Source organism: Electrona antarctica, assembly GCF_951216825.1.
Source record: "Electrona antarctica genome assembly, chromosome: 12".
Classification (NCBI taxonomy): domain Eukaryota; kingdom Metazoa; phylum Chordata; class Actinopteri; order Myctophiformes; family Myctophidae; genus Electrona; species Electrona antarctica.
The window spans coordinates 20,456,372-20,600,550 of record NC_136793.1 but is presented as its reverse complement, the minus strand read 5'-3'; the positions used below and the strand labels follow the sequence as shown (position 1 = coordinate 20,600,550).

The window sequence follows — 144,179 nt, the reverse complement described above, 5'->3', positions numbered from 1 at the left end:
TAGAAAAATGGCACCAATCAGTCCACCTGTTTATGAGATTAAATCTGGCAGACAGACTGACCGCACGCACCTACGCACACTTAACTAAGTACACCAGCCCTCTTATAGCTTTATAGCCCACGCTGCAGAGTCACAAAAGTTAGTATTGCATTGTTTCTCCTTTGTCTGGTCTTGCTACGACTTAAAGACAAACTGTATGGAATATCAAAACCCTGTTTGACGCTCATCATATGACTCACAGCACAATATAATTTGTACCTATAGACCAGGGGTGCCCAAAAGGTAGATTGTGATCTACCAGTAGATCGTAAAGGCTTTGCAGGTAGATCACATGACATGGCCCTAAAAATATATATAATTTAAAAAGAAAAAAGGCATCTGCCACTTGGATTAAGGTGACTTCATTGATTGACATCAAATAGGGCCTGTCAGCTCAAACCCACAATGCAATACTTTGTTTTCAAGAGTGTTGTGCACACATGTCAGTAGCATTACAAAGTTATACAAAACAAAACGGCACCAATTCCATTTTCATCCTCTATTTCCCATTTCAGCTGGTTTGTCTTATGCCAGCTGAAATGCCTTTCACCAGTGCTGCTATTCCAAAGCCCATTCAGGTACATTTTACTATTTTCAGCAATGGGATTGATTGATTTATTTATTAACAGTTTGCAGAATTACAGTACATTTCAAGTACAACTCAATACATAAACTGTTAACAGTGAGTGACCGACACCATAAAGCATTACACTTTTACAATAGGGATAATAATTTAGGGATAATAATTTTTGGGTGGGTAGACCTTGTTGCGCTGGTCATTTTGAAAGTAGCTCTCAAGTAAAAAAAGTGCGGAGACTAGAAGAAATGCTGCAGCATCAGAGTATTAAATCTTAAATCATTTTATTTATAAGGTGCTGTATCACGAGTCACGACTAACATTTTGATGCCAGGAGCATCTTTATTCATCATTATTCTTATGAACTCTAGTTGGGCAGAATGGGTGTGTCCTATATATGGAGAGTTACTTATACATAATCCATCCATAATATATATTTGAGTTTGAGGTTATTATACCCAATAATCAAAGTGGTAATTATGACAACATTTCTAACAAATGTTGTCATAAAATAAAATAAAATTATAAAGTTGAGATTTTGGAGGTCACAGCTTTAAGTACCTTTTCCATACTAAAAGGCTTCCTTACCTTTATTTGTAGTTGTTACGTCCCCACCAAAGAGTTCCAGGTGTTATTTTGTGCAAAAGTGCATTATTGGCTATTTCCCCTAATATAAGCCCTCAATGGGGGTTGGGTTTTTGTGCTTATTTCCATCGAAATAAGTAGTAAAGTGTGCCGCTGGGGATACTATTTACATTATGAAGAGAGGATATATTAAAAACACCCCAATGCCCCATTCAATTCAATGCAATTCAATTCATTGAGGGCGTATGGTAAGGGAAATAGCCAATAATGCGCTTTTGCACAAAATAACACCTGGACCTCTTTGGTGGGGACGTAACGACTACAAATAAAGATGAGAAAGCCTTCCAGAATGGAATTCTCCTTTAAGGTCACTGTGGCCTCATATCCATATAATTCTCATGAACGTGATATCTCAACTCAAGGATGAGCTGATTTGAATTTGTTAGTGAAAGTTCAAGCCTCAAGGTCACTGCATGTGACCTCACAAAACACGTTTTCATACATGTCAATATACTGATAGCTTAACATTTAGCCAAAATATAGTAATATACACTTAACACCTTTTTATTAAATTCCTTCAAAGTCTTGACTAATACACTATACACAGACATGCATAATAAACTGCAACTGCTTGGCGTACCTATACAACCAATGCAGTATTTCTATATATTTGTTCCCCTTTCCCAAAATAGATCAGTGAAGCCGAACACCTTTTGATGTGAAGCGGAGAGATGCTTTGCAGCCAGCTAATGCAACCCTGCCTCCAGTGTTCGCTCTGGGTGTAATACGTTGTAGCAATTGTGAAATGAATCAGAGCGCTTTTAGCACCTTTTATGAAAACCTAAACAGAGGAATAAAATAGTTGGATCCCCTCTGGGACGCCTGTATCTTTTCAAGTGTATAATTCAACAGTAAATATATTGATTTGTGACCTGTGTCTAATTCCCACTCCGACTGCCCGGACATGGAAAAAGAGCGAGGCATGATGACCTGTCATTCCACAGGCGATGAGATTTAGTAATGCACAGGCCGGTCTCGCATGAAAACAGCAGTGGTTTAAAGTAACAAAGTACATTTACTCAAGTACTGTACTTGGCGAAGCCACAAAAAAAAAAACATTAATAAAAAGATGATATGACACTGAAATGGGCATTCTGCATAATGCCAACTTTTACTTTCTCTTCTTTACCTAGATTGGTATTCTAATACTTTTCTATTTGACTTAAGTATAGCTTTTGAATGCATGCAGACGAAGTATTTTTACACTGTGGTATTGCTACATTTACTTAGTAGTAGTAGTCTGAGTACTTCTTCCAACACTGGAAAACAGGAATAGAACAGAGGCCGTTACTGAACTAATCCATACCATATCTGACAGAGCGCACAGAGGCCTGGAACTCGGCACTCTCACAAACCCCAGGTGGTATTTTGGTCTCGCTGAAGTTTCTGGATTTTTCTATTCCCTCCATAGAGCCCCCCCGTCCTCCACCAGCCCCCCTGTCCCTCCTTGCATTTTATCAAATTTGGGCTGATGTTGATTAAGATGGCTGTGAGAGATTGGCTATTAAAGTTTTTCCTGTGACATTGTTGCATCAAGATGTTACAAGGGAGAGAACAAAGGGGGAGATGATGAGGGGGTGCTCCGGCGAAGGATGACGCAATGTCGTCAGTCGCGGGGATGCTGAGTTATTACTTCAACTCAAGAGGAGAAGTTGTCGATGATACCCGTCTTGATGTTTGGCCTGGGTAGAATAAATTATATTATATAATAAATTGAGCAGGTAGAAGCCAGGTCAAAAATGAAACCTGAGGCCTAAATGAAAAATAAAACCCCCACATTTGACTCCACCTTTAAATTTTTTTTACAGGACTTTTCTTTTTTATTGAGCTACATGAAAGTGTTTTATGGGGAACCTGTATGACACAGGGGGATACCACCTCTGAAGTGGATTTGGACACTGGACTCATCCAATACATCACCTGTAAGTCTATCTGTGAAGGGACAGCGGACCTGCCTTTGATCAGAACGGACACAGAGTTCGACGGTATACCTTCAGTTTCAGGGGGAAGCATATTCCATGGTACAGTTGGACACAAATCACGTGTGTCACATGTTAGCTGTGAGTTAGCTAACCCTAACCCTGTCGTACACCAGTTGCTGTTATGGGGAGTAAAGGAATATAGGCTACAGAAGTACTGTAACATCTTCCATGTGTAATGTTCACAAGCTTTATGTCTCTACCTGCAATACTTGGATCTGCCACAGCTTCAGGCATTAAATTACAGATACTATAGGTATTGAGATTCTGGAATAGAAGGGTTAAGCTATTCAAGCTTTCACCCCATGGTACCATGTTTTGAAGCTGTTTTTAAAGTATCATATTGTAATGTGTAAAGTGTAGACTACCAAAGAAAAGCTGCGTGTTATTTTTTTGGGGGGTAAAATATGTATTAAATGGCTCTAGATTCTGAGATACAAGGGGAAATGGAAGTGAAACCAAAACAATAAAAAGCAGTTCTTCCAATTAAATTTCTGTTTATTAATTAGCTGGAGAGATGAGGAACCCCCTGTTACTGAACAGACACTAGCAACGATTACTATCAAAATATAGAACAAACATATCACACAAACTTGAATTACTTAGATGTACGATTTTAAAAAGTGGACACATTTATTAGTGTGCTTTTTCCTCTGTGCAATTCTGGCCTAACCTCACATCTCCACAAATACGACATCTTGCAGTTTGACAAAAAATAATCACCACTGAATTGGTATGGAATATGAACAATGAAACTGGAGCTCTTGCTTCCTGGCAAGCAGGACATTTAACAGGGGGTTTGATGTGGTCTCCAATAGGATTTATGCAGCACTCATTATAGAGAATCAATGAGGCCTAAAATATCCTCACCTGTAGCAAAAGGTCCCGGTGGCTTGCGGTCAGTCATTTTCCTGGAGTACAAGAAACCAGGCTTTACCTTTTTTCTTTTTTCACCCCTGTGAAAATGAACAACGGATGTAGTACAGAGATGAAAGAAGCAGGTCCCTCTTGGAACTCACAGGAAAAGGAGAATGACATGTAGGTGTAATGTTCTATCAGGTGAGTTGGGGGATAAACATCAACTTTACGCACCCATGCTCTAAAATACAGTATTGTACATTTTGTGTATCTGGGCGAGCTGTAAAGTACCCCACCTGTAGGAAATTTATCAAGCGGGTCTTTGGAAGATGGCAGGAGGTCCTTTCACATGTGCTACTCAGCTGCTTGCCTTCGCATGGCTCGGGGGACGCAGCTTTTCAGAGGAAAAGCTGCACACGTTACAATAATGGATGGCAAGATTTACACCCCTGCTGCAAAATCCCTCTGCAGGCCACATATACTAGGAGGTGATTATTGCTCCGACACAAGGGCACATTTTATATTCAATTCTTGAATGGTGTATAGCTGTGATAATAATCATTCTTGAAACTTAAACTAGAACCCCCAAATACCTGGTAGTTATTCTCAGAAGCAGGCCTCTCTATCCAGCATCACAAATAGTGTGTTGAGTGTAAGGGGGGAAAAGAAATCACACATCTTGTGAAATATACCTAAAAGGGAAAGCTATTTGCTTTCTCAGTGCACCGTGTTGACAGGACAAGTCTCCACTCCTACCTCTAGACCTGGTGTTAACAGACCTCACCACAACCAGGCTATTATTGGGCCCTAGATTTTCCTTGTGTGTTCAAACAAATATTAAATGGAATAATTTGATCACACGTATCAAATATACCCATCCACATATATTGTATGTATAATATATACTCGTACTCACACACATTGGTAACACTTGAAGCCCCTGTCTAATGCATTATTATGAGCATATGCTTTAGAATCTGCTTACAATAGTTACTATAGTTATAAGGACTCAGGTACTCGTAATCCGTAATGCTTTATAACAAACATAACACATTATAAAGACTTATACGTTCAAGTATCATAATTTGTAAAATGTCCAGGAATGTATGAGTGGTCATCACCGTCATTGGGTGCTTTAAGTAAAATAATGACAGCAGGAATCACAGCTTTGGAAAGTGATACCTTTTGGCACTTGCCCAAGTGGCTGTATTTGACACATTTGAGTTGAGAATGAGGATACTGTATGTTAAGAGTATATTTCTTGCACACACTGCTAATTCTTTCATGTGTTTCAAGTTGATGCAGTTCGGATTGCGCTTCAGCCCAGGTTTCAACCTTGCCCAAATGTCATACTTTGCAGTAAAAGTCATAAGATTGATTTAGACATTGACATAACAGGTTGGCCCTGAGCAGTGCTTTGTCAGTGTCCGGGAACAACGTCATGTCTCTGCTCTATATGTAAAGTGTCTTGAGCCAAAGAAAGATGCAATCCTGGGGAATTGCGAGTGAGGTTGCCTATAGTTCATAGTTCACATATTGTGATGTCACCGTATATTGTCCAATCATATGAGGGCAAAAAGGTATTGGGTAGGGTGCGTAGACCTCAGGTCTGAGGAAGAGCTTCGGCTCGAAACGTTACCATCCATCCTTCTTCAACCGCTTATCCGTAGTTGGGTCGCGGGGGCAACAGCTCCACCAGAGAGCTCCAGAGCAACATTAGTAGCTTCTTCCTGGGGGATCCCGAGGCGTTCCAAGGCCAGTGAGTCGATGTAATCCCTATTCCATCCTTGGTCTGCCCCGGGGTCTCTTCACAGTGGGACGTGCATCGATGACCTCCCTAGGGAGACGCCTGAGAGGCATCCTAACCAGATGCCCGAACCACCTATGCTGGCTCCTTTCCAGGCGAAGAAGCAGCGACTGTACTCCGAGTCTCTCTCGTGTGACTGAATGTCTCACCCTATCTCTAAGGGAGATGCCAGCCACCCGTCGGAGAAAACTAATTTCAGCCGCTTGTATTCGTGACCTTATTCTTTCGGTCATGACCCACACTTCATGACCATAGGTGAGAGTAGGAACAAAGATTGCTCTCTAAACAGAGAGCTTTGCCTTCTGGCTCAGACGGATGCCAGACGGATGGCAGTGACAGCAGAGTCTTCAGTTACAACTTGAAATAAAAGATATATCTGGGAGCAGAAATTGGTATGCAGACTCTTTTTAATCTTGAACTATCACTGTACCCAGCCTATGAGGTTGTAGATGTGCATGTCTTCAGCCTCCTCTGCCACTCGCCATGATACTGACATCATACTGACATAACATGATATTGATACTGACATGATATTGGCCATGATACTGACATGATACTGACCAGGATATATGATATGATAATAATGTTTAAAAGAGAAAAGTCCACACACAGCTCTGCTCCACAGTGCTTAATTTATTTTAAAACACTGGCATTGGTATCAAACACAACCATCATCAGGTGACAAAATCAATGACAATGACAGCCTCCCTTATACAGTATGGGATCACGTCACGTGACCGACAAGAATAGTTACAAACTCTGTGAAAATGTAGAAAAGAACCACCACATAACAAACAAGTTGTTAAAACACTTGCTGGCCTGAGCATTTGTTACATTTTTATATATTATGAATATTTGTAAAGATTTAAAAAAAAAATCCCAAAACAAATGTGCACCTACACACAATTCAGAAGCCACACCTTCATTTTTTTGCAAAAAAATATATGTTTAGAAGATTTGGAACACTCTGAGTCTGTGAGTCTGTGGTTTTAGATATATTAGATTTTAGCAGTGAGCCCAGTGTCTCTGATGTCATGGACACTGGGCTCACTTCCTTCCTGGAGTGTCCCTTTTTAATGGAAAAAAGTCTCGGATTAAATTAAGAAAATGTGAACTTGACTATATTGAACTGAATGTGTAATCTTTTCGGATACTGTATCGCTTTTGGACAAAGTACTTTATCACTGTTGGACAAAACACTGTCTCCCTTTCAAAAGGGTTGACATAGAGCTTGTATCCAACTGAGCTTTATTTCTGCAGTCAATTTTCTTTCAGTGCATTCTCCTTGGCACACACTTTTTCATAAATGGCTCTTTTCATATACTGTAGTTCCGAGGGTTCATCTTGCTGTTAAACGTTAAAACTTCTAAATCACTCAGACATTGACGGAATCACCATGAAACTCAAAGCTACACCAGCATGCAGCAGGACATAATACCACATAGCACATACTCCATAATGTTAGATAGTCACGGAAAACCAGACGATACTTTTTTGTATTTTCTGGCAGGGAAAGAATTGCAGTATACAATGTCACGGTGACATTTTCATTTTTCTTATCACAACTGCGACAAACCCAGACGTTGTGATCAGCAATCAGCCACTTGTCAACTCTGGAGAGGACAGGACCAGCTTCCAGCCACCTGAGGAGTCCCTGGCCTGTCCACAAGGATTGATGGGAAAGCCAGACATCATGTGTACTCTTTTTACTATGGGCTGCTCCTCTGTTTTCTCGCTGGAAAAACCTCACATCCATGAAACACGTTTGCCTTTCAGCTGCCCGGGCGAACAGGAAGGGGGCTATATAGGCTATAGCATGACATGTGTAAGTAGATCTAGCAGCATTTGAAGTTTTAAAAGCTTCTGCCTGAAAGATTTAGTATTAAGAGGGGGAACTGTATACGACACCCTTGCAGGACCCCTTATAAATTGGAATCAATTTTTCAAAGGGAAATCATAAAAACCCTTTCCCTTTCCCCCTCTTGCAGTGCCATGCTGATGGCTCCATTTAAAGTGGGCCCATCCACATTCTTTTACCATTACTGCTAAGTATCTGCAACAGGCCTTACCTTCAGCAACAGAGAGCTGGAGTTGAGGTCATTCACTTTAATGGTCCAATTTGAAACATTTTGAATATATATATATTTTTTACATTAGGAAATGTTGTGGTATTGTTTGGGGGGGAAAAAAGGTTAAAGAATAATACTGGGCCGCAGAGAACGACAAAGCCATCCACTTCCTCCAAATTGAGTGAGCTGATGAGAAAAGCAAAGTGCGTGTAACAGCTTGGACGGATCCTAAAAGGCCCCATATGTTTTAAGAGGACGGTTAAGCGGTTCTGGTCCCGTCACACTTGACTGGGTGAGCTTGTAACAACGGGGACTCTCCAGAGGTATTGGTGACGCAAGTGACCGCCTGTCATATGGAGACTCCGGCTCTCTCTCGGCCATCACCTTTCATCGAGAACTACAAAAGCTCTTTGAATAGTAGCATAATAACATTTATCACTTCAGTTTATTGTTTCTCTGTAGCTTGTTGAGAAAATCTCACTCTCTGAACAAAACCTCAAATGACGGAGTTCCTGGAAGACATTATGCCTCCCCTGATTGGCCACCGCAAATAGGAATTTTAAGATGCTGGCTGAAACGATTTGTTACAATGTGGAGACTTCCTGTCCCTCTCTGACGTGCCATCCTACAACAAGAAGGTCACAGGTTTGATTCTCATCTTCGGAGGTTCACAGAATAGCTGCGTAATGGGGCTGTGTTTTCAGCCAAATCCTTCCCGTTGGGAAATCCCAGCGAGGCTGCCATTTCGTTCACTGCAACAGTTCCTCGTTGATGGCATTGATAATCTATTTATTTCTTTACGTCTCCTGTACAAGCTTGTAGATCTTCTATTCCCGTTGAATGTTAAATATTGGGACTATTTTTTTCCCGGAATCTTCACCTATTAGGTGATATCATATGGATGCTAGAGTTCAGGTACAAAATGTTGTGAATAAATAAGACCTATGGGTTTGTGAACAAGTTACGGTATCCAGTCGTGGGCCTCGTTTTGGATAGCCTCAGTCAATGATTTGTGATGTATTTTAGTGGAATAAGCAAAGGACCAAATTCCTAATTACACTGGCGGCAGAGAGGAGAGCTGTGGAGTAATGTGTCCATTTCACACACCATACTCCACTCAGACACACTCTTTCTGTCCCTTGCCGCTCCCCTCTCGTTCCTTCCCACAGGATTGTAACAAATAAACGAGGCGAGAGGTGGGCCTTGCCCTCTGTAAAGAAAGTTAGTGGCATTACTTGATAGCGTGATGGCAGGGTGGTCTCCTGTGAGCCAAGTCCTCATAAACATAATAGACCATCCCCCCCCTACCACACCCTCCCATTGCCTGAACACTCCAATCTGTTGGCGCGGACGTGGCGTGGGTCTCGCAGCTTGGCGATGACCCGCCCAGCTGTCACTCATGGGCTCACGCACACCGAGCTCCGATACGGCGGGCCCAGGGAGCACCAGGCAATGTGTACGCCAGAGCTGTGAAAGGTATGATAGATGGACGACTGACTTTAAAGTCAGTCGTCAAGTTGAATTTACATTTACTTGGCATGCTTGCCAACTGGCCAAATACTTGTACACATGTTCAGACCATTTTGAATGGTCTTTAGTGACAAAAGGAGGTGGTTCTTCCTCATCAAAATGAACATATCCCTCCATGTGCAATGTGTATGAAAATCATCACCATCTTCCGGCGTGGTTGTGATGAGCCCCTGACGCCTTCACCCTCGCTCCTCCCAGGCCAGCCTCCGCTGCAGCAGAGCCGTGTGTGTGTGTGTGTGTGTGTGTGTGTGTGTGTGTGTGTGTGTGTGTGTGTGTGTGTGTGTGTGTGTGTGTGTGTGTGTGTGTGTGTGTGTGTGTGTGTGTGTGTGTGTGTGTGTGTGTGTGTGTGTGTGTGTGTGTGTGTGTGTGTGTGTGTGTGTGTGTCGGGGGATGAATAGGGGTTATCCAGGATTCTTCGCTTCCCTCTAACACAAATACTTTCTAGGTGGACACCCTGATGGGACCAGCAGGGGCCCTTGACAGTCAAATCATCCGCTGAAGCCAGCAGTCCAGGCCCCTCACAAGCTGGGCAAAGAGATGAACTAATCGCAACCAGACATTCCCTGCCCCTCTCTCTATCCCCCTCTACCTTTGTCTCCCTCCCTCCATACTTTCTTTCATTCTCTTGCTCCCACTTGCTCTCCATGTCTTATCCTGTGCTCTCTCTATCAGCTCTGTCATTTCCTCAGATCTTCCTCTGTCCTTCTCTGATCCTTTCCCTCGCTCGTTACATTTACAAACTCCCCAGCCAGGTGAATGTCCAAGTTAATTTCCAAGTCCTTCGTTGCGCCTGAATTAGGCACTTCCTCTTGTCAAGAGGATTGAGTTTGTGGGATGTATAGAGTAGACAAGCCATGTTTTGCCACTGCAACGCGTTGTGAGCTTGAAGATCGGTTCTTTTCGGCGTAGAGGGGAAAAAGTAGGGGACCTATAGTATAGACTCCTGGGGGACACCTGTTAACAAAGTATAGGGTGTAAGTGGATATGGGTTTACTTTTTCATAGTCAAATGTTCTCTCAGTGATTTACAGTATGTTTCTTTGTTACTGTACTGGCATCATATCATTTTTGTGTGTATCAGATGTTACACGAAACTAATTTGCAGAAGGTCGCAGATGTTTTCGGACATCTTAGTACTACATTGCTCAATTTGTCTTAATGCCGTTTTGTAACAAGAAAATGGCCTATATTGTTCTGTGACCCCGTGGAGAGCATTGTCCCACGGGATATCTTACATTGTTTGAAACCCGAGGTCATCTAAAGCCCGCTGACGTCTCTAAACCTCCCCGAACACGCTGTCGTCTAGGCTTACAAATTCTCAAGCAGCCTAAGTCCACATAGGCCCACCAAGGTAATCCACAAGGAGACAAATGGGAGTGTGCCTGAAATGGAGAGGGTTAGTCTCAAACCTCATCAGCCGGACTGCATCTCAGCATACACACAAATATATACACGTATCACAGTATACATACAGGCTGGTGTGTGTAGTATACACAACACGCAACACAACCCGAGTTGCAAGCATTATGTGCTCCTGACCTGCACTCCTACACGTCAGATTGGTCACTGGAGGATACCTGCACTATGATTAGTTAAGCTTTGGGTTTGTATATTAAGGAGATCAGTGCATTGACTGTGTACTGTATGTAAAAATTGTGAATTTGATGCATTTGCTGTGTGTGTGCGTGTGCGTGCGTCTTAAGTAATAATGTTAAACATAAAGCCGTTTTCTTTTACCCACTGCTCTCCCTCGGAGCTTATCCTTTAAGTGTGTGTGTGTGTGTGTCCACACACAGGCTCTGTTGGGGAGGGGAAGATGCCCTCCTCTCTCACTCGGTCAGCAACCTTCCTGGAGATGTGCTACATTGTAGCTCCTCCAGGCAGCTCTACCTCCACCCAGAATCCCAGCTGGGACAGGTTCAGGGGTTTGGTGACCCCAGCCAGGCCAGGCTAGACCAGGCGATGACTAGTCCAGCCGCGTCCACAAAGCCCCTGCGTAAACAATGGTGACTGGCTACATGCAGTCCAGACAGGCCACTGAATCACTCAAGGGCTGGGTGTTGGGCGGAAGCAGGCCACAAATCACTGCCAATTGCCATGATTCCTTTTGTGGAGGTTAAGTAGGGTCGTAAAAAGAATTTGCTTGCTAACATCCAACTGGACAGTGAAAACATTAGTGGCACTTTCTTTATGTTCCTTATCAATATAGCACATTTTTGCCCACAAGCATTTAATTTGGCTTATACCTCAAGCGTGGAACTAGAGTTATACTTCTGTAAAATCAGCAAGCATAATTTCCATGATAAAGAGTTGTAGCTTTTCTCCAAAGCTTTGGTCATGGTTTATTTGTTTTTTGAATGAAGCTTTTACATTTACATCTTGCCTCATGCTTAACTTTGTTGACAAGATATACAAATTTAACTGCAAAAAACATGCTAAAAAAAGCAATGTATTGAGGTATGTAGTATGTAAGCACCAAATATGCTGCACTGTAAATAAATATAATGCATTTAATTTAAAGCATAATACCCTCTCAAAGCTTGAGGCCAAAAAGCAAAACTTAATCACTTAAGCCCTAGTTATGAAAATAAAATGAAAATAGCAGACACATTGTGAGCCTGCATACATGCTATTTTCACTATTTTAGAAAAAATATTTTTTTGGCAATTGACAAAACGTAAAAACCTAAAACAAAACAAAAACTGTATATTTGCTCACAGATCCATGTTTGAGTAACACTGGTTTAAAGGACCAAGCCATTGGTCTGGCATGTTTATCCAAACATGTTATCTGGAGAAAAGCTTGATTAATGAGCAAAATTCAAAGTCTGTAACTTAATAAATAACTGCAATGACGTTTAACACGTGTTAACACTGGGCTCAGTTATTCAAACCTAAACAGGCCTATATGGTCGAAGCTGTGACATTGAATAGACCATTAGACATAGATCACGAAAATAAAATGTACAAGCACAGTGATTGCTGAATGCATATGAAATGAAATATGTTTAAAACATTCAGCCTATAGCTAGCTACAGGGGCTGCTGGACCTTAGATAGAAGATACATTTTGTCTGACACATATGTCCCGCAACCCCACATAAAAGAAAGGTGCAAGTCAATGTGCATGACCTTGCATAAACACTTGCTGTAAAAGTTAACACAGAGGATTTGAAGTGCTTTAGCTCCTTGATGTGGGCTCACTGATGACCTGCCCAGATCTGATCCTTTCTGAGAGACCAGCTGCCTCATATAGCCCAATGTATACTTTGTCGTACAACAGTCCTGTGCGCCCGGAAAAAGTCGATCTACAAGCTCACAACGCTTCGCATCCGAAACACGTTGTGAGCTTGTAGTGCGGCTAATTTCTGCTCTCGCCCCTGCTGTGCGACAGAGCATAGCTCAAGCATATGGCTAAATGGGGCGGCTACTTCAAATCTTCAGCCTGGCAAGTATGATGCAGCTATTTCCGTGCAAAGGGGGCTACAATAGCGAGAGGAATGCCTGCGAAACCATAAAAGCAAGGGGGATCTGGAATCTAGATTGGAACATATATAAAGGAGTGCATTAATCGCTGCTGGAGGTTTTCGTTCGGCATTCTGGAAGTCTCTTTTCCGCAGGGCAATGGCCATTGCCGACCTCTCTGTCTGCCTGAGTTGAGGTTTAACAAGTGCTCTCCCCCCTCCCCCCTCCCCCCAATTGGCTATATGAAGACACTATAGGGTGGGGAGAGATGGGATGGGAGGAAAATCTGTAAAGGATGTAGGGTGATGTGATCTACTGAACTAATCTTGTTCTCGGATACACAAGCCCCAAAGCTTGGAATAAATCAGTAGAGAGAAGCCGCCCTACCATCTCCCTTTCGGACTCGTTTTTTTGTTCTTTCCGTCTTTTTTTCATTCTTCTTTTTTCTCTCCAAGATCCCACATGTGCTCAATATATCACTTTAGAGTGTATCACCTTCTCCCTTTGTTTATCATCTCCTAGGATAGCCATGTGGAATCCTCATCTTCTCCCCTTTTCCCTCGTCTCCAGGATTTCCAAACGTATTTTACAAGCGACCAGTTACTGAGCCTAATGGTTTGCAGCAGCGGAGCTGGTAGCGCACATGATATCTCGAATGTAACAATCAAAGAGGCATGCAAGATTTTGGTATTTCCGCTGGCTTACAGATGTGCAACGGATTCCAGGTCCAGAGGCAGTAATCTCAGTTAAGGACATGGAAAAACACCCCTCCACTTCAAACGGGCCAACATCTTATAGCCATGTGTCACTAGGTCATACACAAACACTGGAAGGCAACAGCAGTCGGCATCAATGACAAAGTGTTTATAGTGCATCCCTTAACTTCACTGGCTTCAGTTGTCTACTGTGGAATGTCAAATAAAGAACATGACGAAATGAAAACCAAGTGTTCATGTGTCCATTAATAATAATCAAATACATACGCATGCGTCATATTGTTGACATATCTCTTTAAGTAGTGTGGCGGGCCAGCAGCAGCACCTGCCATGATTTCAGCCCCCCCCCCCCACACACACACACACAGTCACACACATGATTGGGGAATCCCAGCGGGACTAACATTTTGTTCACTGGGGCAGTTCTTTGTTGACAGTAGGCTACTGTTAATCTAGTGTTAAAGTATTGATCAAATGCTGTTTTCTCATCTGTCTTTGTTAATAAATAGGGCTACAGTTATGTGGTAAAAACATTGATCAACTGCACATTTATCATTGCTCTCATTCAGATGCCACAGGCATAGCTGCATCAACTCTTGTCTATGGCTCGGACCTTGATATAGCAGCCCCTGGCCCTTGTACAATGACAAAAGCTCTCTCTCTCTCTCTCTCTCTCTCCCCTGGCCCTGCATATGGATAAAAACATTTAAATGTATATGCTAGTCCTATCCCTTGATCCTACACTATTAAATGCTTTACATTGAATTACAACTTTGCCAAAGTGACAGGAGAGAGCTGGCGCTGACAGAAGGTTTTCATTAAGCCATTAAATAAGGTGTGTACGTTTCCCCAAGAAAGACTAGAAGGACTCATCTCACCTGTGCCACGGGGGACCAATGGAGATCTGAGAAATGGAGAAGAGGAATCACTGTTGTGTTGAGGGAAAGAATCACTACATCATTTCTGTCAGCCAATCAAGCGGCTCCAGGGGAGCTGAGGCAGGGGGTTGGCATGGTTTCAGATGCACGCTCCAGTATGGAACACTCGGGAGGCCCTGCGTATTTTCCAGGGTCAGTTTGACTCACTGCCAGGCCTGATAGATAGATGTGCTTCATGGTTCCAATCTCCTGTCTACATAAAGTAATCTCTCAGACATCTCCGCAGCACTGCTTCAAAACCTAAATAAGTTATACGTCACTGCTGGGAGAAACACAGGTTTTATTCTGGCATAACTACTTTTTTCGTCCAATGATAGCAAAAACAGGCACTCTAATAACCAGTAGAGGCAGCAACTGAGAGTTCAATGCATCAGAAATGGGGTTTCTGTTTTTCTTTTGTCTTGAAGGGGCATGTTTTGCACACATTTTCATTATGTCTGCCCACGATCTCTGTGATTCATACAGTACGTTTACCTTTTATTTTTTCTATGAACCTGTGACTTAACACCCATACTGTTATAAAACGAAAAGAAAAAGATTTTGAAAAGTATCAAATGTGTGAAAATAATCACACATTTGATTTATTTTAAATTTAAAAGAGAAAAATGTAGAACTCCAAAGATGAAAATGTAATGCCACAGTCTGGAAAGGAAGTAAGATTCCAGGGCAATTCCTCTTTGTCTCTGGAATAATTTGAACGTCATCCCTGCCGTATAATTAACTCTAGTCAGATGATGACAGTCATTTGTGAAACCACAGTGACCTACTGATCTGTAATATTCAGAGTCTTTTTTAATGTAAAGCAAGGCATCCATGTCCTGCCAATGTTATTATTAGTATTTCAATGTTGATTTGCCCACTCATTTCTTATAATAAAATATATTACTTTTACGGTAGACATATTGACATGAAATAGTAGGGGTGTGGTAACACCTGTGTTACCAATGATGCTAATTAAGGTTCCATTCCATTTACCATAGCAGAGCCATGTCAGTGAGCCAACATGCGTGCACAATATGGGCACCCTGACTCTGTTTGACCTGAATCATCTGGTCATCCTTGATTGGAAAGTACTTCGGTTCAACTGCTGTTGTTTTGCTCCGAGTGGAATAATAAGAGTGGCGACGCTCTTTGATCTCGCCACAAAGCGGGTGCCTAATGCCTATGGGATATAGTTCCAAACATTGGAACTATCCCATTGAGATAGAATGAGCACTTCCGCATTCCATTGTTACAATGGGAGTCAACACTAGTGTCGCCACTCTCTTACTATTCCACTGGACTCTTAATTAGTATAATTAGTAACATGCATTTACCCTGCTATATCATGTCAGAAATAGGTGGCCTCTGTGGAAAAGATCTATACAGGCTAAGAACTATGAGTGCAACAAGTTGGCACCTTTGGAAAGCATTAAAGCTGTTCTTTCGAGAGGAACGAGTATAAGAATAATACAAAGACAGTAGGCTAGGGAGTGAGCATAGAAGACAGTTGGGATCACATTACTCTTTGGCAAAATATACAATGCTAATGTAAGCAGGAAACGCATATTAATTTTAATGTTTCACATGCAAATACTTTTTTAGTCTCCCACCATCTTGTGTTACACAATGGCAATGCTCACAAGACAAGCCAAGCCCTTCTCATATTTCTGACCCCAGCAAACCCTCGCTTGCACGAGTCCAGCTTTTCTTCTGGGTGAATGGGAATTTGCAGGCAGTGAGGTTTGTCTGTGATTGGTTAATGCCACAGCATATTGCTCCCAAGGGGAGAGTTTAGCTCTGACTTTATTGAGATGGAGTGAGCCATTTGATGCTCTCGCGAGACTGGTGACAGTGCTTTGAACAGACACGGTACACTTTTTGTTTTGCAGCACACATTGTCTTGTTGAGGGCAAAACAGAAACTTGTGCTGTGAGGAGAGGTGCCTTGCAGGGACTTTCCATGAATTTGGCTACTTTCCAACTGATTTCCACAAGGCCAGCATTGCTTGTTACAATGGAAAAAAGGGGAAGCAATGTTGGTATATTAAACAGCATGTGTCATATTTGACGAGACCACTATGTCTAGCTGGTTGTGTAAGAACAGATGTTATGTTTTGCTTGACTGTGAAGTTTACCTCCAAAACAACTTTAAATTAAGCAAAGGAAGAAGAAAGCAATTTAAAATAGATAGATGTATTGCCATGTTTAAAGACAGCTGATGAAGAGAACTTTGCAAATCATTGTTGCAGAGATTGTTTATTATATTATTTATATATTTATATAGCATACACTTATAGTGTTAAAATATTGAACATAAAATCTGAATACAGTACATTTGTTTTAAATCAGTCAATCTGGTCTAGGTTTCAAGAGTGAGTGGGCCTTTTATTCAGTCTGTCATCACGACACTAATTTATTCGTGCATTCAATTTTCCCATTGGCATGAATGGGAAAATGCGAAGTAAGTATTTTTTCCTCTGAGACCGTAAGGGCTATAGTTACCAAGCTTGGAGGGGAGGTACATAACAATTATTACAATTAATTAACTTATAATTATATCGGTCGGCCTCATGGTACGCTATAAAAGTCCACTTTACGTTTTGGCTTATAACTCTTGAACCGTAGGTCGTAAAATCAAAATGTCCTTTTCCCTAGTTCAGTCTGTCATCACGGCACAGAACATTAAAGGTGTTTCTTTTCCATATTCTGTGCTCTCCGCAGTCTCCTGGGGGGGTCAAGAACTTTATTAGTAAGTAAAATGCTGTTCAGTACGGAAAATAACTTTATTATTGAATGTTTCCCTTTTGGAGTCAGCTCGTAGCATAACTAATGGGCATCCGTGTCCATCTGGGGATAGTGAGGCTATGGAGCAGCCTCCCAAACAAGATGAGAGAAAGTACAATGGAAAACAAAGGACAGAGATGTGTTTAGAAAGACACCTTTGGAAAAGGAGGAGGAGAAAGGGAGGAGGTGAGTAGTGACTCATCACCTCCTCTCAGATTGTTTTTCCACTTAACACATTGACTACATAACCTGTATTCCATTGTCTTTCCCTGTGTAATACGCTAAACCCGCCATTTGTTTTATGCGTTTAATTCGCCGTTTTTAAGAAATAGCATCTTTGTCGCGGACCTGGTGACGAGGCCGACGCTTTATGATAATGTAACCGGAAATCAACCAACCGCCGGCTTGCAAGGGCTTCTGGGAAACTGAGTCCAATGCAAAGAACGAGGTGGTATGGACGATCTTAGCCCGCTTTGCTCTGTCTGTGAGTTGGCTTATGTGTCTGCTCAATAACAAATCATGGGACTATTTTCAAGCGGATTTTCATCATAAGGAGGTATAAGACCCTTTGGTGTGGTTATGTGCAATGATATCTTATAGGGTTTTCTTCTTGGAGGCTGAAACCTTGACAGTCAAACGCGCCAATACAAAATATCGTGTATAGTGATATAGTGACATCACAATATCGTCCCCTCCCCTAACCCCTCCCCCTTTATCATACAACAACAGCTGTGGGTGTGGCTTCAGTTCAGGTGGATCACCACCCACCAGGCAAACCAGGCATACTGAACTGGTTGGCATGTCCAGATAAAAACAACATTTTAACAAATACTGTACACTTTTTTTGGAAAAAGTCTTCCTTATATAATAATACCTGATCATGTTTTAGGGTGGAAAAAATCACTGCACTCCATCTTTTACCCATTTAGGCCTGACGTCGAAATTAAAAAAATGTCTTCTGAAATACCCATGTTTCTATATCGGTGTTCAATATTTGATTGTCAACGACCCGAAAAAACTATCTGTAATTGGCCACCGACCCCCATCTGAAAATATGTTATTCCAGGAACCCAACCTCCCAGAAGCAAAGATTTGAGTTAAAACGTTCCCTCTGAAAGAATATAATATAATTATATTCAAAGATCTGTGCCGCATTTTCACGATTTAAAAAAAAATAGCAGACCTACAAGCTCGTAGCACGGCACATAATGCTTAAAACACCAAAACCTCGGTGCTTTGCTTGGACCAGTGGATGGGAAATTTATATTAAAAAAACTCATTGATTCACTCATATACCAATGTCTGGGATGTCTAGAGCACTCTGGTGGAGCTGTTGCCCCTACGACCCGACTACGGATAAGCGGTTGAAGATGGATGGATGGATATACCAAAATCTGTTTTAATTGCAAAAAAATGCTTCTCAGGTCAAATGCGAATTTAGATTAATTACAATGCCTCAAATTAATTAAAATATTTAAATCGAGTCCCAGCCCTACAAAAAAACACATTTATTTGGAATGGTTATTGTGACATATATATTATATAGTGAAATAATACATACAAATATCCTTTAGATATCATTTTTGAAAAGGTTACACGGATATGACCTTTAAATTGTAACTCAGTGTATGATGCATTATCACCATGGCAACTCCCCCTGAGCCAAAGCTCTAATGCAGAAAAGCTGATCCGCGTTTGAGCGCTACAAAGTAGCTCCAGTTTGCTTGCAGTGGCTAAATGATTAGGCACATGTTGAAATCATTCCTGTTGACTTCCACTGTGTGGTGGACTCGTATCAAAGAGATGCTGACAGTCCTCATATAACTTAATCCTTCGCAGGAGGAAATAAAACAACTGTGCAGTTTGAGAGTGCACAGTGGAGTGGAGAGACTTAACCTGGCCAAGTGTAACTGAGAAGGCCATGTCTGGTAACCCCAGGTGCATGCGAGGTGTTAAATGATGTGAGGAAATAAGCAATAACTGGGGAGTGGGCGCACACTTTTCAAAAGCAATGTCAAGGTCAATAAGTTTGTCTGGCGGTGGCAGTAGCCAGCTGTAAGTACCAGGGAGCTTGGATTCTGTGGTGAGAATTTCAGTCCTATAGTGAACATGTGGAAGGAAGCTATTTGCACTTTCTGCCACAGACAGTTCAGCAGACTGTCTACTCAAGACCGTAATGGTTTTCAAACTTTTTGTGCCCAAGGCACACCAAAGGGTAAGTCAACTCTCAAGTGTGTGTGTGGGTGCGTGTGTCTGTCTGAAGGCTAGTATGCCTGAGTAGTTGAAAAGAGCTTCATGCAACTCCAGATGAAATCTACAGCCCCCGACAGAGGAATGTATGTCTCAAAGAATGCATCGATCAATATCTGTACAGTTTGTAAAGATGTACACTATGATGTGTGATGCATAATATGATTAATCCACAACTCATTCAAAGCACATTCATTCAGTCATCTCATCTCATTCAGTGTGTCCGTCATAGGGTTGAATTTAATGTAGGCTATTACTTTAACACCATTAATTCCCATATTCGTTAAGACATTTATCATAATAGGAGCCAATAATATTAACAGAAGTCCTGACAGTTCTCCCCAAGTCAACTTGACGAGAACGTTCTTCCCAAGGATGCAAGTCTGTTCTTTGCATTGTGATACTGAGAAATGGCCCTCGTAATCTCTGTTTTGGAGTTTTGCCCTGCTAGATATTCCGTGATACAGAATACAGCCGCACAGATATTGGGAATCAGCTGTCCGTCAGCTATCTTTGCGGTGTGTTCTAGTGCAACTTTTACCAGACATATGAGATGACGCAAAGTGATTGTAGTAGTTGCTGTTAGTTCTTAAGTCGGCGGCTTGGTGTGTCAAGGCCCAGGGCTTTTAGGCTCTTGTTTTCAGTATGTTCACAACACTTGAGTTATTTTTGATTCACTAAATACAAATATTCAGCATGAATATGATTTACATAAATGTGCAGATGTTTTACCACTTAACCAACATTTAACACATAATTAAGGAAATATCTGAATAAATGAATGTCTGAAACACTGTCGCTGCTCCTCACTCACTGCACCAATCACTCTGACCGACAGGTAAGTGCCTCTGACACCAGACTGATTTCACCCCAAAACACATACATCAATAATATGATCTATTAAATCGCATTTCCCACACTGTACATCATTTTGTGTTCATATATTCGAACGGGTAGTATACTATGATAATGTTTCTGGGTGACAATATTCTTTCCATTTTATATTTGAGCACATAAAGCAGATTTCTTGTTATAGCATTGCCCTCCCCAGCCCTGAAAGAACACACTTAATGGGACTCTAAAGCCATTTTTTATCAAGTGAGGTGTTTTGAATCTCACTAAAGGTTTCTTTTGTTTTGCTATCCACCACAGATACTTCATGGATGCAAGGCCTAATACTGTACAGTATAACATGACATTAGTCATTTCCTGACAGTGCAAGAAACCGATGGTGGTTGTGAATTAGCTATCCCCTTGGAGCGATTTGAGGCCAATCGATCAGCAACTCCTAAATGTGATAGGTACATTTACTCACTTAAGTAACATTTTGAGGTACTTTTACTTTACTGGAGTATTTCCAATTTCTAATATTTTTACTTCTACTCTACATCTTGGATCCAAATATTGTACTTTTATTTCATTTGAAAACTTGAGTTACTAGTTACTTTGTACTGATTATTATTACGAAAACATAGTATGTCATTAACCACTCAATTTTGGCCATTTGAAAATAGCCAATCTACAATCTCACAATGCATCGTGGTGTGGCACATTGTGAGCTTGTAGATCTGCTATTTAAAAAAAGATTTGTAAATATTTGAAAACTGAAATGGGACATTAACATAATGAGTACTTTCTACTTTTGATTTAAGTACATTTTGATACCAATACCTTTTGTACTTTTACTCGAGTACATTTAGAATTTGTATCTTTTTATTGTAACGGAGTACTTGTATTGCAGTATTGATACCTTTTACGTAAGTAAAAATTGTGAGTACTGGTTGTACATGCTTTATATTGTGCTGTAGTTGCATAACGTACAGTATAGCTTTGTCGAAAAACTATAATGGGAGAGATGAGCGGTGGTAATTAGAGCATGGACCTTAAAGGACCACTTCACCACTTTTCAACATCTCTTCATATAATTGGTATTGGTATAAACTAATGTTCATGATAAAACACCACCATTTTTTTCCTACTCAGTCTGTGTCTCATAGGAGGGCTTTGGGCAGTTCGGACACCCGTCCACCAGTGACATCATCATTAGGCAGATTTTCTTTTAAAGAAGATTTGTTTTAAAATATGTTTAGATTTTTATTATCGTGAGAACGATGGCTTCAACTTTTGCATTGCAACTTTTCATGAAAAGAAAGCCTGCCGTTTCTATTAGCTTGGATTCACCATTGATGATGTCACTGGTGGACGGGTTTCTGAACTGCCCAAAGCCTTCCTATGAGACACAGACTGAGTAGGAAAAACTTGTGGTATTTTATCATGAACATTAGTTAGGACCAATTATAGGAAGAGAAGTTGAAAAGTGGTGAAGTGGTCCTTTAAAGGAACTGGTCCAGAAGCTGAGATGTTCCAGGAGAAGAAAATGCTGCAAGAACAATGGCCTGTGGTTTCTAATCCAAGAGCTGTTCATTGTAAACCAGTGACAAAATGGAGGATGACATATCTGCCCTTGTTTCAGCGCTTTATGGCAATGTAAGAAAAAAAAGTAGAGCTCATTCATTTCCAGCTTGTGGTTTTGTCAGGTTATGAGCACATTTTCCAAGGAGCTCTGGCACACAACCCCCAGCCTGGTGAACGACACAGCACACGCACGCACGCATGCATGCACGCACACACTACCAGCTTGTACATGGAGTGTGAGCCTGGCTTGGTTTTCACACACTGTTCTTGGAGTCTGTCAAGCTCTGACTAATGATTTTGGAGACTGAGGTCTCTAAGGTCTGCGATCAAACTCCGCTTCCTGGATCTACTCTAAAGCTGTAGTAATAAAATAAATGCACGGCCCTTGAACTTAAAAAAAAAGACTCTACACTACACCCTGCCCCCCCCATAAAGTATTCCATTTTCTGAATGATCCCTTGACAAAAGTTCAAAGGGGAAGTGCAACATGATTGAACACTGGTTAAACATGATTATTCTGATCATATTTTATTTTAATAAAACATAATGACCACCAAAGATCCCACAGTTACAGATCAACTCAATTGATTTCAAAGACAATCTTTATAGACAGTGATGTCATGTCAGTGAAGAAACTAGCAGCTGGGGCTTTTCACCTTAGCAAAAAATACGTTTGCACAGATTTGTTTTGTGTGAAATTAAAACCATATTTAAATGTTCATTGCATGTAGTGGCTGTTGAGTTTAGATGGTGATTATTTTCTACTGTCTTTTAAAGATGCTAAATAAACTCATTAATTGGATCAATTCTATCAGTTTTATCTATTCATGTTGAAATTATCAATTGACAAACGATAAAAGATCCATTACACCAATGCTTCATGAAGGACAAATCTGGCACACTCATTGGGAGAATCTGCCCCAATGATAATGTACCCGCTCCAACTGTATATATACTTTCCCCATTTTCAACTGATTTTTATTATATTTTGACACTTGCTTTGGCAATGTAAATGTTTTCTCATGCTCCTTAGAATTGATAATGTCCTTTGAAGAATAAAAAAACAAACATAAATGTGCTTTTCTTTCCTCTATGAACTGCAGAGCATTTCAGAGCTTAAGAATTGTTCTCAAAGTGGGTTCTAGGACCTCCAGGGAGACCACAACAAATTGAGGGTCCATGTTAAGCACTTTAACCATATTATATAGCCTACTTTGTCTATTAAAAAATTACAGATCTATAAACCCGATCTCCTTCGGCTATTTTACACAACACACAACAACACTTATGGGGGTCCCTGGCACAACATCAGATGAGGGTCCACTGCCAAATATATATCAGTTTTGGGCTCCTTGACATGAAAATGTTTGAGAACCACTGGCTTGATATAATCAGACAATCCTATAAAAAAACTCCAGAAAGTTTGCATTGATATAAAGAGACTCAACTTATTATAAGAGTGGTTCAGTGCCCTGTCTTAATCCATCAATGATGGACGTTAAAATGATATGAAACTTTTGTTCTCAGTAGCACTCTGTCCAGTCAAACTTCACCGAGAGGTACTTGAGGGATGGGGGGGTCACACCAAACATCTTTTGTTTCACCCCACCGTCCGCTGCCCCCCACAGATGGAAAAAACATGGGAAGCAATTAAAGGCCCACAGTAATCCTCGCAAAGAGCCTTCTCACCACTGATGGTCTTGACACTTAGGAGGCCAGGGCGCCTGCTAAAGAGATAAAGCTTCTTCTCCTGCTTCTGTTACACCCCCCCCCCCCCCAGCGCACACACACACACACACACACACACACACACACACACACACACACACACACACACACACACACAGTGCTTTCCCCTCTTTAACGGATGTCTATTTATTTGCTTACACAGCTTTCCAGTGGCCCATTCACTCTGGAGGTTGATAACCTTCCAACACCTGTCTTACTCAACACTAATTACAACAAAGTCTGTTTTGTTATCTTTCCTTTTTGTGGACAAGAGTGGAATCTTTTTTCCATGCACACTCACATGCACGCCACACACGCACACACACACACACACACACACACGCACACGCACACGCACACGCACACACACTACACACACAACCTGTCTGCTTTTATGCGGTATTTATGGTGAGGTGAAGTGGGTAGACACAAGGGAACCTGACACCACATTTACTGCCAATTGCCGTAGGATGATAAAGTGAAGCATTTTGTTCAGATACTGTACACTATTTGTCCAAGGCAGGCTTTGTTCTGTGGGCCTCCAGATCCATCATTATTGTAGTCAGGAGCAGGCCTTCCATTCAGTTTCCATCATACACTTGCACATGGAGCAACAGAGTTCACCTACAGTATAATATAATGTCAAAATTGGAGAAAATAAATAGATTCTATTATTTCCAATATCACTATATTAATCCAATTCATGAAAAGTGTTACAGCATAAAATAGTATGTTGCAAGTAAAAATGTAATCCTTTTTTCCTTTCATTCAAAGATGCAATAGTTAATTGTGTCAACTGTCAATGCATTATCGGTATATACGGTATATCAGTCAAGTCAGTGTAGAGAGACAAGAAACCAAGACCAGAGAGAAGAGAGACATGTAAGACAAGTAAAGGGTTTGCACACACACACACACACACACACACACACACACACACACACACACACACACACACACACACACACACACACACACACACACTGTACTGACACAGTACAGTAATTCCATATTTTTCTGTATTGAGATGTATCAACAGCTGCACATTTCACAAGTACCAACAATATGAACAGTTGCCTTGCGGGTAACCCCATTTTTATGCACTCCGGAAGGACAAACTATTGTGTAGCAAGGAGGAGAATGACATCTAAATCAATAGGATTCAGTGACCGCTGTTGTTTTAACTTTTGGCTGCTTCAGGTTTTACTGCCAGACAGAGTTTGGCTCTCTTCTTCCCTCTACTGAGGCCTACAATCCGCACCAAATGTTTCACATTACCCAGTGTGAAAATCCTCCTATTCTTGAGATTTTTTTACAAGTCCATACATCCGTGGAAACTTGATATTTCATATTTCATTCTGGTTTGTGGATGTCATTGCAAGTGGACGCCAGTTCACATGCAACTGCCCGACCGAGGCCTTTGATCAGCCTGACCATGACTAATTGTGGTTGGAGAACAAATGAAAGAAATATCAGAAGATTTCATGGGAATTGCCACCATGGCATGAGCCTCCTAGCTTCATTATTAGCATTAAAAATGTTAAATGACCACACTATGGATAAATAAGCCTGTTTCCTCCTGAGGCTATATACAAAAACAATTTGATGAGGATATGTTGAAACACATGTCCTTTGACAGCTTCTTTGCTTTGGCAAGTGCTTGTGGTCCCCCACAAAAGCCAAAAGTCCCACATTTCATGGAAATCATACACATAAACAGCACATAGAAACATAACAATGTGCTATTTTCAAAAGCTTTCACAGTGCCTTGGTCTAGTAACAAGTCATCCTTACATTTAAGTGACCTATTTCATGCATTCTGTTTTTTTATCTGTAATAAACTGCATTTAGAAATGTAATACTCTAACCACAAAATCCCCATATGTACTTAAAAGGAATTCACAATAGAGACACGAATTGTTCTGGCAAACAAAATTCATTCCATGGGCCGAATATCATGGATGTAAAAAGAAATTTAAAGCGGCGTAAATGTTCCAAGTGTTTAAGAGTGGCCGGGGTATCCCAAGGGGCTCATTGAGGAAGGGCCTTTGTTCCTTGTACAGGATGTAACTTTGCAAGATGGTTTCATTCAATTTCATGTGCTGACACACCTATATGCATTCAATATCTGCATCACATGCACTTCCTCACTACCAGGTTTCAGCTTAGAGTTGCATGTAATGCACTGATTTCTTTTCCCCCTCTTTCTTTCCTTTTGACAAAACAATTTCCACCCACTGTGTTGGTGCACAAACATGTCAAACAGCCAAGGTATGTATCCGTCCAAGTAGCATGTTGACCTGTGGAGCTTCAGGGAGCATTTGTAAAAAGGCGGCTGATTTTCCGGTTAGGAGGGCAGGTTAGCCACGGTCCCAGCAGCAGGTGACTGGAATGAGGTCATGATGTGGTCATGGGAGGGGGGGACAGTGGGGTCGTGTGTGTGTGTGTGTGTGTGTGTGTGTGTGTGTGTGTGTGTGTGTGTGTGTGTGTGTGTGTGTGTGTGTGTGTGTGTGTGTGTGTGTGTGTGTGTGTGTGTGTGTGTGTGTGTGTGTGTGCACGTGTGCACGCGTGCACGCGTGCACATTTTGAAACCTGGCAGCAACTGCTGTGAGGGAGGTGAAAGATATCAGAGACTATTCCTCCTTTTCCAGAGGTGTCGTTTCACACCGCCAAACCCTTGGTTTCTTCTGGTACAGAATCTTCAGAATGACAAGCGAAGGATTGATATGCTTATTCGTGGCAGAGATAAACTGCCACTTAGGGCCTCAAGAGATAGCTGGATAAAGGCAGGCCACACTACATACCAAGGAGATAGGCTTTGTACCACCTGTGTTGCATTTGAAGTGTTCTCCAATGTCCTGACTTTCTCTGATTATTTGTAGCATGTCATGGCTCCTTGTTTCAGGGGCATTAATCACTAGAGAGGATATGTTAAGTGTTATGTGTGCACTAGTTGCAATGTGCAGCACTAGATAATATTATCAAAGAAACAACTACAGTACATTCATTTCTTCGTGTTCTCCAACACTGTCATTTTTGTTTCAAATTAACCACTAAACCAATAAACCCTATAATTTATTGACTTGAGTTACTCCCCTCTGTTTTTTTTGCCTCTACGCTAAACCATAAAATGTCAATCTATATTGCAAGTTTGAAGTGCTGCTATTTCTGCGAAATGTTCGGCCCTTTTCTTTGAATATTCACCTATTATGATATGCCCAGAATATAGACACAATGGTCATGTGGTTAAGTATGCAGCTGGACCAAGGAATTGAAAATGTGGAACACGGTTACATCAAACCTCTTTATGATGATGTATAAATTTACTTTAAATTTTCCAATTGTCAGTCCAGCTCAGTATCTCTTTTCCCTGGAGCTGGGATGCATTTAGAGGACATGCTGACTTTGCTGGGCATCCAGAATACTTGGCATGTTTTGGCAAGTTCTCAGCAGTATATTGTGCCTAGTGAGGTATTACCTTACGCTTCTTTCCTTCTCATCAATTGGCTGTGCAATGATTGTGACAAAGAGGCATAAATCTCTTGAACTACCTGTTTGATAGTCAGCCAGAGGTATCCACCAACAGTTGCCAAGGCTAGGAGGGGATTCCTGGGCTCAGCAGAGACGGTGCGACCGGGCATTAGTTATAATAAGACTGAAATGTACATCCCATGTCTGGAAAGCACACACCATTATTGATAAGTCCCAAATCTCCTCCAATTTTCAATGGCTCGAGAATTTTACCCGCTATCTGATATGATTCATAGACTGTGATAAGAAAGATTAGCGGGTGTGAAATTCCCTCCCTTCTGTGCTTTGGGCTTTCATATCCAACAAGATGAATGAGCTTGATGAGTTCTTCAGTTTCCATCTAAAGCCTGATGTATATGTTGTTGTACGACGGTGTTGCTCACCGAGAATAGCCGCTGTACAAGCTGACAACGCGTCGTATCTTTGACACGTAGTGAGCTTGTAGATCGGCTATTTTCAGAGAGCGACACTGTCGAACGACAGAGCATAAATTAGGCATCAGCCTCGCTGCATTTGGCCTTCACGGTTTCCCCCCTCTCTCTTGCAATACAGCCACTTTACGGGAGCCATGAGAAATGCCGCCATCCAAAAAAAAAAGAAAAGAAAAGACTTTGTTAGGCTCCTTATGAGCTGATGTGAGGTATAGGAGCCAGGACGGGGAGAAGGGGAGAAAGAAAGAAAGAAAGCAAAAGAAAGAAAACATTGGTAATGGATCATAAATTATGCTTTTTACGGAACAATGTGATTCGATCTGGGTGTCAGCTCTTCAAAAGTGATTGGTGAGAGCAGAGCCAATACATTCTCTAAGGCTGTTGTGTTCCAGATGAGGTTACGTGTTTCCTCAGTGGGAGGAAGGACACTTAGGCAGAAACAATTAGTCTCCATGGACCAATAGGACAGACCATGCCAAAGCGCTGTAGAAATGGGAAAATCAGATGTGCTCTCAGACCAAACGTCAAATCAGATTGACTCATTTGTGGATCCTGTTCAAATCTGTGTGCATCTCTATCTGGACAGAACTCTATAGCTCCATAAAAGATTTCCCATTGTGGCCTCCCAAAATCAGTGGCGGATAATTATGGGGATTTGGTCCAAGTCAACAACTTGGAAGGAATCCTTCTTTATGCAGTACAGAAATGGAATGTTATAAAAAACCTGTATTGTGTATAGGTATTATGTATTCAATCTCTATTTCATTTGACCTCTAATATTACTAACCGGAATAACCTGAAGATCATAGATCATCCAAATTACTGAGGTATTTACCAGTGATTTGCTTAGAAAAGGTTTGCACTGTACACTGTCAAACTATTTTTTATTTTTGTGTCTATTGTGAATTGTTGTATTGTTGTTGTATTGAATTGTAAGTAAATTAAAAAGTAAAGAAAATCAAGTAGTTATTTTTGGACATTCAAACCTGATTATTTAATTTATTGTAAAGCATGCACACTTTGTAACCCTTTAAAGAAAGACACTGTACTGTGAATAAAGATGATTAACTTATATTAAAAGAAAATGAACACAAATAAAAAGATTCACAGGAGGCAGGCAGTGATCACCACATTTGCACAGTGCACACGCCACTAAGATTACTGAGATGTTTGACAGCAAAATGTATTGAAATATGAACAAAAAAAGCATAGCTAGTGTAACTATTACCCACCCTTTGGTTGTTTGGAATAACATGGCGCCTTCACACATTTAGCTACTGTATGATTGGTTGCATCATCTGATGTTGAAAGGATGAAAGCGTCCTTGTGTGTTAGTGTGTTACAGTGACATTACAGCCCTGCTGGCTTTTGAGCATGATATTTCTAACCGCTACTCCTTGCCAACTGGTTACAGCATACTCCTGTGAATGGAGTTTGTTTAGTTAATATTATCAATTTGTTATCTTAAAAGAATATAGTAGGCTACCGTATACCTGTAACAGTCATATCGCCCACCTCTGAGTGAAAGCATATTAGTGTTTCTAATATAAAAGAAATAAATCTACCGTATATTTTCTGCTAGTAAAATGTACTGAATGTGTATATATATACATTTTCATTGTTGTGAAAATGTTTGCACTAACTCGGGATGCTTGATTTGTGGAATTAAGCTAATTGTGTCGGAAGGGATGGGGGAGTGAGGGGATCTATACCTCTGTTTTGATATCCTCCCTCATGGACTGGTCATTCAATATTATTGCTGCATATATTTCGTCCTTGCTTCTGGTCAAACTGAATACATGCATTTCCTTTTTAGAAATGTCTGATATGTTTGACATTTTACCGGTTGTTTTATTTGCTAATATCCCAATTTTACATTTATGACTAGCTTCGCCATCACTGCACTAGCGCCACCCTTTACAACAGTTGCAGTGTTCATTTGAGCGTCCTTGACATTCCCTCTATAACACCCCCTTCCCCGAGCTCTCAACCCGCTGCTCTGTCCCAAAAGCAAGGAGCAAAACATCACACGGTGGAGAAGACTCTCAACAAGTGCAGCCGCCACATACCACACTTTAACAAGTATCTTACCACACTCACGCTGTAACCAAGTCAAACCATATGGTCTGGAGAGGGGGTTAAGGGGGGGCAAGGCCCAACTGAGGAGCCCCATCCCCATCCCAGGATCAAGCCATAAGTCACGTTGAAATACCTTGGAGGAACAACATGTGGACAACTATCATCCTGAAGGTGGAAAACACAAACCAGACAGTCGGCTAACAGAGAGATAACAGCTTCCACTTATTGTAGCTGGAGTTGTTGCAATTTCGGTTAACTTATTAATTACTATGTCCTAGAGCCACCGACACAAGGTGACACTGTGCCCTCAATTAAAGTGTGAATCATTTTGGACATTTTACTCCACACAGCAGAGCTAAACAAGGGGATGTTTCAGTAAAAAGTTTAACATTCTAAGATTTCTTGAGGAGCTTTTCCTTCGACTCTTGTTGCATAGCGATGCATTAAATTACCTTGAACATCTTTGAGCTGTTTAGTCTAAGTCTAAGACAATGTTTTGTACAAACAACGCTTTTGTAAAATGTGTACAGATAAAAGCGTTCAGTGTGCAGTTTTAAATTGCATTAATATTTAATTTGTACTGTATGTGTGGCTTAATTCAGCTAAATGTTTTCAAATGTGGTCCATGGCCTAATCCTAATACGTCAATTTGGGGTCCCTGACACGAAAATGTTTGAGAACAACTGCATCAAAACATACAGTGCTTAATAGGTTCTTCAGAAAGTAGCTATGTACCACAAAGCTACTGGGTAAGGGTTAAAATGTATTTAATTCCAGCAGTCGACATCCTAGATTTAGTTGTTGCCAGAAGTGGATTAAATAAATTGATGCATTCTTGCACTGTAGGCCATGGAAGAGAAATGGAGTGATATAATTTCCTCACATCCCATGTCGGGCTATACTTTCATGCATCTTTTGCCTCTCCATAGACAAAAGTGTTCTGCTATGCTAGCTTTCCAAATAACATTATAGGGAAGTTGACAATTTGAATGAGTTCATGCCATACATGCCTTTATCTTGCAAGCACTTGGTCTTGTGAGATGTATTTTGTGCAAATTTGAAAGCCAGGGATTATCCTGCTTTTCTGTGTTGAAATTCCCATTTTCCTGTTATTCTGTTTCATTTTAGGCACACCTTGTAAATCTTGTTTTGAAAGGCACTTTATGAATCCAATTTGCCTTACCTTTTACGTGTGAATACAATTGCAACTTGCAGATCAAACCAGATCAGATGGTCATGTTAGGTTATTTTGAGTTAAGTGCACATATTTATGGTTTGTCTCTGACTGTGATATGATAAGGCAAGTGAACTTGCAGCACTGTTGACAGGTCCAGCTAAAAGTATCGGTGGCAGTTATCGGTGGAGTAAAAAAGAAAAAAGGGGAAAAAAGTCTGTATTCAAATTGCCCAAACGTTCCTCTTGCAGACATGCAAACCTTTTTAGTTCTACACAGCATGGCCACATAATGGTTCACCACCTGGCCTGGGCAGGGTTTTTTTATGTGGGAATTTCAGACTAATTCAGCCTGGAATGTCAGATGTGTTCTCAAGATGATGCACCTGATACTAAAAAGCAGTTCACAAGAACTCTGGTACAAGACAGATAGCTCCCTGGAGAGTGAGCCTCTTCTTTTCATATTATATCCTCCCGCCCCACCCCACCCCCTTTCCCCATGGTGATCCCAGCTCGTATGTTCTTGACAACCTACCATCACAGTCCTTTAATTTCAACAATATTGCGAGTGTGTGTTGTGTCTGGGGGGAGGAGCCAAGATGTATTAGGGAGGAACCTTACATGAGTGGCAAACGCACACGCCTACACACACACACACACACACACACACACACACACACACACACACACACACACACACACACACACACACACACACACACACACACACCTTCTTAGGTGCAGGCAGATGATGGGCTAAGACATCCCGGGCCCCCCAACTCAGTGGGGGGGATGGGGTACATGTCGGGGTTGCTGGTGGGGTGGTAGAGGATTTTGGCAGCGACTTCAGAGAGGAGTGGACACCTCGGGATCAGGTCGATTAGGGCTTGCGTGCCCGTGTCCAGGTTTATGGTGGCTTTTCATAGGAACATAACCTCTTTGTTGGTCGGAGTAGTGGGGCAGGTGTTCTCTCCATCCTTAGAGGAGATGTAACCTGATGAGGCCCCGGGCGGGCTAGCCCCACAAACACTCCCAACCTGTGTCTGAGTCCACAGGGGCTCGCGCACGTTTATTAACCGGTGGAACATAATGGACCACTGGTCTCCCATGACTGAGGTTCTTCAAATCAATAGCAACTTCAAACCAGCGGTACCAGGTAGAAACATTTCTGTCTCCAGTCCATACGTCATCTTTTAATTTTTTTGTTTCCTTTATTGAATGCCGTATTTTATGCTCTGTTGTATGACAGTGTTGCTGCACAATTATTGAAAATCTTGAATAATTTTGGCCTCTAATTATTCTGTACATTCCAGCAGTCCCTTACGTGTATAATATGGGATAATGAACAGCAAGCTGGACATAAGTGAGAAATTCATTGATTCATCATGAAGGGATTTAGTTCTCAATAATGACCGGCTTATCCTGCTTATTACACAGCCTACTAAATTAATTGATTATATGCCAAAAAGTGTGTATAAAGTGTGTATGTATATATATATATATATATATATATATATATATATATATAATGCACACACACACACACACACACAAAATAATGTGTGTTTTTACTTGCGCAAGCAGAGCGCACAAGTAATGTTGTTTGTCCGGTGCTTCGATGCGTATGCCGTGGCTGATTTTGAGAGTGATGTAATGAAGATATGTACCAATGCCAGGCTTTCGATGGTGACGTAATAAAGATATGTTTCAGTGTCGGGTGGATTAAAGTTAATGCCTCTATGTATACATGTATGTAATCTGAAACCTACCATTATTACGTCACCATCGAAAGCCAGTTGTACCCTGGCATTGGTACATATCTTCATTACGTCACTCTCAAAATCAGCCACGGCATATGCATAAAACAACCCAAGTAACCACAGTGTACTACTTTCCAACTTACATATACATATATACATATATAAGGTAATGCCTCTATGTATACATGTATGTAATCTGAAACCTACCTTTATTACGTCACCACCAATTTCAATGTTTTACAGAGAGGCTGAGATTTGAAAGTTCGTAGCGGTCGACAGTACTTCGACAGTACTCGACAGTACTGCTTGCGCACTAGTAGGCCATTTATGACCTACTTGTGTGCAACGCGCAAGTAGGCACTCGACAGAGTGCAGTTCTAGTTGTTATTGTGTTTGATTAGTAGTGATAAATATATGTAGGGCTAATGCTATTATACCTATATATATTTATTAGTAGGCTTGCTTAGCTGTACTAGGTTATTATTTTGCCTGGTACTGTGTGCTGCTTCTGTCCCCTGCAGATGATGAGTGATGTGTCCCTAATGAGCTGCCACCTGTAAGGTGGCAGCCCATGCTTGGATCCTATTGGCTAATCAGTCCTGTGGCACCTTGGAGGCGTGGCTACCTGGACCCATAAAGCTCAGTCTCTGCCTGGACTCTGAAGAGGAAACACTGCTTAGCGTCGGCCTTTCCTCCAGCCGCCACTTCTGTTATTTTCATCATGTCTGTTTAGTTATGTTAGTTTATGTGTTGTTCTGCTTACCCCTATTATTTCACTCCCTTCGGGAAGGAGTGTTAGTTCTGTGTGTTTTAGTTGTGTTCCTGTCTGTTTGTTAGGGTGGGTGTGAGGTTCGTCTCGCCATCCTCACCTCCCTTTTTGTTTATTCACTGCATTCATCATTCATTAAATGTAAGTGTTCATTCATTCTGGGCTCACAGAGCCATTCTGTTCACCATTTTGTTATGCACTGAAGCCACTTTGTAACTTATTTTGAGAATTGAGTATTAAACCTGATACTCTTTTATGAGCCGTGTTGTTCTTTCATACATGTTACTGGCAGTAAAACCCCTAGACTTGAACAGTTCGTAACAGTGTGTGTTGTGTGTGTGTGTGTGTGTATTATTGATTTAAAATGGTTTAATAGCTTTAAAAAAGATTCTATAGAACTGCATGCATAACATAGTAATGTAAACTCTGTAACCTTCTTAGGATTAGCATACTTATAGCATACATTACCATTAAACTGAAGCAGGATAGACACATACTGTAGGAGCTATTCGGTATTAAAGTCTAACGTCATTTTGTAGTCCTACGCTATGTTATGTCCAGGTCCTAGTGGCACCAGTTCCCGTCCGCTTCTCATTGTAAATCGCAATATCCGAACGTGTGAATCTTTTTACAATAATTTGCTCAATAAAATATTTCGGGGGCATATTTAGAATGTGTTCAGGGTTGAGTACGTTGAATCTAGTTTGCATTACTACGATCTCTAATGGAGGATTTAGTTGGCACAATGAAATAAAATGGCGATAGTATTCAGTGTGGGGCAACCAGATTTGGGAGACCAGTAGCTTTGTTGTTGCAAGGAAAAATTAGACTTTAGTGGTTGTTTTAGTCTCAGATTGGTTCAAACACAGCTCCGACACAGTATAACTCTATGGGGACACAAAAGCTACACAAACAGTAGGACCCGGAAGTGGCTCACGGTTTAAATACTCAATAGCCTATCCCGGTTGTTGTGTCACAAATTTCTAGTCCCTCCTCTGCACGACATCATCGAGCAAGGGCCGGGTGTCTCCGTCAGCCTGTGGCCAGCACAGGTGTGGATGATCTGAATCAGCCCAGCTGCTCCACATCGCCATCGGAACATGCTGAGAACTGGCGCCCAACACATGAACGATGACTACAGTGGTAAACTAAGTTTAAGCTTAAGACTAGCCTACTTTGGAGTAGTTTTGAATAGTTACATTTTGTCTGGTTTAATCTTACCCCTGCTTCTCCTCTGTTTTGTGCCAGTCTCCCTCCTTCAAACACACGTTTCCCATGCTCCTCAGTCCATTCCACCACCACTGCATCTACCCACTCCTAGGATCCCCAAACCCTCTCACCTCCACTGGATCTCCCCTCACTTCTCCCTACGTAACATTTAAGTTTATTAAATTCTTTAAACCTTGCTCCTTTGTCTCTGCGGTACCTGGCACATTTGGCTACACGGCATCGATCAAACGTAACACTGGTTACTGTATGGCTGTACAGCTTAACTGGCTTAAAGTTTCCATTGCATCATAAAGCGAGGGTGTCTGTTAGGGAAGTTGTTTTGAGCACAGTGGTCTGCTATCGGGAAATGACAGAGTGCTTGGTGGTTGATCACTGCTGTGATCAACCAATCAGAATTCGTCAACCAATCAGAAATCCGCCAAGCCATGTAACAATGTAGGGAATGTGAATCTACTGTATACAATACATTGATAGTAGTTTCACTGATTGCGATTGAACAGCTCTTTTCTAGTCGTTCTCTGAGATGAACGGTGAAAAGCGTAACAAGGCCCTCTACAAAGTACAGGTTTGACAACAGTAACAAGAACATTTTAAAAAGAATCACACCCGTGTTAACTGAGCGGTGCACGCTACTCAACAACACGGCTGGCTTGTTGCCAGCGAAATTGCAGCTGTTCGTACTCCAGACCTTAGAGTATATATTAATAGAGACGGCACCGGATTTCTCCTCCCATCCACTTGCATTAAGTTGCTCTAAAGCACATGAGGCGATTTCACTCCTCCTTCCGGGTAAGAACAGAGTGCATTCTGGGATTGATTGGCCCAAACTCATGAACGTGCTGGCCGTTGACTATCATTGCACGCATTCACGTATGAAACAGCGTTCACATGTCGTCATGAACGTGTATTAATCGTTTTGTTTTTTTGTGTTTCCATGGCCTGGTTTTACCAACTGTTCAAAGCCGAATGAGTCAAACCATTAAAGACACCTTAACAGCATTTCTTCCATTTGGGTGGCCATATGGTAGGAAAGACCCTAGCAAATGTACACATGGCACAGTATCCCACTGACAAAGGAGCGCAAAACAGGCCCAACACATCAATAAAGAGAGTACATCTTTCACATGTAGAAATACCAAACTATCAGTCACACAGCAGGTAGTGGGGCCAAGTGGATGTGATCCTCCAAACTGGCTCTTATATCCTTTCTGAACATGTGGCTTCAAAGTGTGTGCCACCCTCCTCCTATTCAAGCTTCTGATTGGAAATTTTGTTCAAAGAAACTGTCTAGAAAGGAAATTCTGTGCACTTCTCCTGTGTTCAAACCCAGTGGTGGCCAAAGTAGGCTACTCAATCAGTACTTGAATCAAAGTGTAGATACTCCTGGTCGAATATTACTCAACTGAGTTAAAGTACTGGAGTAGGCCTACGTGCTTTTAAACATGAACAAGTATTCAAATTTACAAAGTATAGTTTATTTTTAACATCAATGCATTGCATATTAAACATTTGCTATTTTCCAAAACAAATTTTCCAGAAATGTTATAAAAAAATCTATATCTAAAATAAATAGCCTACAAGGACATATTATCTGCAAGCTTGATGTGACACACTGTGAGCTTGTAGATCTGCTATTCTCACATTTCCAATGGGGCTTAAGTGATTAATAATAATGTAATGTATGTTCATAATGTACCTTTTCTCTTCCAGAAATATAGTGTCATAAATACAATATGTTTGCCTTTGTTATGTTATGTTAAGTACAAATACTCAAGTAAAGTACAGACAGATACTTAAATGTGCTTAAGTATCAATTTGGCCTAATGACCCAACACTGGGATGTGGCAAGCTCATTATAATAGTAATTTCCATCTTGTAAATGCTCTCTTTTCTCTGCTCAAATAATCAGGCTGAACAAGGCTTACCTTTTGCAGAGTCAACACATGACCCATATGTTTTCTTTAATGGCTATTTCTTACACTTGGAATTGTTCAGAGATGATGACATCTTTATTTTGGATTTCATGCTTGACATTTTTTCATCCCACAGACATTCAGACAGCACTTGTCGCAAACCTGATGAACTAACATAAGAAGCGTAAGTCATCGCCATAGTGTGTTGTGTGCTGCGGGCATGCAGGTACGTGGCCCATGTATGGTAGCAGATAATCATGATAGAGGTGAGAAAGAAGAAAGTCCTACTATGACCACACTGATGGCCATGTTGATAGCAGAGATAACACAAGTGCAACTGTTCTAGCATGCCATGGTTTATTATTGTCAGAGGTGTAAAGTAACCAAGTTCATTTACTCAAGTACTGGACTTACGTATACACTTTTGAGGTAGCCTACTTTTAATTTACTTCAAATGTAATTTCTTTTGGCATACATTAAAGTACTCCACAACATCTCAGGGGAGAATATTGTACCACTACAATTATTTGACAGCTTTTGTTATTTTGCAGATTTAGATTATTTATACAAAACATGATGTATTGAAGTATATTTTGATGCCAAGTCTTTGGTACTGGCTTGTTTTTTCAATACAGGTAATTTACTTGTAACAAAGTATTTGTATACTGCTAGTCTGCTACTTTTAGCAATACTGCTAGTAAAGGATTGCAGTACATCTTCAGCCAGTACTGTTTCTATTTGTATGCTTTCCACAGTAGTGTAACTAAGTTCTGATGGATGGCTGGGTTGGTTATCTGATTGCCAGGCTATCTGCATGCCATCATCCTATTAATTTAGCTGTGAACGATAAAGCGGCTCATTGCCTTGCAGATGGAACGTCCCCCCCCCCCCCCCCCCCCTTCCCTGGTCAGGGTCTCTGTTTTGATGAAGACCTCACCGAGATCAATGCTCAGATCTCAGACGTACAACACCAACACCTGTGTCCATGTTGTTTGGCTATGCTCCATTGCTGACTCATAAAGAGGCGTTGAGAGACTGTCGAGGTCTGATCTTCAAAATAAATGACTTACAAACCCACTGGAGGAAGTAAAGGTCCTTAAACCAGGGGTTCTCAAAGTAGGGTCCCGGGGCCCTCAGGGGTCCTTGAGGGGGTTCCAGGGGGTCTCCAATAAAATTGTTTAAACCATACCGCAAATGGTTATTCATCTGGACATTCTATATGATTTCATAAAGAGGAGCTTCAAATTAACCGTCTTCATGCCTTAAGTCATCAAGGTTTTCAGTATTCACTAGTAGATTATTTAGCTTACTTTGGCATTATTAGTCCTCATGGTGGTGATAAAGAATATAGAAAAACATATATCGTTGAAGATGGTGAAGATATTATTTTAGAAAATGAAAGATGTTCCATTCAGTGCAGTTTAGCAACGATGAACTTGGGGGCGATAGTTTATTTGATAAACACAACAACAAGTACATTAATATTGATGTCTATATGGAAATCCCCTGAAACTGTATAATAGTTCTACTGGGATTTCCCAATGTGAAGAGGGAGCTGGCTGAAAACACAGAAAGTGCTGCTGCTGGCCCCCTTGTTGCTACACAGCTCTTCTGTTCACCGTTGAACATTGTTGTTTCCACTCCTTTGTGTCCTCTGTGTCCAACTCTCTCCTCGGATGACAATTCTACCTCACCATCCATGTTTGGCCGGAAAGTTCCGCCATCAGCAGCAAGGTCTCTCGTACGTGGTGACAGTTCAGCAAAAGTGCCATCGCAGGCTGCACTGTCACTTATGCTTGTGCTGCGGCCATTATGTGCCTTGCCCTTATCAGGCCTTTTTTATCTTCCCCTTTACAAATACTGGCTTGGTACGTGTGTACGTACTGTACGTACGTACGTACGTGCACATGGTGTAGTTCCTCAGAATTATCTGAACAGTGTTTTTCAAGAGAGCAGTGCAGCTGCTATAACACTCCCATACTTGGAAGTTTATGATTTCCCTGTTTCACCAAAGCGGTGCGCTCCCCAGGGGGTCATTACAGGGCTTTTGACTTCATATTGGTACTTAACACTGCCAATAAAGGCAGGTCCAGTGTCATTAAACAGTACTGCTGATTCTTAACTGACGTTGAGCGTAGCAGTCTGCACTCTGCCCGTCTTGAACTCAAAGGGTTCATCTGAGATGCAGAACACACCAAGTTTTCATCACAAAACCTGTACTTTTACTTACTTTTTTTTAACCAGTGGTGGAAGAAGTAGGTCTACTCAAATGTTGGTATTTATAGTAGCAATAGCACAATGGAGAAATACTAAGTAGTCCTGTATAAGTATTCAACATGTTTGAGTATGAGTAAAAGTACAAAAGTATTGGCATGAAAATGGTGCTGAAAAACTAACTAAAACTAAAGTATATATTATTTTCCTAAAAACTACCGTTTCGGCTAATTTATTAATTGCTAATGTGTTTTATAATAATATTCTAAAACTAAAATTTGCCTCTGATGTGTATTGGAGTATCAACATAAAATGGAAAAACTCAACTCAAACTTATATACCTAGTCAAAATTGTGACTACCACCATACTTGAGTACATAGTTTCAATCTACCGCATATTTTTACATTAATGTCCTGTGCAATATCTGCACTCCACATTTAGATTGTTGACCCTGAGAAATAAAACACACACATTAAGTTTGTATTCCTTTTCATGTCATACAGTGACATGAAAAAAAGGACACGCTTGCTCAAACACAGTCATCAAATTGATTGACTGCTTTCTTTCTTTCCTTTTTTTGAAGAAGCTGAAAAATCCTTCCAGATGTTCAGCACCACAACATGTATCACTTTGCCTTGATTTGCCTTGAGTTTAAAATAACACATAGCAATAACATTTGCCTTTAGGGGTCATGAGCGTGACTCGGTGCCTTTTTCACTGTTTGTCTAATGTCATATCAAACACTGCCACGGCGTAATCTCATGAAACCATCACCTCTACAAAGGATGTACACAGTTAAATCCTCAATGTTGATTTAAATCCACTTAAAACCTGACTGACAGGAGTCCCCCGGGGGTCTAATACCCCCCCCCCCCTATTTCCCTCTACACAAAATATCTTCACCGAAATTAGCCGATCTACAAGCACACAACGTATCACATTGTGAGCTTTTAGGTCTGTTATATCGCTGAATCCCCCCCCCCCCCACCCCACCCCCTACGATAGGGTTCAAGTGGTTACTGAGAGTGTACTATATATTTGAACACTTACAAATGGATAAATTAACACAGATTTGACTATATAGAAAAACAAGAGGAAGACTTTTATTTGGAAAGCAGAACATGATTTCATACTGTAACAAATTCAATCGGTGTTTACAATTTTCTTCGCTGTATTATGTTAGACCGATAAGCATTTTTCTGTCTAAAATGTGACTATTTTTCATTGCTTCAATGTTACCTGCACTTTAATCCCCCCCCCCCCCCCCCCCCCCCCATGTTGAAATTCTAATATAAGCTTGTGTATTGGCACCTGGGGAGCGCAGGTTGCACTTACTGTATATTTATACAACAACTTCTATAAAGGGTAGATCTTTAATCATAAATCCCTATTTGACATCAAACAAGTGCTACTGGTAGGTGTTGTGTCTTAGTTAACCATGTCTGTTTATGTGTAAATATCTATTCAAGCTTTTCAGGAATATGGCTTATGAGTTCACAGCCACAGCTACAAGGTTTCATTGTTACTTCTCATTGGCTAGTTCCGAAAATAGTGAGAATTGTGAGAATAATATTTCTACTCTTCTTTGAATAGTGAGTAATACTGTACTTCTTTCTGAAAACAGTCTCACTAATTGCAGGGTGCCTACACGCTATACGCAGATTACGCACGCATGCACAGCACACACACACACACACACACACACACACACACACACACATGCACTCGCACACACATGCACGCACACGCACTCGCACTCCCCTACCAAATGGTACAAAAATCTATCTCAACACAGAACCATGGATGCACAATCTAAATAATACAGTAGATACAGCAAATGGAAAATATGAGAACACAGCACAAAGACATTAATCAGTAGACTCTGGTCCTCCTTGCCAGTTAAATTACAGTAAGAGGATTTAGCGAAGGGAAAGTCCATAAAAATTGAAGCCCATTTAATATTACGTTGGTCTTACTGTAATCACAGTGCTTAATATGTTGCTTCAGCTGTTATTTCTTAAGGTGTGCTGTCACTTTTGAGTGGCGGTTTCAAGACAGGATGTATAAACTGAGTCTTAAAGCTGATGTTAGAGGTGATACCATTCATTCTGCTCTTTCTTTGTGCAGGTGCAATCAAATGTATAACTTCCATAACTCACTGGTATAGTTGAATTTCTCATGGGTACACTAAGTTCTAAATTGCTTGGCATTTGAGGGATTACCTCACCTTTCTAACTCTGCCAATTCATCAATGCAAAGATTGCCATTGTCAAATGCAAACATTTCACCTATAAAACAAGAGTGCACATAATGCATGGATTTGTGCAGAGAACACACAAGGCTTTATCTCTTGTGGTTTTAAGATCAATAGCCCTGTAGCAAAATTCATGTAGTACGCTGGCACCTGCCCAAGAATTAGAGACAATATAGCAGTTTACTGACGACAGGAGAGCGAAAAGAAGAAATACTCCTCAAAGGCACCTCACCCCGTAAAACAACAAGAAATAAACCAGCTCAAGTGTACCCATTCAATATTATTGTTGACATGACAGCTTATTCTGTTGGCAAGCGAGGGAAAAGGGCCTGTTACATGCTTCCTTGACACTTTTCATTATCACCTGCACAAAAGCAATAGTGAAAGACGAGGAGGGGTTGGGGGAGTGCGACGGTGGTTGGGGTTGAACTTGACAGTATCCCCACGCTCATTCATCATAGGCTAAGGTATCTGCATCATGCATTCAAGTCAATAAAGCTGGGTGAAACTGGAGCTGATTTCTTGCTAAATTCCGCCATTAGTCACAGGCCCATATTTCAGGATTAACCAATCCTAAAGGGAGTAATTGTTGCAGAGGGAACTCTTAAGGCTGTCTTGGGCATGTGCACTCTCAACTTTTAAGAGCGTTTGTTTAGGCATAATTTAAGAAAGTGGTGTCATGTCATGGGATTGGCCCACAGTAGAATTCCAGGGTTTGTAGTCCTTTGAGGTTCGAGTGGAGGTGCATGAGTGATCTTACTGGCAAGCACAAAGGAGGGGGTATTAGACAAGTGCCACATGGAAAGGTTGCTGTATGTTTTTAGATGTCTAATGGTTACCTTCTCAAAGTATTCAATTGTCGCATTGATGTTTCCCTTTTTTTCTCTTTTCTTTTTTTTTACAGCTGTGCATAGCGTGCCATGATCACATTTCTTTACAGAGGTGAGCCATGGAGAAGACGATATGACGCCACAGAGCCACTTAAGATCCATGGTGATATTTGATAGAACCCTTAATCGTTATTTTGGGGCAAAGCAGGACAACGGCGCCTGCAATAATATCGTTTGGCTCATTGGCCGAGAGTCCATTGTATGTTGCAAAGACTAAACTTGTATGTTAGATTGTTTTCAGCACATATAGACATTTTCAACACTGGACATTAACCACAAGAGAAGCCGCTAGGAAACAAGCCACCATTTGCAACTCTAAACCATTTGATTTCTCTCCACAGTGAAAGAGAATAGTTCCCATAGAGCACTGTGAAACAAGTAAACCATAACATTTGGTCAGTCTCTCTCCTGTGGCTTCAGGACAAACCAAAATATCCCATTCAGAACAGGCTTGCACAGGCTCATGGTGCATGTTGAACTTCTGCTGAACTGGTGCTTAATGATTATAACCCAGATATATGCGGGTATATATGGCAAATGAGGGCACACTTAGGGAACCCCAGGGGCCTTGTTATGCTTGTGCTTTTTTTCTTACAACTTAAGGAGGTCCACCTGTTCCCAGTTAAGTCACATCATATTACTTTTAACTCTCAGAAATCTTACAGTAAAAAAAAAAGTAAATGTCTACAGTCCACACATTTGTGCCACTTTTCTTGGTCAAAGGTTCTGTTCAAATCAAATGACCACATTATATAATTGCCTCCTTTTATATACAGTAGCTTTGTTTTATATACAGTAGAACGGAATACAGAGGCACTGGACACGTTTGTGTTGATTCTTATCTGTGGAACTGACTGAACATGGTAACTGTCAGTGGCGTGCACAGATAGGGGGTGCTAGAGCACCCCCTGCCCTTTTGGCAATGTGCCCCTTCAAAAAACAAAAACAAAAAAAAGTGTACACTGTACAGTATGTGGACCATGTTGACATTGATCAATTCTTGATACAAAAATATTATTTAGGCCCCAAAATCACTATTAATTGAGAGCCCACGCAAAACTGCCCAAAAATCACTTTCACCTAGAAAATCCATTCACATTTTTTATAATTCAGCTGACTGTGGAGACACATGCTGGAACTTTTTACTTTTAAATGTTTTATAGTTTTAGAGTTATTTAATTTAAACGCCAAATGCATTCTCAATGGCGAAAACACAAACTTTGGCACCACGTATAAAAAAAAAATCATTGTTTTGATTTTTTTTAATAATAAAATAAAAAAAATAAAACAATATATATATATTTTTTTTTTCAAAGACGTCCACAGACGTCTTGGGCTATGCACGTGCGGTAATACCCAAGACGTCCACAGACGTCTTGGGCACAAAATGTGTTAAGACAACCGGCCGGTTCCACGCGCTGCACAAGGTGCCCTTTTTTCCACTTGAGCACCTGCCCCTCTAAATGTCACTGCCACGACACTGGTAACTGTACAGTACAACCCCACTTTGATGCATTGATACAGTGTAGTGTTCACATTTGAGTCAGTGAAGACCTCATAACAATTGACAGCATGTGAACATTTGAAATTGGGAAAGGCTTAAAGAGGTAAAGACTAGTTCCCCCGCACCATGACAGCTTTCCAGGGATGGGAGTGAGCTGGCGGGGGTCAAGGGGTCAGGCACACCACATACAGTGTTACAGTAAGTGAATACCTTTCAACGCTGCTGAAAGGGAGAAAATATGAAAACGAAAAACATTGTGTCAGGGTTCACTGAAGGCCATGCTTGTTAAGGAAGAGTAACACTGGAGTGCAGTGCGGCCTGTAATGGCTTGTTAATGGGAGGAACCCATCTCCTGAGATTTATAACCAAACTGAAGCAGTATAAGGATGACAAGGCTAAGTAGCATCAGTTGTCACTTGTGATGATCAGTTTTAACCTCAGCAAACCCAAGGCCAAGGTCATTTTAGCCTCAGGTTTTGTTATGAATTTTACCAAATCTATACATCTAAACATGCTTGAAAGTGTGTGTGTGTGTGTGTGTGTGTGTGTGTGTGTGTGTGTGTGTGTGTGTGTGTGTGTGTGTGTGTGTGTGTGTGTGTGTGTGTGTGTGTGTGTGTGTGTGTGTGTGTGTGTGTGTGTGTGTGTGTGTGTGTGGGCTGTAAATAAACAAAGGTGTCACAGGAGATGCATAAATCTAATTCAAACATGTTGCAAATTTGCAATGTAACATTTGTATAGATTATTGTCTCCTGCAGTATTGCTGGCCGTATTCGTGGCCAATATGTCGTGCAATGCATTGCACAAAAGCTGGTTAGTGTATCATCACTCTAAGAGTATAAGTCAAACAGACATAAGAGCATATAACCGTGTCATAAAGGAATGGAACTGAATTCAAGTTGTTCAACCCAAGTACTTTTTAGACTTTCTGCTGATCTTCTCCAACAGCATTCACACTTATTTCGCCTCCTTTCATCGACAGGTTTCTACTGGTCACATCATTACTCCTTTGTCACTGCTGTAACTGCAAAGTGAATTCTTTTTGATGACTGCAATGGGCCTGCTATGTGTTGGCTCCATGCCAGCCCTGTCTACTTTTCATTGATGGCCCTGCACAGCAATTTGCCTGAACAAACCTATTCCAGCTGTATTGCTAAATCTCTGGAAAATGCATCACTGTGACAATTTCAGGCATGTCTTCCCTTTGAAATGGATTTTAAGAGATGTTCCTTCCTCTGAGATGTGTTATTTGAGTAAGAACAAAAATAGAATCCAATTGGCTTCTGTCAGCAGCCAATTCAAATATGACATTAAATTTGTCTATCAGCATTCGTTTCACCTGCAGTGACAGCCTGATATTAGAGAACAGAAAGTGGATATACTAATCTATGTCTAGTTGGAGATTGATTGGTAAATGGAACTAATCATATGCTATTTTTGATAGAATTATAGGATTTAGATTGACTTTTAGAACCAAAACAGGTGTAGGTACAGGTGAACATCTCTGTTAACTATCATTAACCCAAGTATAGACTGGGGGACCCCAACGAGAATATAGTGTTTTAGAAGTGGTTATTGTACATACAAATTTGCTATAGTTTGCTATTCACATACTATACTGAATGTAATTGCGTCGCAGATTACTATGAAAAACCCGTCCGTCCGTCGCTCGGTCACTCCGTCACGCCTCCATTTATGGTTGTCAGTCCATCATGCCTCATGACATCACGCCTCGTGACACTTCACACCACCATATATGGCCGTCAGTCCATCACGCCATACAAGACTGGATCATCACCTAGATCTGCACATGGAGCTGGCCAGCAACTCTACATCTGACCTCAAACCCTTAGATCTCCATATGGAGCTGACCTGTTCTGACATTCCATATGTTGATCCTCCCCACCCATCCTTAATTCCTCTTCGATGCCTCAATTTTGACTGATACCTGTCCATTCAAACTCTAGACGGGCCCGCCCCAAAGTTATTAGTGCAGCCGCGAAGCAAAGCAAAAGCAAAGTTACTATATTTACCCAGGGTAACTGGACTAAGCATCAGATACTTGTTTACAGCCAGGCCCTGCTCATAGAACATTTCATGGTAGTGGTTCAATGCCTTGCTCAAGGGCACTTCAGTGGTGGTCATTTTAACGTGCCGGTCCGGGGATACGAACTGGCGACCTTCCGGTATCAAGACCGCTCCGCAAACCGTTCGGCCACCGCGCCCAGCAGCCGGCGAAAACTAGAGTTCTCAACAGGCCTGGGCCCTCATCAAACCCAGTGTACACTAAAGACACTGCCCCAGCTGCCACCCGTACATCTCCATATATGGAGCTGACCTGTTCTGACTTTCCATATGTTGATCCTACCTCATAAAACCCTGTACACTCAAGAGTGTCCTGTATGGAGCATGTCTTGACATGCTCCATACAGGTATACGGCCAGTACAGAATTCATTCCATATGTTGATCGAACCCCCCATGCCAAAGTTACGGCGCTCAGCAGTCTGCCGTCACCCAGGCGGATGCGTGCACGCGACCTCGCCCTCAGGGTGTCTTACTGGTGTATTACCAGTTGCAGACTTTCACTGGCCGTCTCCAGAAAGTTGCAGAAAGTCTGCAACTTTCAATATATATCACAGTAATTGTCATAACGACAAACATAGACTAGATAAAATGGCAATAGCTAAAGAAAACATACTGTTTTCATATCAAAAGTCCATAATGTGAATTTTCTGTTTGATTTACCATTTCTCTTTATCTTCAAATATTGTTCAGTTGGGAGCCACATGCATATATCATTTGGGGAGTAAGGGTAGGTTCAGGGTTTCCATTTGGCAATAAAGGCAGGTAAAGTACATAAAAACTACATTAACTTCTCTATGGCTCTATAGAAGAAAATAAAATACACTACAGCTTTTCATTCTGTAGGGGCCGACATATGGGATCTATCACTTTTTACACAAATGGTACTGTTTCAGATACACTGTCTGTTGCTGATAATAGTTTATTTACTGAGCCGGAGATTGTATTTTATTTATTTATTTATTTATTTGACAGGGACAATGCTCATTAATCAACATTTCAGTTTTCACTTCCATGTAAATGTGCCAGAGTTATGTCTAAATATGAATTTATATTATCCGTTCTTCTGAATGGTAACACTGGGTCTGTACCTCAAACATTTCATGTCAAGGGCCCCCAAACTGATGTGTATTTGGCTGTGGATGCCAATTTGAAAATATTTTGTGTCATGGACCCCCACATTTGTCAAAATGTGTCTGTCTGTGTGTACTGTTGTAATCCACGTAACTCGAGAATCGTTCAACCCACCGACTTCAAATTCGACACATGCGTTCCACACCACCACAGGGAGTGCAGTGCCCGGTGTCGGACCCATGGTTGTCCAGAACCGCCCCAAGAAGGCCTCTGCCTGGGCTCTGGACAGGGCCTCCACCCACTGCCTAGGGTCCATATATGGAGCTGCGGCCTGTTCTGACATCATTCTGACATCTGCATAGACTCCATATTTGGGCATGCCTGACAAAGAACTCCATATATGGGCATAAAAGGGACACAGACATAATAACTGGTTCCAACTACTCCCTACCAGAGCATCAAATCTCGTACCACCCGTCTCAGTAACAGTTTCTTCCCCCAGGCAGTCAGGCTGCTGAACAGCTGACCTTGAACTGTATTGCACTCCACTTTGCACTTTTTTGTGTTTGTGTTCTTTCTTTGCTCTATATATGTTGTTTTTGTCCTGTGTATATAAGACTGAGAGTGCTCGGAGCAAAATCATTTTCATTCATCTATACAAATAAACCTGAACCTGGACCTGAACCTGAACCTGGGTGGGGCATTCATTTCCAACTTGCATCGTTCCAAGTAGGCCTTGCTCCACGGGCACCACTATAGTCTATCTATCTATACACTATGTCTCTGTCTTGTCTGTGTGTACGGCTGTAATGCACGTAACTCGAGAACCGTTTGCCCCACCGACTTCAAATTCAACCTCAAAAGGCCTCTGCCCGGGCTCTGGACAGGGCCCTGCCCAGGCTCCATATATGGAGCTGGCCTGTTTTGACATCACAACACTCCATATTTGGGCATACTTGACATAGAACTCCATAAAGGACACAGAGAGACAGATACAGACATTTCCATATATGGGCATAAAATGGACATAGACAGATGGGTGGAACGGGTACTCTGACACAGTTACAACGGGTATTGTATAGCCGGGTGGGGCATGGATCTCCAAATTCTTACTGACTCGGTGCGCAGCACTACGGTACGGTCTAGTCTGTTGAAAATAGCTGATCTACAAAGTAAAAATGGGCCCTTTTAAAATGACCCCAAACATGTTTGAAAGTGAATTATCCCTTTATGTTTTTTTACCAGCTGGTCTACAATCTATCAGGTTGGTAGTGGCAACTTATGGTAGTGGCAACTTATTATTTCATTGGCTGCCGTAGTCACCTATCTTTCTGATTGGCTGCCTCATCTCTAGGCAACCAGACACTTTTTGCCTCTAGTCGACCTCTCAGCCAATAGGATAGCATTGCAGCCAGCAACAACCCACTAGAGAGAGAGAGTGTGTGTGTGTGTGTGTGTGTGTGTGTGTGTGTGTGTGTGTGTGTGTGTGTGTGTGTGTGTGTGTGTGTGTGTGTGTGTGTGTGTGTGTGTGTGTGTGTGTGTGTGTGTGTGTGTGTGTGTGTGTGTGTGTGTGTGTGTGTGTGGGGCTAAAAAAAATGATCATTTTTGGCTTGTTTTTATTCTTCCTCAATGTATTGCAGAGGACAGCCTGAACCCTTTAGTTTGGGTCCCGAGCAAACATCTATTTCTCTTTTGGGTTTTGAGCTAAAAGGTTTGGGAACCACTGCTGTAGGCTACAGGTGTGATTGTAGACACATGTAAGCCCAAATGCCTTCATCTTCACTAAACTTTGAACAAACAAGCTTGTAGTAGAGTGAATATGTTACACTACACGTACAAAGTATGTATAGTGTAACATGCCGTGTCATATGAAGATGTGCATGTCACAGCTGAAAGTTGGAATGGTTACAAGAAAAAGAGATCGGATAGCAAGCAACAGAACATTGATAGTCGTCTGCTTGATTCTGTGAGCGCTCAAGCTGGCTAATCGTGCAATAATAAAACAAGGGCCTGATGACAGGCTGACTTGTTTGTGAGCAACAAGTCGTCACAAGATTCCAAGCTAGGGTTGAAAAAGTTACATACACATCTGTTCAGACAGAGGAAAATAGCTTTTGAATGTTAGCTAGATCTTTCTTTCTGTCTATTTTTCCCAAGGAGAATGATGGGGGATTTGTATTGTGAAAGGCCTGAGTGGAGAGGGGCAGGGCACTTTGACATGCTCTTTGTGTACAGAGGAATCACACATTAATTGTGGTACAGGGCGGCTGCCATTTCTGTCAATGGTGCTTTCGTCTGTGATGCTATAGGTAAAGAACCTTAGACCTGAATTGAAGAACTGAACACTTAGCTCATGCATTGTGCTCGCAAAGTAAGTGCTGAATATATGTGTCAAAGTTTGAGGGGTGATGTGTTTTAGGGCAGCGGCTCATCCCGTCAGTCAAAGACACATCTGTCATTACCTGAGTAAACGGTTAAGCTCTCAGAGCTGTCAAGTAACGCTGGTATGACCTGACAACATACTGCACTGTACATCTTCAAGTTCTGACGCATTGTAGCCTGCACAATGAATGATTGTTACTATTGATAATCTTCACTGTGGTACAACTTGCTATTACTACAGTATGTTGCAGTTGCATATCATATAAGAAAGATGACATGCAGATGTCAAAATTATAATAATAAGGAGATGCTAAATAGCCTTGAGTAAAGAGCTATTTCAATAGTGATAACTGTCTTTTGCTTGCATTGTATACAAATTTATTTTTAGTTTTGCCCTTTTCTCCCCAATTTAGTAATTACAAATCATTTCATTACATTATATGTGTTGTCAGTCACTGCTGTTGTATCCTACTGACTCACCTGCCAGTGAGGAGCCCCCACCGGGAGGACGTAGAGCCTTCATCCTACTCCTGCCGCCCAACACTTCCTGCTGACAGGTGCTGGCCCAGCTAATATGAATAGTTAAGTTGAATATATACAGTGATATCAACTTCCCCGCCCTGCTTCCCTCCCCCGAACACAGGCCAATTGTGTCTGCATAGACGCACGTAAGCCGGATGCACCAAGGTAGGTTTGAACCCACAGGCATTTTACCATGCGCCACCCGAGTGCCTAGTGTAGTAGTATTCTTGTAGCACATACTGTTGATACAGAGGAGATATTGCACAGGTCTACTACTATCTAATAGATTCATGTTTCCCAAACACAGGGTCATTCACAAACCATTGTGAAACAACTATGAAACATTTCAAAGATTTCTTTTCAGGCAAACATGTCCACCGTAAGATGAACCTAAATAGGTTTGAATGGGGTTTCTAGGTGTAAGTATGTAGGACTAGCAGCATGCCAAAGTTTGTGCTATTGCCATTGAGAATGCATTGGGCGTTTAAGTTAAAAACGGGGGGGACATATTTTGTCATAATTCCAAAGCCCCCCCAGGTACATTATATAACTATTTTCAGCAATGGTACACTTATTTTTTCAGTGGGTAGATCTTGTTGACCTGGTCATTTTGAAAGTAGATCTCACGTCATAAATGTGTGGGCACCCCTGCTGTACACTATTAGCCTGGGTTCCAGCCTGATTCGCTGCGTTCTGCGGATCTGAAAATGTCACTGATTAGCGCAGTGACATTTTCAGATCTGCGGAATCAGGCTGGAACCCAGGCTAGTAGTAGTAGCGGCCTAGTAGTAGCGGCCTTCAGTCTCGAAAGACAAGCGCACTTGGATTGGATCAGGTGGTGCTGAGGGAACAGTACGTTGTGTGTCTGAGCAGCCCAACACGTGAGTGACAGTCTCTTTGGCAGTGATGGCATTTGAATGCGCTGCAGTCGCCTGCTGACGCTGATTGAGGTGCCTTTCGCCTAGCACTCCTTTCTGCTGCTGCTTTGTTCAGCTCCGCTTCGCTCTTCTGGATTCCAGTCCAGACCTCATGCCTCCAGCAGGCACGATCACTTGCACTATCCTCCCAGTTGTCTACTCCTATGCCCATGGATTTCATGTCACGCTTGCAGACGTCTTTGAACCGCAGGTGGGGGCGGCCCACTGGCCTGGTGCCAGTGGCAAGCTGTCCATAGAGCAGGTCCTTGGGGATCCTCCTGTCTGCCATGCGGCATCTGAGGACTTCCTCGCTTGTGACACGATCTTGCCATTTGATGTTAAGAATGCGTCTGAGGTTTTGCATGTGAAATGCGTTGAGGCGTCGTTCTTGTCTTGAGTATGTGATCCAAGACTCACTCCCATACATGCATTGTAGACAGCCATTTTGGTGTGGGTCGATTTACTGTTGGTCCATACTCTCTCGTTTAGCCTAGCAAAAGTTGTTGCAGCTCACTATGGCTAAATGACATCATACAGTATGAGAAGTACTGCCACGGTAATTGTAGCACAGCACTGGGCTGTCCTGTACCAATTTAAACATGAAATCACAGAAAAAAATGAAACACAGGCCAGGCACTCTTTGTGCCTTTTGAATATGGCTGGACAAATTGACATTATACCTTTCCTCACACTCCCTCGCACATTAACACCCCAACCCACTCCCTGGGTAGTCTGTGGATGTGGTGTATAAGATGAAGTGGCCCTAACAGCTCACAGATGCTCACCATGCGCTGATGGTGGGCAGGTATTCAGGGCTGACATCATCCACCCGGGGCCAGAACGCTTCACTGTGACAAGCTCAAAACACATGGTGGCTTAACACTTCCAGCTTCTCCTGTGCTACAAGTTGAAAGACTTGGAAACAAAGTTGGGTACGTGGAGCCAAACTTTCCCCTACTCTTGTGTTTTATCCACCTCCACTGTTGGGCGTTGATGGGGACACATCTCAATTATGGAAACAATTGTTTCAGTAACAGTGGCTTTAACGTGTGTGTGTGTGTGTGTGTGTGTGTGTGTGTGTGTGTGTGTGTGTGTGTGTGTGTGTGTGTGTGTGTGTGTGTGTGTGTGTGTGTGTGTGTGTGTGTGTGTGTGTGTGTGTGTGTGTGTGTGTGTGTGTGTGTGTGTGTGTGTGTGTGTGTGTGTGTGTGAGAGCAAGAGAGAGAGAGAGAGAGAGAGAAAGTGAGTGATTGAGTGAGTATGCACACATGTTAGTTTTTGAGTGGTGTAAACCACTCCTACAACTGGCTTTGTTAGTTTACGTGTTCGTACCAAAAAATGAGCATGGTTGCTATGGTCACCCAGTTCACACGGGTGTGATTTCATTACATCAGACATTACGTCAAACCACAGTTGATCAGTCTATATAAGACCTTACACCACTCAGTTCACACGGGTGTGATTTTTTGTCTTTTGTTTTGTTTATAATACAGCAGCAGTGTGACAAGTGTTTTCTGTACTGTAAAAAAGTTGTAGGTCAATTGCTGGTTCAGAAGACTATAAACAATTCCTTTTATACAAAAGTGTGTTTATATTCTACATCTGTGCTTATGTGTCTTCTGTCAGGAGACATGGTGGGATTATCCGTGATCATCATTCTACTGCCTAGGCCTGGCTGAGGCCACCAGATGTCAGGCAGGTTGTAATATTGAACAGAGTGCTTTAACAAAGACTGGCAGAACACCTGCAACAAAGGCAACTACAAAGAGGTCGTCTCCGACAGCATTTCCTCTCCCCTCGGCCTCCTACATGACCCCGGCACCATCTTGGAAAAAGATTTGAGAGCCGCTGCTCTTGATCAGACGCTGGTCCCCAGAGAGTGGTCAAAAGCGGCTCTCGCAAATTGAGCGCTGGCGGGGCAGAAATGTAGGGTGGAGTGATAGAGGGCACATCGCACCTGCCAGTAAATCTTACACAAGTTTTCCTGTCATGAGAAGCACATGAATAGAGAAATGACAAAACACTATTGGTCGGAGGGCCCAGGGATGTTGAGGAAATACTTTAATGCCGTAATATGCCGTAAAAAATGGATGTTGATCTGTCCTGCCCTATTCAGGCTACTGCCAAAATAGAGGACGGACCTTTCCAGAAATAGAACAATACACCAACAGATGGACTTTCCTGTAAGAGAATGCTGTATTCCACTTGCACAGTCCCACACAATCTGGGTCTGTGCCAACTGCCAAGGCAGACGGAAGATATTCCAGCAGTGTGTGTCTCTTCTTAACACCATATTCCTGACCTGTAATGCTTAATTATTCTCTCTCGTATGATGCAATATAGCAAGCTGGTAACAATATGCTGGTATGGTGTTGCATTTATTGTGCTGGCCCGACACAATAAAGGCAACACCAGACCAGCATATTATACTAGCTCTTAACACCAACAGCCAGCAGTGCTAACGTACGTTAGACTGGGATGGCCAGACTAGTATCACTGCTGAGGGCTTTTTTTTGCACTGGCAGATTCGTCTGGTTTCCAGGCTAGTGTTATTAACTTATTGATTCATGAATTGGATTGAGATGGGGAAGGCTAACACTGTACCTGCAGATGGTGGCATTTTGTTAACCTGGAAAAGCTTCTGCTATCGAGATGAAAGTGATCACTCAGAAACGTTCTGGAGAGGCAGGCTGGACATAAAGCCTTCCAGGAAAATGAAAATCACACCTGTACAACCCCAACTGTTCTGCAATCTTCTGATTCTGGTCCAACTTTCTCTCTATCCATGGCTTCAACTGTTGCAACCTTGGTGGTGATACGGCTTTATGTGTTGGTTGCTGCTCCCACCTTACCTTATTGGAACAATCAAGTACCTTATGCCTCTGCAGGAGGACAGATGCTGTTCTGGCTGCTTTTACTTCAATCTCTCAACTCACCTCTTTAAATGTGAAGAATGCAGTTTAACCTGCCTACTTCTGTTGTTCTAGTAATAATGATAATCTAATAATGTCCCATTGTTCATAAAATATAATAATAATAATAATAATAATAATAATAATAATAATAATAATAATAATAATAATAATAATAATAATAATAATAATAATTCATAATAATAATGCACTTCATTTATATCACACTTTCATAGTGCTTTTCAAAGTTCCAAAAGAGGTTCCATACTTATTTTTTCCTTTATTGTTCTTGTTAAGGCAACAACAATAGATTGTTTTACTGTTTTAGTTACAATAAATGTCAGTAATATATCAATCTGACAGTAATTATACATACACAGTGAAATAAATAACATATGATGACAAAACATAATAAACAGATAAAACACAAACTATACTACAAAATACTTGATACGTACAAATAAATCTATTCATCTTTTTGCATGAACGTGTTGTATCACCTCTTTCTTTCTGCTATGCACACATAACCACTTGATAATCTGACTCACAAATATGTAATAAATGTTCCACATCCACAGTATAAGCATTGGTTATTCAAATAGGACTATCAGATAACACACACTGTTGAAATGTAAACAGCTCAGCACCAAATGTGGCTCATGTAAAACTAATTCTAATTCTAACGCACCTGGACATACTTTGTGGACAGAGTGTGTGTGTTGCACACACCTGGACAGTGTGTGTGTGCGTGCGTGCGTGCGTGCGCGCGCGCGTGCACGTTTGAGTGATGCAGACATACCGGTATACAAGTGTGTTTGAGTGTCATTACTACTGTTTGATCTATGGGGCATGTGTATCACATTTGATGTAATTCCTAATTCTGGACAAGGAAAATAGCCTAATGCTCTCATAGAGATTTAAGAGGTGAAATCAGTTATTATATACATGTATGTATCAAAATTGCTAAATGATTGGTTTCCAAAGTTTGCCGCAGGGGCCTATATCAAAAATAAATTCATACCCGTGTGAAGTGAGGGGCGCTCTCTTATCATCATACATCATCATCATCTCATTCCGGCCAATGACAATTTGCGTCCTCACCTTCGTCTTCAATGTTGTTGTTTACACAATGTTTGTGTTTAGACAACATTAAAAACTTTGTCAATCATTGTCAATATGGCATTCAATGTTCATTTTCAACACTCAAAACTGTCCATTCATTGTCAATGGCATTCAATGTTTGTGTTAGGACAATGTTTGTGTTTACACAAACCCTCAAAGCTGGACAAAAAACATGAATCATATATTGAGGGGCATCTACACAATGTATACAACTACACAAGGGGGTGTGGCATAGCTGAATGGTGAAAGAGCCTGCCTGGGGACTGCAGTCCCCGGTTGTGATCTGATCAGGTCTGGCCAGCAATGTGTCAAATACCACTGATCGAAGTGTCCTTGAGCAAGACACCTAGGGGTTAGGTGTCTTGTAGGTGCTCCGCGCCCCTGGTGGGCAGCAATCAGCTGGGTTGAGCTGTAGCCAAATATCCCCCACGGGAGCAAGTAGGTCAATATTATTATAATTATTATTACAAGAGGGCCATTTATGGAATTATTTACATCCTCAAATGGGTTTACCATTGTGGGGTGAGGCCCATTCTTTTAAAAAGCCATGGAGTTTGACTAAAACGTCATGCCAATATTTGTTCCACTCGGACCTTTGGCAAAGGGTTTCAAGGTGAATGGAAGCCACAGCCACAGCCTTTTTACTGTCAAATGACTGTGGGTGAGCCCTTTCCTGGCTTTGAGAATTTGAAGGGGATGGTGGTTTTAACCACTTCGCTAATTAGGATTGATTATTTGGGTATATTTACATTCAGGAACCTTGCAAACCTCCTATTCAAGATGTATTCGAAAGAACAGAATTGTTGAAGAGGGGAAGTCAAGATCAACGTTTATCTATGAGGTATTCAAATGACTCTGGGGACTGGGTGCGTGTGCTAAGGTCATCATAGTGTCAGTGTCGTTCCTCACAGCAAATGGTGTGTCAAACATCTGAATCAGAATTATTTTATTTGGCATATGTTTGCACATTTAGTAACATTTAGCAACAGTTTGTCTTTGATGTTGGTGCATTACAGTGACTAAAGTTTTTCTTTTTTTTTACATGAGAGTAAGAAAATGCACAGAAAAATATATATAGCTTGATATAGGCTATATACGAGTAGGCTATATGTAATTATACAGTGTTGCAGACAGACAGACAGACCAGACAGACACAAACGCACACGTTTGTTCACCATGATCTAGGACTAACATAAGCTATAACATTGATTACACTTAATGTAGCCTTCAATGCTGCTATATTCCCAATATTCCCATTATTTTGCCCAAGTTGATTATAATACAACATTATATCACATGCAGTTGAATTGCCTCAGTGTTTTACAATAAGGTTTATTTGTATGTTCGGATGTTCCACTAATGTAGTCCCAAATGTAGACAATCTATGAAGTGTAGACAATCTATGAAGTGTAGGCTAGCTATTGTCAGATATACTGTGGGCTATATGAATATTTGAGACCAGCTGGAGCAAATGACCGGTGAAAACAGCTTTGTCTTGCATGATGAAAACAAAACAAAGGTTTTGATATCAGAACAATGCAAATATGCCTTCACTAAACTTGTGTAGAATTTGCATGTATTGCCTCTCACACTCCACATTGCTATCATCGGCCTTAACTATGTTAGTGCTATGTAAACTGAGCTTTACACTCAATCACTTTGGACGTGACATGTTTGTTTTGAGCTCAGATGTCTAAACTAATTCTTTCATAGCAGGTGCGACAGTTCTATAAATCCCTCACACGTCAGAGTCCAAGATAATATTTAGCCATTGCTGCCACCTTGTGTTCAAAGTTAAATGTTGAGGACTGCATAGGCCTACATGTAAAATCAATGTAATGATAATGTGGTTTTATTAGGCATATATATAGTGGGTTCATAAATACCTAAAAGTCACAATCCAGTGAATCCACATGCCTATAGGCTAATGACCTCATAAATAGTGATAAGTTATTATGATTCTACAAATTATCTTAGTATTCTGTTTGTATCTATCTATCTATCTATCTATCTATCTATCTATCTATCTATCTATCTATCTATCTATCTGTCTGTCTGTCTGTCTATCTATCCTAATCTTATTATAATAATAATATTATCACATTTCTTTGTTTAGCTATGGTTTTAAATAGGCTAATAATTATTTCCTTTCATTGTCAATGGCGTTTTTAATGTTTGTTTAACTAAAAACAAACATTAAACCTGGAGGAGGGCCCTCATGATGTTTCACTTAAGCCACGCCCAATAAAGGGAGAAGGATGACTGACGCGTTGCTCAGCCAATCATTTGACAGCTGGGTGGAATTTCCTGTGATCTTGACAAATCAGTCATGACAACAACAGAGACGGAGAAAAAAAGTAACTTCAACATGTCAGCAAAACACGCAGGGGGAGGGAACTTGAGGACAGGACAGCAGGGATAAACTGAAGAAAACGCATTAATTATACCTAACGAGCTGCATGCGATTTCAGCCCTACCGAAAGGTAAATGGGGTTCCAGTGTTTCGCTTTTGATAAACGTCTGCTGTTAGACAACGCAACGTTGCTGTCCAAACTTTTGACGTGGACGGACGGTTCCCTGCTAGCTGCACCAAAAGCTAAATAAACCAGATTCCATACTTCGTCACACGACGGTGTCGCGCGTCGCAAATAGCAGACCTACAAGCTCGCAACTCGTAGCGGACGTGACGCGGAGTGAGTTTGTAGGTCTGCTGTTTTCGGAGCGCGATACCGTCTCGCGACGCAGCATAGATTATGCTAAACGGCAGCAGCTAGCTGTGTTAGCCGAGGTCGCTAGAGCATTTTATGGACCCGAAACGATAGTGTCTGTCTTCCACAGTGTCTCATTCATAGTGACACGCGTTTTGTTGCATGCCATTAAAATATTTCTCTGTGTCAAATTGACGTCTGAATTGCCACCTCAAGGCAGTGCCCTGACTTTGTGTGTAAACTTTCGTTTCCCCACAGTCAGTGAGGCTAGCTGTCAGACATGGCCACCACCAGTTTTGGGTGAAGCCATGAGATCCAATCAGAACTGCCCCCCAAAAATGATAACGCTCTCACTCAGTCAGCTGTGTTACATACAGAATAGCTATTGTTATGAGTTATTTGATACTTGGGTGAGATACAATGTGATAAAAATGTTCATGTTTTTAATAAATAGATTATAAATAACATCCCGCCGTTGTTTACTAACGGAAACGGATAGCTGTTGAGAGATTTAACCAACAACAAACATGATTTGCTATTGCTAGCCTAGCCCTAGAATGGCTGTGCTATTACATATGTATTACATACATATATATGGAATGCATGTAATATTCTCCAAGTTTATTTAGATTTAGCCTTTTATCAAAGGCTAATCAAAGGATTACTGTAATCCTGTCATTGCACGACAGGATTACAGTATAATGAGTATATCATGTAAAACTAAATATTCAATAATCTATTGCTTAAAACAACTTCACATTTGGTTGGTACTATATAACTGTATGAACCTGCTACAAGTCAACACGTCATAGCAGAAAAGATCAAGACAGCCAGGCTTTATTTGTTAAACAAGTGGCCATGGAATCCTGCAGACAAAAAGTTATTGTTATTTGATAGAGGATGAACTTTAAAATTACAATATTCAAGATTGTTACTCAAATGGTTGGAGTTGCATGCGCTTAATATTGTGTTGTTTTAGATAAGACCAATCCTAGATAAATCATATGTTTCTTGCCTGCTGTCAACCACTAACCACTAACACTATTGAAGCCAGAATATTATATACTAGTGTTTTCTCAAGGGGAGTATAAATTAAGCTTCAGTGTTAACCTCCAAACTTGAGACTTTAGTTATAACAGAGTAATAGAAGTTATAGAAGGGTAACCTACAAAGTCGGAATCCCCACCCCTTTTCCCCCTCACTGTATACTGTATGTTTTTTTCCCTTTTTACCTCCTCTATGATGATTTCCTGTGTTTGGCTATATTGAAATGTACTGTAATTCTCCAAACTGTTAATAATACATTCTTCAATCAATCAAATCAATCAATCAATACTAAAGACAGCCGTGGGATTTTCCACATATTTTTCCACATACAGATTTACATAGGTTAATTTTAATCAGATTGAGCCCTACATGTACAGTAACCATGTTAGGATTAGGATTGTGACAACCCATCCTTTTTTCCTCCCAATAATCCAGTAGATTGGATGTCCACCCCTACAGACTCAGGTGGTATGTCCCATCCGGGTCCTTCCCCTGGGCCAGGTCTGTCTCCGGGGCCCATCTTGGGTCCCAGTCCCGGTCCTGACCCCTCACCAGGCTCCGTGCACAGTATGATGGGCTCCAACTCAGGGCCCGGCACCCCCAGCGCACCTCATGGCATGCAGGGCCAAGGACAAAGCGAGTACTCTCAGGACGGCATGTACCCAATGCACAAGGTATGCAAATCCCACACACCCAGATATATCGGTCTGCCCAATATATCAACCATTATTTTACTTTATTGATGATGTTAATTATGCAGCCAATGTTTCAATTTTTTAAAACCCCTTTCAACCTGGGGTCCCTATTATTGTATGCAAATCAAATGTTTTCACACATTTTATATATATATATATATATATATATATATATATATATATATATATTTAACCTTTATTCCTTGGGTAAATCCCTGTGTCGTACATATTGGTAGCTATATTAGCCCAAACCCAATGTTGCTGTTAAATAGTCTATAAATCTAACACATTTCACTTGAATAATGTTGATAAAACCGCATCGGAATCAACGGTGCAGAGCAAAGCTTTTGGACCTTGTGCGCTCTCTGTGTGTGTGTGCGTGTGTGCGTGCCCATGCGGAGAGAGACAGTTATTTAATGAAAATCAAGATTGAACGTCCTGTCTCGCTATAGCGCACGTAGGCTATACGCTATCACAAACATTTCGCGGCTCGCCCTGTGTAGCCTGGCTATTCCTGTGTGTGTGGCGTGCACACACAGAGAGAGAGAGAGAGAGAGAGAGACGTCCTGTGTCGGTCTCGCGCTTGTATCACGGCATCCTGCACGTGCGTGAGATGTCAAAATTAATTGGAACAAAAAACAAATTATTTAGCCTATATATATCGGGTCTGGATCGCATCTTGGTGAACTCTTGCAAGTTGCAGTGTGTGATGCCTAGTCGGCTATCAATCGTTTAGTGTGAAAGCCACACAGATATAATGACTCGCCGACTTTAAAACTCCTATAGTCTGTAGGGGCCATTACCAAGATCAATGTGAAATTCGACACATCATCACCTGGAGCCCTGATAAGGCACATGCATTGCTTGTATTGATAGTATTGGTATTTGTCATTGTTTGACATTTTATTTTGTTCTGGTGGAAGGTGAAAAACATGTCTTTATCCTGAACAAACATGGATCATGGATCATCTTTTAATTTTTAATTTCTCGTTTGTTTTCAGCCGATGGAAGGGATGAATGACAAGACTATGGGTGAGGCCATGCACTTTGGTCACATGAAAGGTGTGGGGATGAGGGCTCTCCACAGTGGGATGGGCCCCCCACAGAGTCCCATGGACCAGCACAGCCAAGGTACAGTACACCATAGCAATCTCAATCAATTCAATTAAAAAAAAGTGTAATTAAAATAGTACATTAACACATTTCACAATTTATAGTCAGACCTATATTATTACAAATCTAAAGTCCAATGTACCAACACCATTTAAAATATATATATTTTTTATAATAATTTTAATAATTATTGACTATTTTGTGGTGTTGATGCTTAAAATCCAAAAATCCCACCCACTGCAGGTTATATGTCCCCACACCCGTCCCCAATGGCTGCCCATGAGCATGCCTCCAGCCCCATGTCTGGAGGTGGGGGTGGACCAACGCCACCCCAGATGACCGCCAGTCAGTCAGGCCCCATGATGCCCATGGATCCCCAAGGACCCAATATGGGGCAGCAGGGCCGTGGCCCGTCTGCCTTCAGCCCCGTCCAGCTACAACAGCTCAGAGCGCAGATCTTGGCCTATAAGATTCTTGGCCGTGGGCAGCCCCTGCCTGAAAATCTCCAGTTGGCTGTACAGGGCAAACGCAGCCTGCCCACCATGCAGCAGCAGCAACAGCAGCAGCAGCAGGCAGCTAATGCCAATGCTAGTCCTTTCAACAGACCACCAGGTATGTGTAATGTTCCATTTTGTTACTGTTATACTTTTATTACCCAGAATCAATTACATTTTATGGTCATGCAGTTGTTTGATACTGCTTTCTTAAAAAAACCAAAAAAAAAACCCTAATGTGATCACGGGTGGAGTCGAATGTGTGGTAAAGTATGGGCAGGCTTCTTTAGGCAGTGTTACCCTTTAACACCAGCTCAGTGGCCTTGTGGTTAGAGTGTCCGCCCTGTGACTGGGAGGTCGGGGTTCAATCCCCGGCCGGGTCATACCAAAGACTCTAAAAAATGGGACCCAGTGCCTCCCTGCTTGACACTCAGCATCAAGGGTTGGATTGGGGGTAAGTCCCTGCGACATACTAGCGTCATGTCCAGGGGGTGTACTTGTACATTAAGCTGCCTCACGCTACAGAAACAGGAGATAGGCTCCTGCCCTATGGGCCTCATGGCTCGGCAAGGCTACTTACTTACCCTTTAACACTAGCACGTCGAATCGGTCTTTCTGACCGATTTTGAGATTTTTAAGTGGTTTTTCTTTGCCCATGAAGTCCTGAGAAAGTTCCCCTTGCATGACTTTTTCTAAATGTTCGATTCAAATCATCTCTGTTTTTTTTCTCCATCTGAAACGTTTTGTAAATATGATTTTAGGCATACTTATACCTAGTAGGTCTGGTCTTTTTCGCCAAAATGACCGCCGTCCCCCTTTCTCCCCCGCAAGCAGTGAGGTTCACACCTCCCTCCCGGCTGGAGACGGCCATTGTTCAAGCTAATGGGTCATTTGCATTCCAAATAAAATACTATATGGTGTGTTGGTGTGACTGTAGGCTACAAATGTAGGCTACTCACAACATGTAGACTAAATGTTGTTTTAGGTTATATTCAATTATTCATATATGCGGTTTGCAGTAATAACGATGTCTGACTTTATTTCTCCCGAAACGGAAAAAATATATGGTGTGTTGACTGACTGGCGTATTGTTTCCACCAAGCGCATAGCTCAATAGATATAAATAAATGTTGACTATACACACCATCTGTATAGCATAAATATGTAAGGTGGCGACGATAAAGATAAATCAATTCGGAGGGCACGCTAAAACCGACATTATAGCCTGCTGTGGATGTTCCACAGCCTATTCTGTTTTTCCTGATTTTATTTCACACCTGCATGCTTTATATTGTGATGTAACAGTAAGAAACAATAAACATTGTTGAATTAACACAAATTATTTATACTGATTGATTCAATACAGTTGATTAGACAGACAAGCAATATTTATAGGCTTCAAAACATTTCATGATGTACATGATGGTAATATTCGTTCAAAAATATATTTAGGCCTATATTCTTATGCTACAAAAAGTTTGTTCATACTGTAGATTCTGTACATTTATAAGTAGCCTATACAACAGAATTCCAAAGCAATATTTTGTAGAGGGGGGGTTTCCCCGCAAGGTGACTTGCAGTATACATGCAGAGTAGCCTTTCAATTCACATTGAAATAGTAATCAGACTTTATTTCAGGCTGTTTCCAAGCCTTCTAAACTTACAGAAACTATGCATAGCCTGCGGTACAAAATAAACATTTGATTGATTCAATACAGTTGATTAGACAGACAAGCAATATTTATGAAATTATTACTATATTTACCCAGGGTATCTGGGCTAAGCTCAAGAACTTGTTTCCAGCCAGGCCCTGCTCATAGAACATTTCATCGTAGTGGTTCAATGCCTTGTTCAAGGGCACTTCAGCGGTGGTAATTTTAACGTGTCGGACCGCTGATTCGAACTGGCGACCTTCCGGTATCAAGACCGCTCCGCAATCCGTTCGGCCACCGCTGCCACACCTATATAGTGCTGGATCACAGAAACGAGACGGTAAGATGCGCTGATATGAAATGAATATGCGCGACATAGGAACGTATGGCATGGTGTGGTATGGTACAGAAACTATGCACAATGTAGGATGTAGCACTAGCATTTATTCATATTATACACAAGTCATTTAATTGAAAACAGCCTTTGACTAAGAAAGGAAAGAGCTCGTCACAATGCTATAAACGTGTATATATTATTCCAACGTTTCGGCAAACAGGTTGCCTTCTGCAGGGTATATTGAAAACGGCCTGGAGAAAAAAAAGAAAAAAAACATGATCCGGATTAGAATGAGCTGGCGATATTTATATGCCAGAATAGGCTGTGGAACATCCACAGCAGGCTATAATGTCGGTTTTAGCGTGCCCTCTGAATTGATTTATTTTTATCGTCGCCACCTTACATATTTATGCTATAAAGATGGCGTGTATAGTCAACATTTATTTATATCTATTGAGCTATGCGCTTGGTGGAAACAATACACCAGTCAGTCAACACACCATATTTCACCATATATTTTTTCCGTTTCAGGAGAAATAAAGTCAGACATTGTTATTTCTGCAAACCGCATATATGAATATAACCTAAAACAACATTTAGTCTACAAGCCGTCAACGGGTGCAGGGAGAGGTGTGAAGATCATTAGACGAGTGGGGGAGAGAGTGGCCAATCAAAACAAAAAACACGGTCATCTTGACTGGCAGCTATAGTCATAGTAGTAGGTGAGAAGAGTTCAGACTAGTTTTAATGCCAAATGGCCCTCCGATTCCATTTAGGACAGGAGACGTGCCTTGTGTTGAGCTGTGTACCACACAATACACAAAGTTTGCATAGGAGTAAGAAAGAAGACATAATGCAAGCCCTTGTATTGTGTCATCAGGTATGACAATGGCGCCTATGGGCAGTCCACAGTCAAGCCCCTGCCCTACCCCAGCCATGCAAGGACATTGTCAGAGCACAGGACCTAAATCTTGGCCTGAAGGTGAGCATAAAGAAGGGGGTGGTTGAACCTGGCTGGGGCCATGGGACAGAAAATATTCAAATCATGTTGTTCTCTGTATTCCCATGGCAATAGGCCGGCGTTAACCTATCTCCGCTAGGTGGGGGCGGTATTGAGTTCACAACAGTGAAGCAAATTTCTTTCATCTGGCGGAGTCAGGTTAGGCCGGCATAGCTCCAATGTAGATCTCGGACTTCATGACCAGCCTGTGACGTCATCTATATGACAGTTGTTTATGACAGCCGACGCAACAAGGCAGAGGGGGGGAGAAATGTCTCGCGTTCAGTCCATGCCTTATGTCGCTTCTTTCCGTTGGGAAATGATCCCAAGGCGACGGACCGCCAGCCGCGGTCGCCGACGCACTGGACGCAGTCGGAGAACAATACCCCTGGCGACCTTTGGCAGCAGAGAGCAAGACACTTTTCCTCCTCTGCTCCTAGCCCCCTCTTTCCGAAAGAGGATGCCACTTGAGTTGTAAACGTAAATACGGAATGGCATGGATAGCTCCAGTGGCGTTTCCAGGAATTCAATTTTGGACAGGCAAGATGTATTAATTGTCGGACAGTAGGATTTGCATTCCAATGGGTGACTGAGGGTCGCACTCTACTCTATACGCGCAACAGTCAGCCCGCTGCACAATAATAGTTCTCAGTTCTTGTTTTTGTCCTCAGTGTATGGATTTTGGCCAGGCAGAAATGGATTTGGACAGGCGGACGCCTGTCCTCGTCTTATTGTAGATACGCCACTGGATAGATCACAGAGAAACAGGACAACATGACATCATCGTTCGAAGCACAGCTTTGCAAACTTGTCGTGATTATCCATGGCTTTATGAATGCACAAGCCCGGACCACAAAATCCAGAACAGTTGGAGATTGCTCAGTACGAAAATGCTGTATGAAAGACATGCAATAATATTCTGCTACATTGTAGTCTTATCACTATAGCCATGGTTCACATGACGCTCGTACTTATGACAGTCATGTACAGGGCTTATCACTAGAAAAACGATCCAACGTTCATCTGAGTAAATTGAGTACGGCTGGTGATTGTATAGTGGGAAATTCGACTGCAGCAAGCGTCAGATAAATTGTGGTTGTTTATAAGTTGTATGTAAAGGCAACGTAATGTATGTGCGTGCATTGTGTATAGTCTACCACCCAACGTACGTGAACAAATACCTTGTCCCGGCGTGAGGGTTAAGGGTGACATTGATATTGTATGTCTTCAGTCATGAACTGGATATTCCCCAAAACACTAAGTACCTTATTTTGAAGTCAATTTTGGACACCTATCTTTTTTATGCAATTAGTTGCAGTCTCTGTCATTTGAAAATTGCAGTAGTTCATATTGCGATTTTAATTATTTCTCGATTAAGCCCTGATAATGACAATACTAGGTAAACTAGTATCTGTCATTCTGTCTAAACATTAACAACATGCTATCTAAATAATATAATACAGGTAGCTCTTGTTTTGTTCTTTAAAGTGAACTTTGGTACCTTGAAAACTTAAAAGCACTATATAAATGTCATGTGTTATTATTATTTGTGGGCACACTGGGCAAGCAAAAATAAATGACAAGATGTGATTCATGGAAGTGAGGAGTGCTATAGGGGGTAAGGCAGAGACTGAGTTTTAGGCAGGGAGGTGAGTTTTCACAATATGGTGGAAAATTGGAAGTGAATCTGGAGTCCTGACCTGACCTTATAAATTGGTGCGCCATACCATGTGAACATGGTTGTGAGTTAATTCAATTATGATAAATAAATAAGTGATGACTACCCCCCGTCGGACACAGCTGTTGGAGTTGGAGTCAGTCAATACAAACAGTCAGAACTTGACCTGTCGACCATCCCAGCACTACTTTCAAATGTTGTAATTATTTACAACTAACAAACATATGAAAACATTTCACCACACAGGGCAGGGCGGTGAAGCTCCAAGCACACCTCAGAAGCACCTGACTCCAGCCACAAGTGGACGCCCGTCACCGGCACCACCCCAGGCTCCTGCTGCGCCACCTGGGCCCATGCAAGGCAGCTCGGTGACCCAGCAGCCTCCCGGGCAGCAGGCGTCTCCCATGCTCCAGCTCCAACAGAAACAGAACCGTGTCACTCCGGTCCAGAAGCCCCAGGGTCTGGACCCGGTAGGGATCCTACAGGAGAGAGAGTACCGGTAACTATGTGCCACTCACTCACACAACCCTCACACGAGTATGGGATGTGAACACTTATCCCAATTTTGGGCATTGTGTTGATTGTAAAGAACACGCTTACAAATTCGATGTGAAGTTATTTTAAGTCTCAGAAGTTTGCTGAGTTTGGACACTACACTATTGCAGACTAGATTACTCGGGTTACATGTTCTGATAATTCTATTGAATGTTGTCATGAAATGACAATGACAATAATTCATGTAGCATACTGGACATACATCAGACTAATGTCTCAGTGTCAAAAAGTCAGCTTGTAGTGACAGTGTGCACAAGCATGGATGTATTAACGCGTTTGAGGCTGGTTTGCAAAAGAATAGAATACAAAAACCGAAGGAACTGACAGTGATGTCACCATCATGTGAAAGTGTTTAGTCTGTGCTCATCTACAAGCTCACAACGTGTTGCATCGTGTTTTAAAATAGCCAAAAGATAAAATAACGCTTAAATGTTGAAACTGTTCCTTATTTTGCTACCCCACCAAAGACCCCTGGGGGTCCCCAGAACCACTGCTGTAGTGTCCTGATCCCCCAACCTCCTCCTTCCCTCTTGCCTCCAGTCCGTACTGTTGAAAAAATGCAATTCAGGTCCGTTTCACTAAGACTAGATGGTTTCAGTGGTTAAGTTGTCTATTGGTTTTCTAAATATTTAACCAATGAATTGTACAGTATTCACGAGAGCTTGTGATTAAAATAACTACATTGGATCCATTGGAAAATAGGTTAGGTTAAAGAACACCTCATACCTAATAATTATACCTAATACCTTTCTAAAACCCCAAACACCCCATTTCTTGCTTGATTGTGAGCATTGGATTTTCAACTAATGGTTTGAGACTAGGTACTGGGTATTCTAGAGAAGAATATTAATAAAGCTCTGTATAAAGAAACTCATCCCAACTTTTCATTTCCACCCTGGCATTATTTATGCAAAAACAGAAAGTCTGCATCAAATCATTAAAAACAAACAATCTGTTGTTGATTCAATGCCTAAAGGCAGAATATTGTGAACTGTTGTTCAAGGCCTTTTCAAGCTTGACGGTTTGTTATTAATATATTCTGTGTATATTTAATTAGCCTTACAATGGAACAGTGAACCAATTATCAGGATAATTTTGAAGCAATTATCAAATGAAAAATGGGGCTTCGGTGAACACTGAAAATGTGTCTCTTCTGTAATTATTTGTGTATAGTGACAGCATCAGTGTCGTATAGTATAGATAGAATCCTTATGTGCTACCCACATTTCTAAGTGCCTCTTTGTTGGACTGGTCAAATATTTAGTCAATATTTTGGCCATCACTCAATCTACTGTCTCTCAAGCTACTATGCGGGTGACCGGAAACAGATGGTAATTATATGTTTAGCGGTCTGCCCAGCCCCTCCAAACTGGCATGCTACACTGTTTGCCAAGCCCCACTTCTTCATTGATGATTTGATGCATTCGACCCCAGTGGATAGGTTGTTCAGGAGGTTCAATTGCCAGCGTGGTAGGTCCTCAACTGTGACGGCACCCCCTGGGTCCAGAATATAGTGATGGATTCCTAGAATATAGAACGGAACATCTCTTGTGCTGCCTTATTGTAGGGATGGCTTGAGTCTGCTTGGAAGCGCTGCTGTCGTTGAGGTGTCATGAAGGATGTGCCAGTCATGTTTCTAGTTTTTCCTTGCCAGGGCGAGGGTAGCAGCTTCCCTTCGATGGCCCTTAGGGGACACCATTGCTCAGTCTTCTCTTCTGAGCCTGTGAGCCAGATGTGCTGGCCATCGCTGGTCTAGAGCAGGGGTTCTCAACGTTTTTGGCTGGGGACCCCCGACAATTCTTTGGCCATGTCTCGCGAACCCCCGTCCGCCCCCCTCCCTACCACCAATACCAATTGACCGCTACAATAACCTTAATAGAGAAAATACATCATTAAATACTGAAACCTGATATAATCATTAAGGAAAATGTATGCATGTACTATGTGTACTATGTAAACTCTAACTTTCAATTTTCCAGCCATTCAGTTGCAGGGGTTCTCAACCTGGGGCTCGCTACCCCTCAGGGTGTCGTCAAATTATTTGGGGGGGTACCCAGATTATTTGTTTTATTTTTGTTTTTTTTGCAACTGAATGGCTGGAAAATGGAAATTAAGAGTTTACATAATACACATAGTACAACTTTCCTATCTGGATATATTTAAGATGTATCTTCTCTATTATTAAGGTTATTGTAGTGGTCAATTTGTATTGGGGGTGGGGAGGGGGGGCGGGCGGGGGTCGCGAGACATGACCAAAGCATTTCCGGGGGTCCCCAGCCAAAAAACGTTGAGAACCCTTGGTATAGGGCATAGCAATGTTTCCAGTGGTTTTCTGGTTCCATTGACCAAAATTTGACCCCATACATTATTCCCATAGAGATTTCCAAAAATATCTATATTAATTATTTTAACTCTTTGAGAGTTTCAAGGATTTCTATATAGTTTGTGGACTTCTCTATGGCAGAATGGCGTTTTTGAATGATTTATTGAAAATTCTCTGTTGTGAATGTGTGACAACGAAAGACCTTCAGAGAAAGCTTGGCTTGTCTGCTTCCAGGAAAAAAATGAACTGAGTTGATAAAATGTTTAGTTTTTGTGTTGGAAGCCATTTAAAAGAGCCTGCATTTACACTGGGTAGTGTTTCTAGGACAACAAAAAAAGTTATGCCCGGTTGAAGTTTTATTTTCTAAATAACTTTTTTTCTGCTGGGCGTACATAGCCATGCAATATCTCATTTTAAAGGGTGAGTTGTCTAGTTCAATTAAAATAAAATAAAAAGTTTCTCACATGTACCACTGTAGATATTTTGCCATCTATAAATAGCATGGTCAGTCATGATCAATCTGACCTATCCAGCTAAAAGTCCCCCTAGCTCTGAAATGGAACATCATATAAACTCAATTCTTTTTTGGGGTAAAATTAGACATTCTAACGCACATTTTGATATATACCATGTTTACATAGTCTTACCAGTACCTTGTCTATTCATGCATGTATCTCAAAAACCTGTTGTGAAGAAACAGTTTTGATAAAAAACACATCCAAGGACATTGTTTTGATATGACTTTGTGCCCATGATATGTATCAAAATATAGACTTGAATGTATACTGTATTATAACAAAAAATTGGGTTCTTACCATCTACCGTTACAGAGTAAATCACAGTTGAAACTCGCTTAGTCAAACCATAAACCTCAGAATAGTGAACAAAATAGCCATGACAGGTCTAACTCATTGTAAAAGCGTCTTTTATTTTTTATGACTACTAACATAATACAATTATAATAAATATTACAGAAAATAAATAGGCCTACATACAAAACAGTTGTCCCCAAACTCCCCAGTGTCCCCAAACCACTGCATTCCAGTTGTTCTTGACGGTGTGTGTGTGTGTAGGCTAAATTTAAAAAAAAAAACAACTGAAATGAATGAATGCATCCGGTTCAGTGTCGGAGAACTCCATCGCAGTCTTGACTCTTCGTCTTCATCATCATCATCATCATCATCATCCTCCTCCTCATCTGATGCCAGTTCTAAATATATAAAAATAAACATTTAGCTGTAGTCAGCCCGGCCAATAGCCAGTTGGGGGGGGGGGGACGGACGTAGGCTATCTGACATCATCGTCATCATCATCATCACACGGAGACACACTAAACAATGTACAATCATGATTGTATACAATATACAATGAATGCGATTATCATGCAAGCTCAGACGTCAATGAAACGTCATACAGATCTTATATAATACGCTACTGTTAGCTTCACTCCCCGTCCCCCCTCCGATCCTTGTAGCAAGGTCATTATAACCACGCGTTGCTTCAGTAAACGATGCATGTTTGTTCTCCGTCTTTGTAGACAGTAAATAAAAGGAGCGAACATTACTCTAAAGATCAGATCGCCTATAAGGCACGCTACAATATAAAATACTTGTACTGCCATGCGTGCATGCCTGCTACGATACATTTGTACTGCACCGACCAACCGATCGACACCACCCTCCAGCCATTAGCCAGCACCAATGCACCGACCGACACCAACCCCCCCATTAGCCAGCACCTTTGGTGCTGGCTAATGGCTGGGGGCCATCGTGGTGAGTCATTCTGGCGTCATGATCTGACTAGTAGTAGTAATTATCCAAGCATCTATTTGTAGCGATCATCTTATGATTTCTGATCACTATAGAAGGGCATTTTCTACAATAAGATTACCTCAAAACATTCCGGGTTGATCGTCTTCTTCAATGGTTTCCCGGTATAGCTCATCGGACGACGATGGGGAGACAATGAAAAAAGGAGGGAGGGAGCAGCGAGTCTCGCTGTAAGCACTGGACCAGGGCTACTCCGCCTGGAGAAGGCGACTGGGACGCGTATGGATCAATACTACTACCACAAAACTCGCTCAAATAAATAGTACTGCTTTCAACTTTTTCTGCTAGAAAATCGCTCGGGCGAGACGGCAAAACAGGCAAAACAATGAAAACTATGAAGACTCCCTCTGCCCCCACTGTTTACAGGGGGTGGGACCAGCTTCCAATGGCAACACGTACACGTGTGTCACGTGACACGGGTTTTCTGGGTAATGTAGTTGGAATATAAGCTCAGGAATTTAAACAGCGCTTCGGAGCATATTAATATGTTTAGATTAATCAAAAAAGAGAAAGACGCCAATTGGCGTCATTGCTCATTTACGGAATTCTGATGAAGACGCCAATTGGCGTCTTTGCTCTTCTAAGGGTTAAGCCTAGCCTCAAGCCATTCAGTATCCTGGTGAATTATGACCAGACCATAACACATTATATGGGGAATCCTTTTTTTAAACGTTTGTACACTGAGGATTTGTCTGTGTACTATTATATGACTGCAATACTGTAGTCCTTTTTTCCTGATCACTTTATATTCACAATAAGCTACTTCTGTAGCTTTTACACTTACACTGTGTTGTCTCCTCAGACTGCAGGCTCGGATTGCCCATCGAATCCAGGAGCTGGAAATCCTGCCTGGCTCTTTGCCCCATGACCTGAGGTCCAAAGCTACGGTGGAGCTCAAGGCTCTGCGTCTGCTCAACTTCCAGAGACAGGTAGAGCACACAGCAGTCACACGCCTTTCATGTTTCACAGCAGTTTCACCAGCTTGTAGATCCACTATTTCCACAAATTTTGAAACAAAAACAAAAATCGCACTTCTCGATTATTCAATAATCAAAAAAGCAATCCATAGAAGAATCCCAAAGACAATAATCACTAGCCAAAGACAGCAGTCATGTATGTCTTTCAGGTTTCACACAATTTTCTCATCGGAAGCGGCAGTGATTCAGGAGGTACACAACTATTATATTATATATATATTATATACGACTATCTGGGAATCGGAAGGTCCCGCAGGTGGCGAGGTCTCCCTGAGAAAGACACTGAACACCTAATTGTTCCTTGTGTGCTCAGTTGGAACAGCACACTGCTCTTAATAGGATGGGTCAACTACAGAGAGGAAAGTTACCCTGGAGGATCACAAATACCCTTTATGAGGATACCCCCTACACTCCCTACAGTAAATCCTCAATGTAGCTGCTTGTCTTCCTGATATCCTCCCTGGAGTGGATTCTGCACCATATGTCTTAGATTGAACAAAATGAAGTACTAACTATATTAGGGCTGCAACTATCGATTATTTCTTAGCAATTATTCTATTTTTTTTCCCGATTTATTGAGAAGAGTGTTTAAAGGTATATTCAGTGATTTTACTTAATTCAAATATCACTTATTTTTTCTTTTTTTCTGGATAATCCTCCCTACTATAGAGTGTGCTGACCATATAAGGAGTTCCTCCCTGTCCCCAGTGAGCCCCTGGGGTCAAAAAACCCTAGTTTCAGTTTTGGTGGCGGGTGGCAAAGCCTTCATCCAATCAGGATGAGAGGGGCCTTCCTCCAATCATGATCGACTGGGGGCGGGCCTTAGTGCACATGCTGTTGGCCTGTTGCACTTCCCCCCACTGTAGAGCGTGCATGTGCACATTTTGTTACCGGGCGGACTGGGTGGTTTTCCAAATCACCCAAATCACTGAATGCTCCTTTAAAAAAAATGGACAAAGAATTGACATGAAAACAATGATACATTCATTAAATCTAATCATCTAATTCTAATTAACCACTTAAGCCCTATTTTAAACTTTGCTGATCTACATACAATCTTACAACGTGTTGTGAGAAATGTAGAAAATGTTTGTCACCTATAATGAGGCAATCTGAATACAGTTGCAACTCGGGTGCGTTTCACTGAGAGTAGAGGGTTTAACTTGAGCTCCATTCACTTCCAAGGACGAGACGAGTTGGGATTAAGGGGGGGGGGGGGGGGGTACGTTTCATATGTCAGTGAACATATTGGGGCAGCGGTGGCCGAACGGTTTGCGGAGCGGTCTTGTTATCGAAAGGTCGCCGGTTCGAATCCCCGGACCGGCATGTTAAAATTACCACCGCTGAAGTGCCCTTGAGCAAGGCATTGAACCCCTACCATGAAATGTTCTATGAGCAGGGTCTGGCTGTAAACAAGCATCTCGAGCTTAGTCCATTCACCCTGGGTAAACAAAGAACTTTGCTTTGCTTTGATATGAAATATGTAAAAACAGCGGAGTCGCAGACCCACAGGAAACGGAACGCGGTCGCAAAATCATATCCTATAATCTATGTCAAAAACAGCAAAAAAACTAAGTCTAATCAATTTTTTTAATATTGATTGATTAAATTGATAATGTTGTATTAACTATTGCAGCCCTAAACTGCATTGGGGGAGTTGTGTTGAGTCCCAGTTAAATTGTTTAGATGGCTAGAAGTTAAATAGAGAATGGTAGTTTATTTGACATTAACTCTTAGCCTGCCGCCATTAATTAATCCCTCGATTGCGTATTGCCATGGTTTAATCACGCGTGACACTTACTTTGAAGAGCCAAATATCCGTATCGCATTTTACTATGAAACCATTCCGTGTGTGTTGACGAAGCTGTGTGCTCGTTCTCTCGGTCGGTGGTGGAAAAAGTGGACCGCGAGTATCACAGCGCCTGCTACAGGCCGTTGAAAACGCTTGTCTGGGACAAAGCGTCCTCTGCAATGTCGCTTCTGTGAGATAAAGCCGTCTGAAACCAGAGCCGGCAATGTAAGTGGATGCGCGCGCATTTTCAAAATGGCCGCGCCCATTGTGTCAGAAGCATAACAAAGCTAACTGACGGTAGATTTCGATACGATCGTATTAAAACATGCATTAATGAATACATCGCTGTTAAAACGGCTTTTCCGTTTGTGGCAGGCTACAAGATTCTACGTTTTAAAATTCCTATGTTCCTGGCGGGTAAACGATTAAAGACGATGAAATTCTTGTTACTTTTGTTCTTAAGAAAATGACATACAAAGAAGCATCATGGGATTTATTAAACATATGGAGTCACTTGTGTGCCTCAGGTGTAACTGATGTTGAATAACAATTATTACTGAATTGCTGAATTCCTGTTCATGTTGATTTGAATAAGCAGACACCCTGTCAACACCAGAAAAGGAATGCAGATTTAAGGCTTGTATGCAAATAAGTCATGGCCTAAAGAAGCAACCGAAGCACAATTTTCGACAGGATTAGATAAAAAAAGCATGGCAAGGAATCACTAATGCTGTTAACGCAGACAGCAGAAAGACACTCCATTGATGTTGTAAAAAATAAATGGTTTGACTTAAAATGAGAATCCAAAAATATATAATGTGAAGCAGGCACAGTTTATTTAGCCACAGCCTGATGGCAGGACAATTATTGAAGACACTGCACTGTAGAAGTATTGTAGATGGAATGTATGTAATACATCTGAATCTCACAAAACATGAGTTGTGTCCAAGCACATCCAACATACTTTACACACTGCTCTATAACGAATGCTTGGTGTTAATAATAGGGTTATAAAACCAATCAATAGCCCATGCTGTAGGTTTACGAATGTTGTACTGAAACAGTTTGTTGTTAATATGAGGTTTGGCACTAATGTAATTGATTCTGCACAAAGAATAAGGCAATTCCAATTTCCAAGTACATGATAAGCTTGTCATTCAAAGTGTCATTAGTTGTCTTACTACAAGTAAGAAATAGGTATGTTTCCTGCTAGCTGCCATTTACACTGATACCGTGAAACCCAAACTGATGCACTGTATCGGTCGGGCTCTAGGAAATACACTGAGGTTAGTTTAAGTACAGATAATTCACCCTACCTACCTTCACCAAAATTACTGTATTCTACAAGCAATTGTCTGGGTTATAAACCATCTCTGTTCATTCCTAACTCCAGGTGCTCCTGGTTGGCTTAGGTGGAGGTGGTCGTGAGAAGTCGAAAATACACTGTTATGTCCTACCGTAATTCAGAGCAACATAAAATGGAATGGAAAATTGTTTTTTAGTTTGTACTTTTTTAAAAAATATAGTTTTAGTTAACCACTTTAAACCTGGCCCCTTGATTTTGGGCACGTCATTATTGGCCAAATTATAAGACATTGAAATGTTTCAACTCCAACACAATTTGATCTTGTAGATTGACTATTTTCTAATTCACTTTTTTACTTGTTTCTCTTCCCAGTTGAGGCAGGATGTGGTGGCGTGCATGAGGCGAGACACCACCCTGGAAACGGCCCTCAACTCCAAGGCCTACAAGCGAAGCAAGAGGCAAACGCTCAGGGAGGCACGCATGACAGAGAAGCTGGAGAAACAGCAGAAGATTGAGCAGGAGAGGAAGCGCAGGCAGAAACACCAGGTGAAATATTCAACAGCCACCTGCACACATACATACGTACACTAGATGGTAGCACTGGTATGCCTGGTACCCAAAACCCCAAAATATTCAAATGTCCCCCAATAAAGTTGATTCTGAGGTACGAGTCGAATCCATTACAATTATCATTATGTCTGAAATGAAATGGACAGACCCTGATCAGCTTTTTCTTTTCATATTAAAACAAATATCTGAAAGCTCTTAAGTTTTAAAATGAGACATATGTGTTTTTGTGTGTAATTGTTTTAAAATTCATAGTGTGTGTGTGTGTGTGTGTGTGTGTGTGTGTGTGTGTGTGTGTGTGTGTGTGTGTGTGTGTGTGTGTGTGTGTGTGTGTGTGTGTGTGTGTGTGTGTGTGTGTGTGTGTGTGTGTGTGTGTGTGTGTGTGTGTGTGTGTCTGTGTGTGTGTGTTTCAGGAGTATCTAAACAGTATTCTTCAGCATGCTAAGGACTTCAAGGAATACCACAGGTCTATTACGGGCAAAATGCAGAAACTCACCAAGGCCATTGCTACCTGGCACACCAACACCGAGCGAGAACAGAAGAAGGAAACCGAGAGGATTGAGAAGGAGAGAATGAGGAGACTCATGGTATGGGCCAAGACTTATCAGCCATTGATGAACAACTTTCTCAAGAAGTGTATTTACAATCATTGTTGTCATTAGCTTCACTATAATTTACCACATGAACCCTAGCATATCTATATTGGTCATGTCATAGGCGATTACCAGCTCAGTGGCCTTGTGGTTAGAGTGTCCGCCCTGAGACTGGGAGGTTGGGGTTCAATCCCCGGCCGGGTCATACCAAAGACTGTAAAAATGGGACCCAGTGAGTGCCTCCCTGCTTGACACTCAGCATCAAGGGTTGGATTGGGGGTAAGTCCCTGTGACATACTAGCGTCATGTCCAGGGGGTGTACTTGTACATCTCACGCTACAGAAACAGGAGATAGGCTCCTGCCCTATGGGCCTCATGGCTCGGCAAGGCTACTACTACTACTATGTCATAGGCAAGCATTTGGTGAATATTCTTGAAAATAGCTGCGACTTACGACGCATGTTTACGATGTGAATTGGCTATTTTTGGATAAGAGAATTGGTGTAGAGGGGAAGAAAAGGAGGGGGTCAAGTATAGGGGCACACCGGTCAACCAAGTATATATAAGTAAGTGTAAATATACATAATGGCAGTTGCTTTAAAGGCACATCCACAGCAAACTGTTTTATTACAGAGCAGTGTGGAAGTGTTGCTAACTTGTGCAAAAGTATCATTGTTGATGAAATATGCTGATGCCGACAAGCAATTTTCCCAACATTCTCTGATTAAAAGTGAAATTTCAAAGTGCTACACCAAGCAGTTTGCTTTTATCAGTGAAAGTATACGGCACAACAGACTTGAAAGTGACAGGCACATTGAAGCTTCTTAATGAGTCAGCTCTTCTGGGAGCTGAGAAAGTATTTGTCACTTTATAAACTATTACAACGTACCTCATATGGCTGTCCCCGAGCCCTGTTTTTAGGATTCGAGCTTCCCTTTAATCTAAATATTAAAGGGACACTTCACCCTTTTTTGCAAAAACATATATGTTAATGATGTTTAGAAGATTTAGAACACTTTCCTGGGGGTCTTTATGTGTGTAATATGTGATTTTAGATTTTAGCAGTGTCCATGGTGTCATGGACACTGGGCTCACTTACTTCCTGGACTACATGTTGTCTCAGTAAGACAGCCCTCCCTCTATCCACAAAGGGGAGCAGTGCACCAAAGTATTATGTGAATTGTAGCCCAGGAGGGAAGTGAGCCCAGTGTCCATGACATCATAAACACTGCTAATATCTTAAACCACATATTACACCCACAAATCTCCTAAACAAATCTCCTAAACGTCATTAACACATATTCTTTTGCAAAAAGGGTGAAGTGTCTCTTTAACCTTCGAGCATCGATCCTTCCAGTGCTTTGAGCCAAGCTGCAATTCATTATAGCTCCTATGGGGGGCGAGATTGCATATCTATTGGTGAAAAAAGGGTTCCACAATGCGTTGTCCATTAGAAGGATTTAAGCACCAATAATAACAAATAAAGCGTATTTGTGTAGGCTACTTAGGAAAAAAAGTGCTATATAAATACCAGATATTATTATTAATAAGACGAGTTATTTCCAAAAGTAGATCTTTTTGCACATGTCGTTTCTTACAAGAAATAAAGGCAAGCAAATAAGCAATGCAGATCAATAGCCTCCATGAAACAGACATGTGCCAATGTGTCTTTTATTTTGTTGCAAACTGTTAAATAATAAAGTATTCAATAAATCAAAAATAGGCACAACAATCGTCAGACTCTCTCTGGCCAATAATAGGGGGTTTATTTGAGGCCAACTGCTTAATATGTGGGCAGCCAGAAGCTTGCTGCACAAGGCGATACTTCTAATTAGCGCAGGCCCGTACTTACATTTGTTGAATGTGCACTCGATGACTCATGATTTGTTGTGCCACTGCAGAAAGCCATGTGCGTGTCCCATATTTGTCACACAGCCTTTCTTTTATCCTCTTGTTAATTTGAAGCGTTTTCACACTGGTGATTTTCCCACTTCATTCCTCCTCACCTTGACTCGTCATCATTGACTGTGCATGGATGGAGTCCAGTCGAGTGTGTCTGTGTCCTTTAAACTTTTTAAATTATTGTAAACACAACATGAACATAGTACTACTGTGATTATATGATATATAGGCATATATATTTTATGTTTGTGTAAAATAATAAATAATGATATAATCAGAAGCAATTGACATGTCATGTCATGAAAATTGTCGATCTACAAGCTCACAACGCATCGATTTGTGACACGTGTTGTAGATCTTTTTCAAATGAATTGTTTTATTCAAATCGATATATAATATGTTTTAATAATCGAATAAATTCATTAGTTTGTTTAACTGTTGCTCCCCTACTTGAAAACTACACACCCCATTCCAAACGCAGTGATATCGCTGCAATGCTTACGCACAGCCCCATAGTTATCTTTTTTTCCCCCCGAGTGTCATCCTTTTAACTCATTGTCCCTTGTCCGCACCTGCCGTGTAGGCCGAAGACGAGGAAGGCTACCGCAAGCTGATTGACCAGAAGAAAGACAAGCGGCTGGCCTACCTGCTGCAGCAGACGGACGAGTATGTGGCCAACCTCACCAACCTGGTCCACGAGCACAAGGCTGCGCAGGCCGCCAAGGACAAGAAGAAGAAGAAAAAGAAGAAGAAGGTACGGATGGAAGGTCGTTTTTATTGATCCGTGCGCCACGTCAATACTTGTCAATGCAGTTTTAAGCCAGGCGTGAGCTTAAGTAATGTTGAACTGCTGTTAATTCACAATGAAAGTGGCAAAAGGGCATCGCAGTTCTCATTTCATTTTCCGACAGACACAGTTATCATTTTGTTTAGATAAAAAATTATGGTTTGTCTTAAAATGAGAGGTTGTCTGGTGCTATCAGGGCACACTTCTATCTTACACACAGAGTTTGTGTTTGCGTAAGACTAGCTTCAAACTGGTCTCAGCCAGAGCCCAGAACAGTGCAGGCGCAGATATTTCCTTACTATTTTGAGTCTGCTCAGAAAATTCTGGAGTTGTTACCGTTTACAATATTTTACAGAAACTCTTCAGTCAAAGAGTTCCTTTCTCTCTGAAACTCACAGTAGTTCTGAATACAGTCTTATCTCAATAAAATGTGACAGGTGCAGTCGTGGCCAGTGTTAATTTTGACAACAAATGAGTTTAGTTTTAGTCATATTTTTGTCATCTGAACGTTTGACTTTAGTCTAGTTTAAAATCTACAGTTAACTACTAAAATGTATTTGGCTGGTGTCATAATGCCTGATTTTACACTTGGTTGCATGCTGAAAATAGCCGACCCACAAGCTCACAACGTGCCGTGCCGGGACACGTTGTGAGCTTGTAGGTCTGCTATTTTCAGAGTGCAACACCCGAGTGGATGTGTGCTTTAACATCCATGCCAAGACGCATGCAAGATAAGTATGAGAGCAATGAGGTTAGCTCAGGTTACGTTGTTTGAAATGTAGATATTTATTTGCTTACGGAAGCGAAGCGGAGCATTAAGGAGTCTGTAGACATCTGCCAAGGCCTTTTGAATGATCAGATGGTGTAAGTTTGAAGATTGTGAACAGATGGTAGCTCCAGATGAATGCATTATGACAGGCATTAATCCTGCCCTTTAGTTTAAGATCTGATTGATCCCAGAAAATTGTGTTAACCCATTTAGACCTGTTGCAACCTATACGTTGTTCAATCTGGGAGCTACTTCTGTGTCTCATTAATTGTTGCTATGCAACATCATTATTTATTTATTTAAATATTTGTATAAATTATTATTCAAAACATTTAATAAATAAACAATTGTATGTTGAACGTTTTCAGAAAACCTTTGTTTGGTTTTAGAAGGCGTTTTTAGAACATAACTAGTGTGTATAATTAATAGTAATAATAATAATTCCCCGGCTAATAGTCTGTTAGCCCTGGTCCAGAGCGAGTTCTCTCTAACGCCCTGTCAGGAACGCCTCTGCTTCACACCAACAAAAAAAATCCACTGGCATGGGAGGGGTCCGACTTTGTTAAAATTGAAGTAAACTACTTTGCTACTCACCGAAACAAAGACTGTTTTGTGTTGTTGAAAGTATATTCTCCAGCCTGGGAAGCCTCTCAGGACCCCACCTTCTCTGTATAATATACGTTTTGGGAATAAAACGGCAGTAGAATTTTGTGTTGGTGTGCAGCAGAGGCGTTCCTGGTAGGGCGTTAGAGAGAACTCACTAATGCACAGGACCAGGGCTAATAGTCTGTGACATTTCATATTTGTTACATATGTTTGACATGCAGAAGGTGGATGGAGATGGTGAAGGTACCAGTGCTATAGGACCTGATGGAGAGGTAAGGTTGAATCCACATAAACACTTATTGTCTAATATAATAAAGACAAATAATATATTTATTCAATCTAGGAAATGATGAGTATAGGTAGGCCTGGTTCAGTTAGTTTAGTTATTTATATTCATTTGTTGCACAGTGGTTACAAGTATGTTTTATGGTTTAATAAACAAACAGCAAATTAAGCAAACCTTTGTTCTCTTTTTGTTCACTGGTGAATTCACTGAATGTTACTGTAGGGGTTGAATGTATACAGTTATTCACATTTACATGACGACTCAATAAATTTGCACAATTCTAGCATTGCCTGAATTTGGTGTTAACCACTTAACCTGGCATCCCTATTTTGGGCATGACATTACACTATTTATTAAAATAGCCTATATGCAAGCTCACAACGCATTGTGACGCGTTGTGAGCTTGTAGATTGCCCATTTTCACCAGTTGACACCATCGTACGACAAAGGTGGTGATTAAGTGGTTAATTGATTTATATGAGCTACTACAGTACCTAGCTACAATCTTCTTGAAAGATTTGACCACCTACAGTATTAGCAGAGCCTACATAGTCAGTTTAGAACATGAGCATAATATGCAGGACTTGCAGGTGTGTACATGTTCTTTTAGAAACATTAGCATCATATGCAGTTGTGTAATGTACATAACAAGCCTCCATGAGGCATGCTTAAAAAAACTACCAACAGGTACATTCAGTGTTTAAAATGTGTTTAAAGCGTGCTTAAAATACTTGCTTGAGGTGTCCTCTTAATCTGAAGCAACTCATTTTCACTTTGACGTTCACACACTTGTCTATTTGTCCATTAGCCCCTGGATGAGTGCAGCCAAATGAGCGAGCTCCCAGTCAAGGTGATTCAGACGGAGACTGGCAAAGTCTTACAGGGGACGGACGCCCCCAAGTCCAGCCAGCTGGAGGCCTGGCTAGAGATGAACCCTGGGTAAGACCAACCGTTGTTGCTTCTAAATAGTACATACACTTAACCACGTGAACCCTAGCATCCCTATTCTGGGGGAACATTCGCTGGACAAGCTACAAGCTATAAAGCTTGTAGATTGGCTATTGTGTCGATGGAAAAAAGAGTGGGCCCACTACAGACCTGACCCTAACAAGTATACATTTACTAAGTATAGATGGTGTAACTGGGTAATCAACAGCTCACAAATAACTGATGAGATGATCAAGCTACTCATTTTGCCACAGTGATATGAAGTGCTACCCTAGCTGCCATCTAAATAAAAGACTGATTGGTGCAGTCACTGTTACCGTCTTTATCTCTTGCTTGTTCACCAGTTGATGGATTTTCCTAATTGCCTTTTCAATGCAGATATGAAGTGGCCCCACGGTCAGACAGCGAAGAGAGTGGCTCAGACTTTGAGGAAGAGGTTAGTGGCCATGTCATTATACACTGCTGCACAGCAGAGGGTAGATTGAGAAAAGCATTTTTTCCAAATAATGTCACCGTTGTCCAGTGGGATTGCTCGTGGTTCAGTGCATCACAGACCGAATTCATTACCACTGTAGCATGCACGCACACACGCACTCAACACACACACACACGTACGCGCGCGCGTACACACACACACCCCTTGGGGACAACTCGTTGTTTAATATTATCTCCAACCCCTAAGAGTCCATTAAGTCCTATGGTGTTTTCATTATGTGTTAAAGGAGGACGAGGACTCTGTGTCCAAGGCAGACTCTGAGGAGAAGAGGCCTGTCGATGCCAGTGGGGAGCAAGTGACAGTCGACACGCACATTACCGTGTATGTATAATTTCCAATTATATGGAAATATGGAGCAGGACAAAATGGCACTCCTCGGTCCAGGGGGCTGTTGTCACGCTCGCTATTCGCTCATGTTGACTGGAGCAGCTTGGAGCGGAGGACACTCTCACCCATTTTAAAAACAGAATCGTCCCGCTCCCACTCCACTCCGCTCATTATGCTCTATATACCAGTCCTTTTTGTTCACCAGTTGAAAACCGAATCAAAGTCAATTACAATTACAATTTGGGCAATTAGCAGATGCTTAACACATCATTAAATTAACAACAGGGAGACTGAAATACACATTGTCATGCATCACGCTCTAGGTCTGCCAAGCAAGACGTAGATGATGAGTACAGCGTGCCGGCGGGAGAGCAGGCCTTAGTGTCTTACTACGGTGTGGCGCATGCCGTCATCGAGAGAGTGGAGAAGCAGTCTTCGCTTCTTGTCAACGGCATGCTCAAACATTACCAGGTACACGCTTGAGTACAACGCTTTGAAAGTCGCTCAGGCTACCATCAAGTTGTCAGTCCTTCACGTTTAAAGGCAACACAAATAATTTGTTGTTTGATATTAGTGTATGCTGTTTTTATGTACAGTAATGCTAGAGAAGGTTACAAAACAAGCTGTAGAACTTTTCTTCCTTGGCAAGCATTTGAGGGCCTATTGTTGTCTCAGCACTCAGCAGAAAGGTCCCTTTATTTAGATGTGGACTGTGGACACATTTCCACAGAGCCCTCTCCAGTGTGATAAGAAATCAAACATGTGTAACAGCCAGATGTGTTTGATTTCTTGTTATCTAGCTAAAGAATCTTAAAGACATTTCTGTGAGTGCTGGCATGTTTCTGTTTTGATAAACCCTCTACGCACCTGGTAAACAGATTATTGGTCCAGATTGGGTTATGCTCAAATTCCTTTGTTTTAAGTTATATCACCTATATCTCTCTATGGTGTCTAGGTCCAGGGGTTGGAATGGATGGTGTCCCTCTATAACAACAACTTAAACGGGATCTTGGCTGATGAGATGGGACTGGGCAAAACCATCCAGACCATCGCCCTCATCACGTACCTGATGGAGATGAAGAGGCTCAACGGTCCCTATCTCATCATCGTTCCTCTCTCGTCAGTAGCTCTCTGGGGGCTGGGGGGGGGGGGGGGGGGGGGGAGGGGATAACCTCGCTTTCCTCCGAGGTGGAAAGCCTGGTCTGTGTTCCAAAATCGCTGTGTGAACCGGCCTGGAGCGGATGGTAATTTACGTCATGTTGTAGTCTTGTTTTGTAGTCATCAGGCAGGAGTAGTACTGATTCCGTCTTGTGGTTTCCTGCCAGATGACTACAAATCATTGACTACAATATGACGAAAGTTACCATCCGCTCCCGATCGGAGGGGGGGGGGGGGGGGGGGGGGGGGGGGGGGGCTGATTCCGAGCAAAGCAAAGCCTGTATTCCTCTCCCTAGCTAAAATCCAGTATTATATTACAGCCAAATTACATGTGAAAAATAAAATTTAAAGAGCGTGTGACATCAAAATAAATTACGATTGAAAATGTATTGTGGCTATGTTTACATGAACAGTTAAATCCCCTAAAAGTTCAATACTATTAAAAGTCATGTAAACACCTAGGCCTACAAAAACTTAAATCGGAATGAAAATGGCCAATCTGATTTAAAATCCAATCTGATGTAACAGACTTTTGAATCTGATTGAAATAATTTGGACTCATGTCTACACTCATTCGGATTCAAGTTCACTCTGGTCTTTCTGCGAAAGCTCGTTTCCTTGAACACTCTGGCGCGAGAAGAGCATAACAAACAAGATAGTGACGAAGAGCAAGAGGTGGCCCAGAGCAGAGACTCTGTACTTAATTCAAATTTTAGAAGATTTAGGAATAATCCAGAGACGGTATAAAGTATAAAAATGCGGAATTCTACAAAGCTGTTGCAGACAATATGAGAGAGGATGGATATCTTGTCCGAGACGCCACCCAAGTAAAATTAAGCACTCATTTGGAATGTCCATTTCCCATGTAAACATTTTCATTCCGAATGAAAAGCCTCAACATGTAACCGCAGCCACAACATTACGTGATTCCCTAGTATGACCCGGGAAAGAGTCAAACAAAGGTGCTTATCAGCTAGGACTCAAAGGAAGGCGGTGCCCACCGTCGAGTCGTTCGGATATGTGTGGTTGTCCAGAACCACCGATCGATGCTCACAGATATAGTGAGAGTTGTGTGTATTAAGAGAGCTCTTTGTCAAACTTCAATCTCCTTTTGATTGTCTGTCTTGTTCCTCATGTAGAACCATGTCCAACTGGGTTTATGAGCTTGATAAATGGTCCCCATCTGTGGTCAAAGTTGCCTACAAGGTGAGAGGTGTCACTGTTTTAGCCATTATTAACTTAACTCATTCACTGCCAGATTAATGACCTAAATGACCATGTTCTTAACTTGTTTTGTGAAAGGGCACTCCTGCTTTGCGGCGAGGGCTGGTGCCACAGCTCCGCAGTGGGAAGTTCAATGTTCTGCTCACCACTTATGAATATATCATCAAGGACAAGCAAATACTGGCCAAGGTGAATGACCCCTCTGTTTAATTATCAGCACTTTCATGTACAGCTAGACAGCTTAATTTAAGAACATATAACATATTGGGACAGCACCTTTTTTGACCAGATTTGACTGAGGGGCTGCCATCGTGCAGCCTCCAGCTTTTCACCGGAGGAGAAATTATTATTTGTGTTAATAGCACAGACAGACTCTTCACATACTAGAGCATGTCTGAAATAAATATCAGAGCTGAAATCGATATGAAATAAATGCTAGGTGTAATGTTAGAGACCACAGAAGTGAACCTTTCGAGCCTGTTTTCTCAACTTGCTGTTTTCTGTAAGACATTACTCTATAAGCCATATCTCCAAAACTGGTGGGTCAAACTGAACCAATATGTCAATTTGAAGCTGTGATTCCCTGCTTTCATATGACATGAAAAAACAAAAATTAAAAAAATCCAAAGGCAGTCCCTCAGTCAAATTTGGTCACATTTGTTATGGGGTGCATGACTTAATCAAAATCGACACAGACACACCTATGAATGCATCCACATGAGAAATTAATTTATCCATTATTGTTTATAATAATTAGACAGATTTACCGCTATATTTACTTTTAGCCGCTTTTTTAAATTATTTCGATTGTTATGTGTGTTATGTGATTGTTATTGTTTGTTTTGAAATTTGGAAAAAAAACATTTCATGGCCAAACATTGAATCGTGTGCAGATTCGCTGGAAGTACATGATTGTGGATGAGGGCCACCGCATGAAGAACCACCACTGTAAGCTGACGCAGGTGCTGAACACCCACTATGTGGCGCCGCGCCGCCTCCTCCTGACGGGCACGCCACTGCAGAACAAGCTGCCCGAGCTGTGGGCGCTGCTCAACTTCCTGCTGCCCACCATCTTCAAGAGCTGCACCACGTTTGAGCAGTGGTTCAACGCCCCGTTTGCCATGACAGGAGAGAGGGTAAGACCCCCCGTTGGTTTGTTTATGTTGGCATTTGTGTTCTTGGTTGAGCAGATTAGATTCACTGTATTTGCTGAAAATAGCCAATCGACAAGCTCACTCGCTTGTCAATCTGCTCTCTTCTTTCCCCAGAATTCGAATGCTGGGGTTTAAGTGGTTAAATGCCCAGCAGAAACGTCGTTTTATGCTTTATTCAAGGGCGGCTACTATTGATTTTCTTAGCGATTACTATATCCCTTCATCTTACATCATCATTTAACTATATCTCTACCGCTAGCTGTTAGCAAAAAAAAACAGTTCCCAGTGCCAGCATACGCGTTCACTTTAAAAGACAGAGTTTCCCCGCCCCCACACACTCGCTACACACACTCTAGTATCATTGGAACAAGCACACACTGTTTACCTTTCGTCAGAAGCTTTTACATGGCGGCAACGTCGCGGTACAAAGGCACAAATTAAATCCGAAATGTGGATGGCAGAAAATCCACCAAGGACAGCGATCCTAGAATCCGATTTAAAGAGGTTTGAAAATCCTCCTTTCAACTGGTTTGCACTGAGATTATATTTGCAATCCCATAGTTGGAACGGTGGGGCATTGCTGTAGGAACCGGACCAATGTTAAAAGCTTCCGTAGGCCTCAACCATTATATAGACGGAGTATACGTTGGGGTACGTATATATACGGACCTGGCATATGACGCCACCTAGCGTCGACGTCCGTATATATACAGACTTGGGGAAAAAAAGAGTTAAGGCCCTAAACAAAGTCCATAGACTTGGCTGGCAAACGATTTACGTCTAAACAGGGCACGGTGGCACAGTCGGTAGTGTTGTCACCTCACAGCTAGAAGGTCCTGGGTTCGATTCCAGCTGGGGACGCTGTGGGTGCTGGGGGTGTGTTCTCTCCTTCGCGTCATCAGTGCCCATACCTGAGGCGGGGTTGGCGAAAGGGCCTTTCTGTGTGGAGTTTGCATGTTCTCCCCATGTCCCCTAGGGTACGTACCCTCACAAAAAACATGCAGTAATCCTGGTGTCTAAACTACCTCCCCCTGGCCAGCTGGGGCGCCTGATGGGAGGGGAAAGGAACTGGTCGGAATAACGTGTTCCTTCCACGCGCTACGGCCACCCGGGGAAACTCTCCCCTGTCAGGTGAAAAGAAGCAGCTTGGACTCCTCATGCATAGAAGGGAGCATGAGGTCAGTCCGCTGCCCCCCCAGGTTGGCAGAGGATGTGTAGCGCCTAGGATTACTTTAGATAATTGACACTGGGTGAAAAAATGGGTTGCAAATAAATAAAAATAAGTGCTCTAAACAGACATTAAAGTCCACTGTTGAGCTTTAACAAGTCCATCAAAGTCAGGTTGAATGTCTGAGGTGGAGATGCGAAGCAAAGCTGACAGGTGTTCATCAGTGAGAGAGGATCTGTATCTGGATTTGGTAAATGTCATCACTGAGAATGTTTGTTCACATATGTAGGTAGATCCAAAGAGAACCAACATTTTCTGAGCATGTTTCCTCATGTTTGGAAAGTTCTCCTCATTGAGAGCAGAGTAGAACTCTAGCAGGGATGCTGACTTAAAGTGCTCTTTCAGTAATGAATCAGACTGCAGGTCAATGAGTTCAAGTTGAACATCAGTGGGTGCATTATCCACACTGCAGGTAAAGGGAGAGGAAACCAGCTGCATTTCATCCTCAACCTTTTTGAAATCTTGAAATCGCCTTGAAAACTCATCATGCAGTGCTCCTAACATGGATGAGTACCTGCGGTGGTGATGAGCTGATGGTTTGACTTCTTTCAAGGTTTTCATGTTTTCAAGATTGTTGCTGCCCAGTTGCCTTGAAAATAACTGCAACTTTGTCATGAAAGCTTTCACATGGCTATGCATTTCATGAGCAAAAAGGCCCTTGCCTTGCAGTTTTGTGTTCAGTTCATTCATCAGTGCAGTCACATCAACAGCAATGTTAAATCTGCCATCTAGTCCTCATCTGACAGCTCTGGGATGGCTTTGCCTTTCATCTCACAAAACTCTTTAATTTCTGATTTCAGGTCCCAAAATATTTTTAGCACTTTGCCCAGGCTGAGCCATCTGACAGCTGTGTGGTACCTGATGTCACTATGCTCACTCTCTTCCTCCTCCAAAAGTGAAACAAACTGCCTGTGATTCAATGCTCGTGCTCTGATGAAATTAACTGTTTTAGTAACAACATCAACAACATGGCTAAGTTTTAGCACTGACTTGCACAACGCTTGCTGATGTATAATACAATGTATAAACACCAATTTCTGCTCTGCGTTGAGTTCACTCACTTTATCTTGCATACGTTTCAAAAGCCCGACATTTTTCCCCGTCAGATTTGGACAACCATCCGCTGTGACACCTGCGAGCCTGTCCCATTCCAGTCCCAGCTTGTCCATGGATGCGGTTACCTTACCTCCGTGAACAGATCACTCCCCGTTGTTGTTCCTTTCATTGGCCGCATTGCTGCCAGCTCCTCCGTAATCTTGAAGTCGCGCGTTATCCCCCGGAGAAATATGAGCAGCAGGGCTGTGTCACGGATGTCACAGCTCTCATCCAAAGCCAAAGAAAAAAAGTCAAAGCTTGCCACTTCATTTTGCAGCTGAAACTCCAGATTATCTGCGATGTCCTCCACCCTTCTCGTCACGGTGCGCCTGGACAGCGGGACTTTTTCAAACGCCTCTTTTTTCTCCGGGCATATTAGCGCCGAGTCCACCAAGCACTCCTTCACAAACTCCCCCTCCGAGAAAGGCTTATCCCTGGCTTCGTGAAGCTTTGTAAAACAGCCTTGTTGTTTCTCTAGCTTCGCTTGCAAATCTTGTGATGTCCGCGCTCGTTCAGCATCAGTCAAGTTTTTGTATTTCTCTGAATGTTTCGTCTCGTAATGCCGATTTAAATTGTACTCCTTAAACACGGCGACATGCTCTCCACAAACTAAACACACCGGTTTACCTTTGACTTCAGTAAAGAAAAATGTAGTAGTCCATATTTGATTGAATCCTCTGCATTTGGCATCCACCTTTCTTTTTTTTGCATGGGCCGGCATTATCGCTCATGTTCAGGGGTGACAAGGAAGCGAGACGTTAAGGAAGCGAGGAGGTTGTCAATCACACGCAATCAGTTACAGATTGCGTGCACTGTGGGAATACATGTGGGCTTCAAAATAAAAGGAATGCCGTTTTAGTCCACCCATAAGGTAATTGGAAATTATGTTTTATTTTCTAATTATCAAGTAATCTTTCGCGGGCCGGTCAGAGTCAGCCGGCGGGCCGTATTTGGCCCGCGGGCCGTACAATGCCCAGGTCTGATATAGATACTGGATTTGCAGGATTTTTGGACAGAATCTGGAGGAGTAATATAAAAAAATGTGTTTTACAAAAGTCGGCCTCCTGGAGGCGCTATAACAGTTTGTTCTGGAGAATTTGGGGCAGAGGTTCATCGTTGGCATCCAGGGAGTGTGTGTGCAAAGTTTGGGATCGACCAGGTTAACGGTGCCGGAGAACAGACGGACAGATGGATGGACACACACACACACACACACACACACACGGACGGACGGACGGACGGACGGGGTGCAAAACATACTATAGTGCGTTTAAGTAATGTCAGAACTACTATGGACAGACCGGTGAAATCTGTACCAAAGTCCTGACGTCACTCGTTCATCCCCTAGGTCGCAGAGGTTTTTCTCATGGAGAATAACATTGGGTAATTTTAAAATCGTTTCATATATGAATTGTGGTCCAAAAATTAACAAACTGTCTCGGCGATATTGTTGGGGAGGTGTCTCTGTATCGTCTGTTTCTTGCGAAAATGTTACTAATTCGGCGGCAGTAACATTAGCGTTATCTCGCAGTCAGTTAATCAACTGACTTTTGGCACATAGTTCTTGTCTGACACGATATGAAAAAGTCTATTGGAATTCAGAAAGGGGGGGGGGGGGGGGGAAGTCACTCTCGCAGTAACTATGCCAACCATCTCTTCTGTGACCTCAGGTCGACCTGAATGAGGAGGAGACCATCTTGATCATTCGTCGCTTGCACAAGGTGCTCCGCCCATTCCTCTTGCGCCGACTGAAGAAGGAGGTGGAGTCTCAGCTGCCAGAGAAGGTGAGACGATGACCAAGCTTGCAGCGCCAATACAGGATCATGGTTTAACCCATTAAAACCGGGAAAGCATCTGTGTCATTTTTGACTTTTGGGATGGCTATTCAGATATACAAGCTCTAGGCATGTAACGATAAACTCAACTCACGATACGATACGTATCACGATATGAGGTTCACGATACGATTCTTCACAATATTTTTAACACAATTATTTTCCAGACAAATGATTTATCTTCCCCCCAAGCTTTTTTCACAATTTTTATTTAACTACATTGCAAAAGTAGCATTACTTAAATGCTTTCATGTTTAAACCTAGCTCGAGTTAACATTTCTTCTTTTCTTTGATGGCATCTTAGGATAGATGTAGACCTATTTGACAGTGCAGAAACATAATTGCCTTCCTTGATGTATTAATGAGCATCAATAACGACCATCACGCTATATCGTTACATGCCTAACAAGCTCACAACGTCACTTCGTGCTGCGCTGTGAGCTTATAGATCTGCTATTTTTGAAAAATCTTGAAAATGTGTGCAAATCTTTGAATATATATATATATATGATCATATCGTGATATGATCTATCGTGATCATATCTTAAAGTGCACATTTTTAACTCATCTTTGCTTCTGGGGGTCCCTGGAACAAATTATTTTGAGATGGGGGTCAGCGGCGCGTGATTATGAATCCCACCAACGTTCTAGGGTAGACCCGCCTCACAATGTGTCTGATTGGCTCCCGGGAAGGCATAGTTTTACTGAGGTTAGGCCGTTCTGGTTAGGTTTAGGGGGGTGCATACTTAGTTTATGACTAGACATTGGTTAGACATGGGTTAAGGTTAGGTTTAGGTGTGCTGCCCCGTGGGAGGTTAGGTTTAGGGTGAGGGTTTGAGATAGGTTGTAGTTGTAGGAGTAATGACTGGTCGCAAAAACGAGAACTGTCAATCACAACGACTACTGGCCAATCACAGCAGGGCTTTCCTAGAACTGCGGTGGGATAAATAATAACGCGTCAGCGGCCAATACATTTTGGGGGGAAAATACATCATGAAAAAGTTTGAGAACCACTGATTATAGCAACATAGGGTTTTTCAGAAGACATTTGTAGAATCGGCCTCAGGTCTTAATGGTTTAATGTGTTGTGTAGTGGGAATTCGGGCCACCTCCGTGTGACGGTGCTTTTAACCTCCGTGTGACGGTGCTTTTGACCTCCATGTGACGGTGCTTTTGTGTTTGTCGCGGCTATTCTCACAGGTGGAGTATGTCATCAAGTGTGACATGTCTGCCATCCAGAAGGTGCTTTACCGCCACATGCAGAAAGGCATCCTCCTCACCGACGGCTCAGAGAAGGACAAGAAGGTAACGACGCCAGCGTCGTTTATTTTGTTTCAACATATGTAATTGATTGATTTCCTCAGTCCTCATGTGTTTTATTCATGCGTCCCGGTCCTTTGATAGGGTCAACCACAGAAAGCTCTTTATATAAATGAAGCAAAGAGGAGTGGCTGGATATGTTGTGAGGGTCCAGGCCTACTGGTATGCTGGTCAAATGGAATGGGAGTATATCAACCCCATATGGGTTAGCAATGGTGCCAGGCAGGGGAATTCTGTCTCCAATTGTATTTAATTTATATATGGATAGTTTGTCTGCTACATCACCCTGGGCAAGACCTACGCTGAAAAGACTATCAGCGGAAGTGGCGGAAGTGTTGCGTGTAAGATAACTACGTCACGCGGTGCGGCTGTGTTTACTAGTCCCCACCCAATGATCATTTCAGCGGGAATACATTTTCGGGAACACAACGCTGCGATTGGTCAAAAAACGTTAACTTCCGGGGGGGACACGGCGGAAGTCCCGCCTTTCGATAGCTTCTCTGCCTTAGGTTGTGACCAGGCTCTTCTTTTTCGCAGTTAAGTGAGCCTGGGACCGAGGCTACTGCTACATAGGGTTCCTGTAATACTGAATGCATGGTCAGTGAAACCAATGTTTCACTAACAATGTGAACCACCTCATGTATGCAGATGACCTGGTGGTCCTCAGTCCCCGTAGTGCTGGTCTACAACAGCTCCTTGACATAGTGCTCTATGTATGGTGTGCAACATGATATAAAATACAATGCTAGCACCATAATGAATGAATAATGAATTGCATTTTATAGAGCTTTTCCAAGTGCTCAAAGCGCTTTACAATGGTTCATTCATTCATACATTGGGAGGTGAAGCGGTGAACAGTCAACGCCAGCGTCCTCACTTCCCACATTCACACACCAATGGTGGCAAGCTCACACCGACCGACTCATTGGAGGCAATGTAGGGTTCAGTGTCTTGCCCAAGGACACTTCGACATGTGGACAGGAGGAGCCGGGATTCGAGCCGCCGACCCAGGGATTATTGGACGACCTGCTCTACCTCCTGAGCCACAGCCGCCCTGTGTTTTAATAACTAAATGCCTTAACCTTCCTGTGTTTAAATGATTAAACTTTATTTATTAATTATTAAATCTTGAGGTCTGGGATATAATTAAATACCATGGTCACTTTGTTACTGATCAAATGTCTGATGATGGTGACGATAATGATATTTTGACAGTGCCGAAAGTTGTATACTTTAGCAAACTCTATTGCTTGTAATTTCAGTCATTGTTCTACTAAAGTGAAAGTGTCATTGTTTAAGCCTTACGGCATATTGCACACCGCTCTATACTGCCCACCTGTGGTCATCTTATGAGAAATCTAGTAGGCAAAGGTTGCAAGTTGCATATAAATTGATGCAATAAGAATACTCCTTTAAAAACCCAGAGGGGGCAGTGATAGTCTGATGTTTCTCACTGCTGGAGTGAGCATTTTTAAAGCACTTCTAAGATTGAATGCACAAGTTCATGCAACGGCTGGATGTATCTGCAAACAGCATCATTGTGGCGCTCTCAAGCCCCACTATGAGCTGTTCACAGGTTCATGCTATACATCCAGACTAAGGTTGCACTGGATAAAATAACTGTGTTTTGCCTGTGGGTAGGGTTGGTTGACGATGCCAATATATCGGCAATCGTGGATTGGATGAGTATCGCAGAATATTTTTATTAGGCGATCTATCGATGATTTTATTTTTTTATTTTGCAAAATAATACTCAACCTTATCGAAAATTCAACTCTTCAAATGTAGCCTGTAGAAGTGTGAGCAAAATGCGAATCAATTTGGGCCAGCAGCCGCCGGTAGAAACACCTCCTCCCCTTGTAATGGTATGCTCCTGGCCAAGCAGAACGAAACAAATATTGTCCAAAATGTATTTTACAACGACAAAATGTTGATTATGTTTGGATTGCAGATAGGACATTCATTTCCTGTTTCTAATTCTATACCCTGGTTATTCTTTGCAGGGCAAAGGTGGAGCAAAGACCTTGATGAACACCATAATGCAACTGAAGAAGATTTGCAACCACCCGTACATGTTCCAGCACATTGAGGTGGGTGGTGCTTGGAATGTTGATACCGTACATGCAATAGATGTTTGTGACATACTGAGAGAATCATTAGTTGTAGCTCAAAATCATTATTAATACATTTTCCGTTCCCAGTCTTGATAATGTCCAGATCATGTAAATGAAATGTACTTTTCTAATTTAGATTAAGGGATATGAACCCTAGTGCCTCTATTCTGGGAATGTCATAATAGGCTATTGGCTATTTAATATATATATATATATATATATATATATATATATATATATATATATATATAGCAAATGCAACCATACTGCACTTAAATACTCAAATTATATCCATATACAAGCACACACACTATATATATATATATATATATATATATATATATATATATATATATATATACACTTAACTCTAGATGTACCACTGACATCGAAACGTTAGTCTGTCTATCTATTGTGCACCTTTAACAAGAGGCTTAAATCTTCCAAATTCCATTGCCTTCCTTCTTTACTTATTCATTGTTCTCTGTTTCCAGGAGTCTTTTGCTGAGCACTTGGGTTATCCAAATGGTATCATCAGTGGGTGAGTTAGGGTCATCAAAAAGGTTCTGTGCACACATGTGTCTGTGGCAAGACTTGTCCATGTCTGCTGCAAATCTTTGATTTAAAGAATACAATAGAGCCAGTATACAGTAGCTGCATTCCCAGTCTCCAGGATTTCTTAAGAATATGTAGGACACTGATGTAATTAATGCAGAAATGCCACTGGCGTAAAGTTACAATACTTCTAATACTGCTAACAAAGCCAAAGTACAGTGTACGCAAACAATTGATAAAAGGGTTTAAAAGTCTTTCAATCGGTCAGCCAAATGTGTTATTATTACTAATTACTAAAATCACAATTCACATTAAAACGTCGGATGGATTGGACAAAACTACAGACTTTGCACCATTTTTCAAAGAGAAAGGGCAACAAAGATTCTGCTTTGAATGGGTCTATTGCATGTACGCGCATTCCTCCTTATGCTGGGAATGACGTAGGCATTGCCTAGCAACTTGGACAGGGCTACAGGTTTATTTTCAGCATTAGCCGGTTGATTTTGATATAAAGCTTATGACCTGCGGCTGCAATATCGCTGGTTTGGCATCCTACGGGTACAAATTATGACCTGCGATATAGCACCTTTGGCTCTAAGCTTGATAAAAAATGTTGTTACAGGGACCCTGTGGAAGCCCCTCAAGGACACCTGGGGGTCCCCAGACCCCACTTTGAGAACCACTGGTCTAGGGTGCCAGTACACGCAGAAATGCCACTGCCACCATTAAAAACAAATGTCTTCCATGCCAATGAATGACCTGATTTTATCATAGTTTAACAGGATGAGAGCTGGCATTTCTCAAATACCAGAAGTATTCCAACCTAATGACCGTTTGATGATTTTTTTCACTGTCCCTGATTATCTTTAATACTTTGAAAAGTTCAAAGCAATCACTTCAGTATAGAAAGTGAAGTAGGAACTAGGAAGTAGACAAAAGTACAGAGATGGCCATGGAAATAATAACAACGATACACTTGACTTTTAAGCAATTTTTGAGCTGGGCAACAAATTGCTCCCTCTACGCCTTCCCTCTCAGCTGTCAAATATCAGAAACAGCTTTGTTGTCACATCACAGGTTTACAAGGTAAAAAGGTTTGTGAAATTGGTTTTAGTGCATAGTTCCCATCGTGTCGATCTGAACTCTTGTCGATAAGGCTCCCCAAGCCTCTTGGAGAGGATCAGCAACAATAAGTATATCCTTCATGTCTCCTTTGCAGAATGTTTTTCGTTCGGAATATGTGACAGCATCAGTGTTTGTAGTATTTCCGACTTCGTTTCAGAGAAGATGTTTCATTATAGAAATTGTGTTTTGATGTAATTATTCTTCTCTCATCTCTGGCTCTTGAGTAAGATATCATTTGACATAATTTCTTGTGCAGGAAACTTAGGAAATAATGAGTTTCTGTGCACAATGGCCACAACCATACTTTTTTCCTTTGAATGTTGCAACACTGTCATCAGATTCAACATTGAATCCTTAAACAACTAGACTTCACATCTAATCTAAAAGTAACAATTACCAGATTAGTGATTACAAGCAAACTGCTTTTGGTCAATTGTGGGAGTGGGAGTGTGTATGAGGCCACCTTTACACGGCAACAGTCTCTAGGGAAAATATCAGATGTGCCTTCCGTTTAGACGGCAACAGCATTTCCGGGGGTTGAAACCGCAACAAAACATTATGTTCTCCATTTGTTGCTCAGTAACTGAACTTACAAATATGTTATGTAAAATTATTCATACATAGTGATTACCTTGTTGGAAATCGATGTGGGACTATGCTTTCTGGGCCGTATGAGCATCCTGTCCTGTCAACATAAATTAAGAACTTTTTGATCTGCGGGAGCTTCTAGTAAATTAGATTTATCCTCTTAATGGTTTTGTGACAGCTCTGTTCCATGGTGCCATTTATCTTCTCCCAGTCGGCAAGACTGCTGGCGTATGTCATGATTTTATGGAACTGGCAGATGTTTTTTTGTGTACTTTACACATCCACCCACCCACCCACCCACGCACGCATGCACACACAAACACACGCACGCGCGCACACACACGCACGCGTGCACACACACAATTTACAATTTAGGCATTTAGCAGACTCTCTTAATCCAGAGCGATTTACATTAAGCAATAACAAAAATCATGGCATACATCACATATATAAAAAGTAGTTATCATGAAACATGCGTAAGCTAAGAACGTAACAGTGGAGTATCTATGTAAACTATACATACTATACTATATTATATATTATACATGTGTACTATAAGGTGCTATGACTACATAAAATGCAATTCTAGTGCTGTCTACGTAACAAACTATAAGTCTGTTTATAATACTATCTAAGTCTACATAAAGTGCTATCTAAGGGGCTAGGCTAGGGCAAGTGCTACGGGCCATGGTGGAGTCTGAAGAGGTGGGTTTTCAGACTACGGCAGAAGATTGGGAGTGAGGCTGCAGTTCTGATTGTGATGGGAAGTGCATTCCATAGTTTTGGAGCCAGAAGGGAGAAGAGTTTGGGACGTGTGGAGCGTTGTCCCGGCGTTTTTAGTGAAGGTACTTCCAGCTTCCCTGCGTTGGCTGATCTGAGTGCGCGGGAGGGTTTGTAGGGTACGATCATACTTGTAAGATATGGGGGAGCCATACCTTTGGTTGCTTTGAATGCCAGCATCCGAGTTTTGTATTCTGTGCGGGCAGCAACCAGGAGCCAATGGAGGGAGCGGAGAAGGGGGGAAACGTGTGAGAATTTTGGCTGGTTGAAGACCAAGCGAGCTGCGGCATTTTGGATCAGTTGGAGGGGCTTAAGTGCACATGCCGGTAGGCCAGTAAGGAGGGAGTTACAATAGTCAAGTTTTTTTTTGTCAAATAGGTTTTTATTGAACAGATTATAAATTATTAAACAAACATTATGATATGAAATACATTTTTCTTTTATAGAAAACAAAACATGAAAGAAAAAATACAAAGACAAAAAAATAGAAAGAAATCCCTCAACCCTCCCACCCATACTGCTCAGTGACACCGCATACAATAGTCAAGTTTTGACAAGACTGTCTGGATTAGGAGCTGGGCTGACTCCTAGGTGAGGAACGGTCTAATTCGTTGTATGTTATAGAGTGTAAACCTACAGGTCAGGATCGAGTGACAGCTGTGATGTGTGTTTTGAACGAGAGCTGACTGTCCAGGACAACACCAAGGTTCCTGGCTGTCGGGACAGACTTTACCAGGGCGTTGTCTACGGAGATAGTTAGCTCCCGCATAGGGCAGGACTTAGCTGGGAAGAACGGAAGCTCAGTCTTGTCTGGGTTCAGCTTGAGGTGGTTGGAAGACATCCACTGTGAGATGTCAGCCAGGCATGCAGTGATGCGCTCTTCCACCTGGGTGGCAGAAGGGGGGAAGGATAGAAACAGTTGTGTGTCATCGGCATAGTAGTGATAGGATATATTGTGAGCCGAGATGATAGTGCCAAGGGATTTAGTGTACAGTGAGAAAATGAGGGGACCAAGTGCAGATCCCTGTGGGACCCCAGTTTGGAGGGTACGGGGGGATGATAGCAAACCTTTCCAAGAAACCTGGAGGTAGGAGGAGAACCACTTCAGCGCCGTCCCACCGATGCCTAGATCAGCTAGGGTGTCTAGGAGCAGCTGGTGGTTCACTGTGTCAAATGCCGCCAATAGGTCTAGGACAGGGGTGCCCACACATTTATGACGTGAGAACTACTTTCAAAATGACCAGCTCAACAAGATCTACCCACTGAAAAAATAAGTGTACCATTGCTGAAAATAGTTTAAATATATAATGTACCTGGGGGGGCTTTGGAATAGGGAGAAATTATGACAGGCAGTTTCTGCTGTCAAAATATGTCCCCCCCGTATTTAACTTAAACGCCCAATGCATTCTCAATGGCAATAGCACAAACTTTGGCATGGTACTAGTCCTACATACTTACACCTAGAAACCCCATTCAAACCTATTTAGGTTCATCTTACGGTGGACATGTTTGCCTGAAAATAAATCTTTGAAATGTTTCATAGTTTTAGAAATATAGTGCTTTCAAATTTGAGAAATTCACAATGGGGCTCAATGGCAGATATTGGCACGTCAAAAAATTACTTTCACCTAGAAACTATTCACACATTTTATAATTCAGCTTACTGTGGAGACAGACACATGCTGGAACTTTTTACTTTGAAATGATTTGTAGTTTCTGAGTTATTTAACTTAAACGCCCAATGCATTCTCAATGGCAATAGCACAAACTTTGGCATGTTACTAGTCCTACTAGGAGAATCAGGACTGCAGAGTGGGAAGCAGCCTGGGCACACACACACACACACGCACACACACACACACACACACACACACACACACACACACTGGTGGCTTGATCATTCTAAGAAACAAACAGTTTTAATATATCCTATCAAAGAACCTGACAGATGACTGGTGCAACAACTTGATTTAACTTTGAATAACAGCTGTCATATCAGTAGCCCAAACAGGCCTGTGTAAAAGATGCACCGAAATTATACAGAATTGTCAACCATTGTGATTGCCACTAAGGAAGCTCATCATGGCTTCTAGGCTAGCGAGTAGTTGTCTCTTACATGCACCTCCAACATTACAATTTCCTTAATATTAGGACTTACCACAAACTCAAAATCACACCCGTGTGAACTAAGTTGTGACAGACAACACTCTCTCAAGTAATAGTGTGGTATTCTCTCTCCCTCCCTCACTCCCTCTCTCTCCCCCTCCATCTCTCTCTGTCTCTCACATGAACACATGCTCCACATTGTAATTAGCACAACAGTGCACCACACACTCTCTCTCCGTTTCTAGCTCAGCAGTGCCACTTTTGCACCTGTTGGTAGTGGTACCCTAAACATACATAGGGACGGACGGACATTGCTGATCCTTGAAGTGGTTGCACCGCTTAACAATCGCAGATCTACAAGCTCACAGTGTGTCATGTTTTCTAACATATGGGCTCGTAAATCTGCTATTTTCGCCAAAGATATTTAGTGTAGAGTGGAAAACAGGTGGGAGCCTTTGGGGACTCCAGGATACTACTGTAAGTTATAGGGTTTATGTGTAATGCCTTTATGAAACCTGCCTGCCACAAACATGGAACTGATCAAATTCTGAGCTGAGCTGTGTGAGCTGAGCTGAGCTGAGCTGAGCTGTGTGACAGAACCACACAACACGACACCGTCTCAAATGTTTGGGGACTGGTTCTGAACAATTGTCTGACACATTCAAAGGCTTAGTTCAGATTGATGGACTTAAAGCTGTAGGAAATGTCCAGTATCACTACGCCAGCACCAGCACAAAAAGATAGTTTCTTGTGACAGAGGGGCCAAAGTTGAAAGAGGGTTGTGCTATATGGTAGAAATAGATAGTATAAGTATACAAATAACGCTAGTTTTGTGGATTAATGAACTTGATATTCACCAAAACCAGGCCAGAAATCTGAACTAACCCTTTAAATTGACAATTGTTTTCCATCTCTGCCATCCATTTAATTGTGACTGATGTTAGTTCTGTAAGGGAGCTTGGGACAGATACAATGATACCCTGCATATTAACTATCACATCATGTCCACACAGACGTGAGCTGTATCGGGCCTCTGGGAAGTTCGAGCTGTTGGACCGCATTCTGCCGAAGCTGGAGGCCACCAACCACAGGGTCCTCCTCTTCTGCCAGATGACCACTCTCATGACCATCCTGGAGGACTACTTTTCCTTCCGCAACTTCAGCTATCTGCGTCTGGATGGTGCGCAAGTTACATTATCAGTAGTTTAAAGTGTTCTGTGCTCTGCTTCTACCCCCCTGTAGAGATAAACCTTCCTACAAATCTTGGTGGCACACAGCTTTGACTGGAAGCAGATACGCAGATACGCGCGTTGTGGTAATGATAGGATTTTCCTCTAAATGTATAGTAGGTGTCTGCGTCTTATCTTAATATACTGAGGTGAAAAAGATCAAGGGAAGCCTTTGATCATTCAGCTTGTTGGCTCATCCAGCTCTGGCAACGTGCCATGACTTAACGTGAAGATTAGGAGACTTAGTCATGTTTGATTACTTGCCTTGGAGTCCCAAACTTCGAGTTTGGGTCCTATACAAGCACACGGTGACATTCCAAAGTATCAATATCACTGTGTACTATCAGTAGGCTCAGGAACAGCTTCTTTACTGTTGCTGTCTCCCTGCTGAACTCTGACCCCCCCAAGGTCACTGAACTCTGACCCCCTTCCGTCCCTCCATCCCTCTACCCATCTGAACTCATGCTTATATCTTATATGTTAGAGTGTGTGGGTATGTGTGGGTGGGTGTGCATACTGTATATATGCTTATATTATCCTCATCATGCATTGCTTGCACTGTACAGATTGTTCTTCTCATATACTTATTCAGATCATTATGCCTGGTTCTACCATCTACTCATTACTATTTATTCTATTTATGTATTACTCTGTATACATTACTGTACATACTGTACATTTTTTCTGTATTTATTCTTTCATTTACTGCATTACTGTACTGCACTATGTGCAGTGACAATAAATTGTCCTGATTATTAAATCTAATATAAATCTAATCTAAGTAGGGTACAACATCGGTGGCAAGCAGTCCAGACCAGTCTGAAGTGAGTGGTGCAACAGCACCCCCTGTTGGTACTCTAAACATAGGGACATAGGGACATTGCTGTTCCTTGGAGTGGTTAACACAATTTGTAGAAGCAAATCAGCATTTTGAGTGGTGCAACCACTGTGGTTGCACCACTCAAAATGCTGATTTGCTTCTACAAATTGTGTTAAACATACGCTGCTCCTTTATATATTGCCCTTGTGAACAGGGCAAGACATCAGAAATAGGATATTGTATACATTATATTGCCTGATGTTTTTTTTTTAGGAGCTACCAAGTCTGACGATCGTGCCCTCCTGCTTACGAAATTCAACGCGAAAGGCTCTCAGTACTTCATCTTCCTGCTCAGTACCAGGGCTGGAGGCCTAGGCCTCAACCTGCAGGCTGCAGACACTGTCGTAATTTTTGACAGCGACTGGAACCCACATCAGGTCAGTTGGTCAGTTAAAGGTTGAATCATAGGGTCAAGCGATGAATAATTTGATTTGAAGTTTGAACCTATTAAGACCTGAGGCCGATTCGACAAATGTTTTCTAAATCTAAAAACAGTTTTCTGAAAAACGTTGTTTACTTTCTGTATCAGTGGTGCTCAAACTTTCATGTTCAAGATTTTTCAAAAATCACACCCGTGTGAACTGAGTGGTGCAACTCTGTTTGGGGGTCCCTGGTGGGTCCCCGGAACTTCCAGACCCACAGGAACGCGCCCAGCTTGCCCGTGTCCGAAACGGTCGAGAAATGACAGAGTTACTGTATGGGGGAATTAGCATTTAGCAGACATCTCTCTCTCTCGCTCTCTCTCTCAACAGCGCCACTTTTGCCCCTACTGGTACTCTAAACATTGTAACATAGGGACATAGGGACATTGCTGTTCCTTGGAATGATTGCGCCACTCAAAAATAGCAGATCTACAAGCTCGAGGGAGAAACCTCGTATCAGTAGAGGCTTCCACCTGCAATCTGCCTGTTGTCACATATTTTGTTAATCTTGTGTGCAAAGTTGACATTTTGGCCTGAGTGTGGTGCTAGAGGAAAGCTCACTTGGTCACTCATGTTGTTGAGGCTCATTCTCCGGGGAGCATGAATGCACTCGGTGAGTTTCATGGCAAATAAGCCTGTTTATATCTTGCAATATCTTGTGGGCAAGCAGACATTCTGGCCTACGGGTGGCACAGGAGGAAAGGTCATAGGGTTACCAATAACAGTAGGGTTCACATAGGTGCACACAGCAATACATGTTTATACAATACTGTTTCATACCTGAGACATACACAACATCCCTATCGTATTGTTCCCAACAGAATATTTTCGGAATCTGGACGCAGGTCATTCCACTACAAAGCTCCATCTGACTGGAACAATCTTCCGCTTTTATCAATTACCTCTCTTGGCCGCTTCAGGACTTCCCTGTATTCACATCTCCAAACAATCATGCTTCTAATACTGCTTGCACACATGTTTACTTCTAACTTTGATACAGGTAATAGTACTGTTCTCTCCATTATTTCCATATGTAAATGAGTCGGGGGCCGGGGTGTGGGCGGGAGAAGGGGAGCAAGCTAACTGTACCTGTACTGTATGTGTATGTCTTGTGTATTTGTACTGTATGTCATGTTGCACCTATGTGTCTTTTGGACTGTGTACTTGCACTGTAATGTTGTAGTTGTATGTATAGGACCCCCTCTAAAATGAGATGCTGCATCATTCTCAAGGGGCCATCCTCTCAATACAATTCTGACAAAATTCTACAACCAATACTTTGATATAGCATATTTTGGACCAAAGTGGTGGATGGACACGCCATTGTCTTCCTTAATTCCTAGAACGTCTGGAGACGTCTTCGGCACAAATTGGGTTAAGAGTCTCACCTCTACTGGCATTAATTATAGTTTAAAGAATATAAGCACCCTAACTGCTGCTTGGCAGTACCTGGATTATTCTTAGTTGCGTTGCATGCTGAAAATAACAGAAAACCTGGATCTGCTATTTTGGTATAGTACAAATCAAGTCATATGAGGACATTTGTTTTTCCTAGTACTCTAGAGAACATGTACTCTCTTAGAAGACATGTTTGAAGTTTTTCTTTCTGTTTATATCCCCCTCCAGTTAAAATGTCTTTGAACTGAATACTTCAGGGGGTACCGTATGAGAGTTCTGTATGTCTGAAATGAAACATGGCTGGAAGCAGAGTAATGCCCAGGTTAGGAGAGGAATCCAACGCTGCAGAGAGGAAACGCTTTGATGTTGTTGACATCTGTAAACTGCCAATCGACTTGCGTGACGCAAAACTCGATATATGTCTAAAGGAGTGAAAACCTCGGCAGGTTTGATTAGCAAGGATGGACATCTTCTGTTTAGCTCAATTATGTATGCTGAGTAATATGTTATAATATTTACTGTATGTACTGTAGCTTAACACCCGGTTTATGCAGGCAGTGTTGCATTGGTTAGCTATCTGTCCTTCTATCAGTCTCCTCACCCAAGTCAGAATAGCTTTTCTGGATAGATACACAAAGGCGCTTTACATAAACAGAACAACTATGTTTATTGTTGAAGCAAAACATTCTATAAAAGAAATGGGAGCTACAAAAGAAGTCTGAGAAACTGAGAAAGCCCAGTCACCCCCAGGTGACAGCACAGCATTATATTCACTTGATAGATGTCCAGCCAATTGTGTCTTTCTGGCCAATTATGAAACCCTGCGATGAAATGATTATGCCTGCAGTTCTGCCATTTATTTCTAATTTAATTATTACTGTCTGGTTGTTTTGTAGGACCTGCAAGCCCAGGATCGCGCTCACCGCATTGGTCAGACGAACGAGGTTCGTGTCCTTCGACTTTGCACGGTCAACAGTGTTGAGGAGAAGATCCTGGCCGCCGCCAAGTACAAACTCAACGTGGATCAGAAAGTCATCCAGGCTGGCATGTTCGACCAGAAGTCATCCAGCCACGAGCGTCGTGTCATGCTGCAGACCATTCTGGAAACCGAGGAACAGAACGAGGTGGGCTCATAGTTTGCAACAGATTGAAGGGCTGCACAATTAACTGAAAATATAATGAAATTGACATTTAGGACCAATAATCAAAGTCATTTTGCTTGTGTACAGTAGGTTAATCGAATAATTGAGAAGCATGTTCTATTTTCTTTAAAGAACACATTATACAGGTATATCAACGAATCCACACAAAACATTCTAATATATATATATATAAACTAATCCTATAACAGATAGGATTAGTTTATCGAGGTCTAATAAAATAATTTGCATGCAAGGTAGAAAGGAATAAGGTGTCAACATTGTCTGTACTGACATGGTAGAACTCCAGAGACAGTAGATGGGATCAGGGAGCGGACTGACATAAAACGCTACAATTACAGTATTGACCCCTTTTGTGATCAATTTCAGCATGTTTAATTTGTGTTTGTTAGAATCAATATGCAATTGTAGGCTGTATAGAAGTGTATAGAATCAGTCTCATATTTCCATTAAGAGCTGGAACTGAGACATGAAAGAAGAATGATGGCCACAGCACAGCAGTGATTAGACATTGAGGCTAAGAATAGGACATTCTCGTGATGCTCTTTCATCATCCAACCCTAGGAGGAAGACGAGGTGCCAGATGATGAAACCCTCAACCAGATGATTGCCCGTAATGAAGACGAATTTGAGCTCTTCATGGTGAGAAAATTACCTCTGTCTTTGCTTTGAATTAGGATGGGAATTTTGACAAGCTTGGAGAAAAAGATCCCCCCCCTAAAAAAATTGTATAGCTATTTTGTATATTGTCGCAGTAAGGCAGACACCTTATATCTCCATATTTCATATTTTTCATAAACTTCATACTTTCATACTTCGTCGTATGACAGAGGCACGCAAAAGTAGCGAAAAAGAGCTCATAGATCGGCTATTGTCCGCGATTTTTGAAAACAATGAAATCCTTTGCCTATAATAACATGCCCAACATAGGGATTCCATGTTGAAAGTTGTTAGAGTAAAAGAGGTCAAAATTAAAAGTATTAACAAGCTGGTGAATGAATAATAACTCCATTGGGTCCATTGGAACACTGGTTCTTTCATACATTTTCTGAAAAATAACAGGTTTCTGCCTGGCAGTGACAATATATTTTCTGCCAGCTCAATCCCACTCGACGTACCTATTTTTCCTACTGGCTTGGAGAAGAGCCACTCTGGTTCAATAAATCTCACCCAGCTATTTATATTGCTGTATATTTATTACAGAAGCAGCAACTAGACGCTTTGTTTATATAACCCCTAACCCTGTAGGTCTATTCATGCAAAGAAGTAATGTTCTTTGCAAAGTATATGCACCAAACTGCTAAGTTGTTAGACCTTTTCTTTCCTATACTTTACTGAGCTTGCCCCTCAAAGGTTTTGACTCTGAAGGCCTGCCTGATGGTATCCATAGCTTATCTACAGCATGACTAGATCCTGTTTTAGCTCATCGACCTTTTTGAAACGCGAAGGTGGCCTTTCCTCCCCGATATCACACACAATTAGAGATGTCCCGATACTGTATCGGTATCGGAAAAGTATTGGATCGGCCCTTATTTGGTCATATCGGGTCATATCGGTATCGGTGAATATAGTTTAGTTTTAGTTTATTCGTTTTTTTTTCTCCATACAAAAACATTCTTCGTTCATCACAGTTGAACAAAAAAAACGTGTAGACTGAAGCCTAGGCTTATTACGTCTACCCTTTTGTCATTTAACTTAAAATAATACAAATAAAAATATAGCTGCAAGCAGCGATAAGGCGGGACCAAGAAAGAAGACGATACGCAATAAGAACAATATGCACAAATAAGACTGACGAGATGACAATACCCGGATTTGAACACACAACCTTGATCTAAAGGTCAGAGGTCAAAAGTCAGAACACGAAAGTTGTTCGGCATGAGGAGACACATATGTGTATCAAAGTGTAATTTCCAACGGTCAAATGGTTCATGAGCTATGCACGTTCAAAGTTTGCATTTTCAATTGAGTGCTATAGCGCCACCATTTGGCCAATCGTCATGGGCTTCGCATAGTCACCGTTTGGCATGGACCTCTACCAGATTCCTGCGTTTCGCGAAAACCGACTGCACGGTTCAGTCAGAACTGCTATTTGGCGGAAGAAGAAGAAGGAGAAGAAAAATAAACACAAAAACAATAAGTGACCAAAGTCACTTTGTGACTTCTTGGTTCCTTAAATATATATGTATACCCCTTTTACAGGTTTTCAAACAAAAACAGTTAATGTGTCTTATTTCTACTGAACAATGTAATATTCAAGTAAAAGAATAAAATAAGTGTTTACATGATTTTTTTTAGTTTTGCTTACATTCAATGATAGCTTATTTATATCAAACCATTTCTTTAAATTCTTCAGCTCCCCTTTGATTGTATCCAAAAGTTCATAACATTTGGGGCACATGTGTTTGCTTTCGAGTTGCCCAAACTGCAAGTGCACATTTGAGTGAGGAGTCTGCTATAAACACAACACGAGATATATAGCTAGATAGCTATAAACACTATTCCCGGTCGGTGGTCTTCAAAAGAAGATTTATTTTCTTTTTTTATTATTATATATATTATTCTCTGGTATCTCAGAAATCGGGATCGGATCGGAAACGAAAAAAGTGTTTCGGGACATCCCTACACACAATTGGCGACGCCCCCTTCTGTGACACACGCGGAACTGCCTCTACCACTTCTGCCGCTACTGCCTCTACTAGACCCTTCTGTGACGCAAAATTTCCTCTACCACTTGAGCGGACCGCAATAAATTATTCCCCAAACCCCTGCTAAACCAGATGGCACTGTGGTATCAATAAAATAAAAATAAACGTAATTAACATTCAGTTTCTGTTGTGCGACGGGCAGATGCAGCCACCCGCCTACCCGGAAATGTAGTCTCTGGGTTGTTTGGCTCGTTTCTAACGCTTATTTTGTTACTCTTTGGGTATATTTGTACATTTCCACCTTCAGTCGATGCTTCATATCCATATGAGTGAAAAGGCCGGGGTGATCAGTTTATTTTTCAAACACAGTTCTTATATGAGGCGATCTAAAATCCCCCTATGGAGATTACAATGCAAATAAAAAGTACACGAACCTGGGGACTGACGCCCTCTACTGACAGTGACGTCTTTCTCAGCCGTCACTGGAGCGCGCATCTAGCTACTGCATGATGATCATGCACGCAGCACGCAGACAGACAGCAGACACTGTCCCAACACAAACACTGAGGGAACTTGTTGTTGTTTGATTAAACATAATGTGCCACGAAAAATAGCTTCCAATAGCTTAGTTGGTTATTATCGCATTGAGGAGGTATGTGTCCATAATATCGCCGCGAACGGCCAACAAAAGACATCTCTCTTCACAGTGAGTGAAGCGCAGTGATTTATTCTTCGTCGTACAATGTGCTGAAAATAGCTGATATACAAGCTCACTACGCGTCGCGAGCTTGTAGATCAGCTATTTTCAGCATGCAGCCTCTGAGAACATTCAGAAACTTTTGCCTTCACAATAAAAGCATGCATCTTTCACAAGTGTGCCCATATACAGTAGACATGGAAAATAATTAAGAATTCGGTGGCATTTCACATTGCAAAAGAGCAATTTTTGTAAAATGTAAAAAAATTAAAAAATTATAAGGAATTAATTTGGGTAATGGAGTTGTCACTTTATTAATCCCAAAGTTGTTTTTTAAGGTTTGGACTTCATTTGGAATAAAGTCTGCGGTTTTATATGGCTATGGGCTGTGGCAATAATTCTTAAAAAAAAGAACGAAAAAGAACTATAATAGTTAATGTTTTGGAACGATGAACTTTAGTTCAAAATTTTGAATGATGAACTATGAACGGAACTAGTTCATTTTTAAATTTTTTAACTGAACTAGTTCATAAAAAAAAGAACTTTCCCAACACTGGTTACAATGACAGAGGCGCGCCTTCTCTGGCGGGCTTGAGCAACGAGTTATGTACGAGTTATCAATTATTTATTTGAACTAAACACTTCAGACACTCCTTTCATACAAACAGCACTCAGCTGTTTGTATGAAAGGAAACAGGACTTTTTCATTAAAGCAGATTAGAGATGGAGTTAGCAGAGGAAACCAGCAGTGCAGAGTGCAGAGCGGAAATCCTTTGATCTTGCTGTAGGCAGCACACTGCTTAAAGGACCACTTCACCACTTTTCAACATGTCTTCATATAATTGGTCCTCACTAATTCATGATAAAACACCACCATTTTTTCCTACTCAGTCTGTGTCTCATAGGAGGGCTTTGGGCAGTTCGGACACCCGTCCACCAGTAACATCATCATTAGGCAGATTCTTTTTAAACAAGATTTGTTTTAAAATATATTTAGATTGTTATTATCGTGAGAACGATGGCTTCAACTTTTGCATTGCAACGTTTCAGAAAAAGAAACCCTGCTGTTTCTATTAGCTTGGATTCACCATCGATGATGTCACTGGTGGACGGGTTTCTGAACTGCCTACAGCCTTCCTATGAGACACAGACTGAGTAGGAAAGAATGGTGGTATTTTATCATGAACATTAGTTAGGACCAATTATAGGAAGAGAAGTTGAAAAGTGGTGAAGTGGTCCTTTAACACACTGGAAACTAGAAAAAGTGCCCTTCTGGGCACAGGTCTCCACCAGGAGGATAGGACTGTGTGAGATGTTTGGAAAAAATGTTTAGGATTAATATAAACATGTTTTTGAGGCATTTTGTTCCAAAAATGTGTTTTGCAAAAATCAACCTGTTGGTGGCGCTATAACAGGCCAATGTGAAAAGGGTGGGATATATTCCTCAGCCTAGTAAGAAAATGTGTGAAAGATTTCACGTCAATTGCATGCTGCGTTCATGATTTGAGGCTTTTGTTCAAAACAGGGCAATCTTGCAAACTGTGAAAGCTAATTATAGCCAATTAGGATGGAATATGAAATATCGGACAGATCCGACTTGAGCACATGACCATAGAGATAGTGTGTAACGATTTGTGAGATTTTTGGACAGAATCTGGAGGAGTAATAGCAAAAAATGTGTTTTACAAAAGTCGGCCTCCTGGTGGCGCTATAAAAGGCAGATGCGGAAAATGCAGGTCAACGGTTTGTCCTTGGCCTCTACGCAGATCGGTGCAGTTTTAGGTAAAACATGTGAAAAGCTGCCTCATGGTGGCGCTATAACAGGCCGTTCTGGAAAATGTAGGGCAGAGGTTCATCGTTGGCATCCAGGGAGTGTGTGTGCAAAGTTTGGCATCGACCGGGTTAACGGTGCCGGAGATTAGCTGGTAACGGACGGACGGAAGGACACACACACGGACGGACACACGGACGGAGTGCAAAACATACTCTCTCCCCCCATGCCTTCGGCCTGGTGGAGACAAAAATAGACAACCTAAAAGCTCACATGGAAGGATGCGCCATCATGTAACGGAGCATACGGTAAACTAGATGTGTGTGTGTGTGTGTGTGTGTGTGTGTGTGTGTGTGTGTGTGTGTGTGTGTGTGTGTGTGTGTGTGTGTGTGTGTGTGTGTGTGTGTGTGTGTGTGTGTGTGTGTGTGTGTGTGTGTGTGTGTGTGTGTGTGTGTGTGTGTGCGCGCGCGTGCACGCACGCACATAATTGAATCACTAGTAGAAGCATTTGGCACCAGTGTTGTTTTAAAGGTTGTCAGCAGGCTATACTTACTGAGAGAGTGAAGCCAAACTCAAGCACCATGAAATCTCCAGTAATAATGGTGCCAAATAAGGTTTCAAATTGTGACTGGGTGTCATTGTGTGACTGTGCAATTAAAGGCCAGTCCCCAATCCAAAAATAAAACATGAAATTAGCCTAATGGCTCTGGAGGACAATTCATCATAATTTACACACAGAAATGATTCATGTACAACAACGCTCATCGTCATCACTCGTGCTTAGTATCGCCTTTCAACAGAAAGCATTCTAGCGCACATGCATCCAATGCTGGTGATAAAACGTGTAAGGCAGTGTGCCCAGTGGCTGAATAACATTTCCTTTTCCAATGCTGTCCCACGGCTGAATATCCACTGCCAACTTAAAAGTCAAAACAAAGTGCCACTGCCATGGAGTTCCTCGGCTTGGAAATGAACACTTCTAGTTGCATAATCAGTTGAACCGTGGAAACGCGGCGCTGGTAGGTTTTTGCTGGTTCCTCAGCCCACCAGAGTTACCCTCCCTCTGTCTCTGACCAGAGTTACAGTGCAGACTGTTGTCGATTAAATAATCGTCCAAAGATGAAGGAATGACAAAGTTCAGGGTGAAGTATTGAGAGTTTATTGAGAAGATTCAGCAGAGTAACAACATACAGAGAGTGAGGAACAGGCCTCCTTGCCTCTTCCCAGCAGCCCCTCCGGGAGCAAGCCTCCTCAACCCTATTCTCAGACAGTCCTTATAGTCTTGTCTTAACAGAGATGCTATACAAAATGTTCATATAAGGATCTGCGCTAAAGATAAGGGTGACACACAAATAAGTATACCTTTGCTGACAGCATGGAGGAGTCAAGTCAGCTGTTAGATTGACAGCTGCATGAATTAGACTGAGCACATTGGTGAGCAAAGAGACGTAATGTAAGGAAGATAAATACACAATAATGCATATATTTGGCACTGTAGTTGGCATTCCCTTTACAAGACCAGCCCATTACTCTGGGACATTTCTGCAAAAACGTGTCCCTTGCTTCTTTCTTATAAATGATTTATTTTGAAAAGTAGGCCTTATTATTTATTAATTAGGCCTTTTGCACAATCTTGCAAACAGCCTGTCTCTGACAGCCTGTCCAATTAACTTCTCATCCTTTTCTTACCCTGTCATTTATAATTGGCCATGAGTGTATTGAGAGTGTTGAGTAAACCTTTTTCAGTGTGAGATGTTTAAACATACAGTAGCCTAAGTGTCCACCACACCCCCCCATGTACAAGCTTAAAAACTCCCACAAGCTGAATAACAAAACAAAAGGCTAGGGTAAGTGATATGTTTTGGTGAAAAGTTAAAAGTTCTAGCGTGGGATTTGAATACCGATTCCGACGACCTTTGCTGTGTGTTACTCCCCCCGTCTCTCTCTCTCTGTTTCCTGTCAATCTCCACTGGTACTAGAAACGGGCAGAAAAAGACCCAAAAATATATTAAACAAGGAAGAAAAAAGATAAATTTGAATGGTTTGCATGTTTGTTATGTAAATTAAAAAAAATACCGCCCCATACATACTTGCTTCTTGATTATTATAATATAATATATAAGTAATTGATAAAGGAATAATCGGTCAGAAAATAAATAATAGTTATAGCTGCACTCTTGTCTTTCGCATGCACTACCATCTGCTTATCGAGCTGACGTCCTTTCATGACTGGCTCCCTCTCTCTCCCCCTAGCGTATGGACCTGGACCGCCGGCGCGAGGATGCCAGGAACTCCAAGCGTAAGCCCCGGCTCATGGAGGACGAGGAGCTGCCGTCCTGGATCATCAAAGACGACGAGGAGGTGGAGCGCCTCACGTACGAGGAAGAGAAGGAGAAGCTGTTCGGACGCGGCTCCCGCTGCCGCCGCGACGTCGACTACAGCGACGCGCTGACTGAGAAGCAGTGGCTACGGGTAATTGTCACTAAAGTTTTGTTAATGTTAACCATTTCAACCCCCATATTCTGGGCATTCAGCCAAAATAGGTGAGCTAAAGTCTCACGACGTGCATGTATTGTATGAAATACATTTTAGTATGTATAACTCTACAGTATATACCCTGCCACTGTCAATCTGCATGTACTGTACAAGAGAAGAACGTTTATTAAAGGAGGCAACCTTTCGGTCACTGAAGACCTTCATCAGGCACCATGTCTGAAGAAGGTCATCAGTGATGCTATATTATAAAACGTAGCTGGCGACTCCCCTGTGTGTGTGCTCATGAGGCCTAGTCACAGTCATAGACCTTTCCGCTTGTTTCTCTCACAGGATCACTGCTATAAGTATACTGAAAGTGCCCTTTCACTATCTCAGCCAAGGTGGGAAGCAGAGATGTGGAGATTGTGTATGTGTATGTCTGTCTGTATACCTTTCATGCACACTGTCAGTAGGCCAATGAAATTGTACACTGATTTTTTTTAATCTTTCTCATGGTGGCACTATACCAGACCACTGTGTAGGCCGGGCCTAGTATAGTGTAGGCCATACAATAAAAATGTTCCCTGGATTCCTCTGAGAATTACACAACACCATATAGGCGCAGCTATTTGCACAATATTTATCTGAGGAACCGAGACAAAGAAAAACTCCTACAATTCAGGGGAGGGGGTTCCCCCCCAGTTCAAATATGATTATTATGGGGGGTCACGGCCTGAAAAGGCTGAGAACCCGTGAAGTAACAACATGGATGTCAGTGCAGAACCTCTGGTTCTTTTCCGCTGCAGGCGGTTGAGGATGGCAACCTGGAGGAGATGGAGGAGGAAATCCGTCTGAAGAAGCGGAAACGCAAGAGGCGCCCGGACAAGGACTCTTCCAGTAGAGATGAGGGGGGGAGCAGCAAGGCCAAGAAGAAACGTGGACGCCCGCCCGCCGAGAAGCTGTCCCCCAATCCCCCGAAACTCACCAAGCAAATGAACACCATCGTGGACACGGTGGTTAATTACAGAGACGGGTAAGGAGTCATTTCTCAGTTTCCTTTATGGCAGTTATGGTTGTTCTCAAACTTCTTTGGCTTCAGTACAACCTTTCCCTGATTTCTGAATCCACATGTACCCGTGGCGACCCTACACTTTATTTAAAGAGCAATTTCAAAGTGGAAATAAAGAATATCTTAAAATATAGATTATACATTGTTGGCCTTATACAGTATATGAATATTTATTATAAGATATGCCTGATTTGTAGGCATATCTTAATCTTATCAATGAAATGAATGAATAATATATTAGCGCCACCGAAAAATACTTTTTTTTATAGCTCCTCGCGTGAGCTATAGTTTTATTGGTGTCTGGTCTACTCTGAAGAACGGGGTTTGATTCCATATCGCTGGAGATCGGAGCACCAAAAACGCTACAATAGCAATTCATTCAACGGAAGTGTTTCTGTACACACATTTGTAAGAACCACCACCAGAGTTTCTTAATGCAGTTCTCAAATTCATCCTATGCTAAACTGACATAGCCTGGCTAATAAGCCAGACCGAATCAGCCGTTGGCAAACAAAAATTGCCTGCCGGCGGATTACGGTCTGGAGAGGCTCAATTGTACGCTCATTTCCTACACCAGAGAACTGGTGTGGCCAATCGGGACACGGTATGCAATATGGGCGGGCTTTGGTACAGTGACGTTCAATGCTTGAGACCTTTGACTGACAGTAGCTCTGACCAATTGCGTCAAAGAGAAAATGTTTGAACCCGCCCCCCGGGAAACAAGATCCATACACAGCATCTCCAGACTCAAATACCACACGACAGTGTGATTTGAGTCTGGCTTATTAGCCAGGCTAAAACTGACAGTGTGTGTTTCTCCATAGCAGCCAGGCAGCTCAGCTGTAAGCTGCTGCTGGTCGGGATAGGACAGGACCTATCCCTGCTAAGGCTGCAACGATTAATCGATTAATTATAATCCAATCGATTTTTCAATTTGTTGCCAAATAATTTAGTAATTATAATCGAATTGGCAACTAATAGGTGGAGGTTTTTTTGCAATTAATCGTGGGTGTTTTTCCACTTAACCATAGTTTTTCCAGTGTTAAATGTAACTAAGCTAAAGAGCCATCTCTCTTCCCTTACAATCTGCTGATAGTTGCACATGCACAGTAGCGACTGCAAAGCAAAATATGACATAACAATGGTGGCGCACTATGCAGAATCACATGGTATCCAAAAACATATAAATTCTGCAGTATTTGTAAGATGGAGTTTCTATTGTACATTTACATTAAAGCCAATACAACTATGTCTGTACCTGCGTGCAGGATTATAGGATTATAGGATTATTGTCAATGAGAATTTCATCTTTGTGTAGGACAAAAATAGCCGATTTGCTCGTCTACATGACGTAAATTCTCCATTCATTGTCAATGGGAATTTAATCTCTTTTATTTGAATAGCCTAATCAACATCCGAGCAAAATGTAATACATTTATTTTTGAATTAATTATTCATCTTTAACAGTTATACTACTGAAGTTTGATTTAATTTACAGATCAGCAGGTTCACACACAGTTTGTCATTGTTTCATCATTAAACATAACAGTAAAATAAATCTTATAAACCATTTCCACTTTCTCTCACATACCCCTTGCAATACTTCCATGTACCCCTTCGGTGTATACGCATACGCACCCCCATTTGAGAAACACTAAGTTTATGCCAGTCCTGCTTCGTGTTTTGCCAAATCAATAATTCATGTTCCTCAAACAAAAAGCCATTGCATGTTTGCAAATTAACTACAGAATGTGGCTACACGATTCTCAAAGGCGCTTGGGAGGGGAGATTACAACACTGTGCACCTTTTCTAGCCAAATTCCCCACCTAGCCTGTCAAAGGCGCCAGTGCAGTACACTAATGAGTACATGCAGTGTTCCTGCTTTTCTTCAGAATATTATTTGATGGCAAAGAGGTAAGGTAGATCAATCAATGAAGGCACAGGGCAGGAACATTTTTGTCAGGAACATTTTTGTCAATAACGTATTAAAAACATACTTAAAAAAGACAAGACCAAAATAATACATATTTACATTTACAGGAATGGTTTGATGTCAAACTCTTCATTTAGACTGTATGGGGCCATAGTGTTTAAATTATAAATGTGGAACATTTCTCTTTGGAGCTCCTGATTTTCCCCTCTCGGGGGTTTGTCCACCTTTTCGATGCCTAGATATCGAAACTGGCTAATATTGTGGCCAGCTTGTTTGAAGTGTAGAGCAACGGGCTTACGCTCGTCCCCGCATCTAATATTGGAGCGATGCTCGCTCATGCGGGTACGGAGGGCTCAGTTGGTTTTGCCAACATAACCTAAACCACAGGGACATTTAATGAGATAGATCACATTTGTGGAACTGCATGTGATCACCCCACGGATCTTTAGAGATTTACCACTGTGGGGATGTGTGTATGTCTGACATTTGGTAGTGAAACCACACTGGGCACAGTTACCACACCTCGGGAATATTATCTAAAAATGTGCTTTTTTTCGGCTCAGGCGTATAGGATCTGACCAGCTGGTCTCTTAAATTTGGAGGGCTACTGCTGGGGCTTGTGTGAACACAGTGTTAAGCCTAGGGTCTGACTGAATAATATGCCAATGTTTAGATTTTATTTTTATTAATTCAGAACCCATAGGAGAATATCTGAGCACACACAGTAGGGAGCATTAGCCTTTTTGGTTTTAATTTTGGGAGCGAGGCGTTCCTCTTGCGTCTTGTTTTTAAAACGGTCAACAGCGACATCCAACCATTCCTGTATCCATCTCACACACTGGCAAAAACCCTTGCCCACACTATGTAAAATACATTTTATACTCAGTCAAGCTCTGCAAGCTAAAAAGAAGAAGAGAGAAAAAAATCGTTGGATAGAGAGAACTATGGAGAAACTGGTCATTTCACAAAGGCATTCCATGCCAAAAACCTGCAGTGTCATGCTTTCCTCTTCGTCAAGTCCAAGGACTGATTAGCCAGTAGAAAGAAGTGTTCTTCAAAATAAAATCCCCTGTTCAGCTGACCTGGATCACTGGGTGCAAATGAAACGAAGCGGTTGAATGGAAGTAATGTCATCTCTTAGGACCGGTACACTGTGATACCCAAGCCTATTACGGCCCTGTCTGTGTGCCTGGCTGGCTGCACCACTAGGTCTTAACTCCCTTAACCACTTGAACCTAGCATCCCTTTTCTGGGCACGTTATAATTGGCCATCGTTATGTGAAAACACACACAACACCTTGCAAGTGAGCTTGTAGATAGATATTTCCGGCAAAGAGATTTGGTGTAGAGTGGGGAAAAAGGTGGGGGCCAAGCACAGACCAATGGCTGGCCCCAGTCAAGAACGCATATAGGGTTTAAGTGGTTATCAAAGACCCAGGGCTGTTTGTGTGCTTGTCCTGTTATGTTCGTGTACTGTATTGAGAACATTAGCGTGCATATCTGTGTTCCTTGCCCATTGTGTTCTTATTGCTCAGATATGCACTGGCAGCCTAGTTTGAAGGAGTGCTCCCTGGAATCCACCCACCTACCTTTCCACCAACTGAATTCTTTCCTTTCTCTCTCGGTGCACCTCGATCATAACTCTGGCCCTCCATTTACACAGAGAGATTTAGGATTTTCCGCTCTCAAAACTGCTCCCGAGAAGCAGCGAGCTTCAGAATGGAACATTGTGCCGCGCCAAATTAGAAGGCGAGAGCCATCTTTATTCCAAGAATAAGGTGCCACTGCCTAGACATATCGTGAGCCCCATCTCTTAAATCTTAAGTGGGCAGGTAACTGGGGTTTGCTAAAGTGGAATGATGGGGCAACTATGTTGGCCTCCGATAATCAAAATGTGATTACTGTGGTCTCACATATGTCACGGACAACCTTGATTGTCTTGAAATTGCCAATTGTTTTACTGTTTTTCCATTTCACATTGTAAGAAGAAAAGCTTGCTTCCCTTAGCCTTCATGATCACATTTCATCCAAGGATGTTTGCACTGAAGCCACTGAAATGGTTGCTGTTCCCAATAGGCCCTGTCACTATAACAACCGGGTTAGAGCTATACATTGGAGATGTGCAAACCCATTTTCTTTATATCAACACCATCCATGTTTGGGGCTTTGGCACAGTCCATGTAGAGTAGTGCTTTCAATTAAGGACCCTGCCAATTGTACTCTCTCAGAGTTACAGATCAGTAAGGGTGCATTTGGAACCCCTCGAGGAACCCTGAAGGTCCCTGAACCCCACTTTGAGAACCACTGACGTAAAGGATCAAATGTAACTAATTCAGTAGCAGTAACAATAGCGTTTTCTCTCAGTCAGTTGATTCTTCATATCCATATGAGTGAAACGGCCGGGATGACATGTTTATTTTTCAAACACAGTTCTTATATGAGGCGATCTAAAATCCCCCTATGGGGATTACAATGCAAATAAAAAGTACATGAACCAGTGGACTAAGGCGCGATTCATACTCCTATTTTAGAGCCGAATAAAAGTTGGTTCGGCTCTGTAGAGCCTACAATGTGACGTCATTTGAGGTTCGGGGGGGCGGGTACCGTCCTAAAGTCAGCTCTTCGGTGCTAATGAAAATTTCTGACGAGCCGAAATCATTTCGGCACTACAGTGGTAAAATATGAGTATGAATCAGCCCTTAGCGCCCTCTACCGATATTGACTTCAGACTTCGGTGCTCTTTCACTAGATTAGGCAGGGGGGCACAATTGAGTACTATAGACGAATAACAGTTTAAGTCCACATTTTATTCTGACCCCTCCATGAAAAGGCATCGTTGTCCTGACAATTTATAATCTGTTCTCAATAAAAACCTATTTGACAAAAAAAATAATGTATCTTGTGTACATTACATATCTAACCGTGTACCATATCAAGAATGAATGCATATCAATTGTTATTCACTGAGGCCTGATGTGTCGTTTAACAGCGCAGGAAGACAACTTAGCGAGGTCTTTGTCCAGCTGCCATCCAGGAAGGAGCTCCCAGAGTACTACGAATTGATCAGGAAACCTGTGGACTTCAAGAAGATCAAGGTAGGTTTATAATACAAAAAATCATTGCCATCAAAGCCCCATTGTGCAACACAGCAACAACAAAAAAACAGGAAAATACCGTATACAAAACAATCACATTCTCTGCCTTCCCTTTAACCTACAGATTACTGCAAGCAAAGACAGAAAGCGACAAGCCTTTGCAGCAGAAAGGTTCCGTTTAATTAGAGAGATTTATTTTGTTTACTGGGATGTAAGCACACAAGAATTCAATTTCTTCTGCAAACAAAGGAATTATTTTCTTCTTTCAATACGGTATATAGTTTTCAAAGCCAGGGGATAGTATCTCAACAACAACAAAAATAAATGCACGCAGCTCAGTCAGAACTATTCTCTGGGATGGATAGATACTGTATAATGAGTTGGAATCAATTGTTGTACCCAACTACTTGTATTCCTCCACAGACACTATCTCATCAATGACTATTTACTGGTGTGAATGAGCACTAGTCCTGAAATCAAATATGACCTCCTTACTTTTTTTTAATATTCAACTGAAGGAAGTTACTCTTGCACCAACTCAAACCAATAATAGCTGTGTTGTCGGAAATTTTAACAATTCACGTGTTATATGGCTGGAGTCACTCTTACAGCGTGTTGTGTACAGCGTGAACAATATGTTATATGACTGGAGTCACTCTTACAGCGTGTTGTGTACAGCGTGTTGTGTACAGCGTGTTGTGTACAGCGTGAACAATACGTGTTATATGACTGGAGTCACTCTTACAGCGTGTTGGGTACAGCATGAACAATACCGGTGAAATAATCCCGTGTTGGTCATAAAAGGGAGAGATAATGCTTCATTCACCCTGACATGTTGTACCCATTCAGTCAGGAATAACTCCACCCACCTGATGATATTGTTGTATATTACTAGTTTCCTTATCAAAATATGAGGTCTCATTGTGTTAAATGCAGAGGAGAAATCTACAAAGAGTACCCGAGCATATAGTTTATTTTGAGGAGATGATAGGAGATCTTATTATTTGCTGCCGGATGCAGCGGTGTCTTTTATTTTGAAGACCCCAAAATTCATCCTAAAATGAACCGGAAGCTTTTGGAATGTAGTGTGTATCTACCAATAACTGGAACATGTGTCTCGATCAGTACAAGGCTGAGCCTTCGGCACCCAGCGGTGCTTTGCGTGGGTTAATTCCTTTGAGGGTTCTACACAGGGTTCTAATATAATTACTTTTCTTATCCAACACTCCGTCTCAGCCACGGGCCACCCTTGGCTTGCTGGCTAAATCAAAGAAGCTGTTTTGAAAGTGTGCTGTAGCCCCCAGATGTGATCAAAGCAGACTCTGAAGTAGCTGAGTCAGGACCTATGAAATAAATGATAGGTTTCACAGTAGAGGGGATTGGAACTGACCCATGTACTGAAATATCCAATATGACATTTTGATTAAAACAACGATATTACATAGTATTCCATACCATAATATTCAGTATTCAGTAATTAACCCAAATAATGTTATCACTTTCTTTCTGTTCTGATTTCAGTAAATTTATATCCATATAGCCTACATTGTTGAGTTGCGTAATTAAACATGCTGGAACAATAATAATAATATCACCCAGTACTATAAGAACAACAATACATTTGGAATGCTGCCAGTAGTCGACAAAGTACGTTTGGAACTCCCTGTGCTGTGTTGTTATCGTGTGTTTGTGTCATCAGGAACGTGTGAGGAGCCATAAGTACAGGAGTGTGGGAGACGTGGAGAAGGACGTGATGCTGCTCTGTCACAACGCCCAGACCTTCAACCTAGAGGGCTCTCAGGTCTGAACCTACCCAACTCTTTCATCTACCCTGGCTCTCCGTGTGCTCTCGTCTATCCACCCCTCTTTCTTTCTGTCTTTATCCCCTGGGCCTGCCTATCTCCCTTTTGTTCTGATTCTCCCTGTTTCCAGTTCCACACACTGCTGCTTATCAGGCTTGTTTTTCCAGATTTACGAGGACTCCATTGTGCTCCAGTCTGTATTCAAGAGCGCCAGACAGAAGATCGCCAAGGAGGAGGAAAGCGACGATGACACTGATGAGGAGGACGAGGAGGAGGATGAGGAAGAGTCAGAGGCTGAATGTAGGATGCCACATCAGTCACACACGCAATACATACGCACACGCACGCACACACATTCCCTCGTGTCGTCAGAAAGCCCATTGGGCGGCTCTGTATCAGGGGTTCCCAAACCTTTCAGCTCGAGACCAAACGGATACATTTGGTGTCTCCCCAGGACCCAAAATTAATATACATGATGATGAAATTACCACTTAAGCCCTATTTAATTAATACTGGATGGTGGCTGTTTTAACTACTTAAACACTACATGTGATTGTAGACATACTTTGTTGACTGGTGTCCCTCAGGCATCTGTAGTGTACCCCCTCCTTTTTTTCCCTCCAAATGTCTTTGGTGGAAATGGCCGATCGACAAGCTCACAAGTCGTTGTGAGCTTGTAGATCATCTATAGTTTCGCCGAATGTTTCCGCCCAATAGATGCTAGGGTTCATGTGGTAAATTACTTTTTTCATTTAAATTAGGACAGTCTGGCTATAAATTCTGCCTGTTCCTCTCCCCCTATATCTCCTGCAGCCAAGTCGGTACGAGTCAAGATCAAGCTGAGTAAAGATGAGCACGGCCATGCAAAAGGCAAGAAGAGGCAGAGCCGAGGAAAGGCTAAGCCAGTGGTCAGTGACGATGACAGCGACGACGAGCAAGAGGACAATGTAGGTCATTCCACATTGACCCGTTATTCACACGTCGTTCAGGATCAGAGCAATGTCATCACCAGCCAGAGTTGACGAAAATTCTATATGTATAGACTTTAACTTTAATCCAAAAACAAAACAAACGTACGTATTGTTCTGTTAAGGCTGGGATATTTTGATGTTATATCGATATCGTAATAGGAGACTAGTAGATATCGTCTTGGACATTTTCAGAAATCTCTCTCTCTCTCTCTCGCACGCACGCACGCACGCACGCACGCACGCACGCACGCACGCACGCACGCACGCACGCACGCACGCACGTTTAAGTTATTCAAGACCCTCTTCCATCCACTGGCACCAGTTTGGTGTATATTCACTGAGCCTGTCAGCTTGGGCAGGATATTCAAAGGGATGTGGAGGCAGTCGGGGGTAGGAAGGTAGAAGTCGAGGTGTCGGGGGACATCTGCTTCACCTGCAGACTCCCACTACCTTCTGAAGATCTCTTGAAAGTTTGTGGTTGCTAATTAGTTATTAGTTCCCTTAGCCCTGCTGATGCTATTGTTGTCCTTTCTATCTCTTCCCCCACCCCCTCTATCTGTCTCTGCAGGATCAATCAGACAGGAGTAAGAGTGACGATGATTGAGGAAGCAGGTGGGACTTAATCGATAGCACTTATTAAAAGAAAGAAAATATCTTCTTTATTACTATGCTCTCCCTTTCTCTCGTTGTTTTCCCCCATTTTGGCTTGCTGTGGTGTCTTTGTATAGAAGCCCTTCACCGCCCCCACCGGCTTGAAATAATGTAATGAAAGAAATTGTGCTTACAGCAATAACCCAGTTTGAATATATTTCACTTTGGAGGAGTCTATTTTATAGTATATTTTTTACCTTTTTAACCAGAAAAGAAAAAAAGAAGAAGAAAAAAAATATATACATTTGAGCGTTGGTGAGCATTGTGTCGTCAATTTAGTCATTTGGTGAACACATACCAGCTAATGCTGTATTTGTAATGGCTTGCTTGCACTTTGAATATGAAAATCAAAGAAAAACGACATAATTATTTCACTGTACAAAGAAATGGCCCAGGACATTTCTCTAGAATAATTTCTAACTTTCAAACTGCTCATTTATTTGATTTATAGCACCTACAGAGTAAAACGGGAAACACCTAAAGAAATTACAATGTAGTACTGTATGTGGGCCTCTATTACTAATCTTCTTGTCACTTTCCAATTACACAGATGATAAAATGCTGTCTAAAAATATCAAATATCCAGCCAGAAAGACCAAGTCTTTGTTAGTGCCTGATGAGCTAAAAATTAAATTTGGCATTGTCCTGATCGATAAATCCTTTTATTTTGTTTTATATATATTTACTGTATTATTGCTTTTTAAAGAATGTCATAAGCTTGCATTTTAGAGGCAGCACCTCTTTTTCGTTACATCCAGTTATTTCATATACTCTTCACTTCATTCTTTTCAACTTGTTGTACTGTAGATGTTGTATCACAGGACAGGGTTTTTGCGTTAAACTCACAATGCAGTAGAAGAGTGATTAAAACCCATTGAAGCATCTGCTTTGATCTCTTCAGATTCTCCAGCGAGCGTGGTATGATTTTAAATGGACAAATTAGTAGACAAAAAACCACTTGTTTCTTTAATTGCTGCCAGCCACTCTAGCTTAGCGGTGAGCATACTGTAGCATTTGAGCATATGTTTGGTATAGCAGTGCTTCTCAAACATTTTTTCAAGGGACCCAATTTCAAGGACCCAATAAGTTTAACTAAGGGTCCCTTTCGAATCTCCTCAAGGAACCCTGGGTGTCCATGGACCCCCACTTTGATATAAAGGTTTTCCATTGGGTATTACTGTACATTCGCAGTGCTAATACCAAACGGTAAAGAGGCAGAAAGTTGCAGCTGACCTAGCCAGTTATTTGTTTCCTCACAGCACATCAGTGCAAGGACAACTTCACATTTTGAAAAGAAAACAGTATTATATTTTTTAGGAACAAATTGAAGGTGATTTGACAGTGTCATATAGATAGAACATTGATTTAGTTACTTAGTTTTGAACTCCCATACTATTGTTTTATATGTTGTTTGTGGCATGTCCTCGTATTGCAATATACTGTATGTGAATATACAGACATATCTTTTTTGTGTACCCTGTACTAGCAAGCTTTCCATAAGTGTGACTTAATCTTTGCTTTCTTTGCACAATATCTTTGTGGTCGCATAGCCCAGAGCAAATAAAATCTCACAGATTTTCAGCACATATTGATTTGTTTCTTCTTTTTGAAACCTTCCTTGGTTTTTCTTTTTTTTTTTTGTGTTTTTTTGTGGCTTTGGGTGGGAAGAAGACATGCAGTAAAGGCCGTCGGGATCGGGAGTCGAATCCGCGGCACACTGCCAGACTGGATTACCAGCCAAGGTGCCTGGACCATTGAGCCATGGCCCAGGTCTGGTTTTTCATTTTTAATCTTAAAGACGAGCTGAAATGGCATTTTGCCATCTTACTTCTCTATCGTGACATATTTTACAGTACAACAGGAAACGTAGCTGGAACATATCTGTTCGTTGTCTTAGCACAGGGGTTTTCAACTAAATCAGGCAGGGTGCCACAATTGTTGTCTCCACCAGGCCGAAGGCATGGGGAGAGAGTATGTTTTGCACTCCGTCTGTCCTTGTCTCCACCAGGCCGAAGGTAGAGAGTATGTTTTGCACTCCGTCTGTCCTTGTCTCCACCAGGCCAAAGGCATGGGGAGAGAGTATGTTTTGCACTCCGTCTGTCCTTGTCTCCACCAGGCCAAAGGCATGGGGAGAGAGTATGTTTTGCACTCCGTCTGTCCTTGTCTCCACCAGGCCGAAGGTAGAGAGTATGTTTTGCACTCAGTCTGTCCTTGTCTCCACCAGGCCGAAGGTAGAGAGTATGTTTTGCACTCAGTCTGTCCTTGTCTCCACCAGGCCGAAGGCATGGGGAGAGAGTATGTTTTGCACCCCTTCTGTCCGTGTGTGTCCCTGTGTCCGTCCGTCCGTCCGTTATCAGCTAATCTCCGGCACCGTTAACCCGGTCGATGCCAAACTTTGCACACACACTCCCTGGATGCCAACGATGAACCTCTGCCCAAAATTGTCCAGAACGGCCTATTATAGCGCCACCATGAGGCAGCTTTTCAAATTTTTACCTGTAACTGCACCGATCTGCGTGAAACGTGACCTGCATTTTTCACATCTGCCTTTTATAGCGCCACCAGGAGGCCGACTTTTGTAAAACATTTTCTTTTTATTACTCCTCCAGATTCTGTCCAAAAATCCAGCAAATCGTTACACAGTATCTCTATAGTCATGTGCTCAAGAGGATCTGTCCTATATTTCATATTCCATCCTAATTGGCTATAATTGGCTTTCAAAGTTTGCAGGATTGGCCCGTTTTGAACAAAGCGTCAAATCATGAACGCAGCATGCAATTTCCTCAGCCTACTAGGCTGAGGAATATTTCCCACCTTTTCCACCAACAGGTGGATTTTTAAAAAATACATTTTTGGAACAAAATGCCTCAAATTTGCCATCAAAGGCACAAGAAGAAATGGCACCCTTTTCACATTGGCCTATTATAGTGCCACCAGGAGGCCACGACCTGGCCTGGTGGAGACCTGTGCCCCGAGGGGCACTTTTTCCAGTTGAACTTGAAGTCGGGGGCCACAAGACAAAAAAAAGTTCATGGTTTAACCGGAAACCGTTTTGTTTGTTTGTTGATTGTTTTGTACTGGTTCGTTAAACGCTTGATCATTTATTATGTTTTTATTTATTTTGTGATGCAAATGTACAGTACTTCAGATCATGTAGTCAGACTGCTGCCCAATTCTGCCTTGAAGTTATACATATGGTAGATTTAAAAATATTTGGTTTATAAAGTACTTGAATAGAAAGCCATACTTGAAAAAAATAACAGATATCTGGTGTTAAAATGTAGTTAAGGTTTTAACTTTTTCATAGTCAAATAAAATAGCCAGAAATGTCTTTTTGGTTTCTCTTCTCGTCCTTGCTTTATAATGAACTGATTTTCAACTTTTTGAACATGTTAAATAAAGCAATACATTTATATGTAATTTGTAGCTAGATTCACTAATGATGTAGCTTTCAAGCACTTTTTCCACCAAATAGCTTGGTGGCTTAACAAAAGCTCTTTCATGTTGATGTGCCATTGAACGTGTAGGGAACATTTTCAGTGGCACATCAACATGAAAGAGCACAGCATACGTTTTGAGTGCATCTCCCTCTTAGTAGCTACCTATTTCTGGACTCCAATCACTCAATAGCATCCCAGGCTTAATGGCATGATGCTCTAACTCTCAACAAATGGTAAACTCTACTAATCTACTGCCAAGGACGACTTTTTTATGACTTATTTTTTTATGTCAGAAAACGGCACCATCTTGTATAAATACAATACAGAGTCGCAGTCCCACAGGAAACGGAAAATCGCTAAACGCATGTCTTGAAAAGGTAAGATGTAATGAAAAAGGCTGCCAAGGGGAGAACGCGGGCGGGGGCAGGCTGTCAGTCAATGAGTTAATGACCCACAATGAAAGCTTGTGCTCTTAGTGTCCCGCACACCGTGACACTGTCCCCGTTTAAATGTCATCTTGTTCTACACTGACAAATAATCCAATTTATCAAACACCATGGCCAATCACGGTTGGATGGTCTCTTGAGCCAGCTAGTTCACTGAAAAGAATGCTCCACACTACCTTTCCCTGCAATTGGTACCCAATTGCGGCACCTTGCGTGCATTGTGTGACTCAAACACTGGAGGGCAGGAGAGAGGCCCTCACCCTCATGCTCCCCCACACATCAAAACAGCTTTCCTTTTTGTATTCCTGCCATTTTAAACGGAGCTCATCTAAGCCGATTCCCGTTGAAGAAAAGACATCCATCGGCCCTCTGTTTATGTAGCTCTTTGATGTGCCGAACTGTTTGGATAGACTTGAGCCCGAGAAGAAAAGGGCAAATTGGAAGTTAATCCTCGTCTGAGCACCAGAGATGTCAGCTGGGAAAAAGTCAGGTGCCAATGCAATTCCTGCTATTCCTCTGTAGCCTTTGTTAGGGGTCCCGCCATCATCACATTCTCCGGGCGGCAAATGGTGGTTCGCCCAATCCCAAACAGATTCAGGGAATTTCACTGTAAAGCCTTTCTAATGAGTCATGAATGATGATGTGAAAGGGCCAGATGGCTCACTATTATTAGAAAACCCAGTTGATCTGGTGTTGTAACACGTCCACTTTCAAGGCGGTAAACGGGGCCCTATCAGTACTAACGCATGCACAACTTAAAAGACAGCGGGAGAACGTGTTGTCCCTCTCGGGATTCCTGGGTTCACTACCAGTTTAACGCATGATTGAGAGAAAGGCTCTCTTCTGTATCTTGTACTGAGCCCCCTGGTCAGCTGCAGCGGCAACACTAAAGACAAGCATAGTGCAGCACATACACAGACCTACTCACATTTCCACACATTTGGCATTTATGAAAACAAGGCTAGGTGAAACGTAGCATTTGCTGGTGCAAAATTGTGGGCAATTTGTTTAAGAGATAGTCAGTGTAGTGTCTTGTTCAGAATACGGCTCTATTCCCTTATTCCCCCCTTCCTGTATAATTGACAGGATTTCACACACTTGCCATTGCTGCCTGAGGAAGAGTTATTACTAGGCGCATTGCCAAGTAGTCTGCATGTTTTAAGCCATTTGTGTGTTGATAATCACCCTTTAAATATTGTAAAGGCATAATTCACACATGATTAACTCATGTATGGATGATCAGTATCACCTACTTACTGTATTAACATGAATCCTGCTCTGTCTACGTCAGTTGTCATACTGCAGGCGTGCATTGTAGAGGCTCATGGCGGCACTCGTCTCTGACCCAACGTCTCTAACGTAATCAGTCAGTCCATCTATTGGCCTGACCCAGTTGGTCCAGCCACTATAGAAGAAGACGATAGAAAGAAATTGTTCGATGTTAGAATATGTGGGCAGCTGTATACACTGTTGTACACCATGTGTACATGCTTTGAAGGATATTTGTCATATCCCTTATTTGTATAATAATACATGATGAAAGGCCTGATATGGACCTGATCTCAGTGGTTCTCAAATGTTTTAATTTCAAAGACCCCCATAGTTTGAGTTCACTGAGACAGAATGGGTTCATTTGGTAACCCCCTCAAGGAACCTTGAGGGTCCTTAAGTTGGACCTCACTTTCAAAACCACAGTTGTATCTTAAATAGACAGTCAGGAATAGAGCGGAATTAGGGAATGATGTTGGAAAATGTTTTCACAGTGAATGAAGCTTACATATTCTGGAATTAGTGTCAAAATGATTGTGTTTTACAGCATGTTTCACTTCATTATGCACAATGGCACTCTCGAGGTTTCACAACACTAATGTGTCCAGGAGAACTGGATCAAGCTAGATTTATTACCTAGTAAGAGCTACTATTTGACATTTCCTCTGGCTTTCTTGCAAAACATTGGTATTTTTAGACATTACATGTGTAACTAAATGAAACACAAGGACTCTTCAAGCATTATGGAATGATACTTGCATTTTATTTTATTTTAGCTGTGGAATCCGTTTGACTCAGGAATCAATTTGCTCCTGAGCTCTTCAGGACTAAAATGTGTGTGCCTCAGAGGGCACACTCATTTTAGTTATTGTTTTATTGTCTTTTCATTTAACCAAGTTGTTGTTTGCCATAGGAATGTGTTGGGTAGATTCATGTGTTATTTTATGTTGTGTTATGTTATCATTTACCAGCTTAGGGGCCGTTTGGTTATAGTGTGTCCGCCCTGAGACTGGAAGGTCGGGGTTCAATCCCCCGGCCGGGTCATACCAAAGACTATACGGAATAGCAGTGGAGGCCACTTAGAGATAAATAGAGATTTAGAGATTTCCAAAAATATTTATAGCAAATATTTTTAGCCTAGAATCAAGCCATCCAGGACTCTGGTGAATAAGGATATCCACAAAACATTTGATTCTGTGATTTTCTTTTCTTTTGAAAACCACGAAACAAAAGGTATTTATTTGCATTTTTCGTCACAAAATGTAAAGTTTTATGGTCATGAATCATCAGGATCCTGGATCGCTTCATTCTAGACTTTAAATAATTGTTATAAATGTTTTTTGGAAATCTCTATGGGAAAAATGAGTGGTGTCTGGATAGATGGAGAGTCAAGTGGCCAGTCCAGGCACGCTTAAATTAAAATGGACAGAAAGAAAGAAAGGTTAAGAAAACTGTATTTATATAGCGCTTTTATCCAAAGCAATTTACTTAGATTGTGCAGTACATTCACCCATTCATACACCGAAGGCGGAGGAAACCATGCAAGCCACTAGCCTGCCGCAACCAGACTTCATCTGCCTGCACTGCATATTGTCTTCAGTGCAGCGCAGTGGTATATTAATTTAGTATCGCACCGCGAGGCTAGCAAGGCACCATCCTGCTCAAGGACACTAACTCGACACTAGCCATGTTTTGCACATGGAGTGGCTTATTTTTCAGTAATTTTTGACAAGCTAACACCCAACCACAAGCAGGAAAGCAGCCTGTTAGTTTTAAGAATTTATTGTGTGGCCTACACTGTGGCTGGTGGCTGTGACTGTTTTGCCAACATGTAATTGGGCACAACACCATAAAGTGTAGCACTACACAGATGTGGTAAAAACACATGGTGTGGCTTTAGAGATGCATTTTGCATGAGTATAGGCTACATTTAGTCTGTACCACAGACTCACAGTTGTTTTGCATCAATATGAACAACATGCATGACTGTGTTTAACCCCCATGGTTCAGTGTTTTTTCGCCTTTTCCCTGTTTTGTTTTTTGTTTTTTTTCGTTCTTTTAATTTCCCCCCCGAAAATAGCAGATCTACATGTTGACAGTGAGCTTGTAGTTTGGCTTTTTTTCTACTTTTGTGCAACACTGTGTTGTACGACAAAGTATAAAATGGAGCTTAAGTGAATGTGATTTTTTTTGTCAATTCTTTGACATATATTATAAAAAACTATTTATATAAATCACATGGTTCTTGATTAGTTGATTAATAGAAAAATAAATCGATAGAATAATCACAAAGATCATCGCTGTTCTACTGGCCTAAAAATGCGGACTTGTACAGGCGCTGTTGCAGGTCGTCCATGAATATCCTGAATTTGGCATTGTACTCTGTACTGTATAGTACAGTACTGTATTATTTACCTTAAGGTGTAAAGTAAAGTAGGGTCTTGGGGCTCTTAAGGTTCAATAGCAAAGTACAATACATTACCCCCCCCCCCATGATGTCATGCCATAATCTTGTGAGCTTGTAGATCTGCTATTTTCACTATTACATAACTATAACATGAATTTCAAAACAGTTTTTAATATTTAATATCATATTGTCTGTCGTCCCTCAAACTTATTTCTAATGGTTCAACAAAATCAACAATGGCAGACATTGTAAACAAAGTGGAAATGCAAATTTGGAACTGAAGACTGAAGAGAGGGAGGAATTATACAAAGTAGGCTGACATTGATGACATCACAAATACGACCAAATCAGTTGAGCTGTTCCTGAGAGCAATTTCCATAAAAGCCCCTATATGAAGAGAAATCCTAGATTGTTCAAAATTGCATATTTGTGGGGATAGAAAATACACAGGGGAGCTCAAAAAACACCAACAAATTTTAAAAAGTTGAATTTTATGCTATACAGTTGGAGGCCATCGATATTGTCCTTTTCTTTTTGCTGAGGTTTGCGTGATCTGCGCAAAAGGACAGTTAACCCATTTTGGGCGGGAACCCCTTTTGGTGTTTTAAACATGTTATAATTTAGCTATTGAAAAATAGCAGATCTACAAGCTCATAGCGCGCCACCGAGTGGCGCGCTACGAGCTTGTAGGTCTGCTATTTTTGAAAAATCGTGAAAATATTTATTTCAGAAAACTGGAGGATTTAGAAGGATTTTTTTTAATTTTGAGGTCAGGCCTAAATGGGTCAAATGATAAGGGACAATATCGGTGGCACCCAACTGTAGGTCCTTTAAGTTTAAACGGTTTTGGACATACAAGGTTTCCACCCGACATCATGATGAGCTGTAACGGCACAGGGCTGTGAAGTGTTTTGATAAACACAGGATGAGGAGCCAGGGGGAGGAACCACAGGTGGCGTGCAGAGCTGCTTTGTTTTGAAACAGCACTTTGCGATCATTAAGTACTACAAGTTTGAGGTACTTTTATTTGAATAAACTTCCCCTGTTAATGATGAAGAAACATGAAGAAATATTCTACTGCAAGTAAGTATTCAAAATGTAACTAGTACTAGTGGAGTAATAAGTAAATATTTCCTCTGACATGTAAAGGAGATGATGTATGACATCGAAAAGTGTAAATACCTCAAAATTTGTCACATTGGCACACAAAAGTAGCAAAAATAGCCGATCTACAAGCTCAAAATGTGCTGCGATGCGACAAGCTTGTAGATCTGCTATTTTAGTTTCCACCAGGCCGAAGGCATGGGGAGAGTATGTTTTGCACCCCGTCTGTCTGTCCGTCTGCCCATGTGTCCGTCTGTCCGTCCGTCTGTGAACACTGAACAGCTAATCTCCGGCACCATTGTCTTCCTTCCCAGCTCGCAGGATTCACTCAAGTCCTCTTTTCTTTTGAATGATTTCTCTGTCTCTGATGTCCACTCCCACTCTTGGTATTTCTGTGTTATTCTCCTGAGTGTGAGACCCCTGTCTTTGCATCTCTGTATAGCACTTGTCTCAGTCTCTGTTCCAGTTCTTTTTGATTTTTGGCATGGACTATGCCTCTCTAGGTCGTCCTCAGACGAGCCCTCCATCGTCAGTTCCAGTCATCCCGGTTCTCCATACATCTGGCCATGCAGTTCGTTGGTACTTTGTGCTCCTGCGTCGTTCTTGAGTACATCCACGTATGTTAGTATGGGACGTCCTTGTGATCGATGCCCGTGTGTTGGTTCCTACAGCACCAATTTGCTGGCTGGCAGTTCCTGATGTCTTTGGCAGTGTCCTGCTAGTCTCATTCTCCTGGCTGCTATTTTCTTGCTCACCCTTGGTATTCCCTCATACAGAATCTTGTTGGTAACATGTACACTCTTGCTGATGTTAAGTACTGCACGCAACATTCTGGTGTAGCAGCCGTCTAGAGACTTCTGCAGGGTTGGCTTCAGGGTCCAGCATTCACTGCCGTATAGAAGAACAGACTCCACCATTGCATAGAAGAAGCTGAGTTTGATTTGACAGGGAGGTTGGAGGAAACCCTGTTAGCATTGAGTCCATAGGCTGGTAAGCCTCAGGTGCACATGACAATACAAAGGGAATCTTCCTGAAACAGTATAGCGCCCTCTGTAGGTGATGAAAGTAGTCAGGTGTCTTGACTGATGCTAATTCCACTAGCCTTTCTAGCATCCAGTTTAGCAATTATTTTTGCTTACTGCACTGCTTGCAGTATGCTGTCTACAGTTGGCACTGGGTGTCTCTCTCGATTGTTTACTTCTCTGAGATCTACACATAGTCTCACTTCTTTTGTGTCTTTCCTCGTCGCCACTGTGTATTGTCGGTCAATTCTTTGAGACACACATACGGGTACCGGTATTTCGGAGCGTGTCCGAATCCGCCATTGCTTAATGGGGTGAAAACAACACAGCATTGGAATTGCATTTTTTTCCCCTTTTTTTTCCCATCATAATGGTGAAGTGTGACTACTGTTTGGCCACTCAGAATAGCCAAATGGCATTGATCACGCCTCCAGGTCTTAAGTTAAGTAATAAGACCTGGTACTTAAAGGGGCATACCACTCATTTTCAACATTTTACTATGACATTAATATACCTTAGAGCTGTTGTGTGGAAATAATAAAAAATAAAAAAAGTAGTAAAATGTTGAAAATGGGTGGTTTTCCCCTTTAAGATATATGCATAATACTGCCCATAGTGTTTAAGAGGTTGTTATCACATTAACACATTGCATTCAAAGATTAATTTATCTTTTTATATATATATATATATATATACTTGGAGTTAAATTAACATTCAGGATTTACTATGTGGACAGCATTGGTGGACAGTAACAAAGTAAGACCATTTTGCGAGTATCTGTACTTTACTTTAGTATCTTTGATACTTTCTGAGTTACTCTCACTTCACTACATTTCAAACAAATTTGTACTTTTAACTCCACTACATTTCCAAGAAGGGAAAAATAATGAAGCTCACAACGTGTGACGCGTTGTCAGCTTTATAGATCTATTTTCACTATTGATATTATATAGCATTGATATTAAGAAGATTTACTTTCTAATTTGTACTTACGGTATTTTAAAAGCTCTTACTCCACTACTGTTGCTCAAGTACACATTTCACTGAGTAACTTTGTCTTATGTTGAATAATTCCTGATCTACACGTTGACCTAAGTACTGCGGTTGGTTGAGTACTTGTCCACCAAGTATTAGTCCACCATAGTGGGCAGACAGAGGGACCATGAACCATGGCATGTGGACAGTTTTCACTCTTTGGTGTGTCTTCATTCCAGCACCCTTTGGCCCTGATGTGCTCTGGAGGAATTCAACATCTGAAAGAGGAGTGGGATTAAACGTGCCAGGGATCAGCAGGTGGCTGGATTGTTAAAAAGCAGGAGCAGACCATCTCAGCCTGTTGCCTGTGGGCTTTAATGTTGACCGTTCTGACAACATTTTCTCCACAGCTGCCCTGTCTGGACAAAGCACATCTTTCTTTTTAACCACATTAAACCCGGCACCCGCTATTTTGGTTTAACCCATTATGACCTGAGACCGATAGCAGATGTACAAGCTCGCAGCACGGCACTAAGTGACATGCTATGTGTGCTTTTAATGGGCTAATTCAAAAATAGCAAAAATATGCTATGTTGCAATATGAGCTTGTATATGTATAGGGTAGGGATGTGCCGATGAGACATTTTGGCCGATATCGATATCCGATATAATTAATTTCTGTTATGGCCGATAACCGATATTACCGATGTCGATATGATCTCATTCTGTATTGAAAAATTATAATAATTTTGTCCATTCTGAAAAATGCATGTAACAGGGTGTCTGCACTGCAGGCTTAGCCAAGTCAGATTTAACTTGAATACCTTTATATTTAATATTGTGAGCTTGTAGATCTGTTCAAGCTGTTACTTTGGGCTTGTTTATCTGTAAAGACAGACCGATTAATCGGGCCGATTAATTAATCGGTCTGATTGATTGAACCGATGCCGATTTAATCTAAAAACAACTCAAATCGGCCGATACCGATGTGTTTGCCGATTAATCTCCCATCACTAGTATAGGGCATACAAATGTTTGGGTTCCACATTATTTTATCAGTTTTTCACATTGAACAGATAAGTTAAGATGATATAAAATATGATAAAATAAGATACTGTTTGACACTGTTTGCTGTTATTGTTGCAACAAAATGCCAGGAGTCTTTTAAAAATAAATCTGTCAGTCCTCCAACCAGACAGCGTGCACAAAGTACATCTGTCAGTGTGCGTGCTCCTCCCTCCCCCTCTCCCCTATCTCTTTCTGTCCCTCTGCATGAAGGCAACAGGCTCAACATGGCACATATAAACGATCAGATTGGCTTTGCAAACTCTGACTTGTGAAGGTTTTCCCCCCACGGTCCAGGAAATGGCTCCACTCAACAGAAAATATATCTGAGCTGCTTTCTTTGCTGGGGGTCACCTTCTCATCTACTCACCAAACATCTCTTGCTCTCTCTCTCTCTCTCTCTCTCTCTCTCTCTCATTCTCAAACTCATTACCGTAGATACTTCAAAACCAATCCTGATCCATTTTCCATTTATGATGGTCGATAAGTGAACGTTTATCTCCCCTCCTGTGTCCACCCTACTATACAGTTCTGAAACCTGGAAGATAACTACCAACATACTCAACAAAATACAGACATTCTCCAACCGCTGCCTCCGAGGAGTCTACTGGCCCAACACAATCTCCAATGCCAACCTGTGGGACGGACCTCACTTCACAAGACACAATTGAAACACAAATCAGGAGGAGGAAATGGACATGGATAGGACACACACTGCGTAGACAACAACAGATCAATCACAAAACATGCATTAACATGGAACCCGCAAGGCAAGAGGAAGAGAGGAAGGCCTAGAGCCACCTGGAGAAGAACCACAGAGCAGGAGATGAAGGCGCAACTAGGGCTGTCATGGCAACAACTGGAGCGGAGGGCACAAGACCGAAGGGGATGGAGGAGAATCATCAATGGCCTACTGTATGTTCCTCAGGGAATTTAAAGGCCTAAGTAAGTAAGTAAGTGTGTCCATCCTGATGCATGCTTGTGATGCTTATTTACACAGTACACCGCTTTATCCTACAGACAGTGGTCTATCCATCATGATATTCACTGTTGAAATGCACCACTAGACACCACCATAACTCTCCATTTACTAAACATATTGTATTTCATTTCATTTCAATGTTAGGTCCTGGTCCTTGCCATTCTGTCAATGAAGTCGATGGTCGACTGTTTTTTAAATCTGTGTTTTGGTTCCGTTGTGATTAGAGTGGTGCCGATGCCGATACCAGTATCGGAACAGCTAGGCAAGTATACCATATAGCCTACAGTATGTAATTCATCACATGATGCTATGTCATCTAGTAATATTTCAGTTGATGTTGCACTAATGTTTTACACTCTTACTGTACTATTTACATTATTATTTTTACTAACTTGGCGCTGCCAAATTATTGTTAATGGTGGTTTTGTTTATTACGAGGTCAGTAGTCGTCAAACTTTTTAATTTCAAGGACCCAAATAACTGAGTAAATTTGTACACTCAGTTACTGACCTGTAAGGGTCAATTTGGAACCCACTGTCCTAGATTTGTTTGTAATTGCTCACTCACTGGTATCGGATCGGTATACTCTGTATCGACGATACACAAGTTGTGAGTATTGGAATCGCTATCGGTAAGGAACAGGATGTATCGGTACATCTCTAATTGTGATAAACTCTGGTGTCTCCATAGCTGAGAATTCCACCCCCTTATTGTAGGCTATATACTGTAGTATACTGTAACTGTAAGTATATCCGGCTTAAAATCTGTGCCAGTTCAGTCCACCTTGTCCATGTAGGAGCAACCCTTGGGGGCCGTGGCCGCCGTGCCCAGCAATACGTTTTGTTTTTCCACAGCACAGCGTATGTTTTGAATTGTTTACACTGGGAGTGCTGCGTTTTTAGAAACGGAAGCCAGACGAGTGTGCGCTTGCACGTTGCACATGTGGCGTTTTCATGTGCCTGTTGAGAGCTGAAATATTTTCAACTTGGGCGTTTGGAAGCTTTTTTAGCCAAACAGTACTGTAGCGTTTTCAGCCAGTAAGCAACGCTGGCCCCATAGGGAAGATACAGCTTCAGTTTGTGTTGATATGTCAGTCATAGTCAGTGGTGGAAGAAGCTTACTCAGAGTTCTGACTTAAAAGTAGCAATAATAACAGTGTAAAAATACTTTTTGACACGTTATTTTCAGATCCTTTCCCTACAAGTATTTATATTGACACATTTATATCACTCTGACATCAAGAGACAACAAAATGTCAACCAGAGCAAATTCTACATGCACCTTTTAAATGGCTCACAAGAGACTCCTGGCAGAACAAAAAATAATTTCTGCAGGCGGTCTACACATACCCGTCTGACCAAATATAAACACTGCACATTGGTCAGGCATGTAGGCAAACCGTTTCTCAACATTCTTTAATTTCTCAGGGTTCCGTGGAGAGAGGAAGAGTTTTGCGTAGTTCACATGAGGACCACCAGTGTCTGGGAATAAACTGCTTAAAAACGGAGAAGCATTTTATCATTAAGTCTGACAGCTGTCACAAAAAGTGAAAATATACTGTATAATTTCAGTTCAGACAGAAAGGGCACGTCAGGACAACCCATTTTGAATCGGTCCCCTGAGCACTCAGAATTGTTCATATGAAACTAATTGAGCTGTTTTTCGAAGGCAAAGTGTCGTGATTTTGTATACTCTTAGAGTTCAGTTGACTAGTTTGACCAGTGGTGCTGTCATCCTGAGTTTGACAAAACAGCATCTCTCAACCTCCCTCAATTTAGGCATTTAGCAGACGCTGATGGTATTGTTGACAGAAGCTTCTTATAAGGGCTTAATGGCTCTAGGCTAGGCACTCCTTGTCAAATGAATGAAACATCAGCTGTGGACAAGAATAATAATTTACACAACCACGCACTATTATTACATGGCATTACATTGTCGTGATGTGACACATTGTGAGCTTGTAGTACAGCTATGTTCACTATTTAAATTTGTTTTTTTAATGATAATTACAAATGGTATGGTTTTGGTGTCCATGAATCATTTGTGCACATTGTATCTAGGCATCATTAAAAGAGTATTCTCGTATTCTCAAAACAGCTACTCCACCCAGAAACACTTGATCATTGATTCTTTGTCTTGTTTACAGAGGAGTATTGATCCTGTTTTGGTGGTCTCTGGATTTGATGGATGATCGTCCAGTAGCAGGTACTCTTTGTCTGTCTATCTGTTAACAGCTGTCAGTGAACAGACCACTAGCATACCAAGGAGATTCAAGTTTCACAAAGTTAGAAAGTCAACTTTATTACTTTTATGTGGCATCATTGGAAATGCATTGCGTGTGACATCTCATGACTCTCTTGAAATGCTAATAATATTTACAATTTCAAGAGAGGCTGAAATAAATTTGATTTCATATCATGAAGGTTTTCGGCTGTCCCTGAGTTGCTGCTGTCACTCTTCTTTAGTAACGTTTTTTTTTAAACTCAGGCGTTTGTGAAAGTGTGTTCTAAATGAACACACACACACACACACACACACACACACACACACACACACACACACACACACACACACACACAGAGAGATACCGGTATTAAAAAAAGAATAGATGCCTCATTGGCCGCTGCAGTTCATTGGAGCGACATGTCTCCATTGAAGGCAGGAAGTCAAGCGGAAGTGCTGAAGGCATTTGCTGAAGGCAGGCTGCGTCACTGCCCAAGTGATGTCACTAATGCGACTCCTCCATATCTCTCGCTGCCACTCAAGTAACTACTGGCCAATCACAGCACGTCTTCTCCAGGAATTCAATCCAAAGGAGCTTTATTAGCATGAGAAAACAAACGTTTACATTATATTACCTACGCACGCACGCACGCACGCACGCACGCACACACACACACACACACACACACACACACACACACACACACACACACACACACACACACTGTACTATATGTTATATAATTAAACAGGGAATAGGGGTCTTGCGATTAATATCTCCATGAGACAATTCCGTTTGTGTCTTATTTCAGAGCGCATATTCACAGCACACACACAAAAGTGCAACTATGGCTGGAGTGGACACTGTACAGTGTACACCTACTGTAGCCCATACCAAAATACAGCTCTTCTCAGGCAATGCTCATTGCTGTTAAGTAAGAGTGAAAAGTTCAAATATTGGACTTTCCTGTAGAGCTGGTTTTGTGACGACCTCCTTGTGCCAACATCAACACAAAAGGATGGTGGTGGTGGTGGTGGTGGTGGTGAGAAATTCTGTCTAGTCTGTGGTGAGCTGCTAAGATGGAATATGTTTGAGACAAGAAAGTACTGCACTGCTTAAAGAGGAGCGTGTTGCTATTTAAGATCGTTACATAAATAGTGAGGTAATGTTATGTAGGCTGAGAAATTTCACTTCATGACTCCATGTTCCCATTTTAATGCTTAAATCACCCTCTGCAATACAGTCGTATAATTAGTCAAATAAGTGTGTATCGCAGCTAATGTAATTTGGGTACCATACCGGTAAAATATACCGGTAGCTATATTTTTTTATTTGGCTGGTTGAGTGATAAAGGGACAGCTGCCTTATCTCCCTTAAGGGAACGGACACAGCTAAAGTGACCTTGCTACTTATAGGAAAACAATTGATTTCGATTTTCAACCTAAATCCTATTGTTCTGATGTGAGGAGATCAATAATATAGAGTGGCAAAATAGAGTGGACCTCATCTTTTTCCCTCCTGTCCTGCCTCCGGGCGACAGAAATTATGCCCAAAAAACGTTCGGAAAGTTAACTTCAGACTAATGTTTCTCCACAATATAATTTGTATTGTTGATTAGAAGAGATTGAGTTGACAGCTCCTTATACATTTACAATGATAGTTTATGCATTTTTATCAAACTCACTCAAAACCTTAATGCAACGTTTATTGAGACAAGGCCTCTTTATTGTCTCCACCAGGCCGAAGGCATGGGGAGAGAGTATGTTTTGCACTCCGTCCGTCCGCCCATGTGTGTGCCCGTGTGTCCGTCCGTCTGTGGACAGCTAATCTCCGGCACCGTTGGCTTGATCGCAGCCATACTCTGCACACACACTCCCTGAATGCCACAGCTGAACCTCTGCCCCAAGGTTTTCACATTGGCCTGTTATAGCGTCACCAGGAGGCCGCTTTGTGCAAAACTATTTTTTGGACAGTACACCTACAGATTTTGTCCAAACATCACGCAAATTGGTACACAGTCTCTCTAGAGCTATTCAACTGAACGGGTCTTTCAGATTTTTCAGACTCCATCCTGATTGGCTAAGATTGGCTTCCAAAGTTCGCAGGAGTGCTCAGTTTCAAACAAAATGCTGCAAATCATGAACACACGTGTGATTTCCGTGAAATTGTGCACGCACATTCCCACTAGGCCAAGGAAGTAATGCCACTTGAACATTTTCTACTCTGCCTCATGGTGGCGCTATTACTGGCCGATTAGTGTTTTTAACTGTGTATAACTTTGTATGCCAACTCCCTAGAGGCCAAGGAAAAACCTTTGCCTGGAATTTTTCACATCTGCTCTTTATAGCGCCACCAGGAGGCTGACATATGTAAAACACATTTTCTAATATTACTCCTTCAGATTTTATCCAAATTTCACGCAAATCGGTACACATGCTCTGAATAGTCATGTGATCAAGACAGGTTTGTTTGATTTCTCATAATCCACCCTGATGGGCTATGATTGGCTTCTAAACTTTTCAGTAGTACCAGTTTTGTACCAGCTTTGTACCAGTTTTGTACAAATCGCCACAACTACTCAACACAGCGTCCGGTTGCGGTGAAACTGTGCATGCATATTCCCACTAGGCTGAGGAAGAAATGCCACTTGACAGTTTTCAAATGTGTTGTTGTCAGTGCAAAGTCAGGAAATGAAATGAAATCTATATTTACCCAGGGTATCTGGGCTAAGCTCAAGAACTTGTTTCCAGCCAGGCCCTGCTCATAGAACACATTTCATCGTAGTGGTTGATGCCTTGTTCAAGGGCATTTCAGCGGTGGTAATTTTAACGTGTCGGACGGCTGATTCGAACTGGGAACCTTCCGGTATCTAGACCGCGCCGCTATCCGTTCGGCCACCGCTGCCACAAGGACCGACTCACATCTCGGCCATTTTCTGACTATGTATATATAAAAGCTTCTTATTTTTGCATTGGAAATACCGCTTGTGTTTAATGACGGTAGGTTGAGTTGGGTTGTGAGAATAATTTGAAGAGAAGCAGGGAGAGGTTCAAGGCAGAAAGGTGGGCCCACCTTGGACGTCACACCACTGTCTGCAAAACATACATTTATATTTCAACCCTATATATAATTCGCCCATTTGAAAGCATACCGTATTTCATATACATTTGAAAACTTGTGAAATTCTGCACAATGAGTACTTGGTACTTTTGGTACTTTAAGTACATTTTGATGCCAATACTTTTGTACTTTTACTCAAGTACATTTTGAATTCCGGACTTTTAATTACTTGTATTGCAGTATTGATACTTTTACTCAAGTGCAAAATGTGAGTAGGCCTACTTTTTCCACCACTGCAAGGAGCCACAACAATGTCTGCACAGTAACAGGTACGGTCGCCCCAATTCCATCTCGCCCCAGCTTTTTTCTGCCGACCTCACGCCGACAGCTCGGTGCGGCGGTTCTGGTATTCTTTATTTTGTTTTACTGAGAATAAGGTTAGAAATACGTTTAGGGTTAGGCATAGTTTTACTGGGGTTAAGTTTAGGAATAGGGTTAGGTTTAGGCATAGTTTTACTGAGGTTAAGGATAAGGTTAGGAATAAGGTTAGGTTTAACCGTTTATATATTTTATAATTTACTTAGATTACTTTAGGAATACCAGGTCACGCTGTTCCGCCAGCTGTACGCCCGGGGCGAGTTGTTTTGTATTCGTCTGCACCCCCATTCCTCTTAAATCTTCCTTATACGTTTTTACACAGAACAGACATGCTCAATGATGGGGCAACTGTAACATATCCCCACCTTCATGAACAGGCTGTGTAAAAAGGCCTTACCCGTTTCTTCTGAGATGCCAAACTATAGTAACGAGAGAGCGTTTTTGCTCGTCTGTGTCCACCAGAGGGTGCTGAAACTATCAAAACAAACTTTGACTGAGACACACAACTAGAGAGACAACCTAAATCACTGTTATGTTATGAGGAACTATTTCATAAGCGTCGTTGGGGAAAACTACAATTTTCAAAACCATTTGTGGGTACATGCGGCGAGTACCCTTTTTGTGATGTGTTACTTAAAAAGAGATAGGTAGCCTATAGCCTACTGTACCACATGTACCACACTTCCTCAGAGGTTGTTTGTACTTTCTTTATTTTGTAGAACAATACCAGAACTACTATATTTAACATACTCAAGTATTGTACTTAAGTAAAAGTTTGAGGTACTTATACTTGAATATTTCCATTTTATATACTGTTATCTGTTCTACTATATCTCAAGGCATATATTGTATTTTTTTACTCTACTACAATTATTTGAGAGACTTTTAGGCTTAGATGATTATAACAAAACATACATTAAGCACGTAAGCCCTGATTTATATGAAAATAGCCAATCAACAGAACAAGGTCACATTGCGTCACGAAGAGACATGTGAGAAAAACCTCTTCCGCTCTGTCTGTTTTTCTGTCAAAATGGAGCTGTTGCAGGCGTGTTAACAAGATTTCAAGACGAATGGTTCCCAGATTGACACATAATTACTCAGTGGCCAGACTTGGACTTTTTCACACCTAATGCCAGTTCACATCCCAGATGTCGCTTCACAAAGTTTTAGCTCAACAATAAATCATGTTACATGTATATAACCTATCTTATGGCATTCCCAGTGTTTAGTTTGAACGCAGGATGTTAAAGGCATGCTTATTTGTAAATAAAAGTGCATGCAGGAATGTTGTTTAGCCCAGTGGTTCTGAAAGTGGGGACCCCCATGGGTCCTTGAGGGGTTTATAGGCGGTCCCCAGAAAAATGATGAAACTTAAGCACATAAACCCTCTTTTGTACTTTATCAATTTGAAAATAGCCGAAGCTCACAACATATTCTCTAAACATTTTTGTAAATAGTGCGAGAAAATATTCTCTTATGGGGGTCCCTGGCATAAAATATTTTAAAATGTCAAATACATTTGACATGGAAATAGCCTATGAGTTTAGCATGGATGTATTGCAAAGTGCCTTATGTGAGCTTTAAAATGGTGGGCCACATCAATACAGTTCCACACCACACTCAAATGCTACACTGGTTCAAACTCCACACGCGAGTATATCTCCGTCACAGACATACATGTAAGCAGACTTGACATTATAGAACTGTGTGTGTGTGTGTGTGTGTGTGTGTGTGTGTGTGTGTGTGTGTGTGTGTGTGTGTGTGTGTGTGGTGCGGGACACTGTCATATAGGAGTATAAATCAGGCTTCAGATGACATCAAGACATCATGAGACTGAGATCCTGACCCTGCTGTGTGGAGGACAGAGCACCACTCTCTCATCTCTGGTAACCTTCCATTCTCACACATGTCATGTAGGCTGGACTGCAGGGACTTCACTAAAGGAGCCCTGTCAGACTGGTCGTGAGCTTGTACATTTAGCCCCCTGGGGGGTTCCTGGAGCCCACTTAGAGAACCATTGGACGGGGCGCCCGCTGGCCAAGTGGTCCAGGCGCATGCCACATAATAGGCTCTAGCCTGACAGCGCGTCGCGTGTTCAAGTCCCGTTCATGACGACCTTTGCTGCATGTCTCTCCCCTTCTCTCTCTCCATGCACTTTCCTGTCTGTCTTCACTAATAACTATCAATAAAGGCAAAAAGCCAAAAACAAATCTTTAAAAAAAAAGGGGAAAAAAAGAGAACCATTGGACTGGAGGACCCCCGTCACAGAGACCCTTAAATCTCACCTCACCGAGGAGGAGAATGTTAAGGAATAAGAATGACAGACACACTTGTCGTGTTCAGGATCTGTATTACACTGAATGCATGAATGACATCAAGCCCCACACATACGGCATACTCTCAGTCATACAAGCTGATCACCAATCACATCGATATGCTGAACCCCGTAACATCTTCCCTTTCTAAAGTAAGTCCCTTCACACCGATATACCGGTACGCAGGGCACAACATACGAACCCAAGTGAACTCCACACATCACATTGTATTTCAATTATCAACAGTAATGTCAATCCAATAATCGTAGTGGCTCCCACACCAGTGGTGGAAAAGGGCTGATATGAGTATATATATATATATATATATATATATATATATATACCTGAGTACATTTACTCAGGTATTGTACCTGAGTATTTTTATTTTTCAATACTTAAATACTTATGCTCCACCACATCTCAGAGGTGTACGTTTGACTCTTTTACTTTGGACATTTAGATTATTATTCCAAACGCATGCTTTAGCGGAGCCACTTAAACCCTATTTTAGAGTTCAGCTATTCGATGCCAGTACTTGTGCACTTTTACTTGAAGTCAAATTTTGAATACAGGACTTTTACCTGTAACTGAGTATTTCTATGCAGTGCTTGTCTTCAACTGTACAGCATATTTCCACTTGACCTTTAAAAAGCAATTCAAATCAGATCATTTTTTTCTCTCTGCCTAAAGAAAAGGTAAAAGAGTGTGTGTGTGTGTGTGTGTGTGTGTGTGTGTGTGTGTGTGTGTGTGTGTGTGTGTGTGTGTGTGTGTGTGTGTGTGTGTGTGTGTGTGTGTGTGTGTGTGTGTGTGTGTGTGTGTGTGTGTGTGTCTGCGTGCGTGCGTGTCTGCGTGCGTGCATGCAGATAGGCTATTTTCAGCTTCAGTGTCGTTAAAATGTCAAAAAGTACATACTTAACATTGCCGTTCTGAAATGTTGATGTCCTCATATAGTGTGTGTGTGGGGGTGCTAGGGAGGTTAGGAGCAAGGAGGTTAATTACCAAATCACAATATAAGCAGTGCTCACTGTTGCACTGATACCAGGAAGTAAGACAGTTACAGCATCAGACAGGCAATCAGCTTTATCTCATTCCAACTAATCATACGTCAAATAGCTCCAAGCTTGCAACGCATCGCAATTAAGGTTCAATGTTCCAAGGTTCTTTATTGTTCTTCATTGTTACGTCTTGTGTACAGGTACGCTGTCGTAACTGGCTCTGGGCCATGCCAAGTAAATTTATTGTAAGAATTACGTTAACATAAAAGCAACTAAAGCGCGAATGAAATGAAATAGGAAAACAGCTTCTATGAGGTGCGGAGTCAGTAAATCATTAGTGTACAGGGTGGATGAGCGGAACATGGTGTGTGGATGGAGATCAAAGATGGCCTCTCTAGCTCATGAGCCACGATGACCATGTAGCCCACTTGTAAGACATCTCATCCTATGGTACTGCACCTGGCTCGCTGATAACTATCATTACACCGGGGAAAAACTGAACCCATTCTTTTTGGATCAAATAGTAATCTCAGCAAGGCTTCTTGGTTAGAGTGGGTGACAATATTATCACACGAAAATATGAAATTACCTACCTAGGTTCCATCCTGGAGGAAAATCTTTCCGGCGATAAAATGGCCACCAACGTAATCAAAAAAGTCAACCAAATAACAAGATTTCCTATACAGGATCTCCCTACTGGTCAACAAAAACACCTTGAAGACCCTAACAGGAGCCCTCGTACAAGGTTTCTTCGACTATGCATGTACCTCTTGGTACCACAGCACCTCAAAGGCCCTTAAAACAAGGCTCCAGAGTAGACTAAACAAACTAGTCAGGCTACTACTGGGCCTCACCCCCCGAACCAACCTCACCCCTATCTGCCCACTTTGACACGCTGGAATAGCTTAGGGTTTATGACAGAGTACAGCATCTTGCAATGGGTCTGGTCCACAAGATTCGATACACCACCAAGATACCCATGAACCTGTCTAAATACTTCCTTAATGTCAATGAAGTCCACACCCACTACACCAGAGGGAGTTCAACAAAACTCCTATGCCACAAAACGTGAACGCCCTACCAACTGTCATTAAGACGCGTGAATCCCTTGACTCGATCCTTCAAAACTGCTCTCAAAGGTCACCTACGGACGGCTGCAATTCTAAACTGGCCCCCGTTAAATCTGAACCCTTTTTCCCCCTCACTGTATATGTTTTTTCCCCTTTTTTACCTCCTCTATGATGATTTCCTGTTTTTGGCTATATAGAAGTGTATATTTGTACTGTACGTCTAACGTCTCTAAATGTTATGATGAATTGAAAACGGTGGACCCTCTTGTAAACAAGTGTAATGCTTTAGTTTATGGTGTCGTCCACTCACAGTTAACAGTTTTTGTATTGAGTTGTGCTTGAAAAGTAGATTTTCTCCTGATTTGTATCTCTGAAAAAAAAAGAGTTTTCTAGTGTGTTTGCATATATAGCAGAACCCATGCATGCAGAGGTCCCTTATTGGGTCCACCTCACTGGCTTACAAAGACATTCTAGGCTTATTTATACATCGTCAGGAAGACTTCCCACACAGTTAACCTTTTAGAATCAGCCGCAAAGACAGCATATTTACCAGAAGCCAGGAACGGGCAGTGTATTTGAACAAAATGTTTATGCATACATTAATAATAATCATGAAACAAGGACATTATTCATCCACGGAGTTGGGAGACAGCGTGCCCTCAAACTACAGTTCCTGTCATGAAAGGCTAAAGGGAGTCCTGGGCATGGGTTTCTCTGCACAAGCTTGCAACATAAGAACATGCACACGTACAGTAGTAACTGCATGACGCCATAGATGAGGTGAGGGAGAGGGCAAGACTTTGCTACCCGATATGTCCCACCCAGTCGGTAATCTGTTCCAGAAAAACTAAAAATGTCTTTCTCCCAGTTGAAACCATTAAAACCTGCCAAAAATAGCAGCTGTCTACAAGCTTGTGTGATGCATTTTGAGCTTGTAGATTTGATGCGCAACTCTGTCATACAATGAAGTCTAAATCAGCATCACCTCCGCAGTTTTTGGTCTATGCATCAACTGTAGGCTGTGAGCCAAAACGCCACACAGCACTCTCCTCCGGCCTGAGATCACAATGCACAGCTTCCTCACACTACAGCTGATGGGCTGCATCAAGTCTTTCCGAGATTCCAAAAGAAATGTTCAAAAATAGCAGATGTACAAGCTTGCATTGCGTCACGAAGTGACGTGCTGTGAGCTTGTACATTGAATTTTCTGAATAACGCTAAAATCTAAAATGACTCTTCATTTGACACATAACGACATGAACCCTGACATCCTTATTCTGGGGTGAACTATCAGCAAAATATTGCTGCATTGTGAGCGTGTACAGATTGGCTATGTTTGACAAAGAGGTCTTGTGCAGAAGGAAAATAGTAGGAGGTCTATGAAGTATACAGGTTTTAAGAGATTAACTCTAAACTAAAGCCCTAACTCTAAAGAGAAGGCAAAATGTTTTTACTTTCCTCAATGTTGTCATTTTTATTATAGTCCTGCTATGTCTTCTGGGAATCCCTCGTGGCAGGATTTGAGACATAATTTCCACCAGACCAACTAATTTCATCTCCCAAAGTTCTGCCAAAGTTTACAAAAGTATGGTCCAGTATTCTTTGTTGCTAATAGCCATA

The 144,179-nt window shown here is 41.7% G+C and overlaps 1 protein-coding gene across 3 annotated transcripts; it reads left to right on the top strand.

Moving 5' to 3' along the window:
* The first annotated feature begins 56,888 nt into the window (after positions 1–56,888).
* On the top strand, positions 56,889–121,392 carry smarca2 (SWI/SNF related BAF chromatin remodeling complex subunit ATPase 2). Of its 3 annotated transcripts, none has more exons than XM_079516790.1 (34): positions 56,889–57,016; positions 58,724–58,962; positions 59,985–60,114; positions 60,340–60,708; positions 63,460–63,561; positions 65,504–65,756; positions 70,767–70,893; positions 74,412–74,585; positions 75,020–75,193; positions 77,685–77,855; positions 79,485–79,535; positions 80,358–80,488; positions 80,876–80,933; positions 81,220–81,314; positions 81,644–81,791; positions 82,276–82,439; positions 83,618–83,684; positions 83,781–83,891; positions 84,596–84,838; positions 88,850–88,963; positions 90,215–90,319; positions 92,338–92,424; positions 92,943–92,989; positions 98,616–98,782; positions 99,925–100,088; positions 102,428–102,655; positions 103,256–103,333; positions 110,061–110,279; positions 111,089–111,315; positions 116,275–116,380; positions 118,080–118,181; positions 118,350–118,482; positions 118,996–119,129; positions 119,722–121,392. In XM_079516790.1, exons 2-34 carry the CDS (start codon positions 58,732–58,734, stop codon positions 119,755–119,757), a joined length of 4,746 nt encoding a protein of 1,581 aa, XP_079372916.1. In that variant the 5' UTR covers positions 56,889–57,016; positions 58,724–58,731; the 3' UTR covers positions 119,758–121,392. The 3 variants fall into 3 exon arrangements, with proteins under 3 accessions (XP_079372916.1, XP_079372917.1, XP_079372918.1); XM_079516791.1 differs by having other exon boundaries at positions 56,889–57,025; positions 58,754–58,962; XM_079516792.1 differs by lacking the exon at positions 63,460–63,561.
* The last annotated feature ends 22,787 nt before the right edge of the window (positions 121,393–144,179 follow it).

What these genes read in the sequence shown, in the direction of transcription:
- smarca2 (XM_079516790.1), top strand. Translation starts at nt 58,732, where the DNA reads ATGTCCACCCCTACAGACTCAGGTGGTATGTCCCATCCGGGTCCTTCC. An exon ending in AGTCTCAGCTGCCAGAGAAG is followed by an intron (nt 88,964 to 90,214) that starts GTGAGACGATGA and finishes CTATTCTCACAG; the next exon opens with GTGGAGTATGTCATCAAGTG. An exon ending in ACGAATTTGAGCTCTTCATG is followed by an intron (nt 103,334 to 110,060) that starts GTGAGAAAATTA and finishes CTCTCCCCCTAG; the next exon opens with CGTATGGACCTGGACCGCCG.